The sequence below is a fragment of the Coregonus lavaretus genome (genome assembly GCF_964263955.1).
Source record: "Coregonus lavaretus genome assembly, chromosome: 27".
NCBI classification, from domain to species: domain Eukaryota; kingdom Metazoa; phylum Chordata; class Actinopteri; order Salmoniformes; family Salmonidae; genus Coregonus; species Coregonus lavaretus.
The window spans coordinates 22,254,763-22,398,941 of NC_140014.1; the positions used below are offsets into that span (position 1 = coordinate 22,254,763).

Genomic DNA, 144,179 nt, shown 5'->3' on the forward strand with positions numbered 1-144,179 from the left:
GTCACCTTTATCTTCTCAGACAACGATTTTTGGTTCCCAATTAACTCCTCCACCTCTGGACCTGTCCCACCGTGTGCCCATGGCCACTCTGCAACCTATGACCCTGATTCCAAGGTCGTCTACGTGTACGGTGGCCTGAGGGAGGGCCAGCGCTACAGTGACCTTTATATCCTCAACACTCTAACCTGGAAGTGGAAGCTTGTCACAGTGAGTGTCCTGTCCAGTGCCCCTTGTCAATTTGTAGTTGAATTGACCTCAAGGACCTTAAAACTAAAAGTTAGATTTTCTCTCTTGTGGAAATTCTTTCTCTAGGCAAGAGGCGATGTCCCCATGTTGGCGAATCACTCTGCAACCATCTATAAGAAAGAGCTCTTTGTTTTTGGGGGGGTTCACCCAAGCCGCTGTCCTGGAGGCAAGGCCTGCAGTAATGCTCTGTACATTTTTAACCCAGAGTTTGAGCTCTGGTACCAACCCATTGTCGAGGGGGACCGACCTCAACCTAGGTTTGGGTCAGTGTTCCTTGATTTATATTTCTGTAGACAAGGCATTGGGCTATTACAATACTTCACTTACTGTATCTAACCATTACAGGACGACAGTGCTTATTTAAGAAACACATTTTGTGTTTACATTACAGGCACTCAACCACGCTTTTGTCCAACCAGTTGCTCATTTTTGGTGGCAGGAAGACTGCAACCTACCTAAACGACCTCCACATTTTGGATCTCGGTAAGGCACTGACAGTGGTGATGTGGATTACTCTCTATACAAAGCTAGTTGCCACTATCTTCAAATGTAATTTTCTTCATTTTGGCAAAAGGCTTCATGGAGTACACGGCTGTGAAATATGAGAACATGCCACCGCAGCCTCGAGGGTGAGAACATATACTTATTCAACCTTGTAAAATGTGAACGCAATGCCCATCTGACATTTTTTCATCTTTCAGATATCTAGGACATCAACATGTATTTGCTATGATGAAAAATAATGTCTCTATTGCCACACAGACCAATATTGCAACCATTTAATTCTATGCCATTTGTTGAATCTGATATTTATTGACAATGATGTATATTGGTGTAGAAATGCCTTTTTACTGTGATAACGTTGCCCTATCTCACCTGTGTGGTCAGATATCACGCAGCACTGCCAATATCAGACAACAGGATGCTGGTCAGTGGAGGCTGCAGTGCTATTGGAGCCCTACAGGACATTCATATCTTCAACATGGGTGAGTACACACTCACCAAGGCCTGTCATGTTTTTAAGAAAGTTAAAATAGTAATCCAGTATCTTTCAATTGCTTTGAATAGAAATGCCTCTGTCTTGATAATTTTCAGACACCAGCATGTGGAGTTCAGTGGTGTCCCCTCTGCTCTGTGCCAAGCCTCGTGCCGGACACAGCGTGATCAATCTGGGAGGTTCTGGCTTCACAGACCCTGATAAACAGAAGCAGGGGGAGTATACCAACATCCACTGCACCCTCTTGGTGTTTGGGGGCTCAGACTGCGCTGGGACCTTCTACAATAACACAATGAAGTGCACAGTGGAGATCCCTGTAGATTAGAGACTGGATCTTAGGGGGAGACTATAACGGCCTTATTGGGAAATAAGGAAAATCAATTGACTTTTTATCCCTGTATCTGGTTTACGCATGCTAAATAATGAGTGAATGTGCCAGGGGCAGAACTCGTGACTTTTGAGTCCTTTGTATTTGCTGTTTTGTGTAATGGCTCTGTTACATTAGGCTTGGATTTCATCAAGTCTTCAGTTAGTTTTATTGTGGCCATTTTGTTTGCTCTGTGCTGTAGTCTTGCCTGATTAGCTATTTTCCTGAGGGGGATGTTGATTGTCAGTTATGGTGCAAGTGATGCCTTTTTTTCTCCCATTGTGGTGTTTCACATTACGGGTCGTGACCCATTTTTCCCATTGAGAAGATGGTATAGACATCAGATCTGACAAGCAATATCTCTTTTCTGTTTTTTAGATATTCTCATCAATGTGTGCGTTATCACATATGGTAGAGCTGAAATCAATTTTCTGTTTTATTTGAATTTATGTAAGCTGAACTTCAGCTTTTTTACGAAATCGATTTTTTTAACAAAGTGCAGACAGCCATTTTCACTTTCCCTAAACTTATACAGTAACATGAAGGATCAACAGTGGGCTACTATTTGGCACTTGGGTATTTGTACAGTAAATGGTTTCTTATTGATTTAAATATCACTGTTCATGTTTTTACATTTTGTATTGTTTTTCTTTTCACAAATCCACTTTGGTCATCATTGGCATATTTTGTGTAGATGGGGGTGAATGTACTGTATCGTAGAGGGTAAAAATGAATATATTAAAACAACTCAACTTCTCATCATACAAGTAATAACTGGTCTTATTTAATGAGATTGAAACCAAAGACATATCAAAGCATTTTATTGAAGTATTCAATGATTGTGGCACTACTGGCTCCCTTAGACATCAGGGGTTCTCAAGTACATATTTCAGCAGGTGTGTCTGGTTGGCAGGACGGATGACTCCCTTTGAAAGCATCTACCTTCAGTAAGGTCTGGTTTAGCCTTTTGATAGTTGGGAACTGATCAACATCCACTTTGAACCTGTTGGGCAAATGTAAAAGTCTCGTGGGTTGTATGTTAAGTGATGAATCGGTCTCATACTGTGGTGTACTTCTATAACAGTTCTGAATGACTGTGGGTGCCTTACCGTTCAGCATTATAGACTTGAGGGACGAGACAGATGTCTGCCATGGAAATCTAAAAGGTAAACATGGTTAGTTCAAGAATTCCTAAACTTGAAGAGATGTCTACTGTGTTTTGATGTGATGAGTGTCCCCTCACCTCGTCCCCTACACAGTACTTGCCAGCTGTCTCTTTCAGAATGGGTTCCAGGGCTGAGAGACACATAGGGGCATGAGTCAGGCCTGTAATGGTTGTCTAGAATGATACTGGTATTGTATGTAAGGCTATTTTACCCACCTTCAAAACCTCTTTGGATGAAATGCTGTGCCCACTGCACCTTCTCGGCTCCTATCTTCTGTAGCACGTACAAATTCTGAAATACAAATGATCAGACGACGGTGTACCTCTATAGTCATCATTGTTGCAATGGCAATTCAACCACATGACGTCCATACAGTAAACAAAGTTTGTTTTACAAATTGGGTCAGATCTGCAGTGGACTGGTATGCCCTCAATTGGTTGTATACTTTTCTCTCGTTTACCCACTTTCTTTGTGCTGTAATTCACTCACCTGCACAGGCTGGATCCCAGAGGCGATGAGGTCAGAGATCATGCGTGCCTGGGCACGTTTCTTTGGGTCTGCAGGGAGAAGCCTGGGTCCTGTTCTGGTCTCCTCAATGTACTGGATCACTGCCAGCTGAGGGTGAGTGGATGAGTTTTGTCAATGTTGCATTTGGGGAATTTGGAGCAAGATTTAAGAAGTTATCTTAACTTTTATCAGTATCTCAGAAGTACATAACTGTTGGAACATTGACAAACCAATAACATCATTGGACTCACCGACTGTGACAGGGTGATGCCATCAATTTGGACAGCAGGCACTTGTTGCATAGGGTTTAACCCCTTGTATTGGTCTGTAAGCTGATGTGTACAGTATGAGAACATTATATCTGTTACACCATTATTGAGGTTCAATACCTCTACCTTAAAAGCAAAAGCATGAGGCGTGAGGAAGTTACCTGCTGACCCCCATCTTTGATTAGATTGACTGGGACTTGGTCAAATTCAATACCTTTAAGAGCAAAAGCTGGAAGAAGCAACGTAGGTTATTTATTTCCAGTGTCAAAAATATTTGACAATTGAATTATGTTGTAAAGTAGGCAGAGATGTGGAATATACATAGTCAAAAGGTACTTACCGATTCGAACCCTCCAAGAGCATGAACTCCTGAAATATCCATGAAGAATGGGCTAAAGGGTAGAAAAGTACATCAGTGCACGTGATAAGTAATATTCTCATATCTTTCTTAACGTTTCTCATTGATTTACCTTGGTTTGAGTTGCCATAGTATTCAGACAGATCAGGCGTTTAACTACTGCAAATTATGTTACTCCTGAATGATAACAAAAAAGCTTAGTTCCTGGCAGCCAATAGAATGTGCTCCCAAATACCCTCCTCCCTGGTTTTGGTCTATGACTAAGCACTTTCAATGAATTCCACGTTTCAGTGTCACGCGTGTCTAGTACTGAAATGTTGCAAGCAAGAATTGGTACAATACCTTTTGTGAGGCAAGAGTGAGAGACGCATTGCAGGTTATAAGGGGTAGGTAGGCAAGAGACAGTAGGCAAATATTACTTTGTTGTGCATTTAACAGCTGATTTCGCATCACATGTCACAGAATACTTTGAATCTGCGATCACGGCTTGTTATGCGGTTTTGCGCAATACTGCAAGATGGAAATCGTTTCCTATATCATGCAGATTATATAAATTCCGCCGTGTTTCATAAAATTTGCGCCAACTAATTGTACATTTGTAGGTACTTTTCCTTCATAGTATAAACATTGTCGATTAACTCTGTGACCACCTCATAGAGATAGATAGAGGACTCATCTTTGTATCTGTGCAATTATAGCGTCTGCGACAGTATGCGTAGCGCCTTTGAGGCTATCTCGAGTTTGAAGTAGTCAATTTTATCATTCATGATAGACTGAACCCTCCTGATGACCCGGTTGGACAAGACTCCAACAGGGTCACCAGGAGGGATCAGCCAATGAAGGTGGAAGTCCCACCAATTTCACCACATTAAAATGGTGGAAGCCCTGTATGGCGTTGCCCATTCTAATATAGCCTTTTGGCCACTAGAGGCTTCTATCATTCTCTATGGACCATATTCAGTTATTGTCTGTGACGGACCATAACTAAACCAGTCGAGTTGTCAAAGACGGATCTGCGCTTTATCCAATAAAATACTTGCATTGGGCGCATTGTTTGTAATAAAGGTGGTTCGTCTATAATTTTACGTAGAGATTGGCTAATACAGTTTTAGTTTCAGCCAATGAGGTTAATATTTTTGTGGGCGGTGTTGTTCTACGCCAATAAGTGATCAGCTATTTCCAGACCCCTCCCTCTTTTCAATCGATGTAGGCGAGGGAGTACATTTGAAGGGTGTTTCCACTGACACTGCTGGCAAGAGACATCATTTGGGGATTAATCAAGCAATAAACACGGTTTCATCATGGCATCGACTGTAATGAGATCACTGTCGAAGAAAAGGGTAAGAAATCATGTTATAATGCTTTACCCACGAATTAATGACGACTAAATGCTTTTGATAGGTTTCACATTGTTTACAAAATGTTAGCTCTCATGTGGCTTGGCGGTTGTCTGGTTATTGACTTTTTTTTTTTTTTAAAGCGCTTATCATATCTGCTGCATGTCAAGGTTTGCAGTTATAGTACTCCCATGTGTGCTGTCTGGCTAAATTGTTTAATTGATACATTTTTAGCTTTTAGTAATCCCTCCAAAAATCACTGTGAAATTGACCCCTACATTCACGTGTATGTCCCTGTTGCACTTCTATGACATTCCGGATTGCCATAGCTGTACATTAATTCCGTTTTAACAAGAGGCCTGGAAGTAAAAATAATAATATTTGCTTTTGTCACATACACCAGATAGTGCAGTGAAATGTTTTACAGTAGATGTGTCAAACTCATTCCATGGAGGGCCTAGTGTCTGCAGGTTTTTGGTGTTTTCTTTCAATTAAGCCCTAGACTACCAGGTTTGGGTGTTCCTTACTAATTAGTAACCATAATTCATCAATAAAGTACAAGGGAAGAGTGAAAACCAGCAGACACTTGGCCCTCCATGGAATGAGTTTGACACCTGTGTTTTACAGGGTCAGCCATAATAGTATGGTGCCCCTCGAGCAAATTAGGGTTAAGTGCCTTGTTCAAGGGCACATCGACAGATTTTTCACCTTGTCAGCTCGGGTATTCGAGCCAGCACCCTAGTAGGTAGTAGGCCTAGTGCATCTACTTTGCTTCTTATGCTATATAGCTGAGAGTCGAAATGATGATATTATTCACAATAAATGCATGAACTCATGGATGCATTATTCTTTGCAGCAATTGCTAACCACTTGCTTCCTACCACCAGGTACCTCTTCAGGTCGGGAGCATGTGTTACTCCTCCAAAGTGGTGAGTTAATAACATAAATAATACTTTTATAATAAACTGTTCATTATAGTGGTTGTATATGACAAACAGATGATGAATTGTCACACTGTATTTCTGATAGAAATGTAACATGTTTTATATTTCTACCCATAGCCTACCACAAAGTTGTTTATTGATGGGAAGTTTGTTGAATCCAATACTTCAGAATGGTTAGATATTCACAATCTGGTAAGTAACTAGGTCTAAAAGAGCTCCGATATCGTATTCTAAATTGTATTAGATATCTTATTTTTTTCATTCAATGTAACATAGTATGTCACAATGCACAAACAAGACCTTGGATGGGTCTGCCGCTGCACTTTGCAGTAAGGTGAAGCTACAAAGTCTGCTTAGCCGGTTAACCAGTTACGTGGGTTTTGACTTTCAGCATATTATGTTTAGTTGCTGCACAAAGTTGTCAAGTTTTCAGCAATGACAAGGTTAAAGGCCCATTACTATTATGAAAAATAAAAAACTCGACTTTTGAGTATACATATTGTTGTGCTGTTTTCTTGACATCTATCTCCAGTTATAATTCTCAAGCATGCTTTTCTATGAATGTTCAAAGGTCAGTTCGCTGACACAGCTCGTTCGGCCTTCTTTTGCTTTCAGTTTGATTATCATAGAGGTTTAGAATGACTCTTGAGAGCATTACTCTCAAAAACATTTCTCTAGATGGCCATCTCTTTGATGAAATGGCACCATATGATGGTTTTGTCAGTTGTCAGATCATAATGTGTTGAAGTTATCTGCTCAAGCTAAGCACACAGCTCATACCAATCAAATATTTTTGTTTTATAATCAGATTGCAGTTCACCCACTAATGTATTCTTCCCTCTGACTGTCACAGGCCACCAATGAGGTGATAGCTTGTGTCTCCAAGGCTACACAGGATGAGATGCTGGCTGCTGTGGACTCCTGCTCAAACTCCTACCGCCCCTGGTCTGAAACCTCAATTCTGTCTCGCCAACAGATCTTTCTGCGCTATCAGCAGCTTATTAGGGACAATGTTGTAAGTCTGTAACACCTCAGGGACAAGAACCTGTTCTGAAGTACATATGGTACAATACTGCTAGAAGGGAAGGTAAAATCTCATCAACCACTCTTCATTGCACGTTCAGCAACATTAACTTGTCACATAGTTTTTTCTGTCATATTATGGGGTTTAAACACTACCCCTGCATGCCCCATCATTTGAACCTTTTATACCCCACATATTCAGTATGCCCCTATACAATTGGTTTACCCTTACTGTTGCTCGGGTTGACTTTAATATGAGTTACTCATTTTAAATGAGGAAACTGATTTGTTGTGTGTGTTGGCTCATGGTGTGTGTCTTGTTACAGAAAGAGCTTGCCAGGAGCATTAATCTGGAGCAGGGCAAGACCCTGGCAGATGCAGAAGGGGATGTGTTCAGAGGATTGCGTAAGTCTGATGTGCACCAGCCTTTCCAAAGGGCAACATTTGGAGATATGGTCTATAAGCTTCTGTGGATACTTGTGGTGCAGCCAAGGAAATGATTAATCTGTACATTATTTCAATGTCTAGGTCACTAGTGTAAAGAGCTCTTTGGTCTATCACTTGTGACAGTCTCCATATTAGGGATAGTCACACACACATTCTGTGACTGACCCAGCTCTTCTCTCTGTCTCTGAATAACACCCACTTCCCTCCAGAGGTGGTGGAGCACACATGCAGCATTACCTCCCTGATGCTGGGGGAGACCCTGCCCTCCATCACCAAAGACATGGACACCTACACCTTCCGCTGCCGGGGTGTGTGCCGACATCGCCCCCTTCAACTTCCCCGCCATGATCCCTCTGTGGATGTTCCCCATGGGCATGGTGTGTGGCAACACCTACCTGCTGAATCCCTCAGAGCGGGTGCCAGCCTGCACCATGCTCCTGGCCAAGATGCTGCAGGACGCTGGGATGCCAGATGGGACCCTGAACATCATCCTTGGCCAGCACGATGGTAAGAGAATAGCTACATGCCCCATCACCTACTGTTCTCTGAGATATATCTGGAGGCATTACTAATGTAATGTGAATCATTCAATTTGTCTCTATGCTTTGATGTAGTTGTTGTATTACAAAGTGGAGAGATTATGAAGAGATTATGGCTGGCCTGTCAGTGCTCTATCTAAAATAAGTCCCTGTCTTTCCCAGCTGTCAACCTTATCTGTGATCATCCAGCCATCAAGGTCATCATCTTTGTGGTCTCCAACCAAGCTGGAGAGTACGTCCATGAGAGGGGATCCGAAAACGGCAAGAGAGTACAGTCCAATGTGGTGAGTCTGACATACATATGTTGTTTCCAGAAATGAACAGAGGGTGGCGGTGTTAGCTTAGAAATGGTTGTTTAAGGTTGTCCTCTCTGCTCCTCTTCTCCAACGTGGCTGTACAGATGGAACAGCCATTCAGAGCCAGACACCCAGTTACACACTTTGTGGAAATTAGTCTTATCTTATTTAACACAATTATTATCTTCAAATAAAATGCACTGACGTAATGTAAAGCACTTACAATAGTGTACTTTTTGTTTGCTCACTAAAGTTCTTATAAGAGGAACTTTCGAGACCACCTCTGATCGAATACATTCAACCACATTGAAGGCATGATGGAATGGGCTTTTACTTGAATTGGATCACTTTCCCTGGTATTCAGGTCAAGGAGGCTAAACATTTCCCCCTTATGCTCTACTGTAGGGAGCAAAGAACCATGGTGTGGTGACGCCTGATGCCAATAAGGAGAACACTCTGAACCAGCTGGTGGGTGCGGCATTCGGGGCAGCAGGACAGCGCTGCATGGCTCTCTCCACGGCCATCCTGGTGGGCGAGGCCCGCAGCTGGCTGCCTGAACTGGTGGAACGTGCCAAGGCTCTGTGCGTTAACGCAGGAACCCACCCTCTCACCCTGCCCGCACCTCCCACCCTATCCAGCCCTCAGGGGGCCTCTGCTTACTCCTCTTAAGGCCACCCACTGTTTCGCCTCTTTGCTGTACCATAACTTCAGATGGGGCTGAGCTGGGAGAGAGGGGTTGTTGAGTCACTCATGCTGCAAACTTGCGGTGACATTTGCGGCCGACGCTTAAGAGTAGCTCAGAGCATCAAGTCTTTGCGAAAGGAAGTTGATGGGGAGAAGAATGAATGATTCCCCTTATTTGCAATGATATACTCTCTAATTTGTGTAGCTGCATTTAAACAGCCATTTTAGAGGGAGTGCCTCTGGGTGGCCCTGGCTGAGCTTTTGAGTGTTTGTGTGTGGGTGAAGGGGTATTTGTGTGTGGCTGTGAGGGAGAGTTCTCACTGCGGGTTATTTATTGGGAACCCTCTCAGGGGACCAGGCGGGTGTGGACGTGGGTCCCCTGATCTCCCCTCAGGCCAAGGAGAGGGTCAACAGCCTGATCTAGAGTGGGGTGGATGAGGGAGCCCAGCTGCTGCTCGACGGCAGGAACCTCAAAGTCCAGGGCTATGAGAATGGCAACTTTGTGGGACCAACCATCATTGGCAATGTCACAGTAAATTTGTGTGTGCTTGCAGATGACAAGCTGTACTGCCAAAAATGATGTTCATTTATGTGCATATCCTTTTTGTATCTTAGCCCTAGATGAAGTGCTAAACTGAGGAGATCTTTGGGCCTGTTCTGGTTGTCCTGGAGGCTGAATCCTTGGATGATGCCATCAGGCTTGTCAACAATAACCCCTATGGCAATGGCACAGCTATCTTCACCACAAACGGAGCCATAGCACGCAAATACACTCACGAGGTGGACGTAGGCCAGGTGAGTGGCTGTGGACCCCTGTGTGTCCCCATATGTCCTGGGAGAATGGAGGCATTCATATCCCTCTGCCATGTCTATACCTTAAACAAGGAGGACATCACACCTCTGTTCTAAAATATACACTCAACAATCATTATTTTCCATGGAAAGTATAGCCTTGTTTGCTTCTGCTCTAAAACCAACGCTTCTTCCCTCCCACCACCTAGCCCCATGTGGACAACAAATAGCTATAGCAAATATGTGCCTTTTTAATCAAAACAGTGGGATATAGAAATACATTTTCTGGTAGGATTATAGGAGAGAATCTTAAATTAAACTCAAAAGGGATTCCTTAGGACCTGTTAAATATTTAAAGCATAAATATGGCCTGACTTTACCCTATTTGTTTGCGGGCCTCAGCTATGCCCTGTGTTTGCTCTTCACATGTCGGAGGACAGCGTAGAGGGCAGGCCATGTGCTGTAATCGCCTCCAAACCTGGCTGTAACAAAACCCTCCTTATGTTTATTTCGCTCCCTCAGGTAAAAGGCTTGACTCTGGTGTCCAAAATTGCTCCTTCTTTTTCAAACATTCTCGATGAACCATGAGTTTCCAGTGGCCTCAAAAACAAAATGTTTTGTTTAGTTCTTCTGTCCATGCAACTTTTTCAACACTGCACAAGCAATGGTTTTCGGTTTGTTGTGACTCATTTCATGCATTTAGTACACCTTCCTCTCCCAGAGTTACTCATCCAGTTGCTCTGATCCTATTTGAGTCAACAGCTTGCATTTCCAGTGCAGTAATGGAAGTTTGTGTTTTGCAGATTGGGGTAAATGTTCCCATCCCTGTTCCTCTGCCCATGTTCTCCTTCACTGGCTCACGAGGCTCCTTCAGAGGAGACACCAACTTCTATGGCAAACAAGTCAGTATCAGTTGACATAAGGTATCAAGGGGTTTCAAGACATACAGAAGTTAGTATGACAGGTCCTAATACGGGGTTGTAGTGCTGGGCGATTTCCACATGAAGGTTGGAGTTTCTGTGGCTGACTGGTGACGTAAACCACTCGGTGTCTTAACTGATCAAAGCCAACTATCTTCAGTCCAGATTTTCAGCTTTGTTTCATGTTCTCAGTTATGTAATACGGTCATGATGCCACACATAGTTACAGAGCAGCCTATTATAGATGTCTTCTCTGCTTTCTACAGGGCATCCAGTTTTGCACACAGATCAAAACTGTTACTTCACAATGGAAGGCAGAAGACGCTACTGTGAACTCTTTCAGTTTCCATGCCAACCATGGGACGCTAACTGGTCTGGAGGGAACATTTTCCCACTTCCCTGTCTTTTGTGATGCAAAATGTCAAAACTACTGTGCAGTCCAGTCGCCATTAGTTGCTAATTACCCACAGACGTGCTTTTTTTCTCCAATGGTATCTCAAGATTAATTCACGCACTATGGAGAAATAGTTTGGCTTCACCGTTGAATGACGTTTCCCTTGTTCTATGCAAGTTTCTACTAATTATGTGTATATTAGGCTAGCAACTCCCACAGGTTCACAGATCATGACTATCTATGTTACGTTTTTGGTAATAATGCAAAGTAACTGTAGCAGCTAAAACATTGTGAAGTACTTGCATAGCTTTTCTTCTATGCAACATCAGTGTTAAAAATATACTGCCTCACCATCGTTATGATATTGATGAATGTGTAGCTGCCAAATGTGATGCCACATTGGATTCAGTTAATGGATTCAGTTAATCTGAATATTTGAAATTTGTGTTATGCACACATCCTGTGGTGCAGTTATTCCTGCATGTGTCTATTTAATTACGTCCAGTACAGGTTGCATTTTAATATAAAGCCTGTCTGCTTAAAAGTTCAAGTAAAAAAAAATACCAAACATGGTTTTCACACATGGTTTTCACACAACCATCCACATAATTCTGGAGAATTCATTTGGAGCTGCAAAATCCTCAGACCGACAGTGACACTAACACTGCAGTGGACTGTCAGGGGGAGCTCATGTGGTCTGGATATCCGGCTGGGGTTAGAGGGCAGGTTAAACACAGGCGCCTGGTTGATGGTCACAAGGGACGGCTCCTCTGTAATTCTGCAAGGCATATGTCATTATGTAACAAAATCTACAAGGTCTGATAAATAATTCTCAGGAATCACTGCCTCACTGTCAGTGGCTAAACATGCTATATGGGACAGATACATCTACCGAAGCTTTGTAATTACGAAGAGAAACCAGGACCGTCTCCTCAAACATTATTTTGGTTTCTTACCCGGGATCGGTGTTGTTCTTGTTCCTATCTGGGGATGCCGACAACGCCAAAGGTTGGCTCAGATTCCTGCAAAAGAAAGAGTTTCATTGAAATGCTGTTCATTTTAAAATGCACGTTTTACCATACTGTGGCACCTGCTCTGTCTAGCTGTTGACTGCAGAATGGCCTTGTAAGGGTTATGATTCATAGTCTACTGGGTTTCTGTAAATCCATCATAGGTTGCCAAATGCTAAGTTTGCAAGGCAAGACGCCAGGGCAATGTTGACATTAAAGTACATCTCTGGCCTCCAATACACCCTATACCTTCAGAGCCCCTGCACTCAACTTGACAATCATGTTGCCAGCTGTTCCCTGACCACAGGCGTTCAAAGAACCAATAAACTCCTTGTGCACGTGAAGTGGGGCCAAGAGGCTGAAGGCAAATCGGCGTGGCTAGATGTTTGTTTCCAAGCACAGGACTCTGTGGCCGGCCCTAGTTTTACTATTGTGCCCAGACTCTTTCTTCATTCTTTTTAAGCCGCTGGACGGAAAAGAAAATTGGTTTAAACCTAACTGATGTTTTATGGTATCCTCTTCTGCTGACAAAAGAGCTGTTTAAGACATTAAAAAGGAGTCACAAATAAAGGCCCTCAGACTGCAACATGGCTCATGCTTCTTATGGTATCACTACGTTTTGATCTCTACACATTATTGTGCCAGGGGTTTTGTTTTCATGTTTCATGATTCCAAATTGATGGTATCATCTAAACTGAACGCAGTAGAAATAGAAAAGAGGGAAGCTAACAATGAGCATGTCTGCTGGCAGACAACACAGGACCCACACAATGTAGTAGCTAGCTGTTACCTTGCTTTCTGTCCGTTCTTTTTGGCAAACAGTCTAAGCACTTTCTCCTTCCACGTGAGTTCAGAGATTTTGAAACACAAGTGTAGTGGAAAAATAAATGTTCAAGTAGGAACAGTCTAGACATTATTTGTCAACTTTTGAACAGTGTACAATGTTTGTTCAGAATAGATGAATGCTGAATCATATGCAGCTGACAAGGAGTTGCTACCAGAGCAATGGGGAAATGTACGGTAAGTGGTGGTAATGACCGCAGGCAGGCCTCACCACTTCTCAGCCTCCTCCAGGTCAGTGTAGACACTGTTGGTGCTGTGAGGGGTTTTGTGGAAGATGCGGATGCAGGGGTACTTCCTCCTGCTTGCCTGACCAGGCCTCACTCATCCTCCTACGGTAGGCCTCCTGCCTGTACTGCATTCGGCTGGCCTGGATCTCCTGCTTCACCTTGCCCAGGACCTCCTGGAAGAATCATTCCATCTCTGTGAGCTGCTACACGATGCTGCGTGGCAGCCGCTTCACTAGCCCAATCTCCTCCTCCCGCGTGGCCAGCAGCTTCTGCAACTTGTCCAACTCCACCTGGCCGGCCTGGGTGCTGTCCAGGGCCCAGTGCTGCGTCTCCTCGTCTCTCTCAAACACCCCCACCATGAGCCCTAAGGCCTGCTCCGGCGTCTACAGCTCCAGGGTCCCCACCTTCCCCCTCAGCTCTGCTATTCTCCATCAGCTCACTGGTATCCTAGGGGTGGGAAATATAGGAATGGTTGAGGGGTTAGTCTTAAAATAGGGTTGAGATCATCATGACAATATACATATAGCTTTCTCCAAAGTAACGTAATTAATTAAAGCCACTAAATGGCATGTTGATGAATGGATAATGTTTTGGGGGGCTTGACTGCCAAATGGAAGGAATGAGCATGGAATGGAACAGAAGAAGGATGAGCATGGAAGGAGGACTGAGCTGGGGTGACTTCATCCTGTCCTCTCTTTATCTAAATAATGGGTGAGATTACGGTACACCGTATTTATTTGCCTTAGAGAAACAGTGTCTGAAAATGCTGAGGGGGGAAGCCACTGACTTGGAACCCAGAAGCCAGTGGAAACTCGTCACAACCACCAGCCACCGAGAGACTGGCTCGCATTGTGGAGGTGAGGGGTATGAGGGAAAGCAAGCAAAACAAACAAGGGGTCAGCAAAAATAAATAAAACGGGGGAAATACCATCTGAAATATGTCCACTGGACATCTGCCACGTGTTTAACAATTTAGAAAATACAAGTTATTGAGATGATGGTTCTTCGTCCAGGCACTGCCAGTGCATGAAAATGCCTGCAGTTCTGTTTGCGGCGCCATTGGGGCTGGTGTACCTTATGCAGTGCCAGGGAGGCGTATTCCTCAGCTAACGACACAGTCATCTTCCTCAGGTCCTCCACTTGGTAGCCTAGCGCCCCGCTGAGACTAACATTCTCCTTGAGCGCGATGCGTTGTCTAGCTGCCTGTTCATTTAGAAGACAAGAATGGCACAGTTTTACCTGTCAGGTGACATACTCTCTGAGGTATAAATGGCACTTCCACCACTTATCTTTAGTCTAAAGTCACTTTGACACCATAAGGATGGTGAACTGGGTTTGGTGACGGGACAGGGAGCAGTCTGGTGATGTTGTAGAGAAAATCATGAGCGACATCAAATTCAAAGCATAGATTGCTGGGGAGGATCTGTTTCAGATTGAGATGTCAGCTTGGTCTGAAAACACAGGTTACATTTATTTCTACTATATAAATCACCAATAACTGAAGTATAGAACTGGGAATAAAATTGATGAAAAATGCCACATTCAGTATCAATGTTGAAGATAATTTATAGACCATAAAAGAACACACAGACTTCAAAGTATATACAGTACCTAGTCTGTCCTCAAATGGCTTTAGAACTATACAGTACACAGAGAGGTCTTCCCCACACTCTGTTCCAAACCAGGACACTCTTCTTTGCAAGGCATTCTGGAACTGCTGGGGATGTCATCATTGGCTTAGGTGATGTACACGATCTTAAGGAAGATAAACTGGTGTGGTCAAGATAATAACCTTGTTTTCCCTCCTAGGTTATTTATTTTTGCCTCTTTTTTTTCTCCTGGCCTGAAGGTGCAGTTTGAAGAGTAAAATTAGCCCGTAATTGGCCAGCGGAGACACAACGGCTTCATTGTGGGCCCTCTCAGCCAGTTAGGCGATCCTCTGCTCTGCCTTCTTTTCTAGGCGAACCTGCAGGCGAACACACAGTACTCACTGTTCCTCTCACCCCTCTCTATTGCTCAGTTAGGCTTTTCACACCTTAACATCTTTACCCATTAAATCCATTACTTTTTGATTAGCTCAAGGCTCGTTTTCCCCAAGTGTATTTTTAATGTACAAAATAATTTGTCAATTTAAAGTCATCATACCTTTTCACTGAAGAATTTGTGCTCCATTCTAGCTTTCCTTGTGCTCGCTCTCCGCAAGGTACATGTTTTCTTTAATCTAGAAAGTAGAGAGTTGATGATCATTGATAGAATTGTGAAATCATTCACAATCAAGAGTGGTACTTCAGGGTATCAAGCAAGGTTTCTGTCCATCTTGTTCTCACACTGTTGAGCTCCTGCGCCATCTGGGCTTTCTTTTTCCGAAACTCCTTGATAGTCTTCAGTTCACCCTGGATCATCCTGAACTCGATGGATCTCTTCTTGAAGTTCTCCTCCAGCTCATTGAATTTAAGAATGTACTCTGCAACCTGCAACAACCAATCATATAGTTAGTTATACTGTATATTACTTGGATGTTGGAGTCAAATAAAATTATGTTATCTCTATACAACAGGTGTAAATACTGTATACCGATATTATTAGCTACTTTACGTATACAATGAAGATTTTGATAATGTACACTATCCAAAGCTAAGTGTGTATCCACTTCATATTTGTATGTGAGATGGCAGCTGCTATTTCAGAAATATAATTAATGCAGATTTTTGGAGAAAATATTACCATAGCTTCCAGGAACAGGAGGAGAACAACCACTTATAATAGCTGGGAATAAAATCTAAAAGTTCAGATTAAGTATGGCCTTTGCAACCCAACCCAACCCAACTTCAGGCACAGATCAGTCAAACTGGGAGGCTGAAATCAGAGTTTAACTGCTGCTGTGTACACTCTAGTCAAAAATGTGACTGAAGTGGCCAAAGTTATGGAAGGCAAGCAAAACATTCACCCACAATCAGGTACATGACTAAATGATAGGTTAGCAACCATTTTATTATAATGTTATGCCTAATTGTTATTCTTTAGATAACTCTATAAATGCCATGGTACTTTAGATGCCACTTATTTGCTATGTGTCTATCGTGTATTCTATAAACTTATGACAGTGATCAATTCAATTATCAACAGATCTCTCTAGAAAGCTTCCATTCTTTCATCAAATGGCCAGATTTGTGTTGAAGAAGTTTTGCAGTTCTCTCTTTTCTCTGTTATGCCTAATGCTGTGTTTTAGTTGCAAATAAAAGATTGCACTGACCCAGTGGAATGACTGGAAAATGAAAACTGCAAAATATCTTGAGGTTATAATTGTTTGGTGGCTGACTTCAATATTCAGTCTCTTGTCAGACTATTTTGAGACAAAAGTCACAGGGCTCATGTTCTCTGAGTGCGTTTATGCAATGGTTTCCATTAGCTAAGTACATTTTCAAGATGAACCATTTGATCACTTTACAATGAGCAAAGGGGGTTGAGGGGCATGTCTTGAAATCACATCATTAGGGTCAACCACAACAACAGTTATTTCCAGAATTAGTGCTACATGGGCATATGTGACAATGCCATGCATGTCTAAAATGGGGGTGTTTTAAGTTGGTCCAGACCGAACCTCTTTTATTTCTCAAAAGCTTATTGGGTCCCATTTTTACCAGCATGAAGTAAGAGATGGAGATGGAAAACAGCTGTTAGCAAAAGCGGCACATTTCTGCACATTTTCTGTGTGTTGACCATTGCAATGGCAGTCAGATATTTCAATGATCTTTACTCCAATCAATGTGATGTATTTTTCTCTGTAGAGATCAACTGTCAAAATTAACCCATAAATAAAGTTGCACACCAGCACAAACAATCCATATGACACATGAGGGATAGATACCTTCTTAGGCTATATCAAAACTAGTTTGTATGTTCGAGACCATGCACATTTTAATGACGTTTTTTTTTCAATTCTGTAGCCAAAGAAAGGCATTACCAAAACATAATTTTAGACTATATGGCTGAAAATGTATGGGGTAGTTTCTTAGTTTTATGATTTTATTGTTTGTTTTCTTTTTTGTAATTTTTTTGTACAAATAAGTTAGCATAGCATAGCAAATTCTCGATGCAGTATAAACAATGTATACCCTTAAGGCTTGCAGGACAATTAATATGAATTATTAGATAGACTACTATGCTGGGCAGGGTGCATTATGTCAGCAGTTTTGGACAAACATGCAAATGTTCCTGGTCCATTTCCGCCCTGTAAGATGTAAACTGTCTAGTCACTCCCTGTTCTTTGAATGTGGCTGTTAGGTCAAAATGATGGAAGACTTAACCTGGAAAGTTGGTTACCCAAACTTAATTCACAAAGACTAAATACTTACCAGTTGTTCATTTTCCTCAAGGGCCTGTTTTCTTTTTTTTTTTTACTTTTAAGTTGTCCCTCCAGCCTTGTAATTTGCAACAACAAAAAAATACAACATTTTAGGAAACCCCCCAAAGAAAATAAATAAAGTTATAATGGATATTATATAAAAAAAAAAATATATATATATATATATATATATATATATAGTTTGTATATTGATGTATTTTAAATGTGTGTGACTGTCTATCAGTGTACCAGTGGTTTGTGTTTTTTGGTGGACACCAGGAAGAATAGCTGCTGCTTCTGCAGCATTGACCTTTTCCTTCTCAATGTCAGACTCTTTATCGGCTTTTGACCCCTGTTTGCCTTCTTTCTTTCCTTTTCTAGACATACAATTTGGACAAAGAATTTTAGTAGCTATACCTACACAGACCTTGCCTAACAATAGCTAGCTAAAGTTAGCTACCCCCAGTGTGATAGCTAAGTTAGCTGCTACTATCCTAATTCAAGCCATGACAACAATGCAAAGAAAAAATTTCTTACCCTTTAACATGACCCTTATTTACCTTTTATTCTTTCTTCTTGGGCATTGTTTTGAATAAGATAATTGAACTGATAAGAATGAATGGGGCACTTATTGGCTAGCTAGGTTAGCTTCACATCAAGCCACTGGGGAACCCATGTTTTACAATGTTGTTGCCATAGAAACCATGTCATGTGGCACTGGCTGTGGACATGCTCGCAGTCTATGTCAAAATAACCTGAAGCAGATAATGTCATATGCACACCAAAAAAGTAATGTCTTATGCACAGTATACAAAACTATTACAGGTAAATTTGACTTAGCATGCAATCACACAAAAACATGGAAACGTATTCAAATGAAACAACCTAATCATCCTTTGATAGAGCTGGAGATAGTATATAATATAACAAATAGGATCTCTGTGCTACACACATTCAGACCAATAAGACACATGCAGAAACATCCCATCAACAGACCTTTGCATGAATATGAAGAAAGGCATGTTCATTTTCTGCTTCTTGATCCTCTTGTCATGTGAATATGTTGCAAATAGCACACGTGACACATTGACACAGATTTGTTTATAGGCCTACATGTGGAATGAGGTGCACCCCCTGGTATGGAATGACATTTTCACCCCTTCTGAGAGGAATATTGTTCTGCGTGTCCTGGGAAGAACCTTGGGCTGCTGACAGGTTACACAGCCATCAGGATCACACTGTTTTGTTGGATTATATAAATTGCAGAGAAGCCACAAAAGTTCAACAAATTGCAGTTGACTTTGCAGATTCTGAAAACCTGAACCAACTGAAATAAACAATGTAAAGTTATTGCAGGTCATTTGAATCGAAAAGCCAATGTCACATAGCATGCCCTCGCTCAACTGACTTCCAAATTGTGCTTTACGGAGAAACTCGAGGGTGCCCAAGGAACATTCTTCAACCAAACGTTGAACAAAAAAGTACATCACAAAATGTCAGGGTGTAGTTACTGTAAATGTAAGCATATTGCTTTTTGCACTGGCATCATGCACAGAGTTTGGGGACTAAATTTAAAGCTAATTGCTATGACAGGGAGTAGAGAAAACTGAAATAACCCTGAGCATTTCGAAGCTGTCATTATCATTGGAATTGTAATGACAAGGTTTAGGTCTCTTCAATAGAGTTTTGGGGTAGGACACCTGCAAACATGAAATTCCTGAGGGTAACATTGCAGCATATTAATAATAGATTGCAAGGCTCAGATAACAAAGCTTGGGTCACCTCTCATGCTTTAAAGCTTTTGGTTAAGATGCAACAAAACATCAAAAGTTGTATTTAAGATACCACTGAGGATTTCTTTTTGGACCTTTGACTAGTATTTGCTGTGTCATACTGCTACATCATTTCTATAGGCCTATGCCTCCCTCCCTAAAGCCTTATAGACTAACGCAACCTTTCATATAGATATTTGTTGTTGTTGTACTTTTACCCCTTTTCGTGATATCCAATTGGTAGTTACGGTCTTGTCCCATCGCTGCAACTCCCCTACGGACTCGGGAGAGGCGAAGGCCGAGAGCCATGCGTCCTCCGAAACACGACCCTGCCAAGCCGCACTGCTTCTTGACACACTGCTCGCTTAACCCGGAAGACAGCCGCACCAATGTGTCAGAGGAAACACCGTCCAGCTGGCGACCGAAGTCAGCTTGCAGGCTCCCGGCCCGCCATAAGGAGTTGCTAGAGCGCGATGGGACAAGGAAATCCCGGCCGGCCAAACCCTCCCCTAACCCAGACAACGCTGGGCCAATTGTGCACCCCCCCATGGGTCTCCCAGTCACGGCCGGCTTTGACACAGCCTGGGATCGAACCGGGTCTGTAGTGACGCCTCAAGCACTGCATGCCTTAGACCGCTGCGCCACTCGGGAGGCCTTGATATTTATATTATTTACCAACTAGCCTACATATCCTGCAACAAAGCATGGTTGTGTACAATAAGCAATTACCTTGCTTTACAAAGTTACTTTTGATCTAAACTATTTTCAGTTTCAAACTAAACAGAATTTTATCTTGCCATAACCTCGAGAGAGGACAGACAGTTTAGTTTAGGGCATTTCTGATTCAGGAAATCCAGACAAACTATTCACTGTATGACAAATTATTATTTCTAACAATATTCTTAATACAAATGTCTAAGACAAATGTCAAAGAGTATAACAACACACAGTTGAAACCATTTTTGCAAATTGGCTTATACTTCCCTATCATCTTGGTGATCTCACCGCAGAGTTACAGGGTCAGGTAGTCAGAGGGCTAACCCTTAGGGAGAAATCCCGACCATCCAGCAGACCCAATCTGGTGAGATTTGTATTGAAGCAAGACAAAAACAAAACAAACAAAATAACAACAACAATACACACAAACAAACACTTCTTCCCTTTTTCCCTTTCTTCAGATTACAACATCTCACTTTCAGTTATTTGAAAAGGAAATAATCTCCCAAATATCACTATTTCTAAAACAAGCCATAGAAAGTTGGTTGCAATTTCAATTTAATCCTCCAGAAACGACAGAACAAATAATGCAACAAAAATTGTGGTTAAACTCCAATATACTAATTGATAAAAAACCATTATATTTTGAAAAAATGCTTAAAAAATGTATAATCTTCGTAAATGATATCATAGGTAGGACTGGTGGAGTTACAGTGCCTTGCAAAAGTATTCAACCCCCTTGGCATTTTTCCTATTTTGTTGCATTACAATCTGTAATTTAAATTGATTTTTATTTGGATTTCATGTAATGGACATACACAAAATAGTCCAAATTGGTGAAGTGAAATGAAAAAAATAAATTGTTTCAAAAAATTCTAAAAAATAAATAACGGAAAAGTGGTGCGTGCGTATGTATTCACCAACTTTACTATGAAGCTCCTAAATAAGATCTGGTGCAACCAATTACCTCCAGAAGTCACATAATTAATTAAATATAGTCCACCTGTGTGCAATCTAAGTGTCACATGATCTGTCACATGATCTCAGTATATATACACCTGTTCTGAAATGCCCCAGAGTCTGCAACACCACTAAGGAAGGGGCACCACCAAGCAAGCGGCACCATGAAGACCAAGGAGCTCTCCAAACAGGTCAGGGACAAAGTTGTGGAGAAGTACAGATCAGGGTTGGGTTATAAAAAAATATCAGAAACTTTGAACATCCCACGGAGCACCATTAAATCCTTTATTAAAAAATGGAAAGAATATGGCCCCACAACAAACCTGCCAAGAGAGGGCCGCCCACCAAAACTCACGGACCAGGCAAGGAGGGCATTAATCAAAGAGGCAACAAAGAGACCAAAGATGAGCAGCAAAGCTCCACAGCGGAGATTGGAGTATCTGTCCATAGGACCACTTTAAGCCGTTCACTACACAGAGCTGGGCTTTACGGAAGAGTGGCCAGAAAAAAGCTCTTGCTTAAAGAAAAAAATAAGCAAACACGTTTGGTGTTCGCCAAAAGGCATGTGGGAGACTCCCCAAACATATGGAAGAAGGTACTCTGGTCAGATGAGACTAAAATTGAGCTTTCTGGCCATCAAGGAAAACACTATGTCTGGCGCAAACCCAACACCTCTCATCACCCCGAGAACACCATCCCCACAGTGAAGCATGGTGGTGGCAGCATCATGCTGTGGGGATGTTTTTCATCGGCATTGACTGGGAAACTGGTCAGAATTGAAGGAATGATGGATGGCGCTAAATACAGGGAAATTCTTGAGGGAAACCTGTTTCAGTCTTCCAGAGATTTGAGACTGGGACGGAGGTTCACCTTCCAGTAGGACAATGACCCTAAGCATACTGCTAAAGCAACACTCGAGTGGTTTAAGGGGAAACATTTAAATGTCTTGGAATTGCCTAGTCAAAGCCCAGACCTCAATCCAATTGAGAATCTGTGGTATGACTTAAAGAGTGCTGTAAACCAGCAGAACCCATCCAACTTGAAGGAGCTGGAGCAGTTTGCCTTGAAGAATGGGCAAAAATCCCAGTGGCTAGATGTGCCAAGCTTATAGAGACATACCCCAAGAGACTTGCAGCTGTAATTGCTGCAAAAGGTGGCTCTACAAAGTATTGACTTTTCTTTTTTTTTTCTTTTTTCTTGTTTGTTTCACAATAACAAATATTTTGCATCTTCAAAGTGGTAGGCATGTTGTGTAAATCAAATGATACAAACCCCCCCAAAATCTATTTTAATTCCAGGTTGTAAGGCAACATAATAGGAAAAATGCCAAGGGGGGTGAATACTTTCGCAAGCCACTGTATGTCGCACGTGCAGCTAACAAAAACATATGGAAATGTCTGCTCTACCCAAAATTACAACCAAATAATTGCAGCGTTACCGCAAAAATTGAAGTGTAAGGGGGGAAAAGTAAGGAACTTGTCTGTCGGCCCTGCATTAAAGAACATAATTGGTTAAAGAAAATTGTGATAAATAAAAAAGTATGCCAGTTTCATTTAAGGACCAAAGGATTGACAGCCATCTCATATAGATTGCAAAATAGTTGGGAAGAGATTTTTGACCTACCGATTTGTCACGCCCTGACCTTAGAGATCACCTGTATTCTCTGTTTGGTTAGGTCAGGGTGTGATTTGGATACATTCTAGTGTATCTATTTCTATGTTGGCCGGTTGTGGTTCCCAATCAGAGGCAGCTGTCGATCGTTGTCTCTGATTGGGGATCATACTTAGGCAGCCATTTTGCCTACCTATGTTGTGGGATCTTTTTTCTGTTTCTGTTTAGGCTTGTTGCTGTTAGCCTTTAGAACTTCACGTTCAGTTGCTTTTGTTATTTTGTCAAGTGTTTATTTAATAAATTAAACATGTACGCATACCACGCTGCACCTTGGTCCGACCATTTACACAACGAACGTGACACGATACCATGGCATAGTGTTTATGAACTGATACGCAAAATGACGGCGGATTCAAAACTTAGAATTGTTCAATTTAAATGATTATACAAAATTCTTGCTACCAATAGAATGTTATTTATATGGGAGATACAATCTTCCAAGCTCTGCAGATTTTGCTGCGAAGAGACCGAATCATTAGATCATTTGTTTTGGTACTGTCCATTTGTAGCTTGTTTTTGGTCACAGGTCCAGGAATGGCTGAAGGATTGCAATATTTACCTGGAGCTAACCCTGCAGATAGCACTACTGGGTGATCTTAAAAGTCATAGTCAATCGATCAATAATATAATAATACTTTTAGCAAAAATGTTTATTTTCAATTTACAATCTGTAGAAACTGGCAAATAGAAATCCAATATGGATGGTGTTAAGAGATAGATGGGAGGTGTTGAATGGAGCTGAAGGATGGGACTAATAACAACTAACAACAACTAATAACAACAAGATAACTAATGTAAAGCATACTGTGTCCATAATAAGTATATACAGTTGAAGTCGGAAGTTTACATACACTTAGGTTGGAGTCATTAAAACTCGATTTTTCAACCACTCCACACATTTCTTGTTAACAAACTATAGTTTTGGCAAGTCGGTTAGGACATCTACTTTGTGCATGACACAAGTAATTTTTCCAACAATTGTTTACAGACAGATTATTTTACTTATAATTCACTGTATCACAATTCCAGTGGGTCAGAAGTTTACATACACTAAGTTGACTGTGCCTTTAAACTGCTTGGAAAATTCCAGAAAATGATGTCATGGCTTTAGAAGCTTCTGATAGGCTAATTGACATAATTTGAGTCAATTGGAGGTGTACCTGTGGATGTATTTCAAGGCCTACCTTCAAACTCAGTGCCTCTTTGCTTGACATCATGGGAAAATCAAAAGAAATCAGCCAAGACCTCAGAAAAAAATGGTAGACCTCCAAAGTCTGGTTCATCCTTGGGAGCAATTTCCAAACGCCTGAAGGTACCACGTTCATCTGTACAAACAATAGTATGCAGGTATAAACACCATGGGACCACGCAGCTGTCATACTGCTCAGGAAGGAGACGTGTTCTGTCTCCTAGAGATGAATGTACTTTGGTGCAAAAAATGTAAATCAATCCCAGAACAACAGCAAAGGACCTTGTGAAGATGCTGGAGGAAAAAGGTACAAAAGTATCTATATCCACAGTAAAACGAGTCCTATATCGACATAACCTGAAAGGCTGCTCAGCAAGGAAGAAGCCACTGCTCCAAAACCGCCATAAAAAAGCCAGACTACGGTTTGCAACTGCACATGGGGACAAAGATTGTACATTTTGGAGAAATGTCCTCTGGTCTGATTAAACAAAAATAGAACTGTTTGGCCATAATGACCATCGTTATGTTTGGAGGAAAAAGGGGAATGCTTGCAAGCCGAAGAACACCATCCCAACCGTGAAGCACGGGAGTGGCAGCATCATGCTGTGGAGGTGCTTTGCTGCAGGAGGGACTGATGCACTTCACAAAGTAGATGGCATCATGAGGAAGGAAAATGATGTGGATTTATTGAAGCTACATCTCAAGACATCAGTCAGGAAGTTAAAGCTTGGTCGCAAATGGGTCTTCCAAATGGACAATGACCCCAAGCATACTTCCAAAGTTGTGGCAAAATGGCTTAAGGACAACAAAGTCAAGGTATTGGAGTGGCCATCACAAAGCCCTGACCTCCAGCCTATAGAACATGTGTGGGCAGAACTGCACAAGCGTGTGCGAGCAAGGAGGCCCACAAACGTGACTCAGTTACACCAGTTCTGTCAGGAGGAATGGGCCAAAATTCACCCAACTTATTGTGGGAAGCTTGTGGAAGGCTACCCGAAATGTTTGACCCAAGTTAAACAATTTAAAGACAATGCTACCAAATACTAATTGAGTGTATGTAAACTTCTGACCCATTTGAATGTGATGAAAGAAATAAAAGCTGAAAGAAATAATTATCTCTACTATTATTCTGACATTTCACAATCTTAAAATAAAGTGGTGATCCTAACTGACCTAAGACAGGGACTTTTTACTAGGATTAAATGTCAGGAATTGTGAAAAACTGAGTTTAAATGTATTTGGCTAAGGTGTTTGTAAACTTCCGACTTCAACTCTAGGTTATAGGTTGAGAGCTTTTGTGAAAGAGCACAGTTAGAAAGATATGGCATATAGAAGCAAACCGGATGGACATCATGAAAATGATCGGAGAGGTTGAGGGTAGAGGAAGTTCAGGAGTAAAAACAAACAAAATAGAATTATTGTAAAATTGACTATGTCCATAAAATGTATATAGTATGTATAAGCTGGAAGTAGAGGCCTAAGCGTTGTTCACTAGTTTACTCCAATTAGGGAAGGGGTCGTGGGGTTGGAAACTAATAAAGGGAAATATATATTATTTGTTTAAACAAAAAAATACATTAAATAAAAACACTTCTTTCCTTTTGACACATGACTCACATCATGATTCATGCGTCACAAAAAAACAATACTGCCGGTTAAATCAAAATAACAAATAAAATTAGAATTACAACCCTTGATAACTCCATCTTAAAATAATTGTATCCCATAAGGTAATTCAAGGAATAGTGAAATAGACTAGAGACAGGTTTCCCTCATTCAGGGGCAGCGCTCTCTCTCTCTCCTTTTCGTGGTCCGAATCACACATAGGACTATTGATAAATTATAAACTTCTTCCTAATTATTAGTGTTTACATATTACATTTAAATCTTACACAATGTATCTAGCCTTTCTAGTGAGGGTAAATCAAACACAGGATTAACACCACTAACAAATATTCATAACAGGTGGGTTGTGTGTAGGTGCTGGTGTGTGGTAAAATGTAGGGTAAAAACAAACAAAATGGCCAGGCCTTAGTTAATTTGGGAGCTCCCTTAACAGCTGGATCCGGGTACCTTTATACTGTATAGTGCACAGTCTCAATAACTGCTCTCCAAAGGCACCTGCCTCAGGAATCCTTTCAAAGGGAGAGATACAGAATAATTGGTAAACTTGGTAGTGGACATTCATCGGTCTTGGAAGAAAAAAAATTAAACCTTAATTTTCACTAGGCTACATCTTAGTTCTAAAAATTCTTAATCTTAATCGAGCTTACTGCATCTTGGGCAGGAAGTCTTGATAAAACCATGTGTGTACAGAATCATACTTCAGACACATCAGATGATACAGTGTCCCGTTAAGCGGAATAGGCATCTTCTAAAGTAAACAATCCCAAAGCCCCTTTCTTGTAATCTTATCATTTTGACCTGTTGCATTGACATACAGTGCTATGAAAAAGTATTTGCCCCCTTTCTAATTTTCTCTAATTTTGCATATTTGTGATACTGAATGTTATCAGATCTTTAACCAAAACCTAATATTAGATAAAGGGAACATAAGTGAACAAATAACACAACAATTACATTTATTTCAACAAAGTTACCCAATTTCACAAACAAAACCCAATTCCCCTGTGTGAAAAAGTAATTGCCCCCTTAGGTGCTTCTACACCTGCATTACTAGCTGTTTGGGGTTTTAGGCTGGGTTTCTGTACAGCACTTCGAGATATTAGCTGATGTAAGAAGGGCTATATAAAATAAAATTGATTGATTGATTGATACACTCAATAACTGGTTGTGCCACCTTTAGCTGCAATGACTCCAACCAAATGCTTACTGTAGTTGTTGATCAGTCTCTCACGTCGCTGTGGAGGAATTTTGGCCCACTCTTCCATGCAGAACTGCTTTAACTCAGTGACGTGTGGGTTTTCAAGCATGAACTGCTCGTTTCAAGTCCTGCCACAACATCTCAATTGGGATTAGGTCTGGACTTTGACTAGGCCATTCCAAAACTTCCAATTTGTTGCTTTTTAGCCATTTTCATGTAGACTTGATTGTGTGTTTTGGATCATTGTCTTGCTGCATGAACCAGCTGCGCTTCAGCTTCAGCTCACAGACGGATGGTCTGACATTCTCCTGTAGAATTCTCTGATACAGAGCAGAATTCATGATTCCTTCTATTAAGGCAAGTCGTCCAGGTCCTGAGGCAGCAAAGCATCCCCAAACCATCACACCACCACCATGCTTGACCTTTGGTATGATGTTCTTACTGTGGATTGCAGAGTTTGGTTTTCGCCAGGCATTACTGGAACCATGTCGTTGGCGCTGGCTTATCAGCTCAATATTTGGTACTAAAACCATTACTTGGATCTACTTTTTACAACTGCCAGGTCGCAGTTGTAAATGAGAACTTGTTCTCAACTGGCTTACCTGGTTAAAAAAAGGTGAAATAAAAATAAATAAAAAACTTCAATTTTGGAAACAGATGATTGTTTTAGATGACATTACCTTCTTACTTAAATCACTGGTGTTACCCAAACTATAGAATTAAGTAATAATAATTGGAAATCGTCAAAAACATATCTTATTCAATTATTCATACCTCTGTCCCAAATGTCCCACTATGTCCCTTATAGCCTGTTTGAGTTCAGTGAGTACCACTTATGTTCACTGCCGGCTTATCTATTTGTCCACAGGAAGCTTATCTCTAACCCAAACACCGGATGGCGGCCTTTCATTTAATCAGTCCCAAGGCTCAATCCTTTTGTTCGTCATGTGACCTTGTATTGATACATTTACTTCTTCAAATTACTAAGACATTGCATTATTAGAGTGCTATCTGAAAGCCACTAATATTACCATTCACTTTGTTACTTTCACTAGTCTCCATATCTGATTCCTTCAACAAGGACTCTCAATACCCTCCAAATCACTACTGCTAATACACATGGATTACTCTCAAACAATGTTCTGCTTTTACCCCTATTGTAAGGTTTAAAAACAAAACAAAACAAACATGAAAACTTTCTCCTTATTGAAAGGCATTGTTTTCATTTTAGTCTACCCTAACAATGTTACTCTTAATATTTATTACCAATTTCTGTTGGATATTCACTTTCTGCTTCACGCTCATTAAATGTCTATTCTTTTAAGAGTAACATTTTTTCATTGTTACTTTATCAAATCTAGTAACCCATTATACTTTTCTTCACATATTCCTCCTTTACACTCTTATTATCCAAATTTCAACCCTCTTATTATCCAAATTTCCTTTCCACACACACAACTCTAACATCCACATTCACTTAGTACTATTCCCAAACACACTCAATAATCTCCCTTATTACTCCATGTGCATCTTCAACGATTCTCTTGTCGTTACTTCCTATGCACCATATGTATCTTCAACGGTTCTCTTGCCGTTACTTCCTATACATATAAAATAACACCTTGTGCTATTATCAGTGGCTGCAGACCACGTAGACACTTCAAATAAATGCCTACAGACAGCTGTCAGCTGTTTATTTTCAATTTACAATCTGTAGAAACTGGCAAATAGAAATCCAATATGGATGGTGTTAAGAGATAGATGGGAGGTGTTGAATGGAGCTGAAGGATGGGACTAATAACAACTAACAACAACTAATAACAACAAGATAACTAATGTAAAGCATACTGTGTCCATAATAAGTATATACAGTTGAAGTCGGAAGTTTACATACACTTAGGTTGGAGTCATTAAAACTCGATTTTTCAACCACTCCACAAATTTCTTGTTAACAAACTATAGTTTTGGCAAGTCGGTTAGGACATCTACTTTGTGCATGACACAAGTAATTTTTCCAACAATTGTTTACAGACAGATTATTTTACTTATAATTCACTGTATCACAATTCCAGTGGGTCAGAAGTTTACATACACTAAGTTGACTGTGCCTTTAAACTGCTTGGAAAATTCCAGAAAATGATGTCATGGCTTTAGAAGCTTCTGATAGGCTAATTGACATAATTTGAGTCAATTGGAGGTGTACCTGTGGATGTATTTCAAGGCCTACCTTCAAACTCAGTGCCTCTTTGCTTGACATCATGGGAAAATCAAAAGAAATCAGCCAAGACCTCAGAAAAAAATGGTAGACCTCCAAAGTCTGGTTCATCCTTGGGAGCAATTTCCAAACGCCTGAAGGTACCACGTTCATCTGTACAAACAATAGTATGCAGGTATAAACACCATGGGACCACGCAGCTGTCATACTGCTCAGGAAGGAGACGTGTTCTGTTCTTGTTTGTGGGCAGCTCACAGTAAAGGTCTGGTCTGGGCGGGTCCTCGTCGTCTTTTGGTCAGATGGGAATTTCCCTCACGCTTCATAAAATGCGCCACCGGTTTTCCTCGCAGACCCTCACTAGAAAGCTCCGCAGGCAGAATCAATGTTCCTTTTCATGACGCCGAAATGTTGTGGAAATTACCACCAGGGACACCTGAAGTCAATCTTAAATGTATCATTCTTTATTATCAGCAAGCTGGAGAGGTTCCAACAAACTTAATGCACCATAGTACACGTCGGTCAGGCTCCGCCGGGGCAGTCCCGTTAGTTTTCTTATATACTGGTTCCACAGACAAGTTATATTTGCATGAATTAGCTTATTCATTATTCATAATGAATTCATAATTAACGTTTGGTTCATGCATGTGACCGACCAATACCACACAAGGCTTCTTCTCTCAAAGCTGAGACCTTGAAACAGAGACACCTCTTTCGGTTCTCAAAACAATGTTCTAGGCGTACTGCCAAATTGCTAATACTGATAGTGAGGATTTCTCCTAGGCACGATCAATCAGTCACTTGCATGAACCCAGTCAAATTGGTTATTAGAAAAGTACAAACATAACATTTTCCTTCACACCTCCATTGGTCAGAACTTGTCAGACCATGGCTCTCCTCTGAAATCATTGTAATTGGATCATGAAGGTATGGCATGTTTTGACTCATGCTGTAAACTCAGTGTACAATAGGGACTAGTAGTACGATCCCAAGGGACAAATCCATCAAAACACTGCACATGATCCAAATACATTATTTTCTATAGTAGTACTTATTGTATGTCTGAACGCTAAACTTAATTATAAAGTAGAATACATTTGTCTTTGTCAGTGCACGATTCCTCTTCCCACAAAGGACCTTGGAGATAGCAGCATGGGAGGAAAGCAGACACGACATCATGGCTTTTGCAAGGACTAGAGTTAGTAACTCTAATATGACATCTTATGTTTTTTGAGTGTGAGCAGCCAGCAACCTGTTAAATTGGCTCATATAGCATTACTGTTGCCAGTTGTCTGATTGTCAATGTGATTTTCCTGTGTTATATATATATATTTCCACACACTGGAATAATACTGTGAAATTGGGAAAAATATGATGCCCTTTTAATGTAGCTGTTTTGAAAAGACTGCCTGAAATTTCAGCCTGTTTTAGTGGGATGGAGTTTTGGCCTTCCATGGTGACATCACCATGCAGTAAATTAGTTAATAAACCAATGAGAAAGAGTTTCAAACCTCTCTGCCAATATCAGCTAATTTTCAGTTTTCCCCCTCCCCCACTCTTGCTTGAGAAATTGTTCTTTGCTAAGAAGCTATTTTTGTTTCTTTTTGACAATTTTAATTGAAAACAATCACAGTAAGTTACTTCATTGTTACCCAGAAATTATTTGATATTACGATAAAAAACAGCTGCATTGGACCTTTAAATTGACACAAAGTCAATGAGAGGTCCTGCACATGCATGTTTTGATAAGGGAAATGGACCACAGGATGAACCACAGGATTGGAAAAAAGTAGCCACAGTATTTAGACAAAAAGGAAGGAGGAAAGAAAGTGCAATATTTTTAGTCCAAATTACAGTGTTGGAACAGTGCGCTGCATAGCGGAGTGTCCCGGGATTGGAATGGCATGCTGGTGCCAAGCCCCATCCTCTCCTCATGTCCTCTCTGTGGACCTCCTCTCTGCCCTCCTCAAGTCCTGCTGCAGGACTGCCGCCGCCCCCATTTCCGCTCAATCTCACCCTCTCAGCTGAGCTGGGTGACACATGCCTCCACAGTTTGTGCTTCACTCACCCTGTGTGTGACTGTGTGGTGTACCTGTTAGCAGAAGCAGATTTGTGAGAGACAGTTCAGCAAACCTGCAGTCTCTAGAAATATACAAATTCTACATGTTTCAGTCCTGTCTTTGTTTACTGTTGCTGCAGCATCTCTGACTGAATGAAGGAAATCCCACTCTGGTGCAAAGCTAAGTTCATATGAGGTCTCTGAGTAGGCAGGGCCTCTTTGCTGAGCTGCAGTAGCACATCATTATTGCCTCCCTCCCTCCTAGAAACCAGAAACTCTGAACATTACAGTACGTTAGAATAATTTTGCTGATAGACTGGTTAACGATGCCTTGCCAACAAGCCAGCTAAAACTGAGAGCAGCCACTCATGCTTTTCATGGTTTCTCCTGTGAAACGTGACTTTAAAATATTATTTCCTAGGAAAGCTTGTGGTTAGCACAGGGATGAGTGGGAGTGAGATTATTGCTTACATTCTTTCAGCATTTATGCCAGTTGGTGCGCAAGTTGCATCTGCGTATCTCTTGTGAAAGGTTGGTTGGGGTTTAAAGGTCTGCAGCATATTTTGTTATGTGGTAATTCTCACACACGTCATGATTGATTCGGAATGTGATACACACAAAAAATGACTTGTGCATACCCAGAGAAAGATGTATTGCCTGTCATGACTTGGGCTGTCAGGTTACTACCAATTACACGACAGCCCAAGTCAAGACAGGCAATAGAAGAAAGATTCTGCAGACCTTTAAACCCCAACCAACCTTTCACAAGAGATGTGCAGATGCAACTTGCGCTCCAACTGGCAAGTCCTCAACTGAAACTCCTCTACCCCACAATGACTGAATTTTTACATTCTGCTGAAGCATTTGGAGTTTCCTTGTTTTAATGATTTTTATGCCATTTTATATCTTCACCACAGTAGATTAGATAATGTCTACTTTTCTTTATACACTTTTTTAAAACCAAGACTAGGAAAAAAAACATTTTAATCAGTTTACAAAAAAAGATATTGTTATAAAGTCTTGTTTCAAAATAATAATTACAAGTTTCTTAATGCAAGAAAAATAAGGATAAAATAAGAAGTAATCTACTCTGAAATAACTTATTTCTTACATAATGCTAATTAAGAAAATTAAGACGAATATGAGTAATAGTGAAGTGTGCATGTGAAAGTCAATATAGGCTACTTGTGCAGGGAAGGAATTGTAGTAATCGACAAGCTTGCCTGTAAGTCTTAATTAAATACACCAATAAAATGTATTTTAAGACAATTGCTTTAGATTTCTGCAAGCCAGTCGTTTTGATGTCTTGACATAGCCTCTTTCTTTCTTCTTTTAGGGGGAGTTTTGGCTCCATTTTGCCCACGAAAGATTAAACGAGAAAAAAAAAACTGTTTAGTGTTACCCAGTTTAGGAATCAGAAAAAAATGAAATGCTGCTGGTAAGCAGATATTCAGTATCCAGCTCTTTCAGAAGGGGGACTCTTGAAAGAACCTAGATGGAACGCAACAGGATTGGTGGATGGCCTGTGATGGTGTGGCCCAGCGCCAAGCCCTTATGTCTTTATATACTGTAAACAGATGACCAGACAGACCTGACTGTGCATCACTACCCACTCTGCCTCTGCCTCTCCGGTTTTCTCTCATCACCTCTGCAAGCTGTTGCCACTGCATTTTGCACTGCTCCTCTGAAGAAGACTAACTTGAATAAGGCACAGTTTGACTCTTACTGTATATCCATAGAGTAAAGTGTTTTAATTAGCTTTTACAAACGCATCAGTGTTTCTTTGGGTGTTAAAAAACTTTGGCTCTTCAGATGCTGCTCCTGACAGTAATGTCCATGTCGGTTCTGGTTTGGAACTTCCAAGCGGAGGCAACCTACCATCACCTCCAGACAGTCCACCACGAACACTCCGCTAACATGGAAAACCTCCTGCCCGAAAGCCTCCTGCCCGAAGTCGTGCCCGAAGTCTTGCCTGAGGTCTTGCTTGAGGTCTCCCACCCTGTCAACCTCAGCCGCACTTTCTATGGGATCATGTTCGATGCTGGGAGCACAGGCACCCGGATCCACATCTACAAATTTATTCAGAAAGACCCAGGTGAGTGTTTTCTCTCTCTTTTTCTGTGTATCTCATTCAGTCTCTCTCAGCCTTAGCCTCAGTCCCAGGAGCCAATAGGGCTTTACGTTCAACTGTCTCCCAGAGAGTCTATGTTTGCTGTTGGGTCATTCGCTCTGTGGTGTAAAGACAAACACGTGCCGTCAGCGTGGGGAGAGAGCAATCATGGGCAAGACAGAACCAAGAGGCAGCTGAGTTGTAGTTTTAATAATCTGTTAGTGTGACCGAAATCCCAAAAAATCCCAAATTTCAAAGCACACATTAATGCAACAGACATCTGTTATTTCACACATTTCAAATATCATATTTATATCTTGTTTGACAAATGAATGCATTCTCCCCATCTACTTTTTCTCTTTTTAGTTGAGCTGCCAGTTCTGGACAATGAGATATACCATGCAATGAAGCCTGGTCTGTCTGCCTATAAAGAGAAGCCTGAAGAGGTATGTATCAGGTCTATCATTTTCTCATTCAGGCATTAAAAAAAAATTTTTGGGGTAATTTAGCAGACGCTCTTATCCAGAGCGACTTACAGTTAGTGAGTGCATACATATTTTTTTCTCATACTGATGTAGACTGATGTAGGCATTGTGATGTAGACCGTATAATTACATGAACTGATTCTGCTGATGCTATCACTAAGTCTGATCTTTACTGTCTTGGGATCTAGATTTTACAAACCAGATGATGTGAAGTCATATGTGGACAAACATATCAACCCTTTAATCAACTGAATACGTTAATGCCGTTATATACTTCATTCACTGTTGAAATATCTATCAGCCCTTTTAGTCACGGCTGTGCTTTGAGAGTGTTCCAGTGGAGACCATGCTCATCTGTTAATGCCTGTTATCCCATTCAGGGTGGGAACACGATCAGAGCGCTGCTGAAGGTGGCCAAGAAGACGGTTCCAGAGGACGAGTGGAAGCAGACCCCGGTGGTCCTGAAAGCCACTGCCGGGCTCCGCCTCCTGCCCGTGGAGAAGGCTAATGCTCTGCTGGATGAGGTGAGGCACGTTTTCTTTCCCCTCAGGCAGTTAGGCACATGGATGACCCGTCCTGCCAAGGATCCGGACGTGAAACTGCTAAGTGCTTACAAATGTTCTTGAAAGAACTGGGGGGAAGAGTCTACCCACTTCTAGTTGGCGATCACTGTGCAACAAACTGCTGTTTTGGGGTTGTCTGGAGCATTGGAATATGTCATTTGATTTATTAAATTCATGCGGCTACTCTAGCCATGTTTGTGGTTTTGCATTCTGTCATCCTCAGACAAATGTGCCTCAGAACAATTCCTTAGTCTAGAGATAAGAGATATAATAAGGATCTATTTTATTTTCTTACTGTCTTTATTCAGGATGATCTTTATTAATATGCACTGTCATCATAAATGGTCTCCGTAGGTTCGGGAAGTCTTTGACGAGTCCCCCTTCTTTGTACCAAACAACAGTGTCTCCATAATGAATGGAATAAATGAAGGTATGCCACTATATTGGTGTCACAAACATCTGTCTTTCATTTTCTTTTACGCTACTGTGGTATTGTGGGTATGTTGGTAAAGAGGAAAACTGTAGACATTGCTTAGATTAGCTAAATGCTGCAGTATTGTCAAACCAGGTGGTTAGTATCTACCAACACTGTCCTCATAACATGTTTTTATAAGAGCTCTATCGCTACCTCATAGAGCAATTAAATAACCTTGTCTGGGTTGCCCTTCCCACACCCAATATTAAGTGATCCTCCACATCACTCATTAAGACACCCGCACTAACTCCTGTTTCATCAGATGTGCAATTCATTAGCCTCACTTTATTTTTTAATGTTTTTTTATTTAACCTTTATTTAACTAGGCAAGTCAGTTAAGAACAAGTTCTTATTTACAATGACGGCCTACACCGGACAAACCCGGACGACGCTGGGCCAATTGTGCGCCGCCCTATGGGACTCCCAATCACAGCCGGTTGTGACAAAGCCTGGAATTGAACCAGGGGGTCTGTAGTGACACCTCAAGCACTGAGATGCAGTGCCTTAGACCGCTGCGCCACTCGGGAGCCATAACATGAGATCTGAGACAGTAGTAATTACCTGTGTTGGTCTATCCATGTCAGACAAATATTACTAATGTAACAGCTGCTAAAAGATTGAAAACTAGTATAACCTCCAATCTCTGAATTGACAGTCTCTGAACTGCATGTGTTCAAATGGCAATATGTATCGGTAACGTCCAACAACAAGATTACAAAGGCAACAATAGCAAATGATTTTGTTCAAGTGAATGTTTTACTCACACACTCTCCATGTACTCTCTCTCTCTCTCGTAGGAGTCCTGGCCTGGGTAACAGTGAACTTTCTGACAGGTAAGGCATTGCTCATGTTTTGCTAAGGTGGTGTTAATGGTCAGGGGAGTCATTTCTGAGGTTTAAACACTGTACACAGTTGCAGAGCAGTGAAAGACTCCTGTCTCCTGTCTGACTGTCTTGTATTGAGTCATGTTGGCCACCATCTGGTCACGGTGGGATGCAATATTCCCTCACTTTTTACACAGAGTTAGCATAATAAGATAATATTTATTTTACAACCCATCCTATGGTCAAAACGATAGCCTTCTTCTTCCTCTTGGTGGCCACAGACCTATATCTATTAGAATTCCAGTCTTTGTCTCAAGCGGGTGGTTGGAAAATGAATGAATTCTAAATGAAGTATGTGGTCAATGTACAGTACCTGTATGTTCTACTTTCTGTTTATAATGTCAATGATGGATAGCATCCTGTATATAGTTTTCTATTTCCAGTTCTGTGTGTTTGACTTTCCATCTGTTTGCTTTAGGTCACTTGTATGCCAAGACCAGGAAGACAGTGGGGATCCTGGATTTGGGTGGAGGATCTACCCAGATCACTTTCCTTCCAAAATCAAAGGTAAATGTTAAACTGAACTCCACTGGCGTTTTGTGAAGATTTAGATAACTATTGCTATTTTATTACACATTACTCAACCCTTCTCTTTGTTCCCATAGAAAACAGTTTTCACCGCCCCAGCCAGTTACATTGCCAACATCAACATGTTCAACCACACTCTACAACTCTACACTCACAGGTGAGTAAACAACCATTGGTGCAGCAGTTACTGTACAGATCTTATTTTTTATGTATTTTTTTTAGGGGGTAGATCAGCTTTAATATTGCAGATAGATTGTAACCTCCATCAATGTAATTGTCTGCATCACTTCCAATCCCCCATATGTTTTTCCCCCCACAAATATATATATATATATATATATATATATATATATATATATATATATATATATATATACATACATACATACATACATACATATACACATACATACATATACATACATATATATATATATATATATATATACATATCCTTTTTTAAAATTTATTTTCCTTTATTACTTTCCAACCCCACCACCCCTACTTGGAGTAAACTAGTGAACAACAACACGTACGCCTCTACTTCCAGTTTATACATACTATATACATTTTTACTCCTGAACTTCCTCTAACCTCAACCTCTCCGATCATTTTCAAGATGTCCATCCGGTTTGCCTCTACATGCCATATTCCCCAAACTGTGCTCTTTCACAAAAGTTCTCAACCTATATACCTATTATGGACACAGTATGTTTTACATTAGTTATTTTGTTGTTATTAGTTGTTATTAGTCCCAACCTTCAGCTCCATTCAACCCCTGTACACATCTTAATTTTGCAGGAAAATAATCCTGCTGCAACAGGAAATGTGAATTATTATGTGGATTATAATTAATGGGAATGTTTATAGGGGTTGATAAATTTTTCGTAAGGGAAAATGAAGTCTGAAATGTCAAAGTGGAAATTACAAACTTCAGAATTCTTTTTAAACCTCAAACACACTATACGTTGTACATTTCCAACTTGTACATTTTCCTTTTGCCCTCAGAACAGCCTCAGTTCGTTGGATAATGGACTTTACAAGGTGTCAAAAGCATTCCACAGGGATGCTGGCCCATGTTTACTCCAATGCTTCCTACTGTTGTGTCAAGTCGGCTGGATGTCATTTGGGTGGTAGACCATTCTTGATACACACGGGAAACTGCTGAGCATGAAAAACCCAGCAGCGTTGCAGTTCTTGACACAAACCGGTGCGCCTGGCACCTACTACCATACCCCGTTCGAAGGCACTTCAATCTTTTGTCTTCCCCATTCACCCCCTGAATGGCACACATACACAATCCATGTCTCAAATGTCTCAAAGCTGAATAATCCTTCTTTAATCTGTCTCCTCCCCGTCATCTACACTGATTGAAGTGGATTTAAGTGACATCAATAAGGGATCATAGCATTCACCTGGATTCACCTGTGTCATGGAAAGAGCACGTGTTCTTAATGTTTTGTATACTCTATGTATATAATGGCATGCAAAGAAAACAGGATACTCACATTACTTTGGCAGTCTCATTAATGTATTCTGAATATCTGTCCTCATTCAGCTACCTTGGAAATGGACTTGTAGCGGCTCGATTGGCAACTCTTGGGGCTTTGGGGGCTGATGGTAATTTGAATTGTCATACAGTATTTACTTAGCTATGCAAGCTAGGCAACTGCAGTCATTCATCTGTTCATGCTGGATAAATAGATTTGTATAATGCTGCAAGACACTTTAGATTTCTATAAATCAGACACACTATTTAACTGTCATCCTCGTTGGGGACAATGCAATAACCAATCTTGTTTACTCTTTCAGGTCTGGATTGGAAAGTTTTCACAAGCTCCTGTCTACCCAAGAAATTCAGAGAGGACTGGACTTTTGGGGGAATCACCTACAAAGTTAGCGGAATTCCTGACGGTAAGTGCAAGATAAAACATACAATAATGGTCCTCTGTAGCTCAGCTGGTAGAGCACGGCGCTTGTAACGCCAAGGTAGTGGGTTCGATCCCTGGGACCACCAATACACAAAAATGTATGCACGCATGACTGTAAGTCGCTTTGGATAAAAGCGTCTGCTAAATGGCATATTAATAATATTTAATTTTTTTGAATCCTCGAAACTATAAATAAACTATTCAGTCTCAGATAGCTCAATGATAGAGTTTAGTTCAGTCTGAGTTGAGAACATTTCCCCACTGGAACCAACTGCACTGTGGTGCAAAATGCATGTTTTGTCATTCTTTCTCTCTGCACTCAGACTTTCAACAGTTATAATACAGCAAACCTTGTATTTAAATGAGTGGAAAATTGTCAGTTAACTCCGCAAATAATGCAACACTCCCATACCACGGTCATGTAGCCAAAATATGCTGGGTTAGTCCCCGAGCTGTCATTTTTCTGTGTAACTAAAAGCTTAATGTTGACCGCTCACAATTATGTGGTAAAAATAGTTCACCCTACAGGCGTGTGCTACTCTTGTCAGCACTTGGTTTCCCCGGTTGTAACCAACCAACCAATCCCAGGGTGCTGTGAAAGTGTCCTTTTGGGGCTGTTCTAGTGTAGAGCTCTGGAGCCCATAGCCTCAACCCCATTTTGATCTCATAAAGAGGCTCCAAGTTCTCCCAGGTCATTCCACCACAAGCATGCAGCAAACTCAGTTATTTTACTCTCCTTTGAAAATAAACCTTTTTATTGTTGGTGCTGATTTAAAAATTATTCTGACTTGTTAACAATTTACTTGAGTGTTATGTTGTCATGAAGCTGACATAACTCTATAATCTTATGATACCTGCCTTGAAGATTCAGTACAGTTTGTGATAGATATTAATGATTCTATTGATGTTATTTATGTGTCTCTTCAGGCTATGCAGGTTACAAGCTGTGTTACTATGAGGTGATGAGGGTGGTGAAAGGCATCGTGCACCAGCCGTTCGAGGTGAAGGGCAGCAGCATCTTCTATGCTTTCTCCTACTACTTCGACAGAGCTGTGGAGTCAGGCCTCATTGGTGAGTAGACACACAGACCAGGACAGATACAAAATCATATTTTAGCAGTGGTGGAAAATGCACCCAATTTTCATACTTGAGTAAAAGTGAAGATACCGTAATAGGAAATGACTGAAGTAAAAGTGAAAGTCACCCAGTAAAATACTACTTGAGTAAAAGTATAAAAGTATTTGGTTTTAAATATACTTAAGTATCAAAAGTAAATGTAATTGCAAAATTAATTAGTATAAATAATTTCAAATTCCTTTAATTAAGCAACCCAGATGGCACAATTGTTCGTGTTTTTTTAAATTACGGATAGCCAGGGGCACACTCCAACACTCAGACATAATTCAGAAACAAAGCATTTGTGTTTAGTGAGTCCGCCAGATCAGATGCAGTAGAGATGACCAGGGATGGTCTTTTGATAAGCGCGTGAATTGGACAATTTCTGTCCTGCTAAGCATTCAAAATGTAACGAGTACTTTTGGGTGTCAGGGAAAATGTATGGAGTAAAAACTACATAATTTCCTTTAGGAATGTAGTGAAGTAAAAGTAAAAGTTGTCAAAAATATAAATAGTAAAGTAAAGTACAGATACCCCAAAAAACTACTTAAATAGTACTTTAAAGTATTTTTACTTAAGTACTTTACACCACTGCCTTTTAGTATGCATCCACTAAAACCTCACAATAATATGAAAGGATTAAAGTAAAACAAAAAATTGTTTAGTTATGTTCTCCTCAAATACATTTAACTGCAGTGTTTATGATTTGCTTGGAAAACTGAAATGACAACTGTTGTAGCAGATGAGAAAAGTATACATTTGTTGTTTTACAGATGGCAGTCGCGGTGGCATGGTAGAAGTTAGGGATTTCAAGAAGAGAGCCAAAGAAGGTGAGTCCTAGGCTTTTCCCCCCTCAGAAACATTTGGACTATATTGATACAGTACACAGTGTACAAACAAGAAATGTTGGTGCTTATTTGCATGTTAGACTCAACAATCTCACATGCCTTACAAAATATCAGTTCCTCACCACAAAATCTTGCTGTAAAAATACACACTGTTCTAACTCACACAAACACTCAACCTTGTTTGTGCCCAAACATCTTGGCACAACTGTAACCTAACCTGGAACATTGGCACTTTCGTCTGCCATTTCTAATATAACCAAGGACCATCAGATGAAATGTCTGATTCATAACTGTTCTCAGAGCATACACAAACACGTTGATATTTTACATACACATTGACATTTAGCTACTTAACACATTTACAAATCATTTACAGTAATCTGATGTGATGTGGAAAGTGCTCTGTCACATTAGACTAACATATAGCCTTGGTAAATCCGTTAGACCGCGTGGCACAATAAATGCCTGTGTTAGATTTACAGCTAAAAGGAACGAGTTGGTGTGTTATGTAAAGTCTGTTTGCATTGCGAAAACAGTCACATGGTCTCGATGAACACGTCTGGCATTTGGCAGGTTGGCAGGCAGTTGACCTGGGCAGCTGTGAGCTCTGTCTCTCGTACCTGACAGCCACACAACACCCAACCTGACCTGGGGGCTGAGCCTGAGAGAGACACACAGTGTACAGCAAGTCTGTTGGCTCTGCCACCCACCCCCAGAATCACCAACATGTGCAGACCCTCAGCACTTGACTCTTCTCACACCCCATTTCTCAGTCAGCTAAACAAACAAAATAAACCAAACAGGGTGACCAGCTTTCTATTATGTGGTGCCCAGGTTAGAGGTTGACTGCTGCTTGACCCCACATTGAACATGATACAAGATGTCTCAAAATATGCCCATGGGTGCTCTCTGTCCTCTGTGATTTGTTCTTAATGTAGTGTCTACCTGATTTGTTTTCAGTGTGCAACAAAATGACCAAGTACCGTCCCATCAGTCCCTTCCTCTGCATGGATATGACATATATCACCTGCCTGTTGAAGGAGGGCTTTGGCTTCAAGGACAATACAATGCTGCAGGTGAGACAGGAACTGGTCACTGGGCACAAAGGTAGGGGACAGGCATCAAGACGTTAATAAGTCAAAACTTAACAAACATTATGTTTTTTGTTCTGCTCCACAGCTCGCCAAGAAGGTGAACAACGTTGAGACAAGTTGGGCCTTGGGAGCCACATTCGATCACTTTAACAACCTCAACATCCACTAAGGGCAGCTAGCCTACCTGCCTGCAGGCACAGCCTGTTACTGGGGGCATCCCCTCTGCCACCGCCCCCTGACTAGCCCCTCCCTCCTGCACAGCCACGCTCCTCCAGCCTACCCCTCCCCTCCCTTCCTTCCTTCTCAGCACCATTACATTTTAGTCATTTAGCAGACACTCTTATCCAGAGCGACTTACAGTTAGTGAGTACATAAATTTTTCATACTGGCCCCCCGTGGGAATCAAACCCACAACCCTGGCGTTGCAAGCGCCATGCTCTACCAACTGAGCTACAGGAGGGCCATCCTGCAGATAATCCAAGAACTGTTGACAAAGAAATCACTATGTTTTTATAAGGAAGGACAGCTATTTCTACTGTATGTTTAACCCATAATTAGTGAGTTGACTTTATTTTTGTAAAGCAAGCATTTACATTTTTGCTTCCTTAGGGCTGTCTGATCTGAAATGCAGTCTTACTTGGCTACCTTTGAGTGTATAGAGTAGTTAGAAGCAATGCGACTAGTAAGGTTTTTAGAGAACTTTGGTGCTTACTGTGGTCATGGAGTGCACTGTAAAGTACAGTGGAATATTTGAAAAATGAGTTGCAGGAATGCAACCTTCAGTCAGCTCGGAATGCCTGCAACTCATTCTATCTGGAAATGTCTTTCCAGTACATTCTACTATAGGACAGGTGAACAAGACATTTTCCCTCACGAGGCTTATAGCAATAGATGGTTGAAATGAATTAACCAAAAGCTTTCCCCCTTCATACTTTGCACATAACACTTTAACTGCAGATACTGTAGCGGAGATCTGTTGCTTTGATGTTGTCTACAGAGTTGTACATATTCATCCATGTTAAAGGGAGGTGTCCAATTTGCAATAACTCAGGGGGCAAGTAAAGCTCAGAGAGGGGGAGTCGATAGTGTTCTCACTGAGTATGGCTTGCATTTGATACATGAATACTATTGTATGTATGGCGTTAATATTTAAAAGTGTTGCCTTAGTAGATGTGTGGGCTTGTGTAGGATTGCCAGTTGTGTTGAATCAGAGTGAGTGACTTGTCTTTCTGACTGTTGGTGAACTCTGTGTTATTTGTGTCTACATTGGAACACTAAATGATAATTGTTCGATCAACCGTGGCAAGACTACAGGACCCTGTCAAAATAAAAATGTAGCTTCAGCTTGTTGCTGTCATCATGTTAATATAAAAGTGTCTAAACATGTCAGGTATAACAAAGACCTTAAACCCATAAATCTTTCATTTGTAGGGATATAGCTCTTGGCGCAAGACACACATAATGCTTAATACTGTTTGTAATTTTCTTCTTGTGAACTGTACAAATATTTAAAATGCTGTTGCAATCTGTACAAAATGAACTTTGCTGTATAACTGCTCTTTGTGCAATCATAGCGGCTATTATTGCATTGGCTATCTGTCCAGTAGCAAACATGTACAATAACTACTGTTGTATATAAAACCACAAAGTAAAGCAGTATTTTTTTGGGGGGGTTATTTATTTTAAAATATTTTTTTTAGGGGGTAGATCAGCTTTAATATTGCAGATAGATTGTAACTTCCATCAATGTAATTGTCTGCAACACTTCCAATTCCCCATATGTTTTTTTCTCTCTCGCAATATATATATATATATATATATATATATATATATATATATATATATATATATATATATATATATATATATATATATATATATACATATACATACATATATGTACATATCCTTTAAAAATATATATTTTCCTTTATTACTTTCCAACCCCACCACCACTTCCCTAATTGGAGTAAACTAGTGAACAACAATGCTTAGGCCTCTTCTTACAGCTTATACATACTCTATACATTTTATGGACACAGTCAATTTTACAATAATTCAATTTTGTTTGTTTTTACTCCTGAACTTCCTCTACCCTCAACCTCTCCTATCATTTTCATGTCCATCCGGTTTGCTTCTATATGCCATATCGTTCTAACTGTGCTCTTTCACAAAAGCTCTCAACCTATAACCCATATACTTATTATGGACACAGTATGCTTTACATTAGTTATCCTGTTGTTATTAGTTGTTAGTTGTTATTAGTCCCATCCTTCAGCATCATTCAACACCTCCCATCTATCTCTTAAGACCATCCATATTGGATTTCTATTTGCCATATATTTTTCAACTGTACTGTGATGTTTCACAAAAGTTCTGAACCCTTCTATTCTCATTGTTTCTACAGATTGTAAATAAACATTTTTGCTAAAAGTATTATTATATTAACTAAACCTGTATTAGTAAAATACTTACCAGGCTGTAACTGCTTTGACTTTGCAGATGAAAACTTTCTTTCTGCTGCATAATGTTCACTATGTTTTAAGGTGAACTGTTTGATGACAGATCATGTCAATCAATATTTAATAAAAACCTGGTGCAAGTAAAATGCCTGTATACATTATACATGTATGTTTCAATAAAATACTAAAAGTGTATTTGATGTATTTGTTTTCCCAAACACATGTTCAGTCTTTAAATAGCCCAATATACAGTGGGGAGAACAAGTATTTGATACACTGCCAATTTTCCAGGTTTTCCTACTTACAAAGCATGTAGAGGTCTGTAATTTTTATCATAGGTACACTTCAACTGTGAGAGACGGAATCTAAAACAAAAATCCAGAAAATCACATTGTATGATTTTTAAGTAATTAATTTGCATTTTATTGCATGACATAAGTATTTGATACATCAGAAATGCAGAACTTAATATTTGGTACAGAAACCTTTGTTTGCAATTACAGAGATCATACGTTTCCTGTAGGTCTTGACCAGGTTTGCACACACTGCAGCAGGGATTTTGGCCCACTCCTCCATACAGACCTTCTCCAGATCCTTCAGGTTTCGGGGCTGTCGCTGGGCAATACGGACTTTCAGCTCCCTCCAAAGATGTTCTATTGGGTTCAGGTCTGGAGACTGGCTAGGCCACTCCAGGACCTTGAGATGCTTCTTACGGAGCCACTCCTTAGTTGCCCTGGCTGTGTGTTTCGGGTCGTTGTCATGCTGGAAGACCCAGCCACGACACATCTTCAATGCTCTTACTGAGGGAAGGAGGTTGTTGGCCAAGATCTTGCGATACATGGCCCCATCCATCCTCCCCTCAATACGGTGCAGTCGTCCTGTCCCCTTTGCAGAAAAGCATCCCCAAAGAATGATGTTTCCACCTCCATGCTTCACGGTTGGGATGGTGTTCTTGGGGTTGTACTCATCCTTCTTCTTCCTCCAAACACGGCGAGTGGAGTTTAGACCAAAAAGCTCTATTTTTGTCTCATCAGACCACATGACCTTCTCCCATTCCTCCTCTGGATCATCCAGATGTTCATTGTCAAACTTCAGACGGGCCTGGACATGCGCTGGCTTGAGCAGGGGGACCTTGCGTGCACTGCAGGATTTTAATCCATGACGGCGTAGTGTGTTACTAATGGTTTTCTTTGAGACTGTGGTCCCAGCTCTCTTCAGGTCATTGACCAGGTCCTGCCGTGTAGTTCTGGGCTGATCCCTCACCTTCCTCATGATCATTGATGCCCCACGAGGTGAGATCTTGCATGGAGCCCCAGACCGAGGATGATTGACCGTCATCTTGAACTTCTTCCATTTTCTAATAATTGCGCCAACAGTTGTTGCCTTCTCACCAAGCTGCTTGCCTATTGTCCTGTAGCCCATCCCAGCCTTGTGCAGGTCTACAATTTTATCCCTGATGTCCTTACACAGCTCTCTGGTCTTGGCCATTGTGGAGAGGTTGGAGTCTGTTTGATTGGGTGTGTGGACAGGTGTCTTTTATACAGGTAACGAGTTCAAACAGGTGCAGTTAATACAGGTAATGAGTGGAGAACAGGAGGGCTTCTTAAAGAAAAACTAACAGGTCTGTGAGAGCCGGAATTCTTAATGGTTGGTAGGTGATCAAATACTTATGTCATGCAATAAAATGCAAATTAATTACTTAAAAATCATACAATGTGATTTTCTGGATTTTTGTTTTAGATTCCGTCTCTCACAGTTGAAGTGTACCTATGATACAAATTACAGACCTCTATATGCTTTGTAAGTAGGAAAACCTGCAAAATCGTCAGTGTATCAAATACTTGTTCTCCCCACTATACACTGAGTGTACAAAACATTAAGAACATCTTCCTACTATTGAGTTGCACCCCCCCTTTTGCCCTCAGAACAGCTTCAATTCATCAGGGCATGGACTCTACAAGGTGTCGAAAGTGTTCCACAGGGATGCTGGCCCATGTTGACGCCAACACTTCTCACAGTTGTGCCCAGTTGGCTGGATGTCCTTTGGGTGGTGGACCATTCTTGATACACACGGGAAACTTGAGCGTGAAAAACCCAGCTGCGTTGTAGTTTATGACACACTCAAACCGGTGCGCCTGGCACCTACTACCATATCCCGTTCAAAGGCACTTCAATATTTTGTCTTGACAATTCACCCTCTGAATGGCACACATACACAATCCATGTCTCACTTGTCTCAAAGCTTAAAAATCCTTCTTTAACCTGTCTCCTCCCCTTCATCTACACTGATTGAAGTGAATTTAACAAGTGACATCAATAAAGGATGATAGACTGACCAGATGAAACCTATGTCATGGAAAGAGCAGGTGTTCATAATGTTTTATGAAACTGGGATACAGGATGCTTGGAAGCCCCCAGAATCATCTTCACACAGAGAAAGAAAGACACACAGGAATAACAGTGTTCAAGTAATAACAGAGCATAAAATATAACTTTATTAATTTACACTTTTACATTCCATTCACAAAGTCACAATGGCATATCGTCATTGGAGTACCATCAAACTCCATCGGCAGGACCAGCGTACGTGTCACTTGCTTGCAAACGCCATGATCTGCTCCTGGAGAGACAAAGAAAGAAACAAGATCAACTCACAAATCTAAACATCCATTTTCATCCATCCATCCTTATCCACAAATACATTCATCCAACAGCCACGTATAGCACTAGCAAGTTTGACAAAAAACGATGACTAGGATCTTTCCCATCTGCGTAAAAAGTGGCACTACAAACCTCTGTATACGAGATCTGTAAACTCTGAACATTTAATATGGAAAAATGTCAAGCATAACTTTGGGTCTCCAGAGAGAAATGCCTTTACAACCAGTTACGGTTGCTTTGGTCTGAATCACTTAGTAGGGAATAAAGCCATTTCACATCAGCGGTCTGTAATAAAATGGGTGTGAAAACACAAGCCAACACCACCGTAACGCAGCCTCGGGGCCAGCACCCCACCCACACACTTTCTGTAACACTACATTTGGGGCTAAACTAAGCTGCCGTAGTAGTAGGTTGACAACCATGGAAATTATAGACAGAGCCGAAGTAAAAAGACATATAATCAGAAAAAGGGCGGGATCGGGTGAGGTCATGAGCGAAGCCAAGGTGGGGTTTACTTCTGACAGGTGTCCAAACCCTGGGAATGGAAGAAGAGATGGCCTCTACTTGCACAAGTGTTGTGATGATCAAGGAGTTGTGGGTTCACTTTGATAAGGGGCATGACATTCGGGACAGGTAAGGGTTGAAGAGAAGAGAGAGAGCATACTAACTTTCATGGCTGGCAGTGTGTTGGTGGCCTGCAGACCGAAGGTGCGTAAGACAACCATGGGGGCAGCGTTAGTGGAGTACAGTCGTTTCATCAGGTCGATGGCAGCCATCATGGGCAGGTTGTGTCGCTGGCGCTCTGTCTCATATTCCAACAGGTGCTGCATGGCCCCTATACAACACAACACAGATAGAGCAAAACACTAGGGGTTAACAAATCATGGAGAAAATATTTTGCACCTGTGTATATTGTTATTGCGTTTTCTGCATTAGGTCGATACATTGGAGCTATTCTGACTTCAAAACAGAATAAATCAAATAAAAGATTCACATAACCGGATTTCCATTTCTGTAAACATACAGTTCTTGGCAGAATAGATAGAAAAAAACATCAAATAAACTTTGGAGGAAAGACTGTTCTTTTTATAATCAAGATCAACAGCAAGAGTCCCAGCCTGGGCTTTGGAAAAAAGCTTCTGAGAAACCACTGGCTACGGCTACTGTGTTTGGTGTCTGTTTAGGGTAGTCACTAACCCAGATCCTTCCCATTAAAGGCCGCCTGGCTCAGGCGCTGAGTGAGGCAGGCCACATCCCCAAAGCCCAGGTTGGCTCCCTGGCCAGCTAGAGGGTGGACGCGGTGTGCTGCATCCCTGCAAAGACAAATAAAGACCCCTGCCTTGTAAATCTAGTCACCACATCTACAGGGTAGGATCAAAGCAAGCATTCCCTTGAAATAGACATAAATACCAATAATTAAGTAGAGGAATTAACCTTTTTTTTAATGATCTCATTTTTTAAATATGATCCTGTTATACCTTCATAGAATTAGGGCATATAATCCTTCCATTTACAAAATGCCAGGTCAAATATGAGTCACAGTTTTCCAAAGCAAACCGAAGTGGAGTTCAATAACTGAGTGTCCCACAGGGGTGAGTGGTGACTTACCCGATGAGGGCCACCCGGTGCCTGATGTACTCTGACGCATGGCCCATGCCCAGGGGGAACATGACCCGACTCTTTGGGCCGATCCCGGCCACACTGGGGGGTAGCTGGCGGGCCGAGCCGGCAGACGGCATGAGGACTGACAGGGCAGTGCGGAACAGAGAGCCAGCAGTCTCCACCAGCTCACTGTGGTTCTCATTACTCCACTGGCAGACAGAGACGACACAGAAAGAGAGGGAGACAGAGGGAGAGCGGAAGAGAGAGACATGGAGGGAGAGACAGAGAGGGAGAAACAGTGGGAAAAGGAAGAGACAGACAGAGGTACAGGAGAGATAGACAGAGGTGTGGTAGAGAGAAGAGAGAAGTTAACAAAGAAACAAACTAGATCAGAAATGCAGAGTGAGTGTACTTTCCCTCACTAACAAAATGGTTTGGCAGCGTTACAGGACCCTTGCTAATTAAAAGAAGAGGCTGGTCATGCTTGCTGTTGAATTAGCTTAGTTTGAAAAACATTCCATGCAGTAATGACCAACTGGCAGACCACAGGTTTAATTAGCAAACCAGGCCTGAAACCAAGCATGACTCAACCGTGGTGACCGCATCGGCAGGACCAGTAAAAATAGTCTGCTTGGGAAAGCGACTTTAGGCCGGCAAAACGTTGGTATTGTCTACATGTATGATGTATAGTAGACAGAAAACAGTGACAAGTGCACCCATTGGCATTGGTGAACCGGTTAATTGGTGCACTTGCAGCATGTTGGTAACAAGAGCATTTCCATTCATAAACATACTATTCATAACGCATATGAATGTATCAGAAATGTATTAAGGCACTTGTTCCTCATCATTATCTGATTTGGTGGGGTCAGGCCGGGACTCACGAAGGCAGTGTTGATGGCGTCCACGAAGCTCTCCTCATCCAGCTGCAGCAGCTCCTCAGCATGGCGGTGGCTGGTCGACCACACCAGAGAACTCTCTGTGTCCGACAACTACAGCCACAAGAGAGACGGGGGACGTCAGTTAAAACGAAATAACAAAAAAAAGCAAAGAGCTCAGCTGCACTTTGAACCTATGATACAAACTTACTGGTAACATTGCTATGGGGCCTGTAGGAAGGAATCTCTGCCAGGCAACATTGTTCTCTGTTGGCTATAGAAACACATGATAATAATTAGTATGGCCTCTAGGTGTCTTGGTGAAATAGACCGGTTGTAAGATGTAAATCTCACCTCGGACAGATGCAGGACAGCCACAACAGCTGATTGGTCGTAATTCCACTTGAACGTGGGTATCCCCGCCTCCCGCCTCACCATCGAATTTGGCCCATCTGCTCCAATCTGAAAACCGGCCAATCACAGCGGTTACATCCTACAGCATTACGGTCAAAGGCATAAAATAAAAGAGTTACTACTCAGATGTTGGACTGACCAGTAGTTTGGTTTGAAGCGTCTGTCCGTTGGCCAGGGTGACCTGAACCCAGGGGATGGCGTCAGCTACCTGGTGGGACTTGGGCCAGGTGTATTTCACCACCTTGGTTTTGTACTGGACCCTCACCTGATCTGAGAGACAGAACACAGAGAAACATTTTATCAAAAGCAGATCCAAGGGGATTCTGGGTTCACCACAGAGAATCATTTTCACTAAACAAGGAAGGGGCCAGTAAGTATTTTTCATCACAATTGGTCACACTAATCAAGGCTTTGCTACTTGTTTCCTCCAAAAAGGAAAAAAATTGAGTACGGTTTGGCTGTAAGTGACTAAGGCAGTGGAGGATCTACAAACCACCTTGTAAAACACCACTGGTTTCCCTCTCTGGCAGGGAGCAGCTGCCGAAGCTCACATTGACAATCTTCTTAATGGTCTTGGCTTGCTGCATAGCATTGACTAATAGTGTTTATCTACAAGCAGACCATGCCACACTTTCCGCTTGCTGCCAGCATGCTGGGATTGCACCAAAACTCTCACTTTCTTGGAATTATCGGTAGTCGGTCATCCCGAACATGAAAGTATCCGGAATTACGCTTGGCGTTGCCCACTTGGAGAGGCTCCTGTCCGCAGATTGACTACTGATTCCTGAACACGAGCGACAAATATTGGCATGCAGTGATTGGAGAGCAGAGTTACTACCAAACCAGCTGGCTTAGTGCACGCTTTTCATGTACTGCCTTAGAAGCAGAGAAACATCATGGCCAAAGCAAGAAGAAATTAAATAGAGGACCAACGCCTTTAAGGAAAACCTGCTGCCTGCAACCACACATCTGTTTAGTGCAAAATGTTGAAAAACCTGTTTATAAATATGCTGTTTTACAGTCTGACACATGGCAGTGCTAAGGTTTCATTTGTGAACCTCAAATAAGTTGGCCTAATTTCAACAACAATACAGCACAATAAACCGTCAGCACTTTAGCATCGTTAATGGTGTGGGAGCACATGTCAATGTGAAATAGGTCACTGGACAACTGCACGTGCCTTTACATGGCACCCGGTCTATGGAGTGCTCTAACTGGCACATAGGAAATATGACGCTTGATTGAAATAGCAGGAAAAACATGGATGCGTCCAAGAGCTGCACTGGTCTTTAAAATTAGACACTGGGAAAAATACAAATAAACAAAACACAGGGACAGGATGAAACAACTGTGGTGACATTACATGACTTTCCAGACCCCGCTCCTATTAACAGGATGTCACTGAAATTAAGAGGTCTTCTAAGGAGAGTTACATCACTACTCATGCATAGTGAGGGTTTCATGGAAAAATCATCAATGCTACTGGACTGTGTGTTGTGCTGCTTTTCATACCAGAGAGATTGTCCAGCTGTTTCGTCAGGGCTGCCACAATGATGTCGTTCTCCACAATGTATGCCATCTCGTCCTGCAGGTTCTCCTTATCGAATGTAATCAGGGCATCCGAGCAGGCATCCCAAACCTAAATGAGAGACCAATTATCCCTGTGGTCTACAACTCTATCCTTAAATGCACCCCCTTTCCCTATATTTAGCCGACCAAAGAGGCACAGCCTAATTGAACTGAACACATCAAAGTTGTTCAGCTGCAGCCAGAGCTTGGCAGCCACTACTTCAAGCACCAAACTAAGATCCAGGAAGGTCAACAACACCCTTCTGGTTCTATGGTTGACTTAGGGAGCTTACTGAAGCACAATTAAATGCCATTTGTGATGTGGATTTATGGTAATATATTTGGCCCAACAAATAATAAATACAGAACACATTTGTTAACATTACTGAGCGGGTAAATATTTGTTCATGTATCCCAAAAAAGTAGAGTCAGTGTTAGAATAAAACACATAATTGAGGCACATATAATTTCTGAGGCGGTAAATGAAAATACTTTTCATGTGACAAAGCAAAGTGGTTATGCTTATGTAGGACTATGATGGCTTGTTACCAAGGCCACAGACCTTATCATTCAGAAGTAACACAGCTAAACTACTTTTTCCCAACATGCCATAAAGTAGTGGGTTTTACACTACAGAAAACCACTAATGGTGGTGGGTTTGCAACTTGTGACAAGTGGTTGGCTGCTTGAAAGATTTAATGAAACCAAACCGCAAATTGCAAGGAGTTATGTTGGAGAAAAATATACTTCTGTTGATAAGGAATGTGTTGCTATGTACTTATTGTCCTCTTTGCTAGGAGAAAACCCCAAATGGGAGCTTTAAAACCTGCTTATCTTTTCATCCTAACACCCAGACAGGAGACAGACCATTGGAAATGGCCTACTAATGACTCATATTCAGGTTGTTTTTCCTTCTTAAGGCAGTAGTTAACTTTTTAGGATAGTGAATGAAGATTATTTTTGGTTAACCTCAACGCACTGCTCCTCTATCCTTGTAATATGCATCAGCAAACAAACAAGCAGATAAAAGGAGCAGAGCAGTTAAGGTATTATGGGAGAGGTATATCACCATAATCCCCATATGGTATTTTATGATGACATCCTTGGCCATGAGTGAAACCCTGTGGTTTGGTCTTTGGTAGAAACTGACCACATCTTACAGAGGGGACTCAACCTGTGCCCACAGCTGTAAAACAGGGTCACTTTGCTGCTGACATCCACACATCCTGTCATCTTCCATCTTCTGCTTGTCACATTAATCTTTATAATTAGTAGACACAGAGGATGAACGCCTAGTTGAAGATGCCAAATAGATGTATTCTTCCTATTAAATATGATCCTAAATAAATAAACACTCTGCCACTGTGGCCAGAGGAAAGAACTAACATTTCACTAAACCAGGGAGTTTTGATTGTCATTTTAAATTGACCTCCTGTTCTTTGGGGTTTGCGGCATCCTGGCATTTGCCTGGCCTCTGAGGATGTATAAATTGGGCAGAGGAATGAACAAAATGCGTGTTTTAAACCGCCATTGGGTTTGCTTTTTCGTTGTGAACAATTACATGCCCAAGGGAAATGGCATTGTAAAGCACATTCAGCACATGATTGAGTGGAGGTTAAATGTCAGTGGAGATACAATTTTCCTAAAATGTTATAGCCAAACAAGTTACTGATGCATGGAGAATGAGAGTAAGTATATAGCAGTATAACTCTAACGACCTAAATGGGCTTCTCAATTAAAAAAGACCTTTAGGGCTTGTGGTAGAGTGGCGTTTCCAAGAACTGACCTGCATCTTCTGATAGGGCTTACATCTCATGTTCATAATGTGATCCCATGCTCCAACACCTGAAAGGTACACACAACATTTTAATAGAATACAAGATCTATAAAATCTAGGAATGTTATGTATGAGGCATACAAGCCCCATAATGACTTGTTAGAGGAATTTGATTAAATGAGACAAGAACTCAAGTGGGTGAACAAAAATATAAACGCATCATGTAAAGTGTTGGTCCCATGTTTCATCAGCTTAAATAAAAGATCCCAGAAATGTTCCATACGCACAAAAAGCTTATTTCTCTCAAATGTTGTGCACAAATTGGTTTACATCCCTGTTAGTGAGTATTTCTCCTTTGCCAAGATAATCCATCCACCTGACAGGTGTGGCATATCAAGAAGCTGATTTAACAGCATGATCACACAGGTGCATCTTGTGCTGGGGACAATAAAAGGCCACTAAAATGTGCAGTTTTGTCACTCAACACAATACCACAGACGTCTCAAGTTTTGAGGAAGCTTACGATTGGCATGCTGACTGCAGGAGTGTCCACCAGTGCTGTTGCCAGAGAATGTAATGTTCATTTCTCTACCATAAGCCGCCTCCAACGTCGTTTTAGAAAATTTGGCAGTACATCCAACCGGCCTCACAACCGCAGACCACGTGTATGGCACGTGTATGGCAATAGGCGAGCAGTTTGCTGATGTCAATGTTGTGAAGAGAGTGCCCCATGGTGGCGGTGGGATTATGGTATGGGGGCAGGCATAAGCTACGGGCAACGAACACAATTGCATTTTATCGATGGCAATTTGAATGCACAGAGATACCGTGACGAGATCCTGAGGCCCATTGTCGTGCCATTCATCCGCCGCCATCACCTCATGTTTCAGCATGATAACGCACGGCCCCATGTTACAAATATCTGTACACAATTCCTGGAAGCTGAAAATGTCCAGGTTCATCCATGGCCTGCATACTCACCAGACATGTCACCCATTGTTTGGGATGCTCTGGATCGGCGTATACAAGTGTGTTCTAGTTCCCGCCAATATCCATCAACTTCGCACAGCCATTGAAGAGGAGTGGGACAACATTCCACAATCAACAGCCTAATCAACTCTATGCAAAGGAGATGTGTCGCACTGCATGAAGCAAATGGTGGTCACACCAGATACTGACTGGTTTTCTGATCCATGCCCCTACTTTTTTTTTTTAAAGGTATCTTTGACCAACAAATGCATATACACGACATTGCCAAAAGTATGTGGACACCCCTTCAAATGAGTGGATTCGGCTATTTCAGCTACACCCATTGCTGACAGGTGTATAAGATCGAGCACACAGCCACGCAATATCCATAGACAAACATAGGTAGTAGAATGGCCTTACTGAAGAGCTCCGTGACATTCAACGTGGCACTGTCATAGGATGCCACCTTTCCAAAAAGTCAATTTGTCAAATTTCTGCCCTGCTAGAGCTGCCCCGGTCAACTGTAAGTGCTGTTATTGTGAAGTGGAAACGTCTAGGAGCAACAATGGCTCAGCCGAGAAGTGGTAGGCCACACAAGCCCACAGAACGGGACCATCGAGTGCTGAAGCATGTAGCATGTAAAAAATAGTTTGTCCTCGGTTGCAACACTCACTACCTAGTTCCAAACTGCCTCTGGAATCAACGTCAGCACAATAACTGTTCATCGGGAGCTTCATGAAATGGGTTTCCATGGCCGAGCAGCCGCACACGAGCCTATGCCAAGCGTCGGCTGGAGTGGTGTAAAGCTCGCCGCCATTGGACTCTGGAGCAGTGGAAACGCGTTCTCTGGAGTGATGAATCACGCTTCACCATCTGGCAGTCCGACTGACAAATCTGGGTTTGGCGGATGCCAGGAGAACGCTACCTGCCCCAATGCATAATGCCAACTGTAAAGTTTGGTGGAGGAGGAATAATGGTCTGGGGCTGTTTTTCATGGTTTGGGCTAGGCCCCTTAGATCCAGTGAAGGGAAATCTTAACGCTACAGCATACAATGACATTCTAGACGATGCTGTGCTTCCAACTTGGTGGAAGGCCCTTTCCTGTTTCAGCATGACAATGCCCCTGTACACAAAGCAAGGTCCATACAGAAATGGTTTGTTGAGATCGGTGTGGAAGAACTCGACTGGCCTGCAAAGAGCCCTGACCTCAACCCCATTGAACACCTTTGGGATGAATTGGAACGCCAACTGCGAGCCAGGCCTAATCGCATAACATCAGCGCCCGACCTCACTAATGCTCGTGGCTGAATGGAAGCAAGTCCCCACAGAAATGTTCCAACATCTAGTGGAAAGCCTTCCCAGAAAAGTGGAGGATGTTATAGCAGCAAAGGGGGGACCAACTCAATATTAATGTCCATGATTTTAGAATGAGATGTTTGACGAGCAGGTGTCCACATACTATTCCCAGTCATGTGAAATCCATAGATTAGGGCCTAATGAATTTATTTCAATTGACTGATTTCCTTATATGAACTGTAACTCAGTAGAATCTTGGAAATTGTTGCATGTTGCGTTTATATTTTTGTTCAGTATACATTACATTTACATTTTAGTCATTTAGCAGACGCTCTTATCCAGAGCGACTTACAGGAGCATTTAGGGTTAAGTGCCTTGCTTAAGGGCACATCGACAGATTTTTCACCTAGTCGGCTCGGGGATTAGAACCAGCGACCTTTCGGTTACTGGCACAACGCTCTTACCCACTAAGCTACCTGCCGCCCTACATACATCCAAGTCAACTTAATTGGGCTTGACGTTTACGTCATTTAGCAGACGCTCTTATCCAGAGCGACTTACAAATTGGTGCATTCACCCTATAGCCAGTGGGATAACCACTTTACAAAAAAAAATTCTTTCACATTTTTTTTATTTTTTATCTTTTTTATATTTTTATCATTTTATTTTAATTTATTTATATTATTATTATTATTTTTTTTGGGGGGGGGGGGGGGGTATCTGAATCACTTCTTTATTGACATGCAGTACATCATCAGGGTGTAAAACCCAAGGAGACATGAATAATAGTTGAGAGGATCCCATCAATGACCGATGTAGTCTAGAGGCCAGATAGGATCCCTGCTAAGCATGTGTGACTAGACAGGCTGGGTCTGATCCCTAACCTACTTCCTGCCAACATTTTATACTGAGCCACACCACAAATAGGCTTAATCAGACAGGAAGCTGGCCACTTAAACAAAAGCTCTTTTGTCATTGGACTAGATGCACTGTTCTTTTTTAACTGGATAAACCAACCCTGACAAATTATATTGACAACAACTACCAAACTAACTACACACAACTCTTCACTCCTACTGTACTTTATGAAGCTCATACTATTGCAGCCATGTGTATCTGTTTGCAAAGAGGTTTCCTAAATTTTTCTGATGCTATTGGCTGCCAATGGAAAACAGAGATGCTAATGCCATTAGAGAGATTACTTTCTCAGGGAACTTGATAATAGTGTTTGGTAATATGGTTGTGTACCACTGAGGAGGGTGGCAGAGCCCGGGCTGATGGAGCTGACTCTTGTACTGTAGGCATCTGGGACCTTGTCCATCACTTTCTTGTTGCCTGCCTCAAGCAGCAGAATCTTCTTCCCCTCCAAGTTTGGATCCAACCCTGTCAACAATAACGAGGATGCATGAAATTGATTGATGCTGCGTCCAAAATGATAAACAGACATAGACTAGAAGTTTTGTGGTGGGAGTAGCATTGATATAGTCTACATTCTGGCATCACTAGTGGTGCCATGAGAACAATACATTACAGTTCCTCTACATGTTTGTCTTAATTATACCTTACTTGTTTAGCAACACAGAACTAAGGCAAATACTGTATGCTGTAAATCAGCAGCAAAGCCACAACTGCAACTTAGTTGTGAGGATGAAGCCTTAGAATTTACATCCAGCAGCAGAATGATGGCTCCTCCTCCTCCTTTAGAGGGGGACAACTAGGGGCAGAGGGGCTGTCTGACTGTCGACTCACCTAAAGAGCAAGCCATAGCGGTCCCAACCATCCCTCCTCCGGATATAATGACATCATAGAGCTCATTTTCATGTTCCATATGTTCTGCTGTGCACGTGAGTCCTCTGCAAATGATTCTTGCTCCTGAAAAACGGTTCACAGCAACACACCGCCGCCCGATTCCATTCAAAGACAGCGCTGTTTTAGTGAGACTATGCATCTTTAAAACAACGTAGCGTGGTACTCGTCTAACCCTTAAAACAACTCCAACTGTATTGTTTTCAATCTGGACTAAACGTTTCCCCTTGAATATGTCCTACTAATCGCAGCGGTGTCCATTCTATAATGCAGCCATGTTGTATAGTTTGACATACGTAAGAGGCAAGTACTTCCTGTAGTGCTCAACCAATCAGAAAAAGGAAACGCACTCGTTTCACTTCACAAGTTGTCCGCACTTTGGTGCTATTGATAGTAAAACATAATTCCGTTTTATTCAGGAAGACAATGTACAAGGCACTTCTTGAATAAAAAATGTGTTACAAATTTGTCAACATGATAGTGCCCAATCGAGATCACTAAGGTATAGATCGAGATACCGCAAGCGTTTACTTCAGCCAATCAAACATTAGAGGGTTCCAGGGGGTGGAGTCAAATATCTTAGCTTTGACAACATGTAGCGAAACATCATCTAGCGATTCGAAGTTAAATTACATTGTAACGGTGTCGATATATGACAGTTATTGTTGTGAAGCAAGAAGAAATGGATAACAATGTTCCACTGGAATAAGTATGCTGTAGTTCTATAGTGCACGAGCATGAGGTTATATTTTATATTTTGCAATATTCCTCTATTTTCATCTCATAATTGATTGTAGTTATTCATTGTGTAACAATACAAATGTTCTGGCCTAAAACAGTTTAGCATCTAGCCTACTATGTTAACATATACATATAATAAGACCTCTCTGGCAATGTTTAGGAGAAGCAGTTTGGTTGCTAGGGCAACCCTTGCGGAGGCTCACATCATGTGCTGCTGGAGTTCTGCATAACTTTTCATGATATTAATTATCATTCATTAACAAAATTTGGGACAGTTCTGTGGAAATAAAAATGTCTGATCTAAACAAGGGGTTATCTCACTGTGGGAGGTGTTTTTGGAAGAGGTGTTTTTGGAATATAATTCAAAATGTCTTCCCCCTTTTCCTTCTTTCCATAGATGTTTGGTGAATGTCGGGTTCAGGAGGACACACTGCTGCTAGGACGCAGGAGCAGAGGAACATGGCTGACCTGCAGGCTTTCCTGGAGGATGGCCTGAGTTCAGAGCTGCTGCTCCAGCACCAGCTGCAGGAGATGAAGGAGGCCCATAAGCAGCAGCTGCAGGAGACAGAGAGGAGACAGAGAGAGGGCCTTGAGAAAAGGATCCAGCAGAACTCTATGCTGTCTTCAGGCTTTGACAGGAGGTCTAGTGCTGACAGACAACTGGACGAGTTCTTCAGCTCTCAGGCCAGGTATGTCATGTCACCCAATGATGCAAATAAGTTATCACAATATATATTTTTTGTACGTCTCAAATATCCTATTGTTCTATGTTACATAAAACAATCTCAAATGTAGGGGACCGAGGAAATCCAGTTCCATGTCTGAACTGACCTCAGGTAGGAGGTCTACCTCTAGGAAATCCCAACAGCTCAGACAGTCAGGGAGGTCAGTCACATCCTCTGCAGCCCTGGCTTCTGGCACAACTGGTTCACAGCAGCTTCAGCACCGAGGACCAACAGAAACAGAGCCGCTCCAACTAAGCAAAGAGGAGAAAGAGGAGGCGGAGTGTCAGAGGAAGTTCCGTGCTGTTCCTGTGCCTGGCCATTTGTTTTTGCCCCTCTATGATGAGATGACGCAGGTGCGACAGAAAGAGAGGAAGGAAGGCCGTGAACAGAGGAGGGACTTCCTGCTCTCCATGCAGAAGCCCTTCAGCTTCCTGGAGAGAGATGAGAAGAAGAGAGAGAAGCTGATGCAAATGATAAGCACGGTGGCACAGTCTCAAAAAGCCAAGGCCACCAATGTCAGGAAACCAATACCTAAAGCAATCAAAGACCATGCAGTCTCTGAGCATTTAAAAGGTGTGTTGCCTAAATAAAATATCTCCAGAGATCTTGCTTAGGCACAGGAAATGGTATAATAAAAGTATTATAATCCTCTCAATATGTTATAATTTTTTCACTGAATTCTGTATGCTCTGTAGAGGAGGAGTTGCGCAGGAAGGTACGCATCCAGCAGAGGGCCCAGGAGACCTTGAGGAAGTCCACAGCACCTATAGAGAACCATACTCTTACTGAGAACCCTGAGCCTCGCACCACCCAGCGAACTAAGAAGGAGGTCCTGGCTTTCCTGGATCAGAAGCCTACCTTCCAGCCCAAGACCAACGCCCAGGTCCCTGATTTTGACAGGCTGCACAAGGCCTTTCAGAGGGAAGCTCTGAGGAAGACAGAGAGGAAAGATGTTACCAAGTGTCAGCCCTTCCACCTGCGGACATCAACTCTGCCTTCAAGACCAAGCAGAAGCAGCTCTGAAAAAGAACAGGTGAGCTTACTGTAGAACTCTGCAAATAGAACTTGAAATGAAATTGCTCTTTGTATCTTTGGAAACGTTTTGTTTCCTTGTGTTATTTTTGTCCTAAGGAACCCATAGTCAGTGCCTTTTTGAAGAGAAGCAATTCCTTTGGAGGCTTAACATCACTGTCCACAGATACGCTTCCCACCTATATCACAGATGCAGCAAGGAAACGCTGTATGGCCATTAGGTAAAAGGGAACTGTGAACTTCATTATCAGCTGTGTCTGTCTCAATAAGTAAGGATACAGGAAATACTCGTACTAATCTCTGTCCTGTCCTCTCCATGGTCCATCAGAAAGTATGTGGAGCAGAAAGAGAGCAAGGAGAAGGAGAGTGCAGAGTGGATGCGGAGACATAGGATGAGGTCTCAGGCCATGAAGAAGACAGTGGCTGTCCGCGCCAAGGTCATGGATCCTCATAGCAGCCTGAAAGAGGTGTACCATGAGAAGCTGAAACAGCACCGGTGAGTACTGGGAAATTCCTCAGATGAAAACAGGAAAGAACAGACTGATTAAAGAGTTGTTGCTCTGTATTTATTTACTTAATGTTTATGTGGCTCTGTACATGTAGGGAGGCTGACCAACAAAGGACTAGAGAGTATAAGAAGGAGCTACAGGATATGAAGGCCAGAGTCACTGTCCGTCCTTACCTGTTTGAACAGGTGTCACAGGTAAACTATGGGCTTGCATTGACCTGGAAACTCATTTTCTGGAATTGCAAACACTTGAGAAGAGCTTTTAAACTGTTAACTGTTGTATTATTTACTATTGTGCACCTTCTCTATTCCCTGGCCTTTGATGGAATTGCTCTAGAAAAACGCCAAGGCTGACGCAGAGCGTATATACAGAGACAAGCTGAGGGAAGCTGGTTTGAATGAGCAGTTTGTCAAAACAAAGGGAGAAGAGTTTGGAACGGCACCAGTCTTCATATTGGATGACAATGACGATGTTGATGACCAAAGTGTTGAGAGTGACATGGAGAAAAGGTACCTACAATGACAACAAGTGTGTGTCGCAGTGTCTACCAACTAACAATTAGTTTTATTCATACAATATGTAATGCCAATAGGAATACCACTACAGCTGGTAATCCAAGGACGCCATGTGTTATAGTCATATATACAATGTTGCATTACATAATACTTTGAGACTCTGTCGTAAAGTCTTTAGTGAAGAGAAGGCAAATACTGGAGTCAAGCAAAACTTTGATGCAATTACAATATAGACATTTTCTAACAGACGTCTGATTTAGGGATGGAAACGTAGACGTCGGGGAGAAAATTGAAGAGGTAGAGGAAGAGAGCGTGAAAACCAGAGTGGAATAAATGCATTGATCAAAAAGGTAGACCCGGCATGTAATGGAACTCCAAATAGCTATTCTGCTTCAAAGAGCACTATGTTGTAAAATAATTGTAGTCTAGTTTAACTATGTTGACCCAGTCTTTGACTGTCTGACATGTTTTGTTATCAATTATGATATTTCTAAAATGGGGACATCTGGCCTCTGGCTTTTAAATGTATATTAAATGGAGCAAATGTGAGAAAATGAATAAAGGTTTATAGAACTGTATATGTTTATATGTAATTTAGAATTTTATATGTTGACATTTTACAATGGTAGGGGATTATGGAATATTAACATTTGGCAGCATAATATTTAAACCTTATTAAAACTGAATATCAAAGGCTTATTTGGTTTTATGAAATTAATTTAGCGTGGCATTATAGAGGAGAACTACTTGGTAACCAGAAAAAAAGTGTTTTAAAAACAAAAAATAGGCCTACAATGCTACAGATTCTGAAAGGTCCTGGTTTAGTTAGTATATCCCTCACTGAGAATCAAAGGGCTGACAGTGGTCTAAGGGATATTGCAGTACAGTAGTACATATTAAATCTGTCATGCAGTCTAGTTGCATTCGTCAAACTGTTTGAGCAAGCCCATAAATATTTTGTCAATGGACAGGTCCTATAAGGACAGGAATCATCTGAAATTGTAATTTCTCGGATGCTTTGGTTAAAGTATCTGGCTATTTCAGAAAATACAGTGCCAGTTAAGTAAATAGGCCTAGTCATTCATCTTCCATCACAAAGGGCATGTCAGTGCACTGCTCTCTGCCCAGTCCCACATCAAATGGGGTTTTATACTGGCCTCCACTGTGAGCTGAAGCAGCTTACTGCCAAGAATGAATGGGATTTTGCTAACCAGATGGAAACATCTGAATATGTACAGTGAGGGAAAAAAGTATTTGATCCCCTGCTGATTTTGTAGGTTTGCCCACTGACAAAGACATGAGCAGTCTATAATTTTAATGGTAGGTTTATTTGAACAGTGAGAGACGCATGTCAAAAATGTTATAAAATGATTTGCATATAAATGAGGGAAATAAGTATTTGACCCCTCTGCAAAACATGACTTAGTACTTGGTGGCAAAACCCTTGTTGGCAATCACAGAGGTCAGACGTTTCTTGTAGTTGGCCACCAGGTTTGCACACATCTCAGGAGGGATTTTGTCCCACTCCTCTTTGCAGATCTTCTCCAAGTCATTAAGGTTTCGAGCCTGACGTTTGGCAACTCAAACCTTCAGCTCCCTCCACAGATTTTCTATGGGATTAAGGTCTGGAGACTGGCTAGGCCACTCCAGGACCTTAATGTGCTTCTTCTTGAGCCACTCCTTTGTTGCCTTGGCCGTGTGTTTTGGGTCATTGTCATGCTGGAATACCCATCCATGACCCATTTTCAATGCCCTGGCTGAGGGATGGAGGTTCTCATCCAAGATTTGATGGTACATGGCCCTGTCCATCGTCCCTTTGATGCAGTGAAGTTGTCCTGTCCCCTTAGCAGAAAAACACCCCCAAAGCATAATGTTTCCACCTCCATGTTTGACGGTGGGGATGGTGTTCTTGGGGTCATAGGCAGCATTCCTCCTCCTCCAAACACGGCAAGTTGAGTTGATGCCAAAAAGCTCCATTTTGGTCTCATCTGACCACAACACTTTCACCCAGTTCTCCTCTGAATCATTCAGATGTTCATTGGCAAACTTCAGACGGGCCTGTATATGTGCTTTCTTGAGCAGGGGGACCTTGCGGGCGCTGCAGGATTTCAGTCCTTCACGGCGTAGTGTGCTACCAATTGTTTTCTTGGTGACTATGGTCCCAGCTGCCTTGAGATCATTGACAAGATCCTCCCGTGTAGTTCTGGGCTGATTCCTCACCGTTCTAATGATCATTGCAACTCCACGAGGTGAGAGCATGGAGCCCCAGGCCGAGGGAGATTGACAGTTATTTTGTGTTTCTTCCATTTGCGAATAATCACACCAACTGTTGTCACCTTCTCACCAAGCTGCTTGGCGATGGTCTTGTAGCCCATTCCAGCCTTGTAGGTCTACAATCTTGTCCCTGATATCCTTGGAGTGCTCTTTGGTCTTGGCCATGGTGGAGAGTTTGGAATCGGATTGATTGATTGCTTCTGTGGACAGGTGTCTTTTATACAGGTAACAAACTGAGATTAGGAGCACTCCCTTTAAGAGTGTGCTCCTAATCTCAGCTCGTTACCTGTATAAAAGACACCTGGGAGCCAGAAATCTTTCTGATTGAAAGCGGGTCAAATACTTATTTCCCTCATTAAAATGCTAATCAATTTATAACATTTTCGACATGCGTTTTTCTGGATTTTATTGTTGTTATTCTGTCTCTCACTGTTCAAATAAACCTACCATTAAAAATTATAGACTGATCATTTCTTTGTCAGTGGGCAAACGTACAAAATAAGCAGGGGATCAAATACTTTTTTCCCTCACCGTACATAACTGGATATCATTTTGGAGTTGGCTGCTGAAACACACTCAAAGAAACCATTCAGCCATTATTATAGCGGATCCCTGCACACTCTAGCTGGCTGCAGAACACCATTCCAGAGCCATACCTTGCTGTCTCCATGGAGACCAGCTCAGATGGTCATTTAAGGGGTACCATCAGAGAAACATGATGTGTTTAAGTCTCACCTCAAAATGTTTGGATGTGTTCAGTTTATGGTCTTTTCCCTAACAGGGCTCACTCTAAAGTGGACCAACAATAAAAGCTGATTAATCAAACCAGCTGTGGGGTTCACATCGGTAGGAGACTCTTGAATGATAGATGCAGTCACCTCCATGAGAGCTCAAACATCACATGTCAGAGGTTCAAGGGCTCCAGTGAGGTTGTCATGGAAACCATGTTTCCCCTGCTTACACCCTCCAGTGGTCCAGCAGGAGACTGCTGTGCACCATCTATGGCATTCCACACAGCAGTTACTATACACACAAAGAATGCCATGGATAACAGCATACGATCATAAGGAATACAACACTATCACCTCTCTGACCCAGAGAATAGTAGGGAAATGCTGTTCAATGGCATCCTTACTTTAAATGTATGGGAAAAACCTATGTAATGAAAAATGTGAGCAAGCATTTACAAAGAGCAGGCAATAACATTGTTGAGAAAAAACCCATCTCTTATGTGGGGTAATGACATGCTGTAAATTTGGCCACCAGACTTAGTCATCTAAGTGTCTGAGAAGACACCTCTCCAAGCAGTTAAACAATTACCATGTACCATTTTACAAAAGTGGAGCCCTCAGGTCTGTTATTACTTCAGCTACAATATTAAAATTCCCACACATTTCATTATGAAAGTGCTTTGTTCTCCAAATCAAGTGTCTGTGGTTGAAGCACTCCACAGTTTCATTCAATGTAGTTTTTGGGCATAAAACAATCTGACGGTAGAAAGGTTCATAGCAAGGTTAAAGAGCAACTCCAAAAGGTAAATTTGGGGCCCCAAAGGGTCTGAATATGTATATGATTATTTATCTCCCTTTAGTTCATTGACCTCTGACCTTATATTAGGTGACAGTGCAAGTCAAGGTGCTCTGTGTATGGGTTTATTTATACTGAACAAAAATATAAATGCAACATGCAACAATTTCACAGATATTACAGAGTTACAATTCATATAAGGAAATCAGTCAATTGAAAGAAAGAAATTAGGCCTTAATCTATGGATTTCACATGACTGGGTATACAGATATGAATCTGTTGGTCACAGATACCTTATAAAAAAGGTAGGGCCGTGGATAAGAAATCTAGTGAGTATCTGGTGTGACCACAATTTGCCTAATGCAGCGCGACATCTCCTTCGCATAGAGTTGATCTGGCTGTTGATTGTGGCCTGTGGAATGTTGTCCCACTCCTCTTCAATGGCTTTGCGAAGTTGCTGGATATTGGCGGGAACTGGAACACACTGTCGTACAGGTTGATCTAGAGCATCCCAAACATGCTCAATGGGTGACATGTCTGGTAAGTATGCAAGCCATAGAAGAACCTGGACATTTTCAGCTTCCAGGAATTGTGTACAGATCCTTGAGACATGAGGCCGTGCATTATCATGCTGAAACATGAGGTGGGCCTCAGGATCTCGTCACGGTATCGCTGTGTATTCAAATTGCCATCGATAAAATGCAATTGTTTTCATTGTCCGTAGCTTATGCCTGCCCATACCATAACCCCACCGCCACCATGGGGCACTCTGTTCACAACGTTGACATCAGCAAACTGCTCGCCCACACAACGCCATACACGTGATCCTGCAGTCAGCATGCCAATTGCACACTCCCTCAAAACTTGAGACATCTGTGACATTGTGTTGTGTGACAAAACTGCACATTTTAGAGTGGCCTTTTACTGTCCCCAGCACAAGGTGCACCTGTGTAATGATCATGCTGTTTAATCAGCTTCTTGATATGCCACACCTATCAGGTGGATGGATTATCTTGGCAAAGGAGAAACGCTCACTAACAGGGATATAAACAAATTTGTGCACAAAACTTGAGAGAAATAAGCTTTTTGTGCGTATGGAACATTTTTGGGATATTTTATTTCAGCTCATGAAACATGCGACCAACACTTTATATGTTGCGTTTATATTTTTGTTCAGTGTATTTGGGGGGAGGTTGATGTTTTTGACAGCCCTTGGTTCACCTGTAGGAGGAGCTGTAGCTCGTCACATCCTCAAAGGAGCGAAAGAGAGAGATCCCTCCTTTCCTTCTTCAGTGGCGTGAGCAGATCCACAGCGCTGGAGAGAAAGCATAGCGGGAGAGAGAGAGAGTGAGGGAGAGAGAGAGAGACAGCAGTCAGTGTGACAGATAAGCACGGCAGATGACTTGTCTCTCTCTGAATGCACTGTGAGCAGGAGAGCAAGTAACTGCCAAGAGTGCCAGCCAAGGCAGTTCTCCAGACTCACAAACACACACAGACTCCACAGCCTGGTACAGACAGGGATCGTGTGAAAAGAGAAGAGTCTCACAACTAAGGTATGCTGGGATCTAGTTTTGCACATGTACAACTATCATGAATTCCTCTTTCTATTGTTTTGGTTTTACTATGTTATGTCTTAGCTCTTGCACTTACACTTAGTTTCCAGGTGGGTCGTCAAAGGTTTCCCAAGCGGAGTCTACAACAGTGTAATGGGTTGTCCAGACCAGAGACTTTTCCTCTGATCCTGCAAAGAGATTGGCGTAATCCTACAACGAGAACTAGTCCGACCCTGGGCATGGAGAAGCTGACGGAGAAAGACAAGGAGCTGATCCGAGGCAGCTGGGAGAGTCTTGGCAAGAACAAAGTTCCACACGGAGTCATCATGTTCTCCAGGTACAGTTATGAGTTAAACCGTTTTATTTGAGGAGTTAGAAGTTGTAATATTGCTTGTCATACTGTATTATCTATTCAGATATGCAACACTATACTTTATAACCAGTGTTTCCCCTATATTCAACTCTGCTACCTCTGCTGAAAAAAATCCTAGGGAAACACTGATAACTATACTATGCATGTGTTCCTCTATGAAGATTTCATGGTTATTAGTATATCAGCCTTTACTGTTTGTGGACCAAAACAGAGTGTTTGTTGATATCTGCAGCATTTTTTTGTAAGAAAGTTTACTGAAACCTAACCATTGACTACATTTGCAGTTGTATACAATGCAAAAATGCCAGTATAGTGCAAAGATACTGTAAATAATGTAGTTGCCATAGTAAACAGTACTTGTGTACTTAGAGAGAAAAATACACTTAACCAACATAGATACTGCATCACACACTCCCTATACCGGGACTGGAGGCTTGACTTGTTGCTTGGCGACAGGCTGCAATACTCTTTATTTTGAAACAGCTGCTGCTAAAACAGACGCTAGAGAAGAACTGTTGTTGACTGTTCTATTTTCTTTAACCAGACATTAAAATCGTACCTATTGTGGCATTCGAGTGACTTATGACTACATGTATCTATCGGCACCTATAGTAATGAGTTGTGTTTTATGTCTGTGCAGACTGTTTGAACTAGAGCCTGCACTCCTCAACCTCTTCCACTACAACACAAACTGTAGCCCCACACAAGACTGCCTCTCCAGCCCTGAGTTCCTGGACCATGTCACAAAGGTAATCCTGTGTAGCCCATCACCATTAAAACTGACATCTAAATGGCTGATTCTTGGAAACAAATCCACGGCAATAACCTCTTGCTGCATGTTGGTGAATGTGCACATTTCTTTGTGTATGTGTGTGTATGTGTGTGTTTGTGCGTACATGATTGTGTGTGTATGTGTGCGTATGTGTCCAGGTAATGCTGGTGATCGATGCAGCAGTCAGTCACTTGGATGACCTCCATACCTTGGAGGATTTTCTGCTCAACCTGGGGAAGAAGCACCAGGCAGTCGGGGTTAACACCCAGTCCTTCGTTGTAAGACTACTGTCACTCTGATCACTCACTGTAATACACTGCTGTCATACTGTGTGTACTGTACACTATACTACACTGTAAAAAAATAAATGTTGATTTAACGTACAATTGTAAGTTGGGGTCAATTCCAGTTTCATTTGAAATTCCAATAAAATTCTTGAATTAACTCATGAAGTGGAGAATTCATGTTGAATTCAATTCAAATTTCAACAATCTTCAAGTTATGGAATTGGAATTGAATTGGAATTAGACTGTTTGGACTGTTTGAATTGGAATTGGAATTGTAAAAACATTTAATCTTTGGAAATGAATTGGAATTCAATATTTGTACATTTCCCAGTTATTGGAATTATTGCACTTTGTATAAAACATTTACTACAGGATTTGTTTTAAATCATTTCAAGTTCTATCTCTATATTTCAAGTATAACCAGGCTGTCTGGACAGTGACCTGATCAGCCTGAAAGTCTGAGAGAATTTAATTCAAATTGGACTTTGTGGAAATGTTGGGGATCATATTGAATTGGGAATTTAATTATTGGAATTTACCTAACATTAGAATTGAGAAGAATTGAGTTATCTCTGAATTCAAAGACTGACCTGGAATTAGAATTGAATTAAATGGAATATACAGGGAGAGGAAATTGAATTAGAATTGAATTAGTGGAATTAACCCCAACCCTGATTGTAAGACAACCAGCTGCAATAAGATTGTGAGTTTGCTCAACAAAAATGTTGTTGAGCAAACTCACAACAAAAAGTTTGTGTGTGAACATTTTGTTGAGCAAACTCACAATCCTATTGAAGCTGTTTGCCTTACAACTGTACATTGAAATCAACATATTTTTTTACTGTGTACTTTTAAGAAACAAAACTTGCAACAATTTATAAATGTAGGCCAATATTCATAATATCTGCGTGCGTGTGTATGTTGCAGGTGGTGGGGGAGTCCCTTCTCTACATGTTGCAGTGTAGTCTGGGTCAGGGGTACACTGCCCCACTGCGTCAGGCCTGGCTCAACATGTACTCCATCGTAGTGGCGGCCATGAGCAGAGGGTGGGCCAAGAACGGGGAACACAAGACTGACTGAAACATACGCTGGGGTCTGCTATCAGTTTCTGTCTAATCACCTTCATGGTTGCTATGGAGTAAGGTTGTATAGCTCACAGCATGAAGGTTTTGATTGCTGTATATTTCCTCAGTGAGTCTAGGGTCACAGTAGGGTGAACGAATGGTGTTATCACACTTGACACCACACACAATGGTTGAATCACCTGATGTTCACAGAGTTAACTGTTTTTGCTGTGGATGTTGCAGCTTCTAGGCAATGCTGCTATAACATTGTAGGGATGTTATGTGCCAACCAGCTTTGGATGTGCTCTAAGTCTGCAGTTTGAGTTCCTCAAATTAGAGAAAGGTTAAATTAATGTAATGACTGAATTTGCTTTGTAAATAATTGACTTGATATATCTACTCAAATAATAACAATGATTGTGGGGTTCTTCGTGATGTATCTTAAAGAGTCACACAATTGTCAAACACTGGCTGTATTACTTGGCATCACTACCTCTACTGTGATCATTACTATAGCTGGAATGGGCAGCTATGATATGGGCCCTTTCCCAAATCAAACCAATGATAAAGAAACATTGATCACAAAAGGTATGTACAAAATTATTGTTTAGAGTGATTATCACGATTCTATCTCTATGCCTTTGAGTTAGGCTAGGGTTCTGATAATGGCACATACTAATACACTCCTTTCTTTGTATGTGTTCATGACCTGGGGTGTAACAACCCTTAGAGGTTAACATGATTCTTAAAGCCATTGATATTATTAAGCAAACAAAAAACTTTTGACAATGCTCAATAGAAAATGACAAGAACTGTTAATGTATTCAAAATATTTTCTATGGGATCCCTATGACTGTAATGGCGTCCGTGTGCAGCTTTGTCTGAAAGGTGTACACTCTTAGAAAAAAGGGTTCCAAAAGGGTTCTGTGGCTGTCCCCATAGGAGAACCCTTTTTAGTTCCAGGTAGAACCCTTTTGGGTTCGAGGTAGAACTCTTTTGGGTTCCATGTTCCCTCTGGGGAAAGGGTTCTACATGGAACCAAAAAGGGTTCTACCTTTAACCAAAATGAGTTATTCAAAGGGTTCTCCTATGGGGACAGCTGAACAACCCTTTTTGGTTCTAGATAGCAGCTTTTTTTCTAAGAGTGTATGTGGCACTCTCCTCTCCTCTGACAGTAGAGGTTGTAAATATCATGTTGCCATATGTGTATTATCATATTTCAATAGACTTCAACTGACTGTTACTCACTCTAAAATAGACTGTTATTCTCCTATCTTGAGTTCTAGCTGTTTGATGGAACTCAACAGTAGATTATTTGCTTAAGTGTCTTTGGGCTTGACTTAGCTTAGGCTCATTCAGTTTTCACTAATTGTAAATGTGAAGTGGTGTTGAACCACATACTGTATCTATATCAATACTGTGATGATACGTTATAAACAAGCCACAAATACAGAAGTACTTTGGGTTTTTGGACCCATTAGACAATCATCTTTCTGTGGACAACCCTAAAACATGTATTAATAAACAAGTTTCACTACGTCCTACCTGAGCCTGCTGAGGTAGTAAGAGATGCTACTGTAGTTAGAGATGATCGTTAGAGATGATCGTTAGATGTGTGCATCCTTTTGCTGCTAAGAACACATTTACCTATATGTTTCTATAGTGTGTATCAGTTGTTATCTACAGTACATTGAAAGTCACAATGCCAAGTTAGCTATAATACGTCAAGAATTTGATAATAACACTACACTACTGTATGTCCAAGCTGCTGATATGTGGTGAATATTGCTTTAGTTTGAGATTACTTTTATAAAGTTTATTTTTGTATTTTCAAGTGTTTTATGTATGTGATTGACTATATACCATTGCGAACACAGTTTTTCCAAACATGTTACATTACCCACAACATATACAGTACCAGTCAAAAGTTTGGACACACCTACTCATTCAAGGGATTTTCTTTATTTTTGCTATTTTCTACATTGTAGAATAATAGTGAAGACATCAAAACTATGAAATAACACATATGGAATCATGTAGTAACCAGAAAAGTGTTAAACAAATCAAAATATATTTTATATTTGAGATTCTTCAAATTGCCACCCTTTGCCTTGATGACAGCTTTGCACACTCTTGGCATTCTCTCAACCAGCTTCACCTGGAATAGTTTTCCAACAGTCTTGAAGGAGTTCCCACATATGCTGAGCACTTGTTGGCTGCTTTTCCTTCACTCTGCCGTCCGACTCATCCCAAACCATCTCAATTGGGTTGAGGTCGGGGGATTGTGGAGGCCAGGTCATCTGATGCAGCACTCAATCACTCTCCTTCTTGGTCAAATAGCCCTTACACAGCCTGGAGGTGTGTTGGGTCATTGTCCTGTTGAAAAACAAATGATAGATCCACTAAGCCCAAACCAGATGGGAAGGCATATCAATGCAGAATGCTGTGGTAGCCATGCTGGTTAAGTGTGCCTTGAATTCTAAATAAATCACAGACAGTGTCACCAGCAAAACACCCCTACACCATAACACCTCCTCCTCCATGCTTTACGGTGGGAACTACACATGCAGAGATCATCCATTCCCCCACACCACATCTCACAAAGACATGGCGGTTGGAACCAAAAATCTCTAATTTGGACTCCAGACCAAAGGACAAATTTCCACTGGTCTAATGTCCATTGCTCGTGTTTCTTGGCCCAAGCAGGTATCTTCTTCTTAGTGATGTAGTGGTTTCTTTGCAGCAATTCGACCATGAAGGCCTGATTCACACAGTCCCCTCTGAACAGTTGATGTTGAGATGCATTTATTTGGGCTGCAATTTCTGAGGCTGGTAACTCTAATGAACGTATCCTCTGCAGCAGAGGTAACTCTGGGTCTTCCATTCCTGTGGCGGTCCTCATGAGAGCCAGTTTCATCATAGCACTTGATGGTTTTTGCGACTGCACTTGAAGAAACTTTCAAAGTTCTTAATTTTCCGTATTGACCTACATGTCTTAAAGTAATGATGGACTGTCGTTTCTCTTTGTTTACTTGAGCTGTTCTGGCCATAATATGGACTTGGTCTTTTACCAAATAGGGCTATCTTCTGTATACCCCTCCTACCTTGTCACAACACAACTGATTGGCTCAAACACATTAAGAAGGAAAGGAATCCCACAAATTAACTTTTAAGAAGGCACACCTGTTAATTGAAATGCATTCCAGGTGACTACCTCATGAAGCTGCTTGAGAGAATGCCAAGAGTGTGCAAAGCTGTCATCAAGGCAAAGGGTGGCCATTTGAAGAATCTCAAATATAAAATATATTTTGATTTGTTTAACACTTTTTTGGTTACTACATGATTCAATGTGTGTTATTTCATAGTTTTGATGTCTTCACTATTATTCTACAATGTAAAAAAATAGTAAAAAATAAAGAAAAACCCTTGAATGAGTAGGTGTGTCAAACTTTTGACTGGCAGTGTATGTAAAATACATGATGTTCCCTTGTACATGTATCATGACTTAAGATATAACAACCACTCAATGTGGTTGCCCAAGAGCCTTGTGCTGCAATCAAGAGAGCAATTTCTCCTCAATCAGTATAATTGCCATATTATAAATGTGTCATCCCTATTAGGAATGTTACTGTTGGCATTGGATACAGAACCATTTCATTACCATTTCAATAGGAGATCTCACTTTTTCGTTCAATTACCTGTGAGCTTTGTTTTCAGGCCATTGCAGTGCTATTCTATATCAGGGGGTTCCTCTCTCCGACTTTCCAACTAGCATAATGGGTTTCCCTTACCAGATTAACCCTTCTTCTGGACCAAAAAACATTATCAATGGAGAATCTACATCGAAAGTGCTTTTTATTCCAGGAATAAGCTTCATCTGAGTCTAGGAAACCAGCCCTATGAGTTTAACACATCGTTACATGGCACTATGCAGATTGTTGTGGGTAATGTCTCTATTTTCAATGATCTGAGAGTAGGTCGGTTTAATGTGATTGTGTGGATTGCATTGGGACATGTAAATAACATAATATTTTGTTTATGAGTGTCTCCATGTCTACCTCATCAACTCAGCTGCTATTGAACAGCGATGATTTCACCTATAACTATCTTTATAACCAAAAACATGTGACACAATGCAAATACATACTCTATCAACCAAACAGCTTGTAAAACGGACCCCATCCTGCACTTATGTAATGTGTTGCGTGCTAACTCAATTAAGACTAAATAAAGGTGATCTTCTGTGGACATTCAACTGAAAAAGAGGACAATGTTTATTGTTTTTCTTCCACTTCGATGGTTTGTTTGTCTCAGTGTGATGGTACTAATGCTGAGTTCAGGGTTTGTAATCAATCACACAATGCCCGATTGATCTCGCTCTGCTTGGCTATTCCTTGGGATTATGTAACATCAGTGTACTGGCTGGCTCCTTCCCTGGGGCTATAGAGACGGGAGGGACTTCATCTGAAAACCAGAGAGCTGAGTGAATATCATCCTACTTAATCATGCAAATGTCACATTCATCGCATCTCCAGGAATCCAAGAACTTTAGCTGCTACACGGCTAATGTACTTTCTTGATCTTAAAATGCAGACAGCTCTATTTTGTAAGTATTAAGATAAGCTCTAAAGCTTTGTGTGTGTGTGTGCGTATGTGTGTGTGGGAGAAAGAAGAGAGAAAGAGAAACAGAGAGAGACAGAGAGATGGGGGCTAAATTGTTATGTCTCAGATTGCCTGAATTCCATTCAACACATTGGGTTAATCTATCCTACAAAGCATTCACATATTTAATTTGCTTGCATCATTGTAAAAGTCACGTCCATGGGCTGGCTGTCTGCTCTGGTGTTAAAGCAGTAACTGACATGTCCCAAATCTGTCTCTCTGCAGTGCTCTCCATATTCCCCTCTGTCTGAAATGTTGGTTTATTGATGCTAGTAAGTCACTGGCTGTCCTACTGTGACCCACAGAGTAACACTGAGGCTGGTGTGTGAGTTCAGGGGATTGGGCTGAGAAAAGCAGTGGTGTGGTGTGGCCTCTATTAGTTTAACACATAACATGGATCTGCTGTCCTGAGGATTGCTATGGCACAGTCACCTCCACTATACCACCACTCTACAGGTCAGGTATAAAGTTCTAGTGAGGCCGCAGCTGTATAACCTGGTTGTTGGCATATGTAGGGATATAGAGACGAGAAAGGTGGATAAAGCAAAGGAGAAAGGTGGATACAGCAGCACTGAGGTGATGCACATCAATGGGACTGCAGTAGAGTCAGCACTTTTAAGTTCCTCTGTGTCCACATCACCGAGGACTTGACATGGACCAACAACACCACCACTCTTGTCAAGAGGGTGTAACGGTTTCTACTCCCTAAGGCTGCTGAATAAATTTGCCATGCCAACCCGGGTCCTCTCCAAATACTACCGCTGCACCATCGAGAGCATCCTGACCAGTTGCATCACAGCCTGCTATGGGAATTTCTATCTACAAGCCATCAGACTTCTGAACACTTGAACTGGACTGACCACCTGCTCTGATTCTCCGCACCTTAGCACATATGCACTCACGCAGGCACGCCTACTAGCTCTCACAGTCTCACGTCAGAATTAGATGTTCATCCTTGTTTCTCAAACGTCAAATTTCAGAGTTGTTCCAATTGTAAAATTTCGAAGAGTTTAAGGTTACGTTTAGGCATTAACTCCACATTTTTAAGGTTAGGGTTAAATTCAGGCATTAACTCCAAATTCTTAAGGTTAGGCATTAACTATGAATGGTTAAGGTAAGGGTTAAGGTTTGTGATAGGCTTAAAACAAAAAAATTATAAACAACTTTCTATCGCTGGATTCAAACTTGCAACCTGAGGCAGATGCTTACGCCCATCCACCATCCCCATCCACAATGCTGAAGGAAAACCGAAACCTACTTGAATGCTCACTGTTGCCCCTAGTGTCCAGTTTCCACATCATCTCCCGACGTCCTCAGACATGGATGGAGCCAGGTCACGGGTGACCTGGCTGTGCACGCATGCATGCACACTCTCACACCCACACCCACCCCCACACACACATGCACACACACACATCACAACTGCAGCTACCAGACTCTTATTATGCGAAATACTGCACAATTCAAACACTTGCCCTCAATCCTCCCTTCCCAAAAACACGTGTAAATATTGGACTATACATTGTGCCTTCCTGTATTATACTCATGATAAAATGTTTATTCTATTCTACTGAGCCATTTACTTCATGCTCGTATTCTTCCCAATGGGCAAAAACTGGTTGAATCATCGTTGTTCCATGTCATTTCAACCCCAAAAATCAATGTGATGATGTTGAATCAACATGGAAAACTGATTGGATTCGCAAAAGGTCATCAACATAAGGGAATTGTCTTTTTTTCACACAACCTTTAACCTAAATCCAATGACATGGTGAAATGTTTTGTTGAATTCACGTTAGTTGACAATTCAACCAAATGTAAATTAAAATTAGACATTGAACTGACGTCTGTACCCAGTGGGTTATCTTTTATGATTTCTTATTATTGTTGCATTGTTGAGAAGGAACCTGCAAGTATGCATTTCGTTGGATGTTGTATACCATGTGTATCCCGTACACATGACTAATACAACTTGAAACTTGAAACTATCTGTACTGCAGAGTAATCAAATGTTGTCCCATGAGGCCAACTGAAGATAATGTGCCATACCTGATGGCTGCTGGGGGATCAGTCCTGAGGCTTTCCGGGGGAGACAAGCCTGTGAGAAAAGACAACAGACACACATTATTTTTTAGAAAGTCTGAATGTGTTTTGGAATGAAGGGGGATTGGATGTTGTCATGGAAACTACTAAGCAAGGGTCCAGAGAGGTATTTGTTTTTGGAGGCAGGCAGACACTCTTCAGTGGAGCTGGCTGGCAGGCGGGGCAGGGTGGCTGATGTATGATATAGAGGAGAGCGGGGCTGTAGGGAGGTGGAGGGGGCTAGCAGACTGGGGCTAATCAGGTTAGCACTCTAAGATCATCCAGCCTGGAGGCAGCTGAGCACTGATGAGTCTGCCAGCTCGCTTTGCCTCAGCTCCACCACTGCAGCACGGCAACCACCATTGCCTTAGCAACAAGAGGAGAAGCACTTCTCTGTCTGTGCTCTTTCGTGACAGTTTTATGACAGTGTTAACATATCATAAACAGGTGAAGATTTTCAGTTGAAATCTTACAGAGTTTACACCTGACTTCCCAGTTAACTTGAGGTGTCTCAATTGGCATAGAGTGTTTGCTATATTTTCCTCTATGTTGGTACAGACTGCGCCACTAAAAAGTACAGGCAGGGATACAGAACATCATTCAAGTAAGGTAGTCTCTCTCTCTCTCGACTGGCTTGCAGTCTAAACATTAGAAAGGTTACATTCTAATTGAAGTATGAAGCCATGGTAACATAGAAGAAGCCACCTTCTAATGGCCCTGCTCTCCTGCATTAGATAACAGATCTTGACACCTTTTCTGAGAGATGGAGACAGATATGGAGACAGTGGCATTTCATGCCGACAACGTTCCTCTAATGAGCTCAACCTTTTGTGACACGCTGCCTGCCAAGACCTTCACAGCTCCACACTGGATCTCACATCGATCTCCTCCAAGATCTGAGAGCAAGACACTGTCCCCCCTCTCTGGCCTTTAAAGCCCTGGCTGGCCTGGAACACAATGATCAACTATAGCCACTCACAACTATAGCCTGCTTCTACAAGTCTTGTGTAAACGTATGCAATCTGGGGGTGGAATAAAAAGTGAGAGCGAAATGACAGCTACAACTTATACTTTCATTACATACCATTTCTGAACTAAAGATATGTAAATATAAAACAACAGCAACTGATTAAGCTGAATTTGTATGTGGTAATAAGGAGGCAGCAGAAGCCGAGGGGGAATGACAATATTCTATTCTGAGCATCTGGAGATGAGAGGGAAAAAGCTCTGTGCCACACACCCAAAGGAATTCACTTTCCGCTAAGAAGCATGCTTCAAGCAGTTGCCTGTGGTGACAGGGAAAAATGTCAGGCATATATTTTTTTTCTCTCTCTCTCTCAAAGGATTATGTCATCATGGTAACCAATTTTCAACATTGACATTTTGCAAAAAATCATGAATTTGTACCTTTGAAACAACATCAGATCTTCAATGTAATATCCAATACAAGAAAGAAACTACAGGCTGGGCAGCACCTCCTACTGGAGAGTTGATCTATCTACAGCTATCTCTTCAGTCTTCCATCCAGGGTTTTAACCAAGCCCAGCCCTGCTTAGCTTTGAACTTTGTCAATGACTATTACCAATGTGCTATCTTGAGAATAATTGTTAAGAAATCTCCACTTAATAGATTCGCTGTTGCTATAGAAGTCATTCCAAAAGGTAAGTCCAACAGAGCAAATTCAATGTAACCATACTTTATCAATCATATACAGCATCATCAATGATGCCATTTAGGCCTATATACCATTTGGGAAGTCATCAACAGCTATTGTTTAAATTCAGCCCAGGATTCAACTAAACATAGACAGAACATAGGCCTAGGATTTCCAGCTTTGGTTGATTTCAAATGGAATATACAAGTTATTAATACATATAGAATAGGATTAAATCAAATCAAACTGTATTTTAAGTGCATTTAAAGTTTGATTTGATTTAGTCCTATTCTTTAACTTAGGTTTTTGGGTGAAATGGAGATGTGAATTCAACATATCAATTATTCATTTGAGAAAAACTGGAATTAAAGCCAGACTCAGGTGGCACCGATGGATCTATCCAAGCACAATTCAATATCACTTTTGCAATATGGTAAATAGCCTATTAACTTGTCAACAACTTTACAAATGATATTGTTCACTTCTCCATCTTAACCAAAAATGTATGGATGTCCGGGAGGGCAGGAGCGGGACAAGGGGAGAAGGTAGCTGATTAGTGGTGGCTATTCAGCAGCCTGACGGTCTGGGTGTAAACGCTATTGGCCAGTCTGTCAGTTTAAGCCATGATGCTCCTGTACTGCCCATGTCTGAGTGATGGAAGCAGGGTGAACAGGCTGTGGCTCGGGTGGCTGAGGTCCTTGATGATCTTCTTGGCCTTCCTGCGACACATGGTGTTGTAGGTGTCCTGGAGGGCAGGCAGTGTACTACCCTCTGTAGTGCCTTGCGGTCAGCGGCGGTGGAGTTGCTGTACCAGGATGTGATGTCCTTGTGCTGTAATTGTCTATTAATATGATTTATTATGTAATGTTCTATGTTTTGTGTGGACCCCAGGAAGAGTAGCTGCTGCTTTAGCAGTAGCTAATGGGGATTCCAATAAAATACTAAATTCTCAATTTATCCCACATAAAAGCTTAAATATATACATCAGAATAATAGGTTTTATCTTCCCCATATTAAAGTCTGTAAATTAATTATAATTGATAGCGTAGATCTTAGGGAGGCTGATGCACAGTTCTAAACAGCACTAAGAGCGATGTTATTCGCTGGCATTGGAGTCTCATCTCCCCTCCTCCTCTACCCTGCTCTGGCGACAGGCTGCCTCATGCAATTAATTGCCCCCATTCAACCTACAATCCCAACATGAAGTTTACGGGACCGATGAGGTCTCCAGTATGCACAGATGCTTGTCCCAGGGCTAGTTTGTATGCAGCACTGCTCCAAACAATGGGCCATCAGGGAGGTGAGCCCCTGCATGCATTAACCCCATCTCTGCAGCTCTGACTGGGGCTCTGTCTGTCATATTAAACTCTCTGGCCAGGCAAATTCATGGTCATTAGGGAGCAAATTTCATCAGCAGAGAACCACAGTGGAACTCATTCCCCACATGACCTTGATTCAGCAGCAACAGGCTGGCAAATGCATTTTGGCAAAACTGGTGATTTAGAAAATATGTGTAAAATATTTTTTTAGATGCACAAATGTTTAGTATGGCACATACACTACCGTTCAAAAGCTTGGGGTCACTTAGAAATATCCTTGTTTTCGAAAGAAAAGCAAATTTTTTGCCCATTAAAATAACATCAAATTGATCAGAAATACAGTGTAGACATTGTTAATGTTGTAAATGGCTATTATAGCTAGAAACTGCTGATTTTTTATGTAATATCTACATAGGCATACAGAGGCCCATTATCAGCAACCATCAGTCCTGTGTTCCAATGGCACCTTATGTTTGCTAATCCAAGTTTATCATTTTAAAAGGCTAATTGATCATTAGAAAATGCTTTTGCAATTACAGTGGGGGAAAAAAGTATTTAGTCAGCCACCAATTGTGCATGTTCTCCCACTTAAAAAGATGAGAGAGGCCTGTAATTTTCATCATAGGTACACGTCAACTATGACAGACAAATTGAGAAAAGAAAATCCAGAAAATCACATTGTAGGATTTTTAATGAATTTATTTGCAAATTATGGTGGAAAATAAGTATTTGGTCACCTACAAACAAGCAAGATTTATGGCTCTCACAGACCTGTAACTTCTTCTTTAAGAGGCTCCTCTGTCCTCCACTCGTTACCTGTATTAATGGCACCTGTTTGAACTTGTTATCAGTATAAAAGACACCTGTCCACAACCTCAAACAGTCACACTCCAAACTCCACTATGGCCAAGACCAAAGAGCTGTCAAAGGACACCAGAAACAAAATTGTAGACCTGCACCAGGCTGGGAAGACTGAATCTGCAATAGGTAAGCAGCTTGGTTTGAAGAAATCAACTGTGGGAGCAATTATTAGGAAATGGAAGACATACAAGACCACTGATAATCTCCCTCGATCTGGGGCTCCACGCAAGATCTCACCCTGTGGGGTCAAAATGATCACAAGAACGGTGAGCAAAAATCCCAGAACCACACGGGGGGACCTAGTGAATGACCTGCAGAGAGCTGGGACCAAAGTAACAAAGCCTACCATCAGTAACACACTACGCCGCCAGGGACTCAAATCCTGCAGTGCAAGATGTGTCCCCCTGCTTAAGCCAGTACATGTCCAGGCCCGTCTGAAGTTTGCTAGAGTGCATTTGGATGATCCAGAAGAGGATTGGGAGAATGTCATATGGTCAGATGAAACCAAAATATAACTTTTTGGTAAAAACTCAACTCGTCGTGTTTGGAGGACAAAGAATGCTGAGTTGCATCCAAAGAACACCATACCTACTGTGAAGCATGGGGGTGTTGTTCTGCAAAGGGACCAGGACGACTGATCCGTGTAAAGGAAAGAATGAATGGGGCCATGTATCGTGAGATTTTTAGTGAAAACCTCCTTCCATCAGCAAGGGCATTGAAGATGAAACGTGGCTGGGTCTTTCAGCATGACAATGATCCCAAACACACTGCCCGGGCAACGAAGGAGTGGCTTCGTAAGAAGCATTTCAAGGTCTTTCTCATTTTGTCTGTCATAGTTGACGTGTACCTATGATGAAAATTACAGGCCTCTCTCATTTTTAAGTGGGAGAACTTGCACAATTGGTGGCTGACTAAATACTTTTTTCCCCCACTGTATGTTAGCATAGCTGAAAACTGTTGTGCTGATTAAAGAAGCAATAAAATTGTCCTTCTTGAGACTGGTTGAGTATCTGGAGCATCAGCAATTGTGGGTTCGATTACAGGCTCAAAATGGCCAGAAACAAAGAACTTTCTTCTGAAACTCGTCAGTCTATTCTTGTTCTGAGAAATGAAGGCTTTTCCATGCGAGAAATTGCCAAGAAACTGAAGATCTCGTACAACGCTGTGTACTACTACCTTCACAGAACAGCGCAAACTGGCTCTAACCAGAATAGAAAGAGAAGTGGGAGGCCCCAGTGCACAACTGAGCAAGAGGACAAATACATTAGAGTGTCTAGTTTGAGAAACAGGCATCTCACAGGTCTGCCCATCTTAATATTTTCTTTTTATTGGCCAGTCTGAGATATGGCTTTTTCTTTGCAACTCTGCCTAGAAGGTCAGCATCCCGGAGTCGCCTCTTCACTGTTGAGGTTGAGACTGGTGTTTGTGGGTACTATTTAATGAAGCTGCCAGTTGAGGACCTGTGAGGCGCCTGTTTCTCAAACTGTGTTAACATAATTGCAAAAGGGTTTTCTAATGATCAATTAGCCTTTTAAAATGATAAACTTGGATTAGCAAACATAAGGTGCCATTGGAACACAGGACTGATGGTTGCTGATAATGGGCCTCTGTACGCCTATGTAGATATTACATTTAAAAAATCAGCAGTTTCTAGCTATAATAGCCATTTACAACATTAACAATGTCTACACTGTATTTCTGATCAATTTGATGTTATTTTAATGGGCAAAAAAATTGCTTTTCTTTCGAAAACAAGGACATTTCTAAGTGACCCCAAACTTTTGAACGGTAGTGTACATCATTATCTTACAAATCAGAACCGTCGAGGACAACAGTTTGAGAACAATACCTGAGCCGACAAGGTGGTTCGAAAACCCGAGCCGACAAGTTGAAAAATCTGTCTATGTGCCCTTGAGCAAGACACTTAACCCCCCACTTTGCCCTCAGGACAGTCTAAATTCGTGGGGGCAAGATGTCGAAGCGTTCCACAAGGATGCTGGCCCATGTTCACCCTCTGAATGGCACACATACACAATCCATGTCTCAATTGTCTCAAGGTTTAAAAAACCTTCTTTAACCTGTCTCCTCCCCTACATCGATTGAAGTGGATTTAACAAGTGACATCAATAAGGGATCCTAGCGTTCACCTGGTCAGTATGTTACGGAAAGAACAGGTGTTCTTAATGTTTTGTATGCTCAGTGTGTGTAATTAATATATATACACTGCTCAAAAAAATTAAAAAATAAACAACACAATGTAACTCCAAGTCAATCACACTTCTGTGAAATCAAACTGTCCACTTAGGAAGCAACACTGATTGACAATACATTTCACATGCTGTTGTGCAAATGGAATAGACAACAGGTGGAAATTATAGGCAATTAGCAAGACACCCCCAATAAAGGACTGGTTTTGCAGGTGGTGACCACAGACCACTTCTCAGTTCCTATGCTTCCTGGCTGATGTTTTGGTCACTTTTGAATGCTGGCGGTGCTTTCACTCCAGTGGTAGCATGAGACGGAGTCTACAACCCACACAAGTGGCTCAGGTAGTGCAGCTCATCCAGGATGGCACATCAATGCGAGCTGTGGCAAGAAGGTTTGCTGTGTCTGTCAGCGTAGTGTCCAGAGCATGGAGGCGCTACCAGGAGACAGGCCAGTACATCAGGAGACGTGGAGGAGGCCGTAGGAGGGCCACAACCCAGCAGCAGGACCGCTACCTCCGCCTTTGTGCAAGGAGGAGCAGGAGGAGCACTGCCAGAGCCCTGCAAAATGACCTCCAGCAGGCTACAAATGTGCATGTGTCTGCTCAAACGGCAGAAACAGACTCCATGAGGGTGTTATGAGGGCCCGACGTCCACAGGTGGGGGTTGTGCTTACAGCCCAACACCGTGCAGGACGTTTGGCATTTGCCAGAGAACACCAAGATTGGCAAATTCGCCACTGGCGCCTGTGCTCTTCACAGATGAAAGCAGGTTCACACTGAGCACGTGTTTGGCGGTGGGTCAGTCATGGTGTGGGGTGGCATTTCTTTGGGGGGCCGCACAGCCCTCCATGTGCTCGCCAGAGGTAGCCTGACTGCCATTAGGTACCGAGATGAGATCCTCAGACCCCTTGTGAGACCATATGCTGGTGCGGTTGTCCCTGGGTTCCTCCTAATGCAAGACAATGCTAGACCTCATGTGGCTGGAGTGTGTCAGTAGTTCCTGCAAGAGGAAGGCATTGATGCTATGGACTGGCCCGCCCGTTCCCCAGACCTGAATCCAATTGAGCACATCTGGGACATCACGTCTCGCTCCATCCACCAACGCCACGTTGCACCACAGACTGTCCAGGAGTTGGCGGATGCTTTAGTCCAGGTCTGGGAGGAGATCCCCCAGGAGACCATCCGCCACCTCATCAGGAGCATGCCCAGGCGTTGTAGGGAGGTCATACAGGCACGTGGAGGCCACACACACTACTGAGCCTCATTTTGACTTGTTTTAAGGACATTACATCAAAGTTGGATCAGCCTGTAGTGTGGTTTTCCACCTTAATTTTGAGGGTGACTCCAAATCCAGACCTCCATGGGTTGATACATTTGATTTCCATTGATAATTTTTGTGTGATTTTGTTGTCAGCACATTCAACTATGTAAAGAAAAAAGTAATTAATAAGATTATTTCATTCATTCAGATCTAGGATGTGTTGTTTAAGTGTTCCCTTTATTTTTTTGAGCAGTGTATATTTAATATTTTTCTCTTGGACCCTGTGTGAGAAACCTGCACGCATTGCTGAATATCCAAATGTGCTTGGACAACGAGGCTCGGTCAATTGTAGGCTACATTTTCTCACGGACAGCATGGGAAACCACCCAATGTAAAAATCCACTATAAAAGCCTGGTTAGCTCTCTGCAGTTCCCCCTTTGATTTTTCCTTGACTGGAACCTCTCTGCCTTCTGCTGAACTTGTGACTCAGTACCCTTCCCTACAGACCACAGCAGACGGAGCGGGAATAAGGAGCCTGTAGCACAAGATGCGTGGCAGCAACAGATTCAGTTTTAATTGAACTCACAGCACTTCAAAGACTTGACACAGAACAGCTCAGGCCTGTCGGTCGGTCGGACGGAGGTCACTGCTACACACACACTGTCCCGCTGTTCCTCAACCTCAGGTCTCAATAAAAAAAAACATTTACATCAAGATGACATGTTTGTTTTACTTTATTTCCCTGCGAAAGTAAATGGTTCAGAGAAATCTATAAGTAGTACTTAAGAAAGGACACACCAGTTTCCTGTAAAGGATGAAGATAAGAGCTTGGCCAAAGTAGAAAACCACTGGATCCCCAAAATAGAGCCGGGGCACCCATGTGAAGAGCATCTGATGTATGAGCACAAATGACAGAAGTACAATAGAGCTAATTTAGCATTAAATCTCAGTGAGTTTTACAAGTACTTTCCTCCTCGCATGGTTATTGGGAAATAAAGAACCACATTTTCTTTCTTCAACTTTTTGATGTTTGCACATGACCTAAAATGGAATATAATCAACCGTTGTGACCACCATAAAAAAATGGATTAACATGTTCTTATAAGAAAATAATAATGAACTGTATGACCTGTGAAACAACATGTTGAAGCTGAAATCCAGTGCACACATTTGGTGAGCTTAGGGGCTTTCTGGGTTGGGGTTTCTCGGATGTGCTGTTCAAACTGATTTTAATGTGGCGCTCCACAATGATCTCAGGTGGTAACCTAGGCCTACAGTTTGTGGCCAAAAGGTTGGTTTCTTGTTTTGATGAACATTTGTTCATAAAGCACAGTTCTATTCCCTGCTCAAACTAATTTTATGAGACACTACATTTCTCCTATAATATTCCCTCAGTTTCTCAAAATCACTTCTGACAAACACGGTTTCAAAAGGACATCAGGGTATATCAAGAATATACTTCAATGACTATAAAATGACAACCTTCCCAGGGCTGCATTAAAGTACACTGGACACTTTGGGTGAAATTTCGTAGGTTGACAATTATATTAGTTCGAATTTTGGAGTACTATTATATACATTCTGTAGCTTTCCTTGGGCTCAGGAAAAACCAAAGAACCACAATATATGCATGATGACAAAATGACAAACATAACTACAGCTCATCATCAAATCATAGCAAGGGAAAAGACACCAGAGAAACAACTTTCAAATCCCATTATATAATCTACAAAGAGTTTGGCTATATGATCACAGAATACAGCAGTTAGAAACTGCAAAGACACCGACAACAAGGCACCTTAAGCCACAATCCAAATGCTTCCATTGAAAACCCCCATCTGAGACTAGCAAATACAGTCCGCACATAATGAGTCAACATTATTAGCTCAGTGGTCTGTGGAGCACACTGCTCGTCAGACCTGGGTTCAAATACTATTTAGGGTATTTCAATTACTTTCAAAATACATTTCGAAGCAAGTATTTGGATAGGTTTTCCTTGAAAATAAGTAGTTGAATATTGGAATGTACTTGAAAATACTCAAATACACAGACAAGTGCATTTAAATACTCAATGCATTAGAACCTGGTCCTATAGGTTTTTCAAAATCGTTTCAAATAGTAGGCTATTTATAGGAAACTATTAGAAAATACTTTCTAATACTTCAAATAGAAGTAGTTCATTTCTGCCACATTATTAGAAAATACTCAAACACAAAAGAAAATAAGCATTTTACTAAATACTTCGATGCATGTACTGTATTTGAACCCAGGTCTGCTGCTTGTCTATTGGTTGAAGGAATTGTATGACACACTATACATAGGAAGATGGCTGCTCACACAAATTAGGGAGTAGGATAATAGCAATCAATTGCGTTTGATAGAACTATGGCCAGAATGTGTACATACAGTATGCTACTCTATGTGTGTTTGTTTATTTGAGTCTGTCTCCCGCTTTTCCCTGCTCTTTAGTTTAGTCCATGCAGCATATTTCAGGCCATGCTGGATTGTCAGACGAAACAGACTTTTTCTTCAAGGCACAGCAAGAGAGCACAATTACAAACCACAATCAGTTTACATTCAGTTTGGCATGGAAACCTTCTCTTCCTCGAGCAGCAAAACACTCGCAATACAAAACTAGCAAAGGTTACTGTATGATTGTGTTAAACAGTGAGATCAGCTGAGTCTTACGATGCATTAGAAACAGCGGTTTAGTTTGATGGGTGGACATGGAGTATAACAATGTATACAACATTCGCAACATGTAGTGGCGAGGATGACTGGTTTGGACTACTGAAACCATGATGCAATAGGGTACTATTAGTATATTTTCAAGACTATTTTTGCTGCCGGACCTTTACGCACAACATTTTTAAAACCCAAGTAAATTGGAGATAACGTTCTGAAAAATGGAGGACTTCAGGTGCTACCTGAACTTGTCCAATAAGAGCACTCATTTTTGTTTTCTGTTCTGAATTTTTTTCTCCCATTTCCTTCTACTGAACACAACTATGATGTTCTCATAATAACAGTCATTGATAAACAATAATAAAGGGATGGTACTATACATACATACATTGTTATTAAACAATACACACAGCCTGCCCCTCGCCCCTCAGCACAATAATATAACATACAACTGGCAAGTACAGAAGAGCAAGATAAGAACCTTGACAATAAATCCAACAGTATTAGGTCCCTTGTGCCTTCTCCTCCATAGGGTGTTAGAGCTCTGAGTTCCACTCTGCCCTCCCGCCGTCTGTCCTGTTCTCTCACTGCAGATGGCTTGATCACAACCCGCAACCCTCACCCTCTGCCTTGTAGAGCTCTACCACACCAGAGCCAGATCCCCTAGAGCCAAGACCACTCTGTTTAGTAGGGTCATTTGGTTAAAACCCACTGAACTGGTGAAATTCACCCCTACTCCTTTCCTAGTGGCACACAAAGATAGTGTCCTTCTTCATTTCACAGTCACTCCCAGTCAGGTCACATACAGTATGGTACAGTTCATTCACTTATAGAGGGGAAAAAAGGGAGACAACCATGAAGCAGACAGTCAGAAAACTACAGATGCACTTTTGTTTGAAGTATCCTCCGTATGGTTGATTTATGATGACAGCTTTAAGATGATGTCCCCACATCCCGCCACTGGGCTGGGGAAGAACCCATTTCAGCCTTTGGTTCCAAAGAACCTCCAAAGACACAATCCGAAAGGGTCTCTCGCAAACATGGTCCAGTCAGAGGGGCTGAGGTGATTGGATGAGGGTAAAAAAGGGTTTAAAAAAAAGCATCTTTCTCCCTTATAAAAAGACATATGCATGGAGGTCAGGGAGAGGGGGTGAGTCACTGGTAGCCCACTGGGCTGTCCATGAGGGGGCTGGAGTAATATGGGTCTGGGGGGTCCTGGAGCTCTGTCTCGACATTCTCAACCTGGTCCTCCTCCTCCTCTCTGTCCTGGGAGCTGGCCATGGTCCCGTAGCTCTGGTGAGCTGGGGAGGGCATGGGGGTCAGGCCTAGCTCTGGCTCCAGCAACACAGATGCCACAAACAGCTGAGGGGGAAGACACAGAGAAAGAGATAAGTTACTAATGACTCAAACTGAAATGACTCATACATATCTTCTAGTTATGAGCTTATTGTACAACTGTGTGAGGAATTGAGAGTGGTGTGAATGAAGAAAGGCAGGTACATTGGAGGGGGTAGTGGAGGGGGTGGAGCTTCTCTCTGCATCAGCGAAGGCCCCTTCTGCTGGCTGGTCAGCAGACATCTGGTCAAACATCTGAAACACATTGGCTCAGCGATAATTAAGCCATTGAGGGCCAGTGCTCTACACCAACCAGGGAGGGGGGTGTCTCAAGAGCATAGCTGCACTGCTACAGCAGATGCTTAAATACCACCATCTCATAAAGACATAGCCCATGGTCAAAGTACTTAGGCTTAATAAATGACATTACATAGAGTTTATCGTCAAAAACTATAAAGGATCTGCTAGCCCAAACACCAGTACAGCACTATGTCCCATTGTTCATACTGTCGCTGACCTGGTAGCTTGATGACTTGTCAGGCTGTTTCCTAAGGCATAGGCCAAAGAGGGAGAAGACAAGGCAGGAGAGCAGCAACACAAAGGTGAAGAGGGTGATGGGACGCATTGGGCCTGGAGCACAAGAGAAGAACCACAATCAAGACCACATCACCATATATGACCACTCTAGCAGCCACTAAGTTATATCTGACTAACAGTGGGTAACCCACATGTATCGGTCTGTTTGATAGGCTACGGTAACAAGAACCAGGAAGTACCCAGTCTGAGCACAGAGAAGAACAGGAGCCAGAACATGCAGAGGATGGGCGCCACGATGACCTGGCTGATGGCTGCAGTGTGGATGCGCTGGTTGAGCTTGGTGGGCACGTAGGCATAGTAGATGTTGTAGCGGTCCACCATGTGTTTCAGGATCAGGTAGAGCAGCCCTGAGAGACAGACACACACAGAGAGACAGGCAACACAGAGCTGACTGATGAGGACATATGCAGCCAATCACCTATTGTAAGTGCTAACTTCAGTCTAAAGCATAGTTGAGGTCAATTCAACTCCCATTCCTGTCGGTTGACTTCGGAATTTACTAGAATTTAGATGGAATTGACCCCAACTCTGGGCTACAGAGTGAATGACAGGTTAAAGACAGCATGCAGCTGAGCCCAGGCCTAGAACAATGTGGAAGGCAGGGGTCAAGGCCTGGAGAGTAGTAGTAATAGTAGCGGCTCTGGGCAGAGACAGGAGTGGAGTGGGCGTCTGGCTCACAGCTCGCTGTGTCTGAGCGTCTGGGACTACAGCACATTCACTTCACAGTCTGCACCAGGCTGGCAGCAGAGGTGATGAAGTTTACAGTATCAGGAGAGAGGCTCCCACTGAGCACACACACACACAGGAAGGAGGCACACACACACACCCGGAGGAGGAAGAAGGTGAGAAGGAAAGATAAACGTGCTTCTTTAGCCTACACACACACACACACACACACACACACACACACACACACACACTCACTCACCAAAGGGCATGATGATGGGACAGGTGATACTGTAAGTCATGCTAACAGCATAGATGCACATGGTCCAGGCATACTCCAGACCAAACTGGAACTCATAGGCCTGGCTCTGGAGAGACGGACAAAACACACAATTGAAAAAAAAAGGTTATTTGATGCATCAAAGAAACACACAAATAATACAGTAAAATACCGCTCCTCTCACCCGTTTGACGTGGATGCGCTCGGCCCCGGGCTTGGCGAAGCAGAGACGCAACGCATACACCATTAGGGCTGGGATACGCAGCAGCTCCATGGCCGTGCCGATCAGGCTGGACGTGATCACGTAGTTCACAAAGAACGCTCCGTTATCAGGCAGGAACACACACCTGCACACACAGGTGACATTTATTTAATTATTTTTTATTTCGTCATATCCAAATTGGTAGTTACAGTCTTGTCCCATCGCTGCAACTCTGGAGAGGCGAAGGTCGAGAGCCGTGCGTTCTCCAAAACACAACCCCGCCAAGCCGCACTGCTTCTTGACACAATGCACGCTTAACCCGGAAGCCAGCCGCACCAATGTGTCGGAGGAAACACTGTATACCTGGCAACCGTGTCAGCGTGCATGCGCCCGGCCCGCCACAGGAGTCACTACAGCGCGATGGGACAAGGACATCCCAGCCAACCAAACCCTCCCCTAACCCAGACGACGCTGGGCCAATTGTGCGTCGCCTCATGGTTCTCCCGGTCGCGGCCGGCTGCGACACAGCCCGGTATCGAACCAGGATCTGTAGTAACGCAGCTTGCACTGCGATGCAGTGTCTTAGACCGCTGCGCCACTCGGGAGGCCAGAGGTGACATATCTTAGAAGTGTGTTTACCATGGTAGTTCTGTCAAAGCTAGCTAAGCAGATGGTACCATAGCATTAGAGGGCCGGACAATTAGACTTACTCAAATTTAACATCCTTGTCTTCCAGGAAGTTGACATCAAACAGCCACCTGAAGAACAGATCCAGACTAGAGTAGGGCAAAGGTGAGAAAAGAAGCACAGGTATGTTAGAGCATAAGCACAGGATCTTGTAATCTCTGTAATGATCATAGCAGGGCGCTATAAATTATCTGTTACATGTCAGCATGTATGTTTCTATATTCATACCTGGATAGACCCAGTGAGGGCAGGATGATCACCATGAACACCAGCAGTACAAAGCACTTGTGCATCGTGATTTGGTTCTCACTGGATCTAAGGACACCACAACATAGACCATATTACAACAGAGGACATGTAGTTATAAAACACATGTTTTGAACATGCAGTACATGTTAGAATTTGAAATCATTTCAGGAGACAGAACACTAATGATAGAAGCGCACACAAACACAAATTGCACTCACTCACACACGACATTCAAAAAGCAACATCTCACATATTTAATAATTCAGTTTCAAATGCAAACAACTTAGTGAGCTCATTACCACGAGCAGAGCTTTTCACACCAATAACTGTAAACATTTGATTTCCATTAAGTCCTTCACAACATATGGGTGGGTGGTGGGGGAGGTAATGTAAAGAGACAGTGCTCATAGGTGCCGTGTGAGGTTGTCTCCTCCGGATGCAGAGCTATTCTGCTCCTCAGTGCATAGTGACCACTGTGCATATCATTATCTCCACTGAAATCGCTATGACAACCTGACTAGAGAAGTAATGCAGGCAAACAGAGCACACACACACAGAGAGAGAGAGAGAGAGAGAGAGAGAGAGAGAGAGAGAGAGAGAGAGAGAGAGAGAGAGAGAGAGAGAGAGAGAGAGAGAGAGAGAGAGAGAGAGAGAGAGAGAGAGAGAGAGAGAGAGAGAGAGAGAGAGAGAGAGAGAGAGAGAGAGAGAGAAAAACTGTGAGAGGTATTGTGTAATTGAAGAGGGTCTGAGGAAGATGAATAAAGTGTTTTGTCTTTTCAGGGACAGAAGTGAGCCTTCGGTTGAGGAGAGTGTCAGGCAGTATCTGCTTGGCCTGCAGCAGTGCAGTACTCTACCTGGTCCAGTGAGACTCGAAGAAGGCTGAGTAATAGACTATGAAGGGCAGCAGGACAGAGAACGCCCAGAGCAAGAGAGTAGGGAAGAACTGAGTGATGATCGGGCTCTATGGGGAGAAACCAAAACCTCATGAGTTCATCATAATATAGTTTATTCTGGAAATACAGAGTTTATTTGCTTTTGTACAGCACCACCACCCCATTAGGCCCATTCAAGCACTGTAATTCAGAAATGAACTCTGACCCTCAGGCTGTCCACAGGCCGGGTGACGTTGAACCTGTCCATGGTATTGACGATGATGGCGGGAGTGGTGAGGAAGAAGAGGAGGAGGAAGAGGAGGATGTTGAGCAGGATGCAGCGGAGCCACCAGCGGGAGCCACACACTGAGAGGTTCTCCCTGGAGACACAGAGGTAAACACGGAGGTCACTGATCTATCCTGATGGACGGCTGACATGACTACTGTGTATATCCACAAAGTATGAATACAACAAAAACAACCCCTAATGTGGGAGGGAATAAAAAAACAAGACCACACTGGAGTGGATAACAGGTTGGATACAGCACACTCGAGTGCTCGGTTTCAGTTAGTCATTGGTCGACCCCAGAGCCTGTGAAAACACCAGGGAGCAGTGCTACTCCCTCCGCACGAACACACACAGCCAATGAGGCATGAAGCACAGTGAGCACCGCTTGGCAGGGCTGTCTCATTGGCTAATCCCCCCATACATACAGTGGGGAGAACAAGTATTTGATACACTGCCGATTTTGCAGGTTTTCCTACTTACAAAGCATGTAGAGGTCTGTAATTTTTATCATAAAAATCCAGAAAATCACATTGTATGATTTTTAAGTAATTAATTTGCATTTTATTGCATGACATAAGTATTTGATACATCAGAAAAGCATAACTTAATATTTGGTACAGAAACCTTTGTTTGCAATTACAGAGATCATATGTTTTCTGTAGGTCTTGACCAGGTTTGCACACACTGCAGCAGGGATTTTGGCCCACTCCTCCAGATCCTTCAGGTTTCGGGGCTGTCGCTGGGCAATACAGACTTTCAGCTCCCTCCAAAGATTTTCTATTGGGTTCAGGTCTGGAGACTGGCTAGGCCACGCCAGGACCTTGAGATGCTTCTTACGGAGCCACTCCTTAGTTGCCCTGGCTGTGTGTTTCGGGTAATTGTCATAATGGAAGACCCAGCCACGACCCATCTTCAATGCTCTTACTAAGGGAAGGAGGTTGTTGGCCAAAATCTTGCGATACATGGCCCCATCCATCCTCCCCTCAATACGGTGCAGTCGTCCTGTCCCCTTTGCAGAAAAGCATCCCCAAAGAATGATGTTTCCACCTCCATGCTTCACGGTTGGAATGGTGTTCTTGGGGTTGTACTCATCCTTCTTCTTCCTCCAAACACGGCGAGTGGAGTTTAGACCAAAAAGCTTTATTTCGGTCTCAGACCACATGACCTTCTCCCATTCCTCCTCTGGATCATCCAGATGGTCATTGGCAAACTTCAGACGGGCCTGGACATGCGCTGGCTTGAGCAGGGGGACCTTGCGTGCGCCGCAGGATTTTAATCCATGGCGGCGTAGTGTGTTACTAATGGTTTTCTTTGAGACTGTGGTCTCAGCTCTCTTCAGGTCATTGACCAGGTCCTGCCGTGTAGTTCTGGGCTGATCCCTCACCTTCCTCATGATCATTGATGCACCACGAGGTGAGATCTTGCATGGAGCCCCAGACCGAGGGTGATTGACCGTCATCTTGAACTTCTTCCATTTTCTAATAATTGCGCCAACAGTTGTTGCCTTCTCACCAAGCTGCTTGCCTATTGTCCTGTAGCCCATCCCAGCCTTGTGCAGGCCTACAATTTTATCCCTGATGTCCTTACACAGCTCTCTGGTCTTGGCCATTGTGGAGAGGTTGGAGTCTGTTTGATTGAGTGTGTTTACAGGTGTCTTTTATACAGGTAACGAGTTCAAACAGGTGCAGTTAATACAGGTAATGAGTGGAGAACAGGAGGGCTTCTTAAAGAAAAACTAACAGGTCTGTGAGAGCCGGAATTCTTACTGGTTGGTAGGTGATCAAATACTTATGTCATGCAATAAAATGCAAATTAATTACTTACAAATCATACAATGTGATTTTCTGGATTTTGGTTTTAGATTCCGTCTCTCACAGTTGAAGTGTACCTATGATAAAAATGACAGACCTCTACATGCTTTGTAAGTAGGAAATCCTGCAAAATCGGCAGTGTATCAAATACTTGTTCTCCCCACTGTATGTAACCTCAGAGGGGCTGATGGTTATCACTTCATTTCATTTTATAACTGATGTCAAATGGACTTTAGAACTACCAATGGACAATTTCACTGTAAAAAATAAAATCACGATCTAAGACATCTCACACTATTCTAAAAGCCATCTAATTTAATTGGTTAAATGGTTGAGTGGCCCTCTTGTAAGAGTAAGTAACACAGATTAACGACATGCGCACTGCAATTGATTTTCAAAGGTGATTTACAGTGCATTCGGAGAGTATTCAGTCCCCTTTACTTTTTCCACATTTTGTTACGTTACAGCCTGAATCTAAAATGGATTAAATTGTTTTTTTCCCACTCATCAATCTACACACAATACCCTATAAAAGACCAAGCAAAAACAGGTAGACATTTTTGCACATTTATTAAAAATATCACATTTACATAAGTATTCAGACCCTTTACTCAGTACTTTGTTGAAGCACCTTTGGCAGCGATTACAGCCTTGAGTCTTCTTGGGTATGACGCTACATGCTTGGCACACCTGTTTTTGGTGTGGTTCTCCCATTCTTGTCTGCAGATCCTCTCAAGCTCTGTCAGGTCTCTCCAGAGACGTTCGATGGGGTTCATGTCCGGGCTCTGGCTGGGCTACTCAAGGACATTGTCCCGAAGCCACTCCTGCGTTGTCTTGGCTGTGTGCTTAGGGTCGTTGTCCTGTTGGAAGGTGAACCTTCGCCCCAGTCTGAGCGCTCTGGAGCAGGTTTTCATCAAGGATCTCTCTGTACTTTGCTCTGTTAATCTTTCCCTCGATACTGACTAGTCTCCCAGTCCATGCTGCTGAAAAACATCCCCACAGCATGATCCTGCCACCACCATGCTTCACCGTAGGGATGGTGCCTGGTTTCCTCCAGATGTGACGCTTGCCATTCAGGCCAAATAGTTCAATCTTGGTTTCATCAGACCAGAGAATCTTGTTTCTCATGGTCTGAGTCCTTTAGGTGCTTTTTGTGAAACTCCAAGTGGGCTGTCATGTGCCTTTTACTCTACCATAAAGGCCTGATTGGTGGAGTGCTGCAGAGATGCTTGTCCTTCTGGAAGGTTCTCCCATCTCCACAGAGGAACTCTGTTGCTCTGTCAGTGACCATCAGGTTCTGGTCACCTCCCTGACCAAGGCCCTTCTCTCCCGATTGCTCAGTTTGGCCGGGTGGCCAGCTCTAAGAAGAGTCTTGGTGGTTCCAAACTTCTTCCATTTAGGAATGATGGAGGCCACTGTGTTCTTGGGGACCTTCAATGATACAGAAATGTTTTGGTACCCTTCCCCAGATCTGTGCCTCGACACAATCCTGTCTCGGAGCTCTACGGACAATTCCTTGGTTTTTGCTCTGACATGCACTGTCAACTGTGGGACCTTATATAGACAGGTGTGTGCCTTTCCAAATCATGTCCAATCAATTAAACTTACCACAGGTGGACTCCAATCAAGCTGTAGAAACATCTCAAGGATGATCAATGGAAACAGGATGCACCTGAGCTCAATTTCGAGTCTCATAGCAAAAGCTCTGAATACTTATGTAAATAAGGTATCTGTTTTTTATTTTTAATACATTTGCAAAAATGTCAAAAAACCTGTTTTCTCTTTGTCATTATGGGTTATTGTGTGTACATTGATGATATTTGTAAAAAAATCTATTTTAGAATAAGGCTGTAATGTAACAAAAAAGTTAAGGGGTCTGAATACTTTCCGAATACACAGTATGCTTGAGCCGTCAAACGATGAACACAATCTGTGCAAACATCTTTAAAAGCCTGTTACTGTTACTAGCGCTGACCTTGCTGATAGCTATTTTCTTTCTCAATAAGTAGCTTACTATGACTGGGATACACGGTTGTCTCTCTTTGCTACTAACTGTAATACTAACTGCTAATGCACTAACTGTAAGTCGCTCTGGATAGTAGCGTCTGCTAAATGACTAAAATCTAAATGTAAAAATGCAGGGCACTGCTTGTTAATATGTGCCAGTTTCAAATCCCGGCCTAAGTACAGTATATTTTAATTCATCTATCAGGTAAGATAAAGCTACTAAATAGTTTGATAACTTAACCAACGGGAGGGAATTTCTAGTCATAATCTGCTTTAGATAACCTCCCTCACTCACCAGATGATGTCGCTTGGTGCCGGGGCGTAGTCTACACCCCACCTGTGAGACTGAACTACCGTGGTGATGCTAGACTGCTGGGGTCTCTGACGGCAACGGACCCGGCTGTAGTCCTTGACAATACTGTAGGGAGAAACACAACACACATAGACACAAAGTCATCAGACAAAACAGGCAGAGACACACTCATGAACATATTCAATCAAACCCTGTAACAGGGATTTGGGAGAAAGTAAAAAAGATAATTTGGCACTGCGGGAGACTGCAGTACAGTGCATTACCATGTCACTCAGAGGTCAGGGGTCATAGTTTACTCACACAGCAGTCATCCTTTCATCCCGAAAGGTCACAAAGGCGATGCCCAGCCTCATGAGCGAGATACGATGCTTCTCTGCATTAAACTCATCAGTCAGTTTCTCCTCCAACTCACTGTAGTACTGCTCTGCATCCACCTGCAACGAGTTGAAAATATAGATTAGCTACATTCTGGTATTATTAATCAAGTCTTGTTGTATCCCTTATTGTATTTCAATTCAGACAGCTGCTCAAATCTAAATTTAGTTATTTAGTGCCATCCAGTGGCAATATGCAATCAATGCAACATAATTTCTATGACCAAGATTCACTGTAACATTTCTGTTACAAATGCACCTGCTCAAAGCTGCACACGTCACAGCAGAAGATGGTTGCACAGGGGTGGGTCTTAATCATGATCTTCCCCTCCTTCTGGGCCTTAGTGGTAAAATACAACCTTCCTTTCATCGCCTTCCGTCTGAAACACAACAACTCAAATCTGCACAAAACCACAAAAAAAACGATTGAACTAATTTCTCCATATTGTCATAGTTACTGTACCTCTCAGAGTCCAGCCTCATCAGTTTGTGTACATTGAAGCAGAAGCGGAGGTCAGTGACAGTACAGCTGGGGTAGGCCTCACTAGAGTGGAGGGAAGAGGGAACAGAGTTAAACCACCTATCCACACCAGGTGTATTAGTATCAGCTGTAACTTGAAAGAGTAAGGAAAGTGGGAAGTAAACATTTAAGATTACTGGAAGTGTTTGGTGATGAGGCCTGGGTCTGAGATCTCTCTGGGGATGCAGGTGATCATGAGAGTCCTGGCCACCTGACAAAAAACAATATGTTTCACAATAATACAAGTAAGATGGTAACAATGCATTACACACACCAAAGGGAGTCTCTTTCAGTTTTCAGAGACAGTAACCTGACCATGTTGTAATCATTACACATTTGGCTAAGTTTGAGGAGCCGTCACACACCTTCTCGTCCTCTCTGTACTCCAGGCGTGAGGAGTGGTGGGCCATACACAGCACTGTGATGATGAAGTAGAGCAGAGCAAAGATACTGTGGAGCCACAGGAAGCTGTCCCTAACAGGAAAGAAAATAAAAGGCATTCCACATGACTGTTGGATAACCATGACGGTCTCAAGATATTCTTGAACATTTCTTGAAGAATTATGAATCCTCTGCAAAAAGAGAAGCCATAGCCCTTTGACCTACTTGGCAGGAAGATTAGCCACAGTCGTTCTTCCAAAATTTTCTGGATTATCCCCTATAGAAAAGACAACATAGGACAAATGTGTGTAATAGTTATTTTTATATAGTAAAGGGAGGGACTTTAAACACCCACACCAGTAGAAATCCACTTTTTACCCATGATGCACAAAGTATGATATATCTGGGCTTGAAGTGACAAATCTGAACTGCCCACTTTGTGCAAATCCGTGTAAATGCAGTGTCTTATGCTATGATATGAAATACAAATTATTTTCAGTCTACGTTTTGTTTCAGGGCTTGGTTTTATTTGAATGTTACCATCCAGCAGCATGGCAATGTTTATTAATCAGAAACAGCTGCAAAGTTATTCCTCTTCGTGACTGAGCCAAACAGCCTCGGGCCGCCTGAGCTATGGAGCAAACAAAAATACAGGGTGCACCTCTACTTTCATTTGCCAGAAAATTATCATAATCCATTTGACAAATTATCCATGTTCACATAGTTATGAGCTAGTCTGTATGAATTTTATAAAATGGTATAATTGCGTGATATGATTGCATTTTGCAAACCCGCTCCCACCGACACCAAGATGAATGGTTTTGACAACAAAAGTTTTGCTTCACTCTCCGCAAAATAAAATTCAAGGAAGTTCTAGATGGGTTAGCTGACAACGTCACGAAAACGATGTGCGCGGTTCCATGGGCAGTAGTCAGCGTGTTGTTGTGATTCTGGGTGGCCAGATTGCTAGCAAGAATGACAAGAAACTGCCATGTGGGGAATCGTTATTGTCTCGTTTCATATTGTTCTTGATACCATGTCTTGTTTTGAGGCGTTTTAACTGATTTAATGTCAACGCTAAAATGGCATAAATTCGCTAGCTAGCTAACCAACAACTGTAACGATGTATTTGAGAGACAAGTACTCATGCAAATGTATGTTTTCAATAAACATAGGAGACAAAGTATAGTTTACATGTTGTCAACAATCTAAGCCAACCCAGTCTGTTTTGCCCCATAGTTGCACATGTGTCGGTTTTGTTGCTAAACAACCAACCTGTCTATAGTTACATTTCATTTGCGGCGTGCATGATCATGAACAAAGTCATTGTAGCTTATCAGTGTGGGTGGATGACAAGCGGAGCTTCACTGTTCATGTGCAGAACTTGATAAGGAAGCTCAAGATGAGAATAGGTTTTTATTACCGGCATAAGGCTTGTTTTTCTCTGAAGGCCAGGAAAGAGCTGGTAGGATGTACATTACTGGCGGCTTTAGATTTTAGTGATGTTATATACACTACCAGTCAAAGGTTTATTTATATAATATAATAATAATAATAATAATAATAATAATAATAAGCCATTTAGCAGACACTTTTATCCAAAGCGACTTACAGTCATGTGCGCATAATTTTTTTTACGTATGGGTGGTCCCGGGGATCGAACCCACTACCCTGGCGTTACAAGCGCCATGCTCTACCAATTGAGCTACAGGCACACTTAACCAGCATGGCTACCACAGCATTCTGCAGCGATACAACATTCCCATCTGGTTTGGGCTTAGTGGGACTATAATTTGTTTTTCAACAGGACAAATCACCCAACACACCTCCAGGCTGTGTAAGTGCTATTTTACCAAGAAGGAGAGTGATGGAGTGCTGCATCAGATGACCTGGCCTCCACAATCCCCCGACCTCAACACAATTGAGGTGGTTTGGGATGAGTCGGACGGCAGAGTGAAGGAAAAGCAGCCAACAAGTGCTCGGCTTATGTGGGAACTCCTTCAAGTCTGTTGGAAAAGCATTCCAGGTGAAGCTGGTTGAGAGAATGCCAAGAGTGTGCAAAGCTGTCATCAAGGCAAAGGGTGGCTATTTGAAGAATCTCCAATATATTTTGATTCAACACTTTTTTGGTTACTACATGATTCAATGTGTTATTTCATAGTTTTGATATCTTCACTATTATTCTACAATGTAAAAAATTGTTTAAAAATAAATAAAATAAAAAAACTTGAATGAGTAGGTGTGTCCAAACTTTTGACTGGTACTGTATATGCAGGCCTCAACCACTACCCTGAGAGCACTTGATTCAGTATATCATGCAGCCCTCAGGTTCATTACCAATCAAAAACGTCTAACACATCATTGTGATCTCTACAGCGCCATTGGCTGGTCGTCATTGACCTTGCGTAGGCTTAAACACTGGAATACACTGATTTATACGGCCATACTGGGTAAAATGGCACTTTCTCTGTTCTTTTTTAATCAGGTCAGTAAATAAATTATCAATTACGGTCCCATTCTCATTTGCTTTTAACAATACCAAGAATTAGAACAGGTCATGGTAGAAATAGTTTTAGTTACTCAGCTCGGTGGTCCTGGAATTCTCTCCTGAACATTTTACAATGTGATGATCTAGTCATGTTGGTGGAGTTTAAACACTTGGTCGATGTAAATTTCATAGAAGAGTGTAATTGTCTTTAGGACAGCTGTTTTTTAGTTATGACATTTGTGTTTCTTTATGTAATATGTCATTGTTGTACTGTATGTGTGTCTATAGTTTTCTTCAATGTGTTAGTGTATGTAAGTTGTTTTGTCTGAAACTTTGTTCCCCCTGTTGCTGTTGGACCAGGTCTCTCTTGAAAATGGATTTTATCTCAATGAGAAAAACCTGTATAAATAAAAGGTTAAATAAAAAAAATATTTCACTTCCCAGGTGTCATTTCACTCTGTCTGTGTTTGTATCTGTGGTGTGTGTGTGTGTTTGTTTGTTTGTGTGTGTGTGGCCTACATTTAGGATCTCCCTGGTGTCATGACTCTCCTGGGTGAGGATCCAAGGCCTCAGATCAGCTTGGCAATGGCTGACAATAACCAGACCCCCTCTCACCAACAGAAGAGGGAAGGGGGCTGGGACGGTTTTGACCCCTCACACCCTGTCATAAATTAGGGAGGAGGGGAATCTCTCTCTTGCTCTCCAGTATTGATTTGAATGTCCCTTTGTCTACAGAATACTTTTCCCGCCCAAAACTATAACGTCCAAAAAGTAAACACTGGAACAATATTTCTAAGATAAGAATGTGGGGAATGGTCAGTTTGGTCATGTTTATTATTTTGTGATGTCATTAAGAATGGTATCAAGAAAATACTGTAACTTGGAGAGTATACACACTGTATGTGTCAGGTTTTCATCCTTTACGTTGTGTATATAATATTGAAAATTAGAGTATTTTTGTTAAAATAGTAATGTGATTTTAGTTTTCTAACGATATCATCGTTTTTGATGATACTTTCGCCAGTCAGTAGCCACGCCCCGAGTGAGCTCAGAGATCGTGTCAGCATGATGGAACGGCCCTTTTACCAAGAGTGCATAAAGGCTTGAAAGAAAAATTAACATTAGACCAGAAAGACGTGGAGTGGTTGCTACATGGCTGAAAATGGTTGGAACGTTGAACCTCAACACGAGGTGAAGAAGATCACCTCCCAGACTAGACCTGAACATCGCCAGGCTGCAGCTGTGTGTGTAAGGTGGTTCAAACTCTGACTAACCACACGAGGTGGAGAAGAAAGCTCCCCTCAGACAAATCACTGGTGACACTGAGTAGCTGTTCTGAAGAAATACACCACCGGACAACTAAAACGAAGGACATTGTGACATCTGGTGGACAATCAGAGCCTTACAAGTGACCCACCGGAGAACCAGCTAAACCCTTTTTAAGAAGGCTTGGTCCGACAGAAATAAAAGGCGAACGAAGGCATTGAAACACGTAAATACATGAATGATTTCTTACTCCAAACGGGCAGTGGTTCGTGTGCAAAGTAAATGATTACTGTGAGCGTAGTTTCAAAATGTACGATAAGTGTTGTGCCTCTCCCTCTCTAGGTAACCAAGCAGTAATGTTGTTGTTAGTCCGCTAGGGACTTTTTCTCATGTATTAAGTGTGTATGTTATTCTGTGTTAGTATTTAGTTAGCTAGTAAATAAATATTTAAACCAATTTGCGTAGTGCTGAATCATAAGTAAAGCTGGGGTTCTTGCAGATCCAAGAAGCCTACGACCGTTCAGAATGAGACTGATAAGAGGTAATGATTAATACATTGACTGTTTTATACATATTGATAGGTAAATACCTTTTATAGTTTCATTCGGGAGATGGTAACTCTATAAACAACTTATTCCGTGGTGCCCCAAATCCTAATGAGTTAATTGTTACCTGATTAATTTAAATCGAGTAACAATTAAACATAGTTAGTTGATTCGATAAATAACAGTCATCATATTAATGAAAGTCACGTCACGATACTGGGCAGACTTTGTCCGTTTGTGTTTAACTGTGGCGTGTGTGTGTGCGCATGCGTGCTAGCCCACCCGTGTAGGTGTCTGTGTATGCATGTGTGGCCTGGTCTCTCCCGGCGAGGTGCCCCTCTACCTCCCCTGGCATCTAGGATATCCCTGGGCCTCCCAACATAGGCTAAGGCTTCCCTCTAAATTACCTAGGAGGTTCCCGGAAAAGTTGACAGGCAGGATGATGGCCAAAGACAGTAGGCAGACTACAGTCATGAGCAGGATGATGTGGCGCTGGAAGGACAGGTAGGTCGTTGCGTCGATGCCACACTTACTCCTGATCTCCTCATCCCTGGAGGCAACACAGAGAGAGAGGTTCTAAAACTGGGGAGGGAAGAGAGGCTCTTCCCAGGGTACCAGGATTTAAACTAAGGAGTACAAACTAAGGAGTACCCTAAAGAGCACAGAGTTACAAAGAAGTAGTGTGCAGTTGAGAAGGGGACTACAGGGAAACAGCATGTACTAGACACATGGGTGTAATGGGACCGTGGAGGGAAGAGCATAATCCTTCTCTTCCATGGTGAGACAGATTCAGACTCAGCTGTGCTCCATGGTAGTGATATTGTGGGGCCTGCTCCTCATACCTCACTGCACACCTGGAGGGTCAGGAAACCCACTTGTCTCATAAAAAGAGAAGAAACAGGAGGTGCCTGCTGGTCCCATGGCAGGCAGGCCACACAGAGAGCTTTCAGGGTGGGTTAGCACTTTCCCAGGGATCCCAGGGTGATGTATTACAGTCAGCCACTAACACAAGAGCTAAAAACAGCACCCAGAAGAACCCAAACTCCACCATAATAATATGGAAACCATGGACACAGAGGAAGTTACGGCTTTAAATCCAATGAGTGGAGTCAGACTCGAGCAAGTGCAAATACTCTATGGTAAACCACGGCACGAACGATCCCATGAGCACATACTTGATTGTTTTCGCTGCTTAATGAGATATAACATGAGGGTTTGCATTTTGAGATGACAACATTGAAGAGAAGGGCAATAAAAAGAAGCGAGGATGGGTAGAGGGTTAAAGGGGCCACAGTTTTACACTTACTTCATATGGTAAAGTGTTGTAAGCCAAGAGCAGAAGCCCTAAAGGAAGAAAGACATAAAACATTCAGTGGATCGCTTATTAAATACAATTTGCATAACATTAAGGTTTACACGCTGAGAGAGTGATGGGGTTTTAATAGGTCTAGTCTAGAGGCGCAAACGACTTAATTGCTGTCAAACTCTGGGAGAAGACTCCTGTCGGACTCTGTCCTACTCCATCATAAACATAGTGTGTCACATCGATGGTGGTGATCTTACCCAGTCACGCAGGTATATATGAAGTCATTCTCTAAATAATCTGCCTTTTCTTAATTTTTTGGGTTTTGTTTGTGCAGCTGGATGTTTCAGCAACTCAATTAAGGAGAAGTGCTTTGGTCAGTGTCACAAAAACAGTAGATTCACACTCAAACAGGTCACCCTTCATCAGCTATACCTCTAGACCTATCCTACTGTCTGGACTTGGATCCCTAATAAAGTTGGATTTACCAAGTCCTTGGTCTCTGAGTCTGATGGGCTGGATTCTGACGGGGATTTCTCCTTCTCACTCTGCTCTCCGTAGAACAGGGACGTGAGGCTGAGAAACAGAAGACATAACAGGATTATCATATTGATGGTGCATGTGTTCCTTCCTACAGAATAGGAAGGAAGGAAGCTTATCATGTAGATTACATCACAAGATGGAAAATACTGTACTGCACGAGCAACAAGTCTGCGCAATGAAACTACAGCCATTAAACACATTCTTGGAAGGATGATTTTCTAGACAGTGGCCTGGACAGCGTCCTAAAATTACATAGCAAATGTGAACCCATTTTGCATTGAGTGACCGTGGGAAGTTAATATCCGTTCTTTCCAACAGACGGGTGGGCACAGAGCCTGCAGACAGCATGAGCGCTAATTGTGTGTGGCTGGGTCTTTCAATTCCCCCGTCCTCCTCTTAGAACCAGTCAATCTGAGATCACATCAATGATAGGAGGGGAAATAAAAGGGATGGACAGTGTTCCTGGAATCCAATGAAGCATTGTGATGATTGAGTTCGGTGATGTTTCTTTCATGGTGACGTTGCTGACAGCTCTACAGCGTGACACTTTAAGCGGCATAATTGAATTAGCGCGACGGCCGACCCGCTCAGCAGAACACACAGATGTCACCGCCCCGGGGTGGCAGAGAGCTGCTGCTGTTCAGGCAGAACTAATCAACCCCACACTCACACTGGAGTGTGGCTCCAGGTCAGGCAGAAGTAAGCTGTTGCAGAGCCTCACTCTGCAGACCCACACAGACTACAGAGTGGACTGACTGGACCTCACATCACTCTGAAAGCTAACAAGGTCCTAAGATTCAGGAACATCTGAGCTACTATGAGTGTGCCATTATTGCCTTCTGCATATTATGGTATCAAGGCTTGGAACAAAAATAGATATACTCACAGATTGTGATAATGTGTAAAAAGTGATTAAATAGTATGTATACAATACCATACTGAATAAAGTGTTGGTCCCATGTTTCAAGATCTGAAATAAAAGACTCCAGAAATGTTTCATATGTACACCTGTCAGGTGGATGGATTATCTTGGCAAACAGCAGGATCATTATACAGGTGCACCTTGTGCTGGGGACAATAAAAGGCCACTCTAAAGTGTGCAGTTGTGTCACACAACACATTGCCACAGTCGTCTCAAGTTTTGAAGGCGTGTGCAATTGGCATGCTGACTGCATTCAATTTGAATGCACAGAGATACCGTGACGAGATCCTGAGGCCCATTGTCATGCCATTCATCCGCCGCCATCACCTCATGTTTCAGCATGATAATGCATGGCCCAATATTGCAAGGATCTGTACACAATTCCTGGAAGCTGAAAATGTCCCAGTTCTTCCATGGCCTGCATACTCACTAGACAGATCACCCATTGAGCATGTTTGGGATGCTCTGGATAGACGTGTACGACAGCGTGTTCCAGTTCCCGCCAATATCCAGCAACTTCGCACAGCCATTGAAGAGAAGTGGGACAACATTCCACAGGCCACAATCAACAGCCTGATCAACTCTATGCGAAGGAGATGTGTCGCGCTGCATGAGGCAAATGGTGGTCATGATTGGTTTTCTGATCCACGCCCCTAACTTTTTTAAAGGTATCTGTGACCAACAGATGCATATCTGTATTCCAAGTAATGTGAAATCCATAGATTAGGGCCAAATTACTTTATTTCAATTGACTGATTTCCTTATATGAACTGTAACTAATCTTAAAAAATCTTTAAAATTGTTGCATGTTGAGTTTATATTTCTGTTCAGTATAGTTATATTAAAGCAACGTAATAGTGTAACACCAGCTCCATCAGAGAAAGAAAGACAGGAAAACAAAATATTTCATGAGTATGAGAATACCTGTGCAGTACCATTTCTTCTCAGTAGGGGGAGCCAATCTCAAGTAGCACAGTGTCAAGTGGTAATGAACTATGCTTTCGATTTCTCCATCTTGAGTGTTGCCTCGACTTCTAAACCAGACTTAAAATACAGTGAGTATGAATGGAGGCTGAGGGGAAAGGCTTTACTGTACCTGTCATTCTCCATCAATAGAGCCAGACGACCATAGTCCCACGCAGCCTTCCTCAAACAGGAAAATATCAGCAAAAGAAACTGCAATACAAAGAATGAGTTATAAGACATACAGAGCTCATCAACCACCACCTCCCTGTGCCTCCATACTGGTCTAAAGCCATGCATGGGCAATCAGGACAATGTTTAACAAGGTATTGGACTAAGCTGGGATGAGATGAATAATACATTCTGCTTCTACTTTTATAGTCATGGCCAAATGCAATTCCTAAGCTCTCCGCATAGATAATATCCCCACGTTGTATCCCCTTTCTCCCTGCCTGGCTCTAATGTCTTCTATTTCTTGTCCCTGCGTGGGTGTCCAAGTTCCGCTGATGCCCCACAGATTATTATTCTGTGTGATGTTAGGAATGGTGCAGAGGCGGGATGCTGTCACATGGGGGAAAATCAAGGTTTGAACTCTTCATTAAGACACTGCTATTAACCTTCTGTGTTGTCCTGACTACCAGGGAACAATCACAGTGAATCAATTAAACATGGGCTGGTAGACAGACTGATAACCAGAGAGGAAATCTAGTTTGACAAGGCCTGACAGCGGAACAGAGGTGTACATTCACTAATCTGTAGACAAAGATGGATGTCTATTATTATCCTGGAGTGGGGAGGGTAATCTCTCTGCATATTTGTAAACAGCATGTGCATGTATGGCGACACACTGTATGTTAGAGACAGGAGGAGAATGAGTAGTGTTTGTATCATGAGCAGATTCATGTGAAGGCTTGTAAGCAGGTCCGGCATTATGGGCGGGCATTAGCGGGCCTGGCCCGCCCCACCGCACCTCCTTGCCTGTCCAAATAAAATATTGAAATATTGATGATTTATTTGACCAAGACACACACCGACAGAAAGACGCATCAATCTCAGTTAAAGCATCCGAGCGAGCGAAACAGCGCCCCTCTGTCTCAGTATGTGTAGACCATATATCTGATGCTGTCTGGACCAAAAGAGTGGTCATACTATTTCTGGCCAGACAGCATCAGATACATGGGCTACACATACTGAGACAGAGGGGCGCTGTTTCGCTCGCTCGGATGCTTTAACTGAGATTGATGCGTCTTTCTGTCGGTGTGCGTCTCTGTCAAATAAATCATCAATATTTCAATATTTTATTGGGGTGCGGTTTCGCTCACTCGGATGCTTTCTCCTGTGAAATAATTTCAGCAGAGGGGAAGAGGCGAAGCTAGAGGGCTCACTCTCGGCAAAATCTGTCCAGAATAAGTCCAATGCGTTTCTATGGGCATAATATGCAGACCTAAGCTTGTTGCCTGCCTTCCTGCCTTTGGAACTCTTATTATTAGGGCGGAGACATGATCATCTCGTCATTATATACAGATCTCTGGTTTCAGCATCTTGCGAATTGGAAAGGAAAGTTGGCGGGTGCACAGTGCACTGTTTGGATGCTGTATTCTCCTAAAGTAAATTGATATTTTGCCCAAATTAAATAAAAATCATTCAAAATATTTCACCAGGGAGCATGACTTAGCCACAGAGGATCATTAGCTTATTTAAAAAAAAATAGCTGTGGATTGTTTCAAATCACAAATGAGTAGGCCTATGCCTATTTGGGAAGCCAGCAATTTGGGTAGTGGGCGTGGCAAAAGGTCTAGCTGATTGAGTTGCGGCTGTCAGTGATAAGCATCTAAAATATGTGTGAAGATAATGTGTCTTGAGTATAATTTAAAATGTTGCAACAAGAAGGGGAGGGGTGTCTGGCAAAGATATGGCGCATCTTTCTCCTGAATGCATGTGCTCAGCTGTCCAGAATGCGCTCAGCTGTCTCCCACCAATTCTTGTGCATTCATTGTCATTGTGTGAATTGTTTGCCCTTTGATTGTTTATTTTCTATCAATTCCCCATTACATGTCATCAGTAGGCCTAGTAAATGTACCATTAATTCCCCGTCATTTGGTTACATTAATTTCTGTTAATGCATGTACTGTATTAATTACAGTCATTTACCGTTCTCATTCTCAGACTGGAAACATTGTTTGCGGAGTTCACAACCTGCTACACTTGTGAGAAATTGTGAGTTTATTTCATAACCATTATGAGTTTTGTAAATCTTTCCATTGTCTTTTGTTTGGAGTGCTCCATGTCAGCAATGAGCATGTGTCTGGTTTCTCTTTCCTGATCAAGTAGGCCTATCTGGCCTGCTGCGTGCAAAAGTAGGAAAGCGCCCATTTGGCAACGTCTGATTGTCATAACTCACCACGTCCACCACTAATAAGCTGAGCTTCTCAGTAATTTGTTTCTTCACCTCACACAGTAAGTCAACAAAGTCTGTTTAAAAAAAAATCCATTGCTAATGATAGTTCCTCAGTATTTGAAAAATATTTCCAACACTCCCAGCCTCGATAATCACCAAGCCTCGGTGTGAAAGAGCAAAATATCATGATTCCAAACATCCAGTGGAAACGTCATAAAAAAAAACAGCTGTCTGTCCCGGGCTCACGAAACTCTGAGGCCCCGGAATAGGCTAGTTGATATCATTTTGCAAGTTCCCGAGGGACAGCTTCGGGCCGACCCAGTTGATGATTTTATACAATATTGCACTTCACTACTGTAGTAGCTCAATACAAGACAGAAAGAAAGGGAGGCAGAGTAGAGAGAAATGGGAAATATTTTCTACTGTTTTTATTTGACGACTTCATAGTTAGTTATAGGCTTACTGCTGCATTGGCCATCTCTGAGTTCTATGAAACGAATCATAATTGGCACGCAGATCGTTAGAAATGGTAGGATAAATTGTAAGCTTCACAAACTTAAAACTCAAACTGCCTATGGTCTTTACTATAACACCCATTAAAAAAAGTGAAAAATCTTTCACACATAGGAGGTCCCTTGAATTGTTTTTACCGTCTATAGAAATCAAAGGCCCGTTCAACTGATTCGTTCTGGCGCCGGCCCTGCTTGTAGGTAGAGTAACGGGAGATGTCAAGATTTAGGTTTTTCTTTTTATCTGCTTTCTTGTCGTATTATACCACTTCCTCTATCTGGGAAGGATAAGACCATGTTTTAACAGGATACTATAGATGTGAAGGATGTTTCTTTGGGAAAAATGTTTCCCTGGTACCAGAGATAAAATGAGAGGTTGAGATTGCTTTAGCACTGTAGTGTGTGTGTGTGTGTGTGTGTGTGTGTGTCAGCAACATACCATCCACAGGACAACATTGATGGCGAGGACCGTGGGCACCCCTCCAAAAGGCAGGCCCTGCAGGACACTGCTGCGGGAGTGGGAGCGGTAGCACCTCTCTGCTGCAGTGGTATTGTCCTCCCCCAGAGAGTCCAGGAAGCCCAGCACATCCAGCTCCATATCCCTCCCATCCAGAGGGGGCGCCCTCATCACAAACAGCTCAGAATCCGCCATGAGTAAGCCTACGTCTCAGGGGCTGAAGTCATGCAACCATAACTGAGGAAATAGAAACAGGAAAGTGATTAATATTGAACGGTATGCAATTTTCCATGCCTTGCTTTTGATGTTTGCACTCAATCTCTATCAAATATATGTCACAGGAAGGCCAAAAAGATCATCAAGGACATCAACCACCCAAGCCACTGCCTGTTCACCCCACTATCATCCAGAAGGCGAGGTCAGTACAGGTGCATCAAAGCTGGGACAGAGAATGAAAAACAGCTTCTATCTCAAGGCCAACAGACTGTTAAATAGCCATCACTAGCACATTAGAGGCTGCTGCTGCCTATTGAAAATCACTGGCCACTTTAATAAATGGAACACTAGTCACTTTAATAATGTTTATATATCTTGCACTACTCATCTCATATGTATATACTGTATTCTATAATATTCTACTGTATCTCAGTCCATGCCGCTCTGTCATTGCTTGTCCATATATGTATATATTCTTAAATTCCATTCCTTACTAGATTTGTGTGTATTGGGTATATGTTGTGAAATTGTTAGATATTACTTGTTAGATATTACTGCACTGTGGGAGCTAGAAGCACAAGCATTTCGCTACACCCACAATAACATCTGCTAAACACGTGTATGTGACAAATAAAATGTGATATGTGACCTGTTTCAAGAAGCTAGGTATGTCTCACGTCACTACTTCACAGGAGATGCATTTTAACACTATATATATATATATATATATATATATATATATATATATATATATATATATATATATATATATATATATATGAGCGATTTTTATGTGTTTTTTATGCTTGCAATTCCACTCACTTGATAGTAAACCATAATTTAGCAGTTTTCACTATCTCTTGTCAAATATTGCATTGTTATCCAACTGGCCTTGACAATGGCATGCTACTGTATAGGACTAAAGTATGGATTCCTATGGGCCACTCTGCCTTTTTCTGTACAGGCACAAAGAGGATCTCTCCAACGCCTTCAGGCCCAGTTGATATGGCCTTGGCGGTGTACCTACGCACAATATATTTCATCTGGAGGTCACAAAATCAATCCAATTGTTTGTTTGCTGAGATAATGTTTGGCATGTGCTTCCTTCATGTCGCTTGTTGCCATAGTAGTTTGTCTTTTCCATTCACCCCAACACTGTCAAGTACAAAGGCATATTTGTAAGTCTGATTCCAGAGCAATTAAGCTATTTTTCACCCCATCAACACTCAATCATGTCATTTATGACTGGTGAAGCGCCTACTGAGTGATATTCCCTGGTCTTGTCAGCAGGCTATGGCAGAGTGAAGTCAGTCCTAGTATCACAGGCTTGAGACTTCCCCCATTCACCATGAGCTGAGTAGGAGGAAGACATAGGTCTATTAAAAAGCCATGGCTGGCTTCTATAAAGCTGTGTGAATAGCAGAGCAGCAGTGGACTGGAGCTCCATGTGGAGATAACGAGCGGCCGTCAATCTTCACTGGCCCACAGACAGGAAGTGGACAGATCACTGCTGTGAACAGTTAAGTGTGGGTTAGCCTGCAGTTAAAGCTTCATACTCAACAGAAATACATGTATTAAAGAACCGCAAATCATGATCAGGAGATGAATCGTTTGACAAGAGGAGCAGGTTGTTATTGTAAAAGAGAATGTGTTCTCAATGTCTTACCTGGTTAAATAAAGAAACATTACAGAGCATGCACCTCTACCAATACTTGAGGTGATGTACAGTAAATTGGTACAGTAAAAGTTAAGCATTTCATGATACTAGGTAGGTAACAACACATCTGCCACGCTGATCCTCAACACGGTGGCCCCTCAGGGGTGCATGCTCAGTCCCCTCCTGTACTCCCTGTTCACCCATGACTGCATGGCCAAGCACGACTCCAACACCATCATTAAGTTTGCCGACGACACAACAGTGGTAGGCCTGATCACCGACAACGATGAGACAGCCTATAGGGTGGAGGTCAGAGACCTGGCAGTGTGGTGCCAGGATAATAACCTCTCCCTCAACGTGATCAAGACAAAGGAGATGATCGTGGACTACAGGAAAAGGAGGGCTGAGCACGCCCCCATTCTCATTGACGGGGCTGTAGTGGAGCAGGTTGAGAGCTTCAGGTTCCTTGGTGTCCACATCACTAACGAACTATCATGGTCCAAACATACCAAGACAGTCGTGAAGAGGGCACGACAACGCCTATTCCCCCTCAGGAGACTGAAAAGATTTGGCATGGGTCCTCAGATCCTCAAAAAGTTCTACAGCTGCACCATCGAGAGCATCCTGACTGGTTGCATCGCCGCCTGGTATGGCAACTGCTCAGCCTCCAACCGAATGGCACTACAGAGAGTAGTGCGTATGGCCCAGTACATCACTGGGGTCAAGCTACCTGCCATTCAGGACCTCTATACCAGGCGGTGTCAGAGGAAGGCCCTAAAAATTGCCAAAGACTCCAGCCACCCTAGTCATAGACTGTTCTCTCTGCTACCGCATGGCAAGCAGTACCAGAGCTTCTACACCCAAGCCATAAGACTCCTTAACAGCTAATAAAATGGCTACCCGGAATATTTGCATTGACCCCCCATGCAGTCACTCTACATGCACATATTACCTCAACTAACCTGTGGCCCCGCACATTGACTCTGTACCAGTATCCCCTGTATATAGCCTTGTTACTGTTATTTTATTGTTGCTCTTTAATTTTTTACTTCAATTTATTTTAGTAAATACTTTAAAACACTTATCTTTCTTAAAACTGCATTGTTCGTTAAGGACTTGTAAGTAAGCATTTCACTGTAAGGTCTACACCTGTTGTATTCAACGCATGTGACAAATAAAATTTGATTTGATACTACGCATCTGAGAGGCTTTTCACTGTGTACTCAACTGATCAAAGAAGCTTGCTGAGGTTCAAAGTTTGTCGGTATACAGTGCATTCGGAAAGTATTCAGACCCCTTCCCTTTTTCCACATTTTGTTACGTTACAGCCTTATTCTAAAATTGATTAAATAAAAATAATTCTCAATCTACACACAATACCACATAATGACAAAGTGAAAACAGTTTTCGAAATGTTTGCAAATGTCTAAAAAACAGAAATACCTCATTTATATAAGTATTCAGACCCTTTGCTATGAGACTCTGGTCCTCTGAGACTGTGGTCCTCTGTAGCTCAGCTGGTAGAGCACGGCGCTTGTAACGCCAAGGTAGTGGGTTCGATCCCCGGGACCACCCATACACAAAAATGTATGCACGCATGACTGTAAGTCGCTTTGGATAAAAGCGTCTGTGAAATGGCATATTATATTATATTATTAGACTCGAAATTGAGCTCAGTTGCATCCTGTTTCCATTGATCATCCTTGAGATGTTTCTACAACTTGATTGGAGTCCACCTGTGGTAAATTCAATTGATTGGAAATGATTTGGAACGGCACACACCTGTCTATATAAAAAGGTCCCACAGCTGACAGTGCATGTCAGAGCAAAAACCAAGCCATGAGGTCGAAGGAATTGTCCGTAGAGCTCCGAGACAGCATTGTGTCGAGGCACAGATCTGGGGAAGGGTACCAAACAATTTCTGCAGCATTGAAGGTCCCCAAGAACACAGTGGCCTCTATCATTCTTAAACGGAAGAAGTTTGGAAGCACCAAGACTCTTCCTAGAGCTGGCCGCCCGGCCAAACAGACAGAAGCCACTCCTCAGTAAAAGGCACATGACAGCCCGCTTAGAGTTTGCCAAAAGGCACCTAAAGGACTCTCAGACCATGAGAAACAAGATTCTCTGGTCTGATGAAACCAAGATTGAACTCTTTGGCCTGAATGCCAAGCGTCACGTCTGGAGGAAACCTGGCACCATCCCTACGGTGAAGCATGGTGGTGGAAGGATCATGCTGTGGGGATGTTTTTTAGCAGCAGGGACTGGGAGACTAGTCAGTAGAGGGAAAGATGAACGGAGCAAAGTACAGAGAGATCCTTGATGAAAACCTGCTCCAGAGTGCTAAGGATCTCAGACTGGGGCGAAGGTTCACCTGCCAACAGAACAACGACCCTAAGCACACAGCCAAGACAACGCAGGAGTGGCTTCGGGACAAGTCTCTGAATGTCCTTGAGTGGCCCAGCCAGAGCCTGGACTTGAACTCAATCGAACATCTCTGGAGAGACCTGAAAATAGCTGTGCAGGGACGCTCCCCCTCCAACCTGACAGAGCTTCAGAGGATCTGCAGAGAAGAATTTGAGAAACTCCCCAAATACAGGTGTGCCAAGCTTGTAGCGTCATACCCAAGAAGACTCGAGGTTGTAAATCGCTGCCAAAGGTACTTCAACAAAGTACTGAGTAAAGGGTCTGAATAGTTATGTAAATGTGATATCATTTTTTATACATTTGCAAAAAAATTCTACAAACCTGTTTTTGCTTTGTCTCTATGGAGTATTGTGTGTAGATTGATGAGGAGAAAAAACAGTTATCAATTTTAGAATAAGGCTGTAACGTAACAAAATGTGGAAAAAGTCAAGGGGTCTGAATACTTTCCGAATGCTCTGTATGTCCCCTGGGCCTGGATGAGAACACAGAGGATATGAGCACATCACTCATACTGCTGTGTCCTCAGTCAGGGCCTGAGCAAGCTAACTGCAGCTACGTCCACTCCCAAGCTCTCTGACCAATCAATACAAGACCATCTCTTAGTTCAACAGTATTTATATACACTTTCCACTGAGCAAATTGCCACAGTAAAGTCAATATCATCTGAGCCCTATCTGAACCTTGCTGTACTGCAAACTAATACTTAGATCTGAGTAGGAGACACGTTGAACAAGGTTATGTTTTCATTTTAAGGTTCCTCAAACCTTGATGAGTCATATTTTTGCAGCAGCAGTAAAAAGCCAGCCAAAACTGCATCACAATGATGTCCAACAACTGTGCTGTCCAACTTTGAGCTTTTAGGAGATAAGAAAGAGACAGAGAGAGCAACTAGAATGAGAGCGAGAGAGATGTTAGAGAGAGAGTGAGAGCTAAAAGAAAGAGAAAGCTATTAGGCATGCAAACTGTCAAACGTTACTGGACTCCACTTTGGTGTGACTTCACTGCATCAATGATGTCACTTCCTGTGAATCTAGGGCACCTTACAGCATGTGATGTCAGAGGACACCATGAGGCGCTCACTGTGCAGCTGGAGAGCTGGAGTAACAACAGGATATTTCCTGCAGGCATCAGTGGGCGAGCTGATGAACTGATAGCAGTGGCAAACAGACTGGGACAATACATTAAAGCTATAAAACCATTAGGCCCATCTTTCACACTGGGCTAATCTTGTGAAGAGATTGGTTTCAAATCATTGTGCAGCAACTGTCTGCCGCCCACAGCATCTGGAAATTTCCCTGAGGACAACACTGGAAGGGAAGTCCCCATGGATCCAGGATCAAATCAGACCCAACATGGCTCTCTGAGGAGATGTTTCTTTCTATACTACCCAGCTAGCACATAACGTTCTGAGAACCATATGTTTTTTAGAGCTTGGTGAGAGTGTGTTTGTCCTATGGTTATTTTGCATACAACCTTCCCACAACTTTCTGGGAATGGTGCAGGATAGTTGCTTGGCTTTGGAACATTCTCAGCACATTTAAGGAATGTTTCCTACAGGTTTCCTCATGGTTCTATTTAAAGTCATGTTCTCAAATTGTTCAGAGAACCTTAGGAAAAATGTCCATAAAAACCACAATACAACTTTTGTAACGTCAGAGAACATTCTAAGAATGTTATTTAAAAACATATACATTCCGTTCTCAGTATCAACAAAACTCGGACTATCCTCCATCTTGTTAATTGTGTTCAGGTGTGTTGGCTGAGCCCACTAATTGGCCACACCTGATCTTAATGGGTGCTTGCTTCCTTTGAAATGGGGTCTGTTTGAATAGACTAAAATGAACAGCTTTGTAGGAGGAGTTTAAAAAGCATGCTAGCTCAATCCTGGTGGTGCAGTGGACTAATTCCATGGCTAGAGAACAGAAGATCATAGGTTCGCATCTCACTGACAATAAACAAGAAATGTGTTTGCATGATTAATACCTAAGCAAATGAAATGTCCATGTGTCCAATCTGTGATTGAAGTTCAAAACAGTTAACCCAAACTAAGCTAGCATGTTATTAAAAGTATGATTGAAACATGTTATCAGAACGTTATTTACCACCCAGGAAAACTTTTAGGGAACCATAGTGAAACGTTCTTAGAAACTCCCAGCAACCTAAAAATGTATGTTCCCAGAACAGGCTACATTTTCATTTACATTCTCAGAATGTTTAAAAAGCCATCAGTTTTACCGGTCAGGAAACACATGGCTTTGTTCCCAGAACCAATGGGAAACCAAAAACGTACGTTCCCACAACTTCCAAGGAACCAAATATACTAGCTGAGTAGTGATTGAGTTTGCCCTCACTGTACCAGCATGCCATAGTACCTTCCTTATCTGTTAAATGAGGGTTCACTTTCCACAAGGGTTATTACCACTTAACTACAGTACAGAAATAAGCTTACTGCAGAGTTTAAGCAAAAGCTCTCTACCAACAAGCAACACTGCCAGAGGTACAGTAATGTGATATCAGAGAGGGTTATTAAGTTATCCAACCGTGAACACTGCGGTTTGTGGAAACAAACACAATGATGAAATAAAACAAAATGCCCCACCTATCAGTAACGAAAAGCACAAGAGAATGATGTCCTATTACTTTACTGTAGAATGGAGACGCTCCGTATCACAGTAGTTATAGATAAAATGATAAGGATGGAGAGAGGAGGGTGAATGACAAATTAACCATAACCAAGATGCATTCACTAAGAACAGCAATGTAATTACATCACTTAGTGAGCAAGTGTGGACAACTAAACTAAACAGCTGTACACAGGGAGAGGTATACATTAATTGCCCGACAATCTATGGTCGAGATACTCCCTCTACAACTAATAAGAGCTTGACATACAGTAGTTCAGACAGACCTGCATCAGCTCACTGAGTTGTCCCTCCCCTTCCTCATGGTCACTCCTCACTAGCTCTAGCATCGCTCATCCATCAGAGGGCTGAGGTGGATCCTGCTCCTGATGTGAACAGTGTGACTATTCTACTGTACTGTACAGAAACTCCACACTGCAGGGCAGGATGCTGTGGGCTACCCACCGTGCCGGGTCATGAAGCACTACAACCAGTGTCACTGTACCAAGCAATGTGACTCAGCAGAATACTCACACACTCTCTCACACCCAGTCCCTTATGATTCCCAACTTTAAAACTGCAGCCTGGTTTAAATTAAATCTATAAACACTAATGTTTCTCCTCTTAAAAGTCTGTCCGATTCTGTTGCCTGCTGTGGGAATATCAGAGCCTTGAGCCTGTTGATCATTCCTCTGATCCTCATTCCTGAATGAGAACATTGAGCCAATGCAGCAGATTAGAATCTGGACTTTGGCTCCGGCTGCAGAACTGCCTTTCTCCCATGAGTGGCAGGCAGGCATTTCCAGGATCAGAGGGTCCACTGGCCAGAGCATCAAACAGCTGCTAAAGTGGATGGGCAAAGAGCTGATCATGACACCTCAGTTTAAGGCAAAGAGGCAGAAAAATTGGAATTATGAAAAGAGCAATGCTAGCTCAAGCCAGCTAATCTGCTCAACGCACCAGAAAAACAGCTGAGGTGGATGTGTGTGTGTGCTCCTGAATGAGGTTTTGCTGCCCTGAAAAATACTTTATACAAACAAACCCTGGAAAAGGTAAATCTGTAACACTAAACCTGCAATGCAAACAGTTAAATGGATCTGCTTTTACCCATTTTTCACAACCAACTCAGTTCAGTCAAATAATTCTCTGAAATTACATTTCTGGCTAAGGTGGTCACTACAAAATCCATTACCTGCATCTCTGACCAACAGCCGTGTCATCCCAATTAGAGTACCCCTTCAATTAGAGGGTCAAATGCAGGTCATTGTGAAACACAATCAAGCCAGCAAACAGCACATTGTGTTACATAGGCCAATTGAGGTAGGCCTAGTCCATGTTATTACTAGGCTTGGACGATATACCATTTACCGGGGTAATTCCTTGTTTTTTGTATAAACAAAAACAACACAACAGGCCTACACCTGTCCATACACACAACAACACACAGTAACCTCCCCTTTCAATACACATATACTGCACATATCAAATTCAAACATGGTTACGTCTGTTGGGAAATGTCACACTCCTCAAGATGGTCAATGTAAGGTTTCCAGATTTGATTAAAAAACGGAATCTAATGGAATGTAACTACACTGCTCAAAAAAATAAAGGGAACACTAAAATAACACATCCTAGATCTGAATGAATGAAATAATCTTATTAAATACTTTTTTCTTTACATAGTTGAATGTGCTGACAACAAAATCACACAAAAATGATCAATGGAAATCAAATGTATCAACCCATGGAGGTCTGGATTTGGAGTCACCCTCAAAATTAAAGTGGAAAACCACACTACAGGCTGATCCAACTTTGATGTAATGTCCTTAAAACAAGTCAAAATGAGGCTCAGTAGTGTGTGGCCTCCACGTGCCTGTATGACCTCCCTACAATGCCTGGGCATGCTCCTGATGAGGTGGCGGATGGTCTCCTGAGGGATCTCCTCCCAGACCTGGACTAAAGCATCCGCCAACTCCTGGACAGTCTGTGGTGCAACGTGGCGTTGGTGGATGGAGCGAGACATGTCCCAGATGTGCTCAATTGGATTCAGGTCTGGGGAATGGGCGGGCCAGTCCATAGCATCAATGCCTTCCTCTTGCAGGAACTGCTGACACACTCCAGCCACATGAGGTCTAGCATTGTCTTGCTTTAGGAGGAACCCAGGGCCAACCGCACCAGCATATGGTCTCACAAGGGGTCTGAGGATCTCATCTCGGTACCTAATGGCAGTCAGGCTACCTCTGGCGAGCACATGGAGGGCTGTGCGGCCCCCCCAAAGAAATGCCACCCCACACCATGACTGACCCACCGCCAAACCGGTCATGCTGGAGGATGTTGCAGGCATCACAACGTTCTCCACGGCGTCTCCAGACTCTGTCACGTCTGTCACGTGCTCAGTGTGAACCTGCTTTCATCTGTGAAGAGCACAGGGCGCCAGTGGCGAATTTGCCAATCTTGGTGTTCTCTGGCAAATGCCAAACGTCCTGCACGGTGTTGGGCTGTAAGCACAACCCCCACCTGTGGACGTCAGGCCCTCATACCACCCTCCTGGAGTCTGTTTCTGACCGTTTGAGCAGACACATGCACATTTGTGGCCTGCTGGAGGTCATTTTGCAGGGCTCTGGCAGTGCTCCTCCTTGCACAAAGGTAGAGGTAGCAGTCCTGCTGCTGGGTTGTTGCCCTCCTACGGCCTCCTCCACATCTCCTGATGTACTGGCCTGTCTCCTGGTAGCGCATCCATGCTCTGGACACTACGCTGACAGACACAGCAAACCTTCTTGCCACAGCTCGCATTGATGTGCCATCCTGGATGAGCTGCACTACCTGAGCCACTTGTGTGGGTTGTAGACTCCGTCTCATGCTACCACTAGAGTGAAAGCACCGCCAGCATTCAAAAGTGACCAAAACATCAGCCAGGAAGCATAAGAACTGAGAAGTGGTCTGTGGTCATCACCTGCAAAACCAGTCCTTTATTGGGGGGTGTCTTGCTAATTGCCTATAATTTCCACCTGTTGTCTATTCCATTTGCACAACAGCATGTGAAATTTATTGTCAATCAGTGTTGCTTCCTAAGTGGACAGTTTGATTTTACAGAAGTGTGATTGACTTGGAGTTACATTGTGTTGTTTAAGTGTTCCCTTTATTTTTTTGAGCAGTGTACATAGTTCAGCCCTCCAGTTTGTTATTTACGGTGAGTATGATGTTTTCCAATCGATAGCTATACATTTTTTTGCTGCAATTAGACCTGCTACACAAATGTATTTGATATTGGTCACCAATATTTACATTTCCCAACAGACATAAATCGTGGAGACAGATGCATATAAATTCCTAGACACAATATGATAGCACAGACATTATCCCAAAATGATGTCAGTCACAAGACCAAATATAAACGCAACATGCAACAATTTCAAAGATTTTACTGAGTTACAGTTCATAAGGAAATCAGTCAATTTAAATAAATTCATTAGGCCCTAATCTATGGATTTCACATGACTGGGAATACAGAAATGCATCTGTTGGTCACAGATACCTTTAAAAAAAAGGTTGATCAGGCTGTTGATTGTGGCCTGTAGAATGTTGTCCCACTCCTCTTCAATGACTGTGTGAAGTTGCTGGATATTGGCAGAAACTGGAACACGTTGTCGTACACATTGATCCAGAGCATCCCAAACATGCTCAATGGATGACATGTCTGGTGAGTATGCAGGCCATGGAAGAACTGGGACATTTTCAGCTTCCAGGAATTGTGTACAGATTCTTGTGACATGGGGCCGTGCATTATCATGCTGAAACATGAGGTGATGGCAGCGGATGAATGGCATGACAATGGGCCTCAGGATCTCGTCACGGTATCTCTGGGCATTCAAATTGCCATTGATAAAATACAATTGTGTTCGTTGTCTGTAGTTTATGCCTGCCCATACCATAATCCCACCGCCACCATGGGGCACTTGATTCACAACGTTGACATCAGCAAATCGCTCGCCCATACGACGCCATATATGCAGTCTGTCATCTGCCCGGTACAGTTGAAACCAGGATTAATCCGTGAAGAGCACACTTCTCCAGCGTGGCAGTGGCAATCGAAGGTGAGCATTTGCCCACTGAAGTTGGTTACGACGCCGAACTGCAGTCAGGTCAAGACCCCGGTGAGGATGATGAGCACGCAGATGAGCTTCCCTGAGACGTTTCGGACTGTTTGTGCAGAAATTATTTGGTTGTGCAAACCCAACTTGAGACATCTGTGGCATTGTGTATTGTTACAAAACTGCACATTTTAGAGTGGCCTTTTACTATCCCCAGCACAAGGTGCACCCGTGTAATGATCATGCTGTTTAATCAGCTTCTTGATATGCCACACCTGTCAGATGGATGGATTATCTTGGAATATTTTATTTCAGCTCATGAAAGATGGGACCAACACTTTACATGTTGTGTTTATATTTTGTTACGTATAATAGGGTTCCTGTTTGTTTTTTGCATCTCCAACAGAGATATTACATTTCTGGGTGCATTGCATGCATTCTGGCACGAGTGTAGTAAATCCTATGGATTATCTTGAAATGCAAAAATGTATGTTTAAGATCAAATATGAACATTTTCACATATCAGTGACCAATAGTTCTCATCAACTTCTTGAGATTTGTTTCCCATTTTTTCTTAATAGGTTCTGAGCTAGCAGGTAGAAATTCCATCAACCATTGATACAACTTGGCAATCAACTTCTTTGGTGTTGCAGCTTCTTTCAGTATTTTTTTAATGCTAGATGCTTTAGGTTCATCCAGATTCTGTTGAAGCGATTGAATAAGATTTCTTAGTTTTAAGAATTAATATAAAATTGGTCTTGGATAACCCACATTTTTTCTTGTAATTATAATACATATGTTAAGAATTCATGATGCCACTTTGGAACCAGGACCTAAAGATATTGTCATTAAATGCTGGAGGTAATGACGGGTTGTTCCAAATAGGGGTGCCTGGTGATATGGGTTTCTTCCATTTCATGAATTTATGTACATTTTCCCAATTACGAATTGAAAATCATTGGATTGTCTGTTTTTAAAAAAAGCCTTGGACCCAAAGTAGTGAATATATTTTAAAATCATAGGGTATTACATTTATGACTTCAATACTCCTCCAAGAACCAGGATAGTCTGCTGTCCATTGTTTAAGTGAATGCAGCTGTGTGGCCCAGTAATACATTTTCATATGCGGTAGTCCAAGACCTCCAGCTTTATAAGGTTAAATATTAAATTTGACTGCAGGTCTTTCCATTCCAAATAAAGTTGGAGAGTAGGCCATTTATTTTCTTAAAGAAGTTGGATGAAACCGGTAAGACTTGGAATAAATACCTCAACCTTGGTAATATATTCATTTTGATTATATTGACCACACCTAACACAGAAATAGGGCGAGTTCTCCATCTCTAAAAATCAGATTCAATCGAATCTAGTCAAGGAGTAGTTGATTTTATAAGCCTCCTCCAAATTGCATGGTATCAATACACCCAAATATTTCATGTGTCTTTGTCCATGCATGCTGATGATTCAACCATATACAGTACGCGTCAGCAAACACAGCTAATGGAGTCACTGAAACCCTTAACAAAAAGTTGTCTGTTTTGGAATGGGTGGCCAGTAATAAATTGGTCCTGAACATCTCTAAAACTAAGAGCATTGTATTTGGTACAAATCATTCCCTAAGTTCTAGATTTCAGCTGAATCTGGTAATGAATGGTGTGGCTGTTGAACAAGTTGAGGTGCCTACATTACTTGGTGTTACCGTAGATTGTAAACTGTCATGGTCAAAATACATAGATACAATGGTTGTAAAGATGGGGAGAAGTCTGTCCATAATAAAGAGATGCTCTGCTTTTTTGACACCACACTCCACAAAGCAAGTCATGCAGGCTCTAATTTTATCTGATCTTGATTATTGTCCAGTCATATGGTCAAGTGCTGCAAAGAAAGACCTAGTTAAGCTGCAGCTCAAATCTTGCTCATTATTGTAATACTATGCATACTAGTCTCTCTTGGCTAAGAGTTGAGGAAAGACTGACTGTGTCACTTTGTTTTTATAAGAAACATTAATGTGTTGGAAATTCCAAATTGTTTGCATAGGCAACTTACACACAGCACTGACACACACACTTACCCCACCAGACGTCTTTTCACAGTCCCCAGGTCCAGAACAAATTCAAGGAAACGTACAGTATTATACAGAGCCATGAGTGCATGGAACTCCCTTCCATCTTATTTAGTGCAAGTGAACAGCAAACCTGGTTTAAAAAAATCTAATAAAGCAACACCTCACGGCACAACGCCTCTCACCCATGTGATCCACTTGTTGTGTGTATGTACTGACATGTATGTGTAACTGATAGATGCACACACGTTCATGTTTTTAAATGCATGTAAATTGTAAAGTCTTTAGTCTAATGTATATTTTGTTATGTGTCGGACCCCAGTAAGACTAGCGGTCGCCATTGGCATCAGCTAATGGGGATCCTAATAAATCAAATTTCCACTGAAATCTACTTTTCTTCCAATTCCCTTTGAATCCTGATATAGCACCATAACAGTGCATTTGAAAAGTATTCAGACCACTTTACTTTTCACATTTTGTTACAGCCCTATTCTTAAAAAGGATTAAATAGCCCCCCCCCCTTTCAATCTACACACAATACCCCTTAATGACAAATGAAAAACAGGTTTAGACATTTTTGCAAATGTATTAAAAATTAACTGAAATATCACATTTACACAAGTATTCAGACCCTTTACTCAGTACTTTGTTGAAGCACCTTTGGCAGCGATTACAGCCTTGAGTCTTCTTGGGTATGACGCTACAAGCTTGGCACACCTGTACTCAGTGGTGGAAAAAGTACACAATTGTCATACTTGAGTAAAAGTAAAAGATACCTTAATAGAAAATGACTCAAGTGAAAATGAAAGTCACCCAGTAAAAGTCCACAAGTATTTGGTTTAAAATATACTTAAGTATCAAAAGTAAATGTAATTGCTAAAATGTACTTAAGTATCAAAAGTAAAAGTATAAATAATTTCAAATTTCTTATAATTAAGCAAACCAGACTGCACCATTTTCTTGTTTTTTAGCCAGGGGCACACTCCAACACTCAGACATAATTTACAAATGAATGATGTGTGTTTAGTGAGTATGCCAGATCAGAGGCAGTAGAGATGACCAGGGATGTTCTCTTGATAAGTGCATGAATTTGACTAATTTCCTGTCCTGCTAAGCATTCAAAATGTAACAAGTACTTTTGAGTGTCAGGGAAAATGTATGGAATAAAAAGTACATTATTTTCTTTAGGAATGTAGTGAAGCAAAAGTTGTCAAAAATATAAATAGTAAAGTACAGACACCCCCAAAAAACTACTTAAGTAGTACTTTAAAGTATTTTTACTTAAGTACTTTACACCACTGCCTGTACTTGGGGAGTTTCTCCCATTCTTCTCTCCAGATCCTCTCAAGTTCTGTCAGGTTGGATGGGGAGCGTCGCTGCACAGCTATTTTCAGGTCTCTCCAGAGATGTTTGATCGGGTTCAAGTCTGGGCTACTCAAGGACATTCAGAGACTTGTCCTGAAGCCACTCCTGCGTTGTCTTGGCTGTGTGCGTAGGGTCATTGTCCTGTTGGAAGGTGAACCGTCGTCCCAGTCGGAGGTCCTGAGTGCTTTGGAGCAGGTTTTCATCAAGGATCTCTCTGTACTTTGCTCCGTTCATCTTTCCCTCGAACCTGACTAGTCTCCCAGTCCCTGCCGATGAAAAAACATCCCCACAGCATTATGCTACCACCACCATGCTTCACCATAGGGATGATGCCAGGTTTCCTCCTGACGTGACGCTTGGCATTCAGGCCAAAGAGTTCAATCTTGGTTTCTTCAGACCAGAGAATCTTGTGTCTCATGGTCTGAGAGTCCTTTAGGTGCTTTTTGGCAAACTCCAAGTGGGCTGTCATATGCCTTTTACTGAAGTGTGACTTCCATCTGGTCACTCTACCATAAAGGCCTGATTGGTGGAGGGCTGCAGAGATGGTTGTCCTTCTGGAAGATTTTCCAATCTCCACAGAGGAACTCTTTGTCCCCGCACTGACCAAGGCCCTTCTCCCCCGATTGCTCAGTTTGGCCGGGCGGCCAGCTCTATGAAGAGTCTTGGTGGCTCCAAACTTCTTCCATTTAAGAATGATGGAGGCCACTGTGTTCTTGGGGACCTTCAATGCTGCAGAAAGGGTCTGAATACTTATGTAAATAAGGTATCCGTTTTTGATTTTTATTAATTAGCAAAACATTCTAAAAACCTGTTTTCACTGTCATTTTGGGGTATTGTGAGTAGATTGAGGATTTTATACTTCTTTAATCCATTTTAGAATAAGGCTATAACGTAACAAAATGTGGAAAAGTGGAAGGGGTCTGAATACTTTCCAAATGCACTGTATGTGTCCAACAGTTGCAAAAGAAATGACTGAATGTTCTGGTTCAGATAAATACAGTAAAATGTAATCTGCATACAATGATATCACATGGTGTTTTCCACCAATCTCTATTCCCCAGATTGAGTCATGGGTTCTGATTATTGATGCTAGGGGTTCCGTGGCTAAAGCAAATAAATAACTGGAATGAGGGCATCCCGGTCTTGTCCCTCTTGATAACTTAAATGTATCAGAGATTTGTCAATGTGTTCTTATAGCTGCTTTGGGGGATTTATGCAATAGCTCAATCCAGGAAATAAAGACCAGGCCAAAACCAAAACTTTTTTAAGACAGGGTGGAATGGGTATATTTGGGGGCTATCGAACACTTTTTCAGCATCCAATGATAGTGCCACTTTTGGAACATTCATGTTCCTGGTATGATTAATTATATTAAAAAATTTGCAGATATTGTCTGAAGACATCCTATTCCTTATGAACCCTGTTTGATCTAAGTCAACTCAACTTTTGTATGACTATTTCTATGCGAAAAAGCCAATACCTTCCAATGATATTATAATCCTCATTCAAAAGTGATATTGGGCGGAAGGATCCGCATTACAATGGATCCTTACTTTTCTTTTTAAGTAGGGTGATTGTAGCCAAACAGTGATTGGGGAAGATCAGTTCTCTCTATAGCTATTGTGAGCATAAGTAACATAGGCTTTAGTAATTTGGGACGAAAGTGTCTACAATTCTACTGGGAATCCATCATTACCAGGAGATTTCCCATTTTGTAGACTATTAAATGGCCTCCACCAGCTCACCTAGGGAAACGTTTCTATCCATATACATTTTCTCTGGTTCACTTATAAATTGGGAAATTGGCCTTAAGGAAATTGTCTATCTTTCTTTGAACTTTTGTTTTCAGTTTGATACAGTTTGTATCAATCTGTATCAAGCCTAGCTTGGGGGACTCCAAGATAGGCTGAAAGGACGGGCTACACGGGGTCCTCTTCCTAGTATCCTAATGGCTAATGTCCAATCGCTGGAAAATAAACTTTGTGAACTCAGAGCAAGGATTCAATTGCAGAGGGACATCAGGGAAAGTTGTGTCTTTGTTTTTGCTGAGACGTGGCTTACTCGACTCTGCTATTCAACCAGACGGCTTCTCCATATTCCGAATGGATCGAACGGTGGCTTCTGGTAAAAGTAGGGGGAGGTGTATGTTTCCTCAAACAATTTATTGTGTACCGAAATTGAAAACATTGCGAGCTTCTGTTCACACGACCTGGAGTTTCTGATGCTAAAATGCCAACCCCACTATATGCTGAGGGAATTCACATGTGTTATTAACATAGCTGTGTACATACCGCCACAAGCAAAGACCAAAGTGGCACTCGGCAAACTGTATAAGATCATTAGCCTGCAAGAATACACTCACCTGGATGCAGTCTTTGTCGCGGGTGACTTTAACAAAACCCAAAATATAACCAACAGGTATCCTGCCCCACAAGAGGATCCAGTGTGCTTGACCATGTATACAGAAACATCTGTGACGCGTACAAAGCCATCCCCTGCCCCCCCATCAGATCACATCTCACTGTTCCTGCTCCCCGCCTACAAGCAGCAACTCAAGAATGAGCCACCTATACAGAGAATAGTGAGGTGCTGGACAGAGAAGGCAGACTCAATGCTTCAGGATTGTTGAGAATACTGATTGGAATATGTTCAAAGACTATTCCAATCAGTATACATCATCAGTCACAAGCTTCATTAGGAAATGTGTTGATGTTCTACTCATAATAAAAATCCAGACATAAAATGCAAAACACAGCATCATATGATGCAAAAATGCATCATATGGGGAGGATTTCTGTATTTTGAAAGCAAAAAATGTTGGGACTATGTCAACAATGGACTAATGAAACAAATACCAAAATATAGTTTTTGGGTGGAATTGTCCTTTAAGAGACCCAGCCTGGAGGAGGGGGATGGGACACAATCTGCTGCTCCCCACCTCTTTGAAAGTGGGGGTGGAGGGGGTCTTTCTCCTTATTAACCACACACACAGGCTGCTGAGAGGACTGTTTTCTGGCCAAGGTAGAATCATCGCTCTCAGCCCCTTACTGAAGGCTGAGTGATCCATAACGTGACTGGGGTGATGACTGCACACACTGGCCTTGTTTAACAAACTGAACACCTGCTTCCTGTCTGCATTGTACATGCTCAGTAGGCCCACTGAGGAGCACTGTCACTGTGTATATGCCTTGCTTGTGGAGTAGACTATGCCATTGATATTTGTGGCCAGTCTGGCAGTTTAAGTAGCTCTTGTTTTGTAGGCTACAAATGAAGCTCATTCATGCTACTATACAAACTAGAGGTTAATCATATAAACATCTAGGCATACCGTCTGAGACCACAATAAGAAACCAGGGATCTACAACCTCATCATAACACATTTCCCTTGAGAGATTTCTGTTCCCAGTCAGTAACCACGTTTCCATCCACAGTTTATGCGAGCAAAGTCCAACCGTATAATGTTTTAAAAATGGAAACAGGAGGTTTCGGTACAATTTTATAAATACTGACAGATAATTTGTTCGTTCGACATGGTGGGATCTTTGTGTCAGTAAAATTAATCATTCAAGGAATGGTGGTGGAAACGCCTTTATGGGCAAATATTGATATAATAACCATCATATCGAAGTAATTTTGGAGTCATGCGATGATATGGTGTGGTCCTCCCACTACAATTTAGGAAACCATGCAGTTTATTAGGCTACAGATTAAATAACAGGGTGGTGAAAGTGCACAGTGATCTTGATGCTCCTTTCCAATAAATATTGAGGGTCTTATTCTGGTGACATGATGATCGACGCGCGACAAATACAAATATTCTCGTTTTTATCCATAATAATGTCATCATGTAGACTAGCCTACCCTCACTGTACATGCTCTCATCATGTAGACTAGCCTACCCTCACTGTACATGCTCTCATCATGTAGACTAGCCTACCCTCACTGTACATGCCCTCATCATGTAGACTAGCCTACCCTCACTGTACATGCCCTCATCATGTAGACTAGCCTACCCTCACTGTACATGCCCTCATCATGTAGACTAGCCTACCCTCACTGTACATGCCCTCATCATGTAGACTAGCCTACCCTCACTGTACATGCCCTCATCATGTAGACTAGCCTACCCTCACTGTACATGCTCTCATCATGTAGACTAGCCTACCCTCACTGTACATGCCCTCATCATGTAGACTAGCCTAGCCTCACTGTACATGCTCTCATCATGTAGACTAGCCTACCCTCACTGTACATGCTCTCATCATGTAGACTAGCCTACCCTCACTGTACATGCTCTCATCATGTAGACTAGCCTAGCCTCACTGTACATGCTCTCATCATGTAGACTAGCCTAGCCTCACTGTACATGCTCTCATCATGTAGACTAGCCTAGCCTCACTGTACATGCTCTCATCATGTAGACTAGCCTACCCTCACTATACATGCTCTCATCATGTAGACTAGCCTAGCCTCACTGTACATGCTCTCATCATGTAGACTAGCCTAGCCTCACTGTACATGCTCTCATCATGTAGACTAGCCTAGCCTCACTGTACATGCGAACTGCTGGCTAGAGCGTACGTGCCAAAACCAGAGTAGGCTATTTAACGCAAAAGTTGTGACAAAACGATTGGTAGAGTTCAAAATGCGATGGAAACACACTGAACTTTAGATTTTTAATTCAAGCGAAAAAGTACATGTGTGCACTACCTCATCACGCACAGCCTTTTATCCACAACAAGTCAATTTGATGGATACACATCTCTGGTATTGTTTTTATGCAGATTTTAGAATATTCGTATGAAAATCTGTCCTTAATTGGATGGAAACCTAGCTAGTGATGTCTAAATAAAATCTGCCAGACATTAACAGATATGATCTATCAAATTAAGAAAAACATTTTTAAAAGGGCATTGGCATACAATCTCATTAACGGTAGGAATAAACACAACCCACATGGAATATACTTACGAGAATTAATCATCACCCATGTAACAGGCAGACAGATGAATGACATGGATGAAGCCAATTAGAGGCACTGAGTGCAAAGGTGGTAAAACCCACAAATCACAGGCTTCTCCCTGGGCTCCTGGGCTGTCAGACTGCACCTCTGTGAGTGGACCAGAGTCCCACAGTTCAGTAACAGACCAGGCCCCAGTTAGAGGCCTCAACAAGTCTGAGGCAGAGGGTCAGTCCTATACAGACAGCATAGCCCTGGGCAGTAGGGAGTCCTGGGACCTATGAGAGGGTAAGGTCAGTATAATTCCTAAGGAAAATGCGAGGTAGATACATGACACTGTTGGTACATATCTATGGGAAAAAATGAACTCTTTGATGTGAGAGCTAGTTTGAGTAAAAATAGGGCATTTAGCAGAAAAACACATTGCTGGTTTGTAGGCATATAATATAGTGTTGTTGCTCCCCTCTGTCAGTAATCATGCTAACTGTGAGTAGGGTTGTGTGGGAAGGAGTCCCTGAGGACCCTTGCCGAATGGCATGAAACTTAACAGCAGGCGTTCTACTGCTAAAAATGATCCCACAGGGAGACTAATCCAAACAAAGCAATAAGCACAGATATGGTATTAGCTATACCAAGAAGAGCATAGCAGAAAGTTTCACAACCAAAACACAGCCATATCAATAAGATGTTTGTGAAAAAGATTTAGGTTAGTTTTGGGGGGAATATTTCTGCTCACATGGCTGAGTAATGCTCTTTGAAAATATGACTGGAGGAGATGAGTCACAGTAATATATATCAGAATCTCACATCTGATGCAATCGACACGCACTCCCTCCCTCTCTCTCTCACGTGCGCGCCTGTCTACACACGCACCTGCTCTCGCTCTCTCTAAATGAACAGAGGGGCTAATAATGCCTGCTTATTGCTAATCAGAGGGTGTTAGCCTCTTGTGAAATATTTTAATATCTATTTCTTCCCAGATCACATTACCGCTCAGGGCCTAGGCCAGGACTCAGGTGCAAGATGGACTCTCCCTAGGCTACACCCCTCCCTGTTTTTGCATGACACGGATTGGCTGATCTCTAGATCATGATGTGCAGTTGTTGCCCAATTGATTTTAGCTGTCCAGTCACATGTGGTGCTGAAAATACAGAAAGCATGTAAACCCAGAAGCATGAATGGGGACTGTCTTTCTCGTGCTTCCAATGTGCTAGCTCACTTGTCATTTCCTGCCTACACAAAATACAGACAAACTCAGAAACATGAGGCAGGCAGACTCCCCCTTCCTTGTCGCCAACACAGGCTACAGATCCTACACAACCAGGCCAGATGCAACATGCTGGGATAGGGCGAGATATCAACTTTCAATCTCAGCCAACAGTCTGATCAAATATTCATGCCTCTGTTGCTTGGACATGACAATGGCAACATTCATCATCTGCTCCTTCTCCATCAGAGACCTGGTTTGTGACATTTAATTGGCAAAACAATGGATAAGTTACTGCAGATACCATAGTCATTCAACCTTACATTTCAACACTCTGAATGAGCTCTCAGCTCCTCTATTAAGACATTCAATATTGTTTGCCAATGATATCAACAAGAGCTCTCGCCATTTTGAATGATTGGGAAGGTCAGTACAGGTAATTTTCTATGTGAGATTATGCATATAGGCTACTGCCTACTGGCATCCAAAATACAATCTAACTGGTTGAAACAGAAGCAGATAATGTTTCATTCAACATAAAGTCAAAAACCAATTATAGCTGGCATTTCAAAGGACAATTTCCTTAAAAACTATGAATCCCACAAATGTCTAGCAGACTAACTGTTTGCTGCAGGCTACCCTGAGCATAATGGACCAACTGTAAATCATGAGCTTCAAATTAGTCAAAATAATAAAATAGCTTGAGTTTAGGCTAAAGTGAAGAAGCTCATATACTGCATTGTGCTCAATAGCACTGACAATAGAAACAAAACAGCTTTTGAACATTGATTCAACAGGTTCAACTGCTTACATTATGCAGAATTTACATAATTTAACGCAGCATGGGTATTCTTAGGTATCTTGACATGGCTTTGAGATATCATCTTTATTTGCTGGATTAGACATGGATACACTCCCCTGTAAAAGACCAATGAGTTGGCGTATCACATGTAGTAGAAACAATGGACCATGAATGATGCCTACCATGGACAGACTACAGACAAATCCCTACAGTTTATATTTCTTTGAGTAAGGAAGAACACTGCACACTCCAGCTATAGTCCATTCATTCTGTAAACCACTGTGCCAGGTGTGACTGCAAGCATCAAATAATTTTCAAGGCATATATATAGCTAGCTAGCTAGATATAACCCACATTTATCAGACATCTTAGAAGAACCAGCTGATGTTACCGATGCTGGTTTTATTCAGAAGGCTATGGGCATTCAACCTAAATATATCCAAAGTGAGCAGAGTGACAAACTGTGTAGGCAGTCCATGGGCAATAACCAACAACACAATGCATCCGGCGGTGTAGTATGGTGTGTTTGTCAGGTTGTAAATCCCTGCCACGTACCTTGTGTCGCACTCACCGACGGATCGCTGCACAATAACCAATACTGATCTAACGAACACGCAACGTAACTAAATATATTCTTTATGCTTTAAGATAAGAGAGCAGTCTGCGGTGACAGGCCGAGTCACTACATCAAGTTACTCGAATGAACCAATAGCCTACATATTGATTGAGGTCTCCAACATAAATTCTCCAATGCTTCACATCAAACCTTTTAGGGCAACGTGGATACTCCTGGCTTGGATGAAGAGACGGGTTGTTCGCCTTCCGGTGTGATTCCCGTTGTTTTTATAGCTGTTCACTTAACTAACGTAGTGGCTGTTCACTGCAGTAGGGTACTATCAAAACAGTAAATCCGCCCACTTAAAAAAAAAGATGTATAACTTCAAAATCAGCCACCGCTAACCTCATAATTAGCGTGCACATTTTCCCATATTTAATCATATGAATAAGCATACATTGGATACAATTCCTAATGAATATGTGGCTCACCTCTCAAATGGTCCTTATCGCTGGCGTCCGGTCGGGATGAGGATGCTTATTTTTTCATCAGTCACAAGAAACAAGAGGAGAAACTCCCTGCTCAGGGGCCGTCTGTAAATAAGACACCTGCCCAAAATAATGGAACGAACGTGTTTCAGTATAGACCAGCTTTTATTGTTTTGACTGCATTTTTACATGAAGGAATATTATTCAATATTATAGGCTATGACGGTCCACTTTTTTCACAACTTAATGAAATTGTGGAATGGCGGGTCCATCATTAGCCTACACACCTTTTAATGTGTTAATATGACATAACATTGGCCAGTGTATAAGAACTCGGTTTTAATAATAGGAATTGAGCAATATCCTATTCGTAGTCTACTGCCTGTCTACTCTGTATGTTTGGAAAGTTAACGTTTTACAAGTGTAGATGCATCTAATCATGCTTAGACCACTGCCACACTCGGAGTCGGAGGTTGAATACTCATTGAAGAAGCATCATCGCCACCTGCTGGATAATTATTTTTGTGACAGACCTGCGCTGGAAGTGACTTGCGCAGACAAAATAATGTGTAGCCTAGTAGGCTAAAGACATCCAGTAAAATATTGTCAAAGATTACATTGACAGAAACATCATGCGGCAATTACTTATGCCGAGAACAGAGAGCAGATCATATAATCTCATGGCCATTTAAACGCGGTATTGCCAACAAAATGGTTCAACAGCATATGACAGCGTAAGGTTGTCCTCATAGAGATAGATAGAGGACTCATTTTTATATATGTGCTTCTATAGCGTCTCTGACAACATGGGCAGTGCCATTGATGCTTCAACCTATAGGAATCCCCACCCAGTTGACTACTTTGACGACTGTTAAATGGCGGAAGCATGGTGGAAGCCCTCAATGGCGCTGCCCATGCTAAAATAGAATTTGGGCAACTAGAGGCCTCTATCATTCTCTATGGTTGTCATCTATCCTTATGACCGCATCCACGCCAACAGACGGTGCTAGATAATCCAGCAACATCGCAGAATGAACGAGCAAGCTCATTAAGTATCGTCTTGACAGCACAAGAGCTCTTCGTTTTTTGAATGAGTTATCTATTGCCATTGCCTGCGCACATGAGGATTGCGCTTAGGTGCTGAAAGGACAGCTCCTCGGAATCAACAGAGCCGACGACAGGTACAGTATGTCTCAGTAGGCCGGTAGCTCGTGCTTGGAAGGGAAAGGTGTTGTTGAATCCTCTGTAGCCTACATTCATGTTACCTCGATTGTTCAGGTAACATAGCCTACGGACACAACTAAGCTGCAATTTGTGTTTTCCATCTCTCCAAATAACCGTGGACCTTGTAGCCTATTCAATGGTTCTATAAGCACATAGGGGAAATAACTCGCATAAAGTCCTTTCACATTATTTTAATGTGCCTTGCAAATATAGCCTAGGCTACTGTACTGAACCACCGATTCTGCCAAACACTGAAAAAATATCACAGTATCTTCCATGTTTAGGCTAATTAAAGACGGTAACCTTGTGATTTCACATCAGTGTCATTAAGGAATTCTAACCATTCACAGTGACAGCAGCAAGCAACCTTTGTCTTTTTTTCTATATGGAGCATCAGTCACAATATCTCTCATGTCCGACAGCACATGTGAACTAGGCTATCCCCTTCGTTATCTTTGATTTCATTGGTCAAAATATAAGCACACAATAGGCTACAGGGGGTGGATGCCACAATTGTGAACTGGGTTTCTGTAGTTTTTCTATAGAGAACAAGATCTTGTTGGTGGTATCATCTGTTTTTAGAGATTTGCAGATCCAGATTAGCTAATTTAGGAGTGCCAGCTGTTAATTTCGGCAAGATGTCTATGTAATTCTGTTTAATCCAAATCCTACTTTTTAATCTTATTTGTGTCATTGAGCCTCCATAATAATCGATGTCATAGGCTACATATATGGGCTACTTTTATGCATAGAGCTCCCTACAAAGGCAAAGTGCAGTAACTACGTAAAAAATGTAACAGCAAAATCTAACTTCAAAGTATTTTTCTGTCTAGACAGAAAGCAATTTCTGGTACTTCATAATATAATCTGATTGGCTGATTGTTATTGTGTCAGGAAACTAAATACCACATTAATCAGATAATTAACCTTGTCATTACAACAGATCAAATATTTTATTTTACAAAATTCGTAGTTACTGCACTTTGCTTATAGGCCTATCCGCAGAGGAGCTGTCCTTTCAGCACCACTGTCGCCTTGTGTACACCTACCCAGTTACACAATACTGTAGTAATGTTATAAGTAGCCTAACGCTCGTCTCCATTTTATCACAGGAATGATAATCAGGATGTTTAAATTAAGACTCCTCAACGCTGTCGCCCCAGCATACTTTTTCTCAGCCACAGCGGTAACCTTCATTTTTCACTTCTGCTTTTTCATCCCAACGATTTTTCAAAGCCCGGGCATCTCACTGAGGGCGTCAACTGTGATTCACACGGCCGTTTTCCTATACCTGATGCTGAACGCTTTAGGTAACTATGTCATGACTATAAAGTACCCAGCTGAGAGCGCAAATGAGACCGTGGTTCCTGCATGTTCGGCAGATTGCTCGGATAAAATAGACGCCCACTACCTCCTAAACGGTCGCCACTTCTGCAAACTCTGTAAGAAAGTCATACTCAGGAGGGACCACCACTGTTTTTTCACTGGAAACTGCATTGGCAACAAAAACATGCGATACTTCATCATGTTCTGCATCTACACGTCATGCACTTGTTTGTACTCCTTGGTTCTTGGTGTGGCCTTTCTAACTGTGGAATACAACATCTCCTTTGAGAACCCATTGACTTTCCTAACCCTTCTGCCCCTCTCCACTGGTTACCTCTTCCTAGGTGAGTTTCACATATTGCACTTGAAAGTTTATGGTAAGGATATTCAGTTAATGAACTTACCAAGTGCTCTTCTTTCTCCTCCCTATCTTCCCATCAGGAGTTATCTCAGGTCTGCAGTTTTTCCTAGTGCTGATGCTGTATGTGTGGCTGGGCATCGGCCTGGTGTGTGCAGGGTTCTGCTGTCAGCAGGTGCTGCTGGTAGCGCGGGGGCAGACCTACTGCCAGATGAAGCGAGGCCAGCTGGTGGAGAGCCGCAGCTCCTGGAAGGACAACCTGAGTGATGTGTTTGGCTCCCGCTGGGCGGTGGGGCTCTTCCTGCCAGTACAGACAGTGGAGGCCTTTTCAGGAGACGTCGCTGCCCACCACCATAAACATGACTGAGGTTCACCAGGGTAGAGACAGCCTGGACATCATTCACATGAACTACCCCCAGTGGTTCACATAGGGAAGATCTCAATTGCATACTCTCAAAACCCATTGGATGAGAAAGCCAGAGGTCCCGCCCCTCTGACCTTCTCCTTCAATGCAATTGAGATATTCCCATTGACTCATCATCATCATGCTTCTTTGTTGGGCTTGTCCAGAGGAAAATTTGCCAATGTACAGTACCAGCCAAAAGTTTGGACACACCTACTCATTCCAGGGTTTTTCTTTATTTATTGTTTTACTATTTTCTACATTGTAGAATAATAGTGAAGACATCAAAACTATGAAATAACACATATGGAATCATGTAGTAACCAGAAAGTGTTATACAAGTCAAAATATATTTTATATTTGAGATTCTTCAAATAGTCACCCTCTGCCTTGATGACAGCTTTGCACACTCTTGGCATTCTCTCAACCAGCTTCACCTGGAATGCTTTTCCAACAGTCTTGACGGAGTTCCCACATATGCTGAGCACTTGTTGGCTGCTTTTGCTTCACTCTGCGGTCCGACTCATCCCAAACCATCTCAATTGGGTGGATGTCGGGGGATTGTGGATGCCAGGTCATCTGATGCAGCACTCCATCACTCTCCTTCTTGGTAAAATAGCTCTTACACAGCCTGGAGGTGTGTTGGGTCATTGTCCTGTTGAAAAACAAATGATAGTCCCACTAAGCCCAAACCAGATGGGATGGCGTATCACTGCAGAATGCTGTGGTAGCCATGCTGGTTAAGTGTGCCTTGAATTTGAAATAAATCACAAACACAGTGTCACCAGCAAAGCACGCCCACACCATAACACCTCCTCCTCCATGCTTTATGGTGGGAAATACACATGCAGAGATCATCTGTTCACCCACACTGCGTCTCACAAAAGACAAATGGCGGTTGGAACCAAAAATCTCCAATTTGGACTCCAGACCAAAGGACAAGTTTCCACCGGTCTAATGTCCATTGCTCGTGTTTCTTGACCCAAGCAGCTCTCTTCTTCTTATTGGTGTCCTTTAGTACTGGTTTCTTTGCAGCAATTCACACAGTCCCCTCTGAACAGTTGATGTTAAGATGTGTCTGTTACTTGAACTCTGTGAAGCATTTATTTGGGCTGCAATTTCTGAGGCTGGTAACTCTAATTAACTTATTATCTGCAGCAGAGGTAACTCTGGGTCTTCCTTTTCCTGTGCTGGTCCTCATGAGAGCCAGTTTCATCATACCGCTTGATGGTTTTTGCGACAGCACTTGAAGAAAATTTAAAAGTTCTTGAAATGTTCCGTATTGACTGACCTTCATGTCTTAAAGTAATGATGGACTGTCGTTTCTCTTTGCTTATTTGAGCTGTTCTTGCCATAATATGGACCTGGTCTTTTACCAAATAGGGCTAACTTCTGTATACCCCCCCCCCCCCCTACCTTGTCACAACACAACTGATTGGCTCAAACACATTAAATTAACTTTTAAGAAGGCACACCTGTTAATTGAAATACCTTCCAAGTGACTACCTCATGAAGCTGGTTGAGAGAATGCCAAGAGTGTGCAAAGATGTCATCAAGGCAAAGGGTAGCTATTTGAAGAATCTCAAATATATTTTTTTGTTTAACACTTTTTTTGTTACTACATGATTCCATATGTGTTATTTCATAGTTTTGATGTATTCACTATTATTCTACAATGTAAAAAATAGTAAAAAAAAAAAAAAAAACTTGAATGAGTAGATGTGTCCAAACTTTTGACTGGTAGTGTACGTCAAATGAGGGACGCCCAGAACAAACATTATGTGTCCATGATAGATAGATACAGTTGAAGTCGGAAGTTTACATACACTTAGGTTGGAGTCATTAAAACTCATTTTTCAACCACTCCACAAATTTCTTGTTAACAAACGACAGTTTTGGCAAGTCGGTTAGGACATCTACTTTGTGCATGACACAAGTAATTTTTTCCAACAATTGTTTACAGAGATTATTTCACTTATAATTCACTGTATCACAATTCCAGTGGGTCAGAAGTTTGCATACACTAAGTTGACGGTGCCTTTAAACAGTGGTCCTCTGTAGCTCAGCTGGTAGAGCACGGCGCTTGTAATGCCAAGGTAGTGGGGTCGAACCCCGGGACCACCCATATACAAAAAAAAAAAAATGTATGCACGCATGACTGTAAGTCGCTTTGGATAAAAGCGTCTGCTAAATGGCATATTATTATTATTATTTATTATTATTAACAGCTTGGAAAATTCCAGAAAATTATGTCATGGCTTTAGAAGCTTCTGATAGGCTAATTGACATCATTTGAGTAAATTGGAGGTGTACCTGTGGATGTATTTCAAGGCCTACCTTCAAAAAAATTGTAGACCTCCACAAGTCTGGTTCATCCTTGGGAGCAATTTCCAAACGCCTGAAGGTACCACGTTCATCTGTACAAGCAATAGTACACAAGTATAAACACCATGGGACCACGCAGCCGTCATACCGCTCAGGAAGGAGACGCGTTCTGTCTCCTAGGGATGAACGTACCTTGGTGCGAAAAGCGCAAATCAATCCCAGAAAAATAGCAAAGGACCTTGTGAAGATGCTAGAGGAAACAGGTACAAAAGTATCTATATCCACAGTAAAACGAATCCTATATCGACATAACCTGAAAGGCCACTAAGCAAGGAAGAAGCCACTGCTCCAAAACCGCCATTAAAAAGCCAGACTACGGTTTGCAACTGCACATGGGGACATTACTTTTTGGAGAAATGTCCTCTGGCCCATAATGACCATCGTTATGTTTGGAGGAACAGGGGGGTAGCTTGCAAGCCGAAGAACACCATCCCAACCGTGAAGCACGGGGGTGGCAGCATCATGCTGAGGGGGTGCTTTGCTGCAGGAGGGACTGGTGCACTTCACAAAATAGATGGCATCATGAGGAAGGAAAATTATGTGGATTTATTGAAACAACATCTCAAGACATCAGTCAGGAAGTTAAAGCTTGGTCGCAAATGGGTCTTCCAAATGGACAATGACCCGAAGCATACTTCCAAAGTTGTGCCAAAATGGCTTAAGGTCAACAAAGTCAAGGTATTGGAGTGGCCATCACAAAGCCCTGACCTCAATCCTATAGAAAATTTGTGGGCAGAACTTAAAAAGTGTTTTGCGAGCAAGGAGGCCTACAAACCTGACTCAGTTACACCAGCTCTGTCAGGAGGAATGGGCCAAAATTCACCCAACTAATTGTGGGAAGCTTGTGGAAGGCTACCCGAAACGTTTGACCCAAGTCAAACAATTTAAAGGCAATACTACCAAATACTAATTGAGTGTATGTAAACTTCTGACCCACTGGGAATGTGATGAAAGAAATAAAAGCTGCAATAAATCATTCTCTCTACTATTATTCGGACATTTCACATTCTTAAAATAAAGTGGTGATCCTAACAGACCGAAGACAGGGAATTTTTACTAGGATTAAATGTCAGGAATTGTGAAAAACTGAGTTTAAATGTAGTTGGCTAAGGTGAATGTAAACTTCTGACTTCAACTGTATATGCCCACACATACCTGTTCTGACCTTTTCATCTTAGCTCATACACAGCAAACTGTGCTCAGTATAGAGATCACTTATACATAACTTACTGATAATGGCTTTTAATGACATTGGCCTACTATTCACAGAATGTATACATGAATACATTCTTTGAAGGACAGGAACTTTTTTTTTTTTTTTTAAGTGTATGGAATACAGGTGTAAAAAGCACCTAGTATGTAGTTATTTGGGACTACATGAGATCAATTATAATTCATGTAGTGGCTACACTTAAATAACCATAAGTGCATGCTTACCTTTCCTGTGCAGATTTTGTGGCAATATGTTGCTAGATAGCGTTTTTAACACACAATGCTGTGATAGAACATTTCAAATAAGATATCCTGAGATTTAGAGTCTTTAACTGATATGCACAGGTATGATACTCCAAACATTTAGACATTCAGGAAAATACAGCAGTATAAATGACTGTATTAGGGCAGATGCTGGGACCTACACAGAATGAGGAAGATGTTGTCATCATCAACAAACAGATTTTCTTTTGTAGCTTTCCCAGCTTTCTTTCACCAAGGGCTACTGTCGCTAACAACATGTAAGTCCACTGGAGGGAAGACTCACTAAAATGGCTGTATAGCACAACTTGCCAGGCTTACAACGTTATCAGGAATATGGAACATTCTATTGCACAACAAAGTTTGAACTAGAACACCAATTTAAATACTTTTTGTTGTTGATAAGGTTTCTCTGAAAGCAGTGGAAATGTGTTAGCAGTTTGTAGTTACACATTCAGACACTGCTTTACAAGGAGAAACAAAACAAATCTACAGCAGAGGAAAACAGGGTAAGAATTGAGGTTGCTGATCTTTATGTCCTAACTAGTATGTACATTATTGTCTTATGGCCTGTACCTACAAATGACTCCAAAGATAATGAACCGTACACAGTATGGATTTGTTCATGGTGGGATCCTACAGTAAGACTGTACACTTGTTTCCACATTTTTAGAGCAAGAGATACAGTGCCTTCAGAAACGATTCATACCCCTTAACTTATTCCATATTTTTTTGTTACAGCCTGAATTCAAAATGGATTAAATTGATTTATTTTCTCACCCATCTACACACAGTACCCCATGATGACAAAGTAAAAACATGTTTTTAGAAAATTCTGCAAATATATTGAAAATGAACTACAGAAATATCTCATTTAGATAAGTATTCACACCCCTGAGTCAATACTTTGCAGCGATTACAGCTGTGAGTCTTTCTGGGTAAGTCTCTAAGAGCGTTGCACACCTGGATTGTACAATATTCCCATTATTATTTTCAAAATTCTTCAAACTCTGTCAAATTGGTTGTTGATCATTGCTAGACAACCATTTTCAAGTCTTGCCATAGATTTCTTAAGCCAATTTAAGTAAAAACTGTAACTAGGCCACTCAGGAACATTCAATGTTGTGGTGGTAAGCAACTCCAGTGTATATTTGCCCTTGTGTTTTAGGTTATTGTCCTGCTGAAAGGTGAATTCATCTCCCAGTGTCTGGTGGAAAGCGGACTGAACCAGGTTTTCCCTGTGCTTAGCTCTATTCCATTTCTTTTTTATCCTGAAAAACTCCCCAGTCCTTACAAGCATACCCATAACATGATGCAGCCACCACTATGCTTGCAAATATGGAGAGTGGTACTCAGTAATGTGTTGTATTGGATTTGCCCCAAACATAACACTTTGTATTCAGGACAAAAAGTTAATTGCTTTGCCACATTTTTTTTTGCAGTATTACTTTAGTGTCTTGTTGCAAACAGGATGCATGTTATTTTCACTCTTAGTGTAGTAACTACAATGTTGTTGATCCATCCTCAGTTTTCTCCTATCACAGCAATTGTATATTTGTAGTGACTGGATGTATTGATACAATCCAAAGTGTAATTCATAAATTCACTATGCTCAAAGGGATATATTCAATGTCTGCTTTATTTTTTTACCCATCTACCAATAGGTGCCCTTCTTTCCTGAGGCATTGGAAACCCTCCCTGGTCTTTGTGGTTGAATCTGTTTGAAATGCACTGCTCGACTGAGGGACCTTACAGATAATTGTATGTGTAGGGTACAGAGATGAGGTTGTCATTTAAAAAATCATGTTGAACACTATTATTCCATGCAACTTGTGACTTGTTGAGCACATTTTTACTTCTGAACTTATTTTGGCTTGCCATAACAAAAGGGGTTGAATACTTGACTCAAGACATTTCAGCGTTTCATTTTTTATTAATTTGTAAAAATATATATATAATTCCACTTTGACATTATGTGGTATTGTGTGTAGCTGTGACAAAACAATCTAAATTGTATCAATTTTAAATTCAGGCTGTAACACAACAAAATATGGAAAAAGTCAAGGGGTGTGAATACTTTATGAAGGCACTGTATAACATTTTACAGCCCATCAGTAACTGTTATGAGTATTTCTGGTATTAGATTCCATCTGGAGCAAAGAAATTCTCTTATGGAAAAACAAACTGCTTTGTAGAACTATTTAGTCTATTCCTGTTATATTACCAATAAAACTGTTCAATATGGCAGTGGTCTTTCCTGGCTCAGACTGAGTGAGCTCAAAAACACTACACCAACAGAGTGTAAATTAATTTCAAAACCACTATGTTTATTAAGCAACCATGTCAATGCAAACGATCTTTGTTTAAAAAGTACAAAAAAATGCACTTCAGTAAATGGTTAAAACAGCATGTATTTGTGCTATTCTCCAAAGCTGTAACTTTCCTGTACTTTACTTTGTACTGATGATTGCAGTATTTTGTCATACCAATTTTGATAACATATCAATACTTCCAAATCACTGATGTCTTGCAACAAAAACACACAGCTAGTTACTGTATTACTAGAGAGCCAATAGTTTGAGAAGGCTAGCTTACCTAAACCTTTGAGAGCCATTGTAACATTTATGAATTAATTATCAGTACCTACAACAATTTTAAATGAAACAGACTTCTATTACCAAATGCTACATTCTAGTAAATAGATTTACAGTCAAGAAAATACTGAGAGCTACTGTAACTAATATTCCAATCACACTGGACAAAACCATAAGAGCATTAGGCCTACATTTCAGGATTTTTGTCATTCCCGGGTCATACACATGTATGACTGACCTTTGGCAGTAGTTTCTCTTCTTGTTAAAGTTGAAGAACAAAGAGCATTTTACAGGCACAATAAAATAATTGGCCAAAACACAAAGAAAAACTCAAATGAAAAGTATATGTAACATGCGTTCAAGTGTTTAGGAAACACATTTAAAAATATCAATCTTAGAATATGTATTCATTCCTAATAGCATTTAAATATATAAATATGATCAATTCCAAGCAATTTTTTACTTTGATTGTATCAAACACAAAGGCCATAAAATGCACTGAATCACCCCTCCCCCTACATTCATGTTCCAGTAAAGTCCTTCAAAACAAGAACTGCTTCAGCTGAAGACACAATCACAAAGAGTGTGATTCTAGTAAATGACAAATGAGCTGACTAGTAATAACTTCAAATATCAAAATATTCAACAGTTCTTTCTGTGTTACAGTTGAAGTCGTAAGTTTACATACACCTTAGCCACATTTAAACTCAGTTTTTCACAATTCCTGACATTTAATCCTAGTAAAAATTCCCTGTCTTTAGGTCAGTTAGGATCACCACTTTATTTTAAGAATGTGAAATGTCAGAATAATAGTAGAGAGAATGATTTATTGCAGCTTTTATTTCTTTCATCACATTCCCAGTGGGTCAGAAGTTTACATACACTCAATTAGTATTTGGTAGCATTGCCTTTAAATTGTTTAACTTGGGTAAAATGTTTTGGGTAGCCTTCCACAAGCTTCCCACAATAAGTTGGGTGAATTCTGGCCCATTCCTCCTGACAGAGCTGGTGTAACTGAGTCAGGTTTGTAGGCCTCATTGCTAGCACATGCTTTTTCAGTTCTGCCCACAAACCTTGACTTTGTTGTCCTTAAGCCATTTTGCCACAACTTTGGAAGTATGCTTGGGGTCATTGTCCATTTGGAAGACCCATTTGCGACCAAGCTTTAACTTCCTGACAGATGTCTTGAGATGTTGCTTCAATATATCCACATCATTTTCCTTCCTCATGATGCCATCTATTTTGTGAAGTGCACCAGTTCCTCCTGCAGCAAAAGCACCCCCACAGCATGATGCTGCCACCCCCGTGCTTCACGGTTGGGATGGTGTTCTTCGGCTTGCAAGGAACCCCCCTGTTCCTCCAAACATAACGATGGTCATTATGGGCAAACAGTTCTATTTTTGTTTCATCAGACCAGAGGACATTTCTCCAAAAAGTGCGATCTTTGTCCCCATGTGCAGTTGCAAACCGTAGTCTGGCTTTTTTATGGCGGTTTTGGAGCAGTGGCTTCTTCCTTGCTGAGCGGCCTTTCAGGTTATGTCGATATAGGACTCGTTTTACTGTGGATATAGATACTTTTGTACCTGTTTCCTCCAGCATCTTCACAAGGTCCTTTGCTGTACGTTCATCTCTAGGAGACAGAACGGGTCTCCTTCCTGAGCGGTATGACGGCTGCGTGGTCCCATGGTGTTTATACTTGCGTACTATTGTTTGTACAGATGAACATGGTACGTTCAGGCGTGTGGAAATTGCTCCCAAGGATGAACCAGACTTGTGGAGGTCTACCATTTTCTTTCTGAGGTCTTGGCTGATTTCTTTTGATTTTCCCATGATGTCAAGCAAAGAGGCACTGAGTTTGAAGGTAGGCCTTGAAATACATCCACAGGTACACCTCCAATTGACTCAAATGATGTCAATTAGCCTATCAGAAGCTTCTAAAGCCATGACATCATTTTCTGGAATTTTCCAAGCTGTTTAAAGGCACAGTCAACTTAGTGTATGTAAACTTCTGACCCACTGGAATTGTGATACAGTGAATTATAAGTGAAATAATCTGTCTGTAAACAATTGTTGGAAGAATTACTTGTGTCATGCACAAAGTAGATGTCCTAACCGACTTGCCAAAACTATAGTTTGTTAACAAGAAATTTGAGGAGTGGTTGAAAAATGACTCCAACCTAAGTGTATGTAAACTTCCGACTTCAACTGTATGTACAATACAGTATGTGAAGGTCTAGTTCGAGTTAGAGAGATACCAATCAACACAATGCTACTTTTCATCAGAAATCTTGCTCCTCAGATCTGAATGAAAAATATTATCATAAAGAAAATAATTATTAGCCAGCAACCACTGGGGTGTTTCCTCACCTCAAATATTGAATTAAATATGTAATATGTACAACCTATACTGAACAAAAATATGAAACGCAACATGCAACAATTTCAAATATTTTACTGAGTTACAGTTCATATAAGGAAATCAGTCAATTGAAATGAATTCTTTAGGCCCTAATCTATGGATTTCACATGACTGGGAATACAGATATGCATCTGTTGGTCACAGATACCTTTAAAAAAAAGGTTGGGGCATGGATCAGAAAACCAGTCAGCATCTGGTGTGACCACCATTTGCCTCATGCGGCGCGACACATCTTCGCATAGAGTTGATCAGGCTGTTGATTGTGGCCTGTGGAATGTTGTCCCACTCCTCTTCAATGACTGTGTGAAGTTGCTGGATATTGGCAGAAACTGGAACACGTTGTCGTACACGTTGATCCAGAGCATCCCAAACATGCTCAATGGATGACATGTCTGGTGAGCAGTGGCGGCTCCTGAAAAAATTCTCTGGGGGGGCAATTTTTCTGATGATTTAGGTGACCTACACACATTTAAAAAAAGATATGTCCAGCAACAACATGAAGACAGGGGCAGCATATAAGTCAATGCCAGAAGCATTTATTGACTGATCTCAAAAGTGTTGGCTTACAAAAGCAAAATAAGTTATCACAGTAAAAATAATCAAGGGTGTTCTTTCACATTCCTCAACACTGCATAAACAATATGCATTTCCATAAACAAATGAAATATCAGCTGAAAATACAGCATCTTGGTATTTGTTCAGATTGCAGGATCAACAAGAGCTTTTACCACATTTTTTGCCTCATGGTTGAATTGGAAATATGTGCACCTGAGCATAATTCACAACAAGCAAGCAGGAGCTTTTGATAGAGGCTACTGAAAACATTGATGCAAGTTATTGGTAATAAGAAATTTTTATAGACTTCCATATTCTGCCCTCTTGTATAGATTTGTGAAAATGAACAGTGATAGACATTTTGCCTGAAAACAGAATTTGAAAATAATTTATAGAAAAGGTAAACACAGCTATCTGTATGGCTTTGTAAAAATGAACAACCATATTCTGGCCAATTGTATAGATTTGTAAATATGAACAACCATATTCTGGCCAATTGTATAGATTTGTAAAAATGAACATGAACAGATTATTTTATTTTTTTTACTTTTTTTTAAATGAAAAATAACTATTTTAAACAACATCAACTGTTAACTGATTTGGGCGTGTGTGTGTTAAAGAGACAGACAGGGAGGGACAAAGAGAGAGAGAGGCTACATTACTTGTACTGAAACTGTTCTCTTCTCTCTTTCAATGCAGCAAAGCGGTCAATGACTTTCTCATTGAAATCAGGCATGCTGAGGACTAGTTCCCTCTCCATGGAAAGCATGGCCAGTGCATTCAGACGTTCCTGGCCCATTGAATTTCGCAGGAATGTCTTAACTCGTGTCAAAGTTGGGAAACATCTCTCAGCTTCAGCTGTTGTCATGGGAGTAGTTATGAGGATGTTCAACAGAGTCACAGTCTCAGAGAACGTCTCCTGGAGGTTGTAGCTCATGAGAACCTGGTACAGTGCCAGTGCATCACAGTTTGACTTTCACGTCGTCGGCAAAAAGACCGTTCAGTCTCTCCAAAAGCACACTGGCGATTGAGACTGAGGTTGATTCCGAGATGGGAAGGAACTCAAAAAAGCGCTCCTGCACTTTGTGGTTGCTATCTATGTACCTCAGCACAAGCACCAGCTGTGTCTGTGTAGAAACGTCCGTGGTCTCGTCAGCTTGGATAGCTACGAAGTTCGCCGACTTCACCTCCTCCACAATATGTTCCCTCATGACCGCTAGCATACACTCCAGTAGCTCGTTTTGAATGGTCTTTGATGTGAACTTCTTTCAAAGAGACAATCGAGTTGCACTGAACGCTAGCCATGTTGATAGTAGTACGTGAATTGATTGACGCTGCTACCCGCTCTTTTCTTAGTTACGTTCATGGTTATGTTACGTATGACGAAAGCGCGTAAGTGCAAGCCCTCAGAAACCCATAGAGATTGTATTGAAAGCTCTGATATTTGAAAAAAAAAGATTTTACATGATAGTCTATGAGAGACCCCTGGGCGATTTTCAACCTGACTGAAATCGCCCCAAAAGGGGCGGGGCCATTTGAAGCACGACTTTAGCCTGATTGGACATTTAGTGGCAGATCAGACGTCTAGATTAGAACACTGATAACTACTGTTGCCGTGATATAATTGATTAGAAAAAAAATCCCTTCCTTTTCCCGTTTGGCAGTGCGTCGCCCATATCGCCCTAATGAACACACCGCCCCTGCTGGTGAGTATGCAGGCCATGGAAGAACTGGGACATTTTCAGCTTACAGGAATTGTGTACAGATCCTTGCAACATGGGGCCGTGCATTATCATGCTGAAACATGAGGTGATGGCGGCGGATGAATGGCACAACAATGGGCCTCAGGATCACGTCACGGATTCTCTGTGCATTCAAATTGCCATCGATAAAATACAATTGTGTTTGTTGTCCGTAGCTTATGCCTGCCCATACCATAACCCAACCGCCACCATGGGGCACTCCGTTCAGCAAAGCGCTCGCCCACACAACGCCATACACGTGGTCTGTGTTGAGGCCGATTGGACGTACTGCCAGATTCTATAAAACGATGTTGGAGGCGGCTTATGGTAGAGAAATTAACATTAAAACAGCTCAGGTAGACATTCCTGCAGTCAGCATGCTAATTGCAGACTCTGTGGCAACTGTACAGTGAGGGAAAAAAGTATTTGATCCCCTGCTGATTTTGTACGTTTGCCTACTGACAAAGACATGATAAGTCTATAATTTTAATGGTAGGTTTATTTGAACAGTGAGAGACAGAATAACAAAAAAACAAAACAAAAAACGCATGTCAAAAATGTTATAAATTGATTAGCATTTTAATGAGGGAA

General features: G+C 41.9%; 8 protein-coding genes and 1 pseudogene across 9 annotated transcripts in view; 6 read left to right on the top strand and 3 right to left on the bottom strand.

The window, feature by feature from the left end:
• LOC311102956 (uncharacterized protein) overlaps positions 1-2,371 on the top strand; it is a 2,604-nt gene extending 233 nt beyond the window's left edge. Inside the window, exons 2-7 of the mRNA XM_084144454.1 lie at positions 20-207; positions 313-509; positions 638-729; positions 821-875; positions 1,135-1,232; positions 1,342-2,371. Of these exons, the coding sequence (XP_084000580.1) occupies positions 20-207; positions 313-509; positions 638-729; positions 821-875; positions 1,135-1,232; positions 1,342-1,568 (857 nt within the window). The 3' untranslated portion in view covers positions 1,569-2,371. The remainder of the gene's footprint in view (positions 1-19; positions 208-312; positions 510-637; positions 730-820; positions 876-1,134; positions 1,233-1,341) is intronic.
• A 43-nt stretch (positions 2,372-2,414) lies between these two features.
• Positions 2,415-4,130, bottom strand: LOC311102957 (maleylacetoacetate isomerase-like). Its single transcript, XM_084144455.1, has 9 exons — positions 4,023-4,130; positions 3,893-3,944; positions 3,714-3,781; positions 3,535-3,615; positions 3,266-3,391; positions 2,992-3,067; positions 2,854-2,906; positions 2,720-2,769; positions 2,415-2,613 (listed from the first exon to the last, which is right to left on the bottom strand). The coding sequence occupies exons 1-9, from the start codon at positions 4,038-4,040 to the stop codon at positions 2,487-2,489; spliced, it is 651 nt and encodes a 216-aa protein (XP_084000581.1). The 5' UTR covers positions 4,041-4,130; the 3' UTR covers positions 2,415-2,486.
• Positions 4,131-5,127: 997 nt separating this feature from the next.
• LOC311102958 (methylmalonate-semialdehyde/malonate-semialdehyde dehydrogenase [acylating], mitochondrial-like) lies at positions 5,128-11,352 on the top strand (annotated as a pseudogene). The gene is made up of 12 exons (XR_014615778.1): positions 5,128-5,250; positions 6,135-6,176; positions 6,309-6,383; positions 7,045-7,206; positions 7,541-7,619; positions 7,871-8,168; positions 8,363-8,484; positions 8,902-9,091; positions 9,531-9,724; positions 9,808-9,975; positions 10,776-10,874; positions 11,159-11,352. The product of XR_014615778.1 is annotated as a methylmalonate-semialdehyde/malonate-semialdehyde dehydrogenase [acylating], mitochondrial-like (transcript).
• A 21,569-nt stretch (positions 11,353-32,921) lies between these two features.
• LOC311102633 (ectonucleoside triphosphate diphosphohydrolase 5-like) lies at positions 32,922-41,318 on the top strand (the record flags this gene model as incomplete). Its single annotated transcript, XM_084144001.1, has 13 exons — positions 32,922-33,210; positions 33,592-33,671; positions 34,091-34,234; positions 34,628-34,703; positions 35,546-35,581; positions 36,051-36,139; positions 36,238-36,317; positions 37,719-37,780; positions 37,973-38,074; positions 39,019-39,162; positions 39,981-40,037; positions 41,016-41,131; positions 41,235-41,318. Coding segments are annotated over 13 exons (1,359 nt in total), but the record flags the coding sequence as incomplete, so codon positions are not given.
• A 4,756-nt stretch (positions 41,319-46,074) lies between these two features.
• Positions 46,075-56,888, bottom strand: coq6 (coenzyme Q6 monooxygenase). Its single transcript, XM_084143908.1, has 12 exons — positions 56,527-56,888; positions 56,026-56,160; positions 52,522-52,580; positions 50,679-50,805; positions 49,306-49,436; positions 49,107-49,214; positions 48,964-49,026; positions 48,759-48,866; positions 47,881-48,083; positions 47,470-47,585; positions 46,941-47,107; positions 46,075-46,231 (listed from the first exon to the last, which is right to left on the bottom strand). The coding sequence occupies exons 1-12, from the start codon at positions 56,723-56,725 to the stop codon at positions 46,202-46,204; spliced, it is 1,446 nt and encodes a 481-aa protein (XP_084000034.1). The 5' UTR covers positions 56,726-56,888; the 3' UTR covers positions 46,075-46,201.
• Positions 56,889-57,732: 844 nt separating this feature from the next.
• On the top strand, positions 57,733-60,673 carry fam161b (FAM161 centrosomal protein B; the record flags this gene model as incomplete). Its single annotated transcript, XM_084143932.1, has 8 exons — positions 57,733-58,013; positions 58,120-58,622; positions 58,745-59,082; positions 59,181-59,302; positions 59,410-59,577; positions 59,685-59,784; positions 59,927-60,099; positions 60,366-60,673. The coding sequence occupies 8 exons, from the start codon at positions 57,733-57,735 to the stop codon at positions 60,436-60,438; spliced, it is 1,758 nt and encodes a 585-aa protein (XP_084000058.1). The 3' UTR covers positions 60,439-60,673.
• A 5,025-nt stretch (positions 60,674-65,698) lies between these two features.
• On the top strand, positions 65,699-67,971 carry ngb (neuroglobin; the record flags this gene model as incomplete). The annotated part of the gene is made up of 4 exons (XM_084144104.1): positions 65,699-65,796; positions 66,473-66,581; positions 66,763-66,882; positions 67,819-67,971. The coding sequence occupies 4 exons, from the start codon at positions 65,699-65,701 to the stop codon at positions 67,969-67,971; spliced, it is 480 nt and encodes a 159-aa protein (XP_084000230.1).
• Positions 67,972-85,841: 17,870 nt separating this feature from the next.
• On the bottom strand, positions 85,842-106,858 carry tmem63c (transmembrane protein 63C; the record flags this gene model as incomplete). The annotated part of the gene is made up of 22 exons (XM_084144105.1): positions 85,842-86,048; positions 86,187-86,276; positions 86,539-86,651; positions 86,798-86,965; positions 87,547-87,652; positions 87,749-87,911; positions 88,477-88,542; positions 88,682-88,768; positions 89,557-89,663; positions 89,801-89,954; positions 93,977-94,099; positions 94,295-94,428; positions 94,628-94,748; positions 94,832-94,912; positions 95,026-95,099; positions 95,254-95,362; positions 95,495-95,546; positions 99,976-100,118; positions 100,875-100,912; positions 101,360-101,447; positions 103,433-103,512; positions 106,646-106,858. 22 exons carry the CDS (start codon positions 106,856-106,858, stop codon positions 85,842-85,844), a joined length of 2,517 nt encoding a protein of 838 aa, XP_084000231.1.
• Positions 106,859-131,447: 24,589 nt separating this feature from the next.
• On the top strand, positions 131,448-132,384 carry zdhhc22 (zDHHC palmitoyltransferase 22; the record flags this gene model as incomplete). Its single annotated transcript, XM_084143637.1, has 2 exons — positions 131,448-132,003; positions 132,101-132,384. The coding sequence occupies 2 exons, from the start codon at positions 131,448-131,450 to the stop codon at positions 132,382-132,384; spliced, it is 840 nt and encodes a 279-aa protein (XP_083999763.1).
• Between the last annotated feature and the right edge of the window lie 11,795 nt (positions 132,385-144,179).

Excerpts from the sequence above, each read along its gene's own strand:
- LOC311102957 (XM_084144455.1), bottom strand. Across the intron at positions 3,616-3,713 it reads TCAAAGATGGGGGTCAGCAG|CTTACAGACCAATACAAGGG; the intron begins GTAACTTCCTCA and ends TGTACACATCAG. Across the intron at positions 2,907-2,991 it reads CATCCAAAGAGGTTTTGAAG|CCCTGGAACCCATTCTGAAA; the intron begins GTGGGTAAAATA and ends TGTGTCTCTCAG.
- coq6 (XM_084143908.1), bottom strand. The coding sequence starts at position 56,725 with ATGCATAGTCTCACTAAAACAGCGCTGTCTTTGAATGGAATCGGGCGG. Across the intron at positions 50,806-52,521 it reads AGCCCTATCAGAAGATGCAG|GTTTGGGATGCCTGCTCGGA; the intron begins GTCAGTTCTTGG and ends TCTCTCATTTAG. Across the intron at positions 49,215-49,305 it reads CGCTTCAAACCAAACTACTG|ATTGGAGCAGATGGGCCAAA; the intron begins GTCAGTCCAACA and ends GCCGGTTTTCAG.